Raw genomic sequence first — 144,179 nt, 5'->3', positions numbered from 1 at the left:
TTGCTTTGGAAATTTAAGATAAGGTAGCAGTTGTCACGCTCTATGCTTGCCCTGAAAAATCCCCATAATCCAGGAAGGTGTTGGGAGAAGAAGTGCATTTTAAAAGCTTTACTATTTCAAATCCTTTTAAACAAGCTAACAAGATTACTAATGGGTAAAAAAAAATAATATCACAACTCTGGGTGTGCTGGCCTGGATATGCAGAGGTGGGCTTGCTCTGGAGGCAGAGTTAGATTTCAATATACTTCGTGGCTTGTTGGGAAATGGCAAATCACCTCCTCCCCATTTTCCCTAAAGATGGTTCTTCCACTGGCTACAGGCCTTCTGCTTTGACTTCTAGGATTCTGCGCGATTTGTTTTTTCTTATTGACCATAGCCCTCAGACTGGAACCTACAGAGTATCTAAGATTAATTGGCTTTGGAGGGTCTGAGTTGCCTTGAATCCTGGTTGTTTGGGTAATTCTGTTATAAAAGAAGGGGAAAAAATAGCACCTATGCCCATAGTTATGTCTTGTAATTTTATTACTTGTTGCACCTTTGAGTTTTGATCATGACAGCTAGTCCTTTAATAGTAATAAACAGATCTCAAACAAAGAGCATTAACTCAGAAGTCTAATCCCACTAACGATGCTCACTATCTGTGTGACCTTGGGCAAGTCATTTGACCTTCTTAGGACTCAGTTTCCTTATCTGTAAAATGGAAGGGCTGGACTTGATGGCCTCTGAGCTCCATTCCAGCTCAAGATCTGTGAGCCGGTGACTTTTTCCCTTCGGCTTTCTGTGTTTTGTGTAACTGCTAACACTTGAAGGCAAAGAGATTGCTGAATCAGTAGCAGTTTCATCCTTTTTTCCTTTAAAATTTCATTACCCTGGTTTGGTTCTGAAACTCCTGACTATTTCCAATATATAGTCTCACCGCTGATTTTCAGCTGGGGTATGGGTAGGAGGTTGGGGGAGGGGAGTAGGAAAGAAGATGAAGTCTAATCCATATGATCAGCTTTAAAGCCAAGGACAGTTTGAAATCAAACTGGGAAAAAGGTAAAGGTTCTTAGGTTGTTTCAAAGAATTCAACTGTTATTAATTCTGAAAACTACCTAAATGATTAGAAAGAAAATATTATAGAAGATAGGTCTTTCCACTGGGGGAAAGTGGGAATTCAATTTTGCTTTTTTTTTTTTTTAGCTTATACATAATTGTATAAAAGTAATATGGATTTGAAAACATCATTAACAGTTTCAATAAAATAGCATAATACAAAATAAACCCACAAAATAATTGGCATATGTTTATATGCATGTATATATAATATATGTGTATATATAAGTATGTACATAGATACTATATATATATATATGTATATATATATTGTATGTAAGCTAACATATAGTTGGGGCAGTTATTAGTTGGGCAGCTAGGTGGCACAGTGAAAGAATGTTGGGCCTGAAGTCAGGAGGTTATGAGTTCAAATCTGGCCTCAGACCCTATCTATGTGACCCTGGGCAAGTCACTTAACCCTGTTTGCCTCAATTGCCTTATTTGTAAAGTCAGATGGAGAAGGAAATGGCAAACCATTCCAGTATCTTTGCCAAGACAACCCCAAATGGGTCACAATGAGTCAGACATGACTAAAACAACTGAAACAACCACAAAAGAACCTAACAAAACCTAAGAGGAAGAAATAGGAAGAGAAATCTCTCTTAAATAACAATATACATTAAATATTTGGAATTAATTTACTAACATGTATACATGAGACTTATATATCAACCAGTAATGTGCCAGATACTGTGACACGAAAGATTTGCTGCCTTAAAGAAGCTTATATCCTATTGGGGAAGATGGCATATACCTACACTTGAACCCAGGTCCCCTGACACTAGAACAAGTGTTTTTATATATACATATATATGTACACACATACACACATATATACATAGGTATGGATATGCAAATACAGCTATGAAGCCATTTTTACAGAGAGAATACTTGTCCTAGTGTTGGAAGATCTGGATTCAAATTCTGCCTCTGAGGCTTACTACCTGTATGATTTTGTGCAAATCCCTTGGGCCTTAGTTTCTTTACTTATAAAATAAGTGAGTTGGAATACATTGCTTGTTCATAGCTAGGCCAAACCAATATGGTATAAATGACAACACTACTTAAATTATTTTACAGATTTAGTACTCCACAAATTGAATCACCAAGCAATACAACCCCTTTTGTGTAATGAAAGTTCACAAATGTAAATGAATATAATGAAGGAAAGCAGGAAGGATAGGGGCTTGGTATTACCACATCTCATACTACTGGAAGGCAGTAATTACCAAAACTATTTTGGAACAGGATAAACAAATAGAAAAATGCATCAGTGGACTAGACTAGAAAAGCACGGCAGAAGCAAATGTGAATGGCAGACAATTGTTCAAGAATTTCAATATCACAAATGATTGGGGAAGGTGCTCTGACAAGAACTGTTGGAATAACTAGATAGAAGTTGGATGAAAAATACTTTTGGATCAGCTACTTATGCTGTTTACCACAATAAATTCCAAATGGATAAAGTATCTAAATATAGAAAGTCATACTATTCAAAAAGAGAGAGAGAGAGAGAGAATGGGAAGTCTAAGCTATTTTCCAGTAAGCAAGTACTCGATGGATATGAGCAGTTTTCATGAGAAGAAATACAAGCTATCAACAACCACCTGAAGATGTTCCTAAACACTAAGAATCAGATTAGTACCAATTAAACAATCCTAACATGTCACTCTATATCCATCAGGTTAACAAGATGGGAAAACTCATTGTTAAAAAGACTGTGGAAAGACTGAGAAAATTCTATGCTCGTGGAGCTACGAATTGGTACTACTACTTTGGAAAACAACTTGTGATTACTTAAGAAAAGTTACTAAATTATTCATGCCATTTGGCCCAGAGATTCCATTTTTGGTATTATATGCCAAGGATGTCATAGACAGAAAAGAAAGAGTGATATGTTAAAGAAATGTTTTAAGTAACATTATTTATGTTAAAACAGAAACCAAGTATGTGCTAAACTACCGGGAAGTGGTGAACAAATTGTGATCTATGAATGTCATGGCTATTACAGTGCTGTAAAGAATGATGGATGTGAAAAAGTCATAGAAGCATGGGAAGACATTTATGAAGCAATGCATAGGGAAGAAAGCCCAGCCAAAATGAACTACTTATGACAATATAAGTAAAAACAACTTTGAGGCAGATGGGGCAGCCCACAGCTGAAGTCTCTGCTGTTCAGGTGGCTGAGAATGGTAGATCACTTAAATTCGAGAGTTCTGAGATGCAGTAGGACTAAAACTGTTTGGGTGCCATAAGTCTGGTACCAATATGGTGAGCTCCTAGGAGCAGAGGACCACCAGGTTGCCTAAGGAGGAGATAACCTTCCCAGGTCAGAAAAACAGAGCAGATTAAAGCTTTGGTGAGGATCAGTAACAGGATTGTTCTAAGAATAGCCTCTACACTTCCAGCCTAGGCAAGATAGGGAGACCTAGTCTCAAAAAAAGAAAAATAACTAAAATTAACATTTAGGGACAACAAAACACTGATGAGTTGCGACAATCTATTTTATTTCTATACCATTAAAGTTAAAGGGAGCAACACTCCATTCTGTAATCAATTGAGAAATTTTTTTTGTGGAATATACATTATTAGTGGGCTTGACTTGGGGGGTCATAGGATCAAAATCTAGATGTGGAAGGAATCTGAGAGGATATTTAGTTCATCCCCCTCATATTAAAGATGAGGAAACTGAAGTCCAGACAAGAAAAGTGATTTGCCAAAGATTACTCAGGTACATTGTAATAAATGTCAAGTATGTATTGGCAAGTGTCTGCTGTGTCAAAACAAAACTATGAATAAAATATAAATATAAGATGTCTCTAAAAGTCTTAGTTCAGTTTTAAGCTATTAAAGCTCTCATAGCTTTAATATTAAAATTAAATATAAAAATAAATAATTTAAACTTTAATAGCTTAAAATTGCACTAAGATTTTTTTGGGATACGCTGTATACATATGCCAGCTTTTTTGAGAAACTATACTTATTTGAATCTTTATCTAAAATATTTTTGGAATTCCTCTTTCAGAATTACCTTCAAAACCAATTTCAGAACTACATGAGAATGTCAGTCTGATTGCTTTATTGTCTTACTTTGGACATCTGCATCTCTAGGCAATAGTATTTAACATTTGTCTCCCTTTAATCATTTAAAAATTAAATGCAGTCTAACATAGATGAACTCTATCATAATTTTTAATTCTGAAAAATGTATTTCACAGCTTTCCCCAAAGTACCAATTGTTCTAATACTAATTAACCTGATAGATTAAACTTGGTATCCATACTCTCTGGTAGAGAGACCTATCAATGACAGGCCAGAATACTCATTTAAATTGTTCTTGCAATCAAAAGGGACAATTGCAAAGATGAAAGTGACCTTCAATCCCAACCGTCTTGGGAAGACACAGGATGCGGTGGTCTAACTTGTAAGGAGGAAGAAATTCTATTACTTGGGAGGAAGAAATATCTGAGGTTTCTCTCTTTTTTATGTTAGTAAGAATTAGTAAGTGATATTTAGACATGAAAGGCATGGTATAGTAGAATATTGAACTTGGGGTCAGGGAGATGTAGGTTCAAATCTTTCCTCTGACACTAGCTATGTGGTCATGGGTAAGTCATTTAACCCTCTCTGAGCCTCAGGCAACTAAAACATATGTTTATATGTGTGGATACTTGCTTTGTTGAGTTAGGCACATGATCACTCATATTTTTTGAGTCCAAATCAATAAGATGCACGTGGGCAGGGCTATAAATAAGAGGAATGAGAGGTCATTTACATGGTATGAATTGAGGGGCACCAGCCAGGGCCCTTGCCCCAAAGTATTTCTGTCATCCATACCAGTGCTTGAAACTATTACTATTAGCAATCCATTCCTTTGTATCCTTAAAGCTTTCCAGGCTTCAAGAGTCTTTCTAAATTAGGATGTGGAGAAAGGCATTCATGATCCTTAGCTGAGTGCCAGCAAGAGTGAAACATGGAATAGGTCCTTGGGCCAAGTGAGGCAAGGGTATCTGGAAGGAGAGATGGGAAAGTACCAAAGACAAACTTCGCCTTCATCATAGTATTCTAGTACAACACTGACTTCTCATGATAATATCTTCTATAGCATAAAATCCTATATGCGATAAATGATTGAATAATCATTTATCTACTTTGTACATCTACTTTGCAACTTGATCTGGAATTTTATTATTGGGATTTTCAGAAGGATTTTATTTTAGTACTTTTATCTATAACCCAGTTCCTTAGCATGGACCCCAAGAATGCAACATAGATTAAGGTTCCAGTGCATGATGGAATAAAGCCCCAATTATTAATGGGAAAACAATGACCACTTGAGGGATATTGTTTTTACTTTAAAGGATATTCTACCTTGGGTTCCTCTTAATGGGAAGAAGAACATAGGCCATGACTCTTGTATCTAATACAGTGCTAATGGCAGAGACTCTTCAATAATTCAGACTAATGGGTCTGTCTGAATTACGTTAAGCATGGCCCCTGCAATCTTAGTCACAGTCAGTCTGTCCACTGGCATCTATCAAGTGTCAACTATGTGCAGGAGATACAAAGGCAAAAATATTCACAGTATTCATTTGCTGATCAAATCTTTTCTTTGTAACTTCTATTTATTTATATCCTCTTTCTGATTCCTAAATGTTGGTGTGCCTTAAGGGTTTGTTGGTGTTTTTTTCTTCCCTTTATTCCCTCCCTAAGTGATTTTATCTACTCCCAAGGCTTCAACTACTACCTTTCACAGATGACTCTCAAATCCCTATCTCTAATCTTTATATGTGCTCTAGTTCCAGACATATCTTCGTCTGGTTCTATAACACTTAGTCTAGATGTCCTACCACTCTCTTAAATTCAACATCAATCAAACAACATTTATTAAGCACTGACTGTGTGCCAGACACATGTTGATAATCAAGTTTGCTGTCTCTCCCCCTAAGCCTACTTTTCTTTTTGACTTCATGCATCACTTACCCAGTCTCTTGTGTTCATAACTTTGGGATTCTCTTTGACACTTTCTCATCCCTCATTTATAGCCAACCAATTATCAAATTCTGTTGATTTACACTTCTGTAACATCTCTCACACGTAAGGAATTTCCTCCCTGGGAATTCTCTGCACCAGAGGTGTTAAACACTGCAACACTCACGTTAAACATAAACACTCACATTATACCACCTTAAAATAGCATTTAACAAAATCCAAAAAAATACAATAGAATACAATGTTAATAATAATAATGATTATATGTTATATAAAATATAATTATATACAATTAATAATAATAATAATAGTTTTCTAGGTCAACATACAGCCTGTAAGAATTCTTATGTAAGGGATACTGTCTGGACCCACATCTGTCCCCTCTTCTCTCTCTATTTCCGTTACCTATTCACTTGGACAATTTCTCCTAGCAGGTCTTCCCCCCTCCATCTATTCCCCACTTGAATCAGTCCTTCATAATGTTTCCAGAAGGATTTAAGTTTTTTTTTCTGTTTGCACAATAGATCTGATCACATCATATTCACCTGCTCAGGAAGTGGCTTTCTCTTGCTTGCCCAGTAAAAGTCAAACCATTTTGCTTGCTTTTCAATGCTTTTCATAATCTAGTTACAATTTACCTTTTCAACTTTGTTTCTTATTACTAACAACCAAGCACTCTACGCTTTAACAAAAGTGATCTTTATGTTCCAAGAATGCACTAGGTATCTTCTCACTTCTGTGCTTTTTCCTCATGCTTTTTCCTTTGGCACTATGTATTTGTGTGCCTTTGTTCCTTAGCCCCTACTAAATTGTAAACTCCTTCAGGTCAGGTACTATGTCTTATGTAACTTTGCATCTCCCTCAGTGCCTCCACTAACTTTGTTTCCATTCTCTTTCAAACCCTCTGCAAAATGGATTTTGACTTCACCAAACTCAACTGAAACTGTTCTTCCTAAAAGTCATCAAATCTACTGTCTTCTCAGTCCTTATCCTTCTTGATCTCCCTTTCTGCCGTATTGGAACCTTTTGACTACCCCTTTCTTGCAATGGATAGAGTGCTGTACTTGGAGTCAAGATGATTTGAGTTCATATTCTGTCTTAGACACCTTAATTATGTGACTGTAGGCAAAATGATGTGAATCTCAGTCTCCTCGTCTGGACCCAATGCACTCTACTGTTCCATTCTAGCTCTAAATCTGTGACCTTCTCTGGGTCTTTGTGATATTCGTCAATCATCCGCATCACGTACCCAAAGGCTCTGTCCTGGATGCTTTTTGCTTTTCTCTCTACATTCTCTTACTGGCTGACTTTTCAGCTCCTTTGGGTTCAATCAGCATCTCATTGCCAAGGACTCCCATATCTACTGTATCTATCCAACCATTCTTTCTCTTGAACTCCAGTCACACATTGTAAACTGTATATTAGACATTTTGAATGGACTGTTCAAACTCAACATTTCCAAAATAGAACTCATCATCTTTCTCCTCAAACACACTGCTTTTCCAGACTTTCTGATTACCGTCAAAGGCCCAACAGCCTTCCAGTAACCTTATTTATTTTTTCTGCTCCTCGTTCTCACTCATGCCACGTAGTCAATCAGTCGCCAAGCCTTTCTTTGTCTTTTCTATTTTCACAATATCTTTCACATGTGCCCCCTCCTCCCCACTCACACAGTTTAGGTTCTCATCACCTCTCCCTTGGGCTACAGCAATAGCTTCCAAATTGGTCATCTTCCTGTCTCAAGTCTTATCCTGCTCCAATCTAACCTCCACACAGCTGCCAAAGTGATTTTCCTAAAGCACAAATCTGACTGTCACTTCTGTACTCAATAAACTCCAAAGGCTTCCTATTGTTTCTAGAATCAATATATACTTCTTGGTTTGGCATTTAAAGCTCCCCACAACCTGGCTCCCTCCTACCATTCTGATCTTCCTACATACTACTCCCCTCCATTCACTCGGTGATTCAGCCTTGTTGGCTATCTCACTGACATACATGACTTTGCACCGGCCAGTTCCCCATTCCTAGAATGCACTCTTCCTCCCCACAATCTCTTGGAATGCCTTGTTTTTTCCAAGGCCAAACTCAAGCACCACCTTCTACATCAAGACTTTCTTGGTTCCCCTAGCTGCTATTATATTCTTCTCAAAACAACTTCATATTCATTTTGTATTTATGCTATGTAAGAAGTAGCATGGAGCGGTAGACAGAGAGCTGGCCTTGGGTTCAAGTCTTGCCTCTAACAGGTCCTGGCTGTTTGACCCTATATGGGTCACTTAATTTCTTTCTTTGTGCCTTAGGCGACTAAGACCATAAACAGAAGAGAAGGTGTTAATTTGCATTGGTTGAAGAAGTTTTTTATCTGGGAATTCCTCATTCCAATGGAATCATCCTTTTAGTTTCTATCCTTATTTAATCTGTACTATTTATATATGTATATATTACCTCCCTCCTTAGAATAAAAGCTCCTAGGGTAGAGAATACTTTACTTTTGTCTTGGTATCTCAGTGCTTAGCATGGTACCTACCAGCTCTGTTGTTCAGTTGTTTCAGTTGTGTCTGACTCTTTATGACTCTATCTGGGATTTTCTTGGCAAAGATGCTGGAGTGATTTGCCATTTCCTTCTCCAGCTCATTTTACAGATGAGAAAACTGAGGTAAACACGATTAACTCACTTGCCCAGGGTTACACAGCTGGTAAGTGTCTGAGGGTAGATTTGAACTCTGGTCTTCCTGACACCAGGCCTAGCACTCTATCCACTGTGCCATGTAGCTGCCCACGTATGGAATAGTGTTTAATTAACACTTGTGATTGCTTGTTTGCTGCATTATATTGTATTCATTATCTATCGTGAGGTTAACACTCAGTCAAGGTAAAATATAACTTAATTTCATCTAAGAGAAGCTAATATAGAATCATGTTTAAGCCTACAGTAATTGCTCCCCTTCCACCCTTTATCCCCAGATCCTGGGATTTCCTGACTGTTGCACTTTCTTGCACTAAAATAACAGAAAGCAGCAGTCTACTGGTTCTTTGAAGGTGGGGTTTTGTGCTGACAGCCGTTTCAGCTTTATTCCATTTTCTCCCTTGCTTCAACAAACAATGCTCTTAATTTCTTGAATTCATTTCTATTTCTCCAACAGCAGGATTTTTATGACTTGTTAGAGAACTAAAGGACCATCCTTAAAAAAATCCCAACCCCTGTCTTTTTTTCTCTTTTTCTATTCTGCCTTTGAGTGTGCCCCCACAAAGGGTGAAGTTCTTAGTATGGTGGCAGTTGATTTATTCCTCAGGCCTTAGGTAAAACTGAGGCGATCAAAGTTTGTCTTTATAGTTCTGGCCTCCTGTTCTGTATCCTTTTTTCTCAGAAAGCCTCTGTACCTCTCCACCCTACCCAAGTCAAATCCATTTTCAGATCCTTTACTAATGTGAAAATGACTGATAAAGGGCTTACAGTGTAATTCCTCCCAGAGGAATTTACATTTTAATAGGGATCTAAACTCAAGCTAAAGGGATTAACCTGTAAGGGTAAATTTTAGCCCTGAACCAAGTTGTGTATCATACCTAGCAGGCTACTCCTTATTCTCCAGAACGAGGAGCAGGCAGTAAACCTGGAAACACACAACCCATAGCCTAGCATCTAAGGTCTGAGGCTGGGAGAGCACAGCCCCAGGTCTTTCCCATGAAGTCTTCCTTCTTGGGGGGATGGGACTAACTTCAATATCCTCATCCTCACTAGCCAGCCCAAAGCAAGTAGGAATAGCAGGCAAGAGTGACCTAGGCCCAGGCCTTGCCTGTTGCCCTCTGCCAGCTCCCAAGTCATCTCCTTCCATTCTGAATGGGGAGTTGGACTTGTTCTTGTTCCCTACTGCTACTTCCTGGACCTCTCCCCTCACCCAATATTCCCTTCATTACTAAAATTCTGCTGCTTTGAAGTTCTCTGGATTAAAATTTTCTACCTATTTAAATCAAGGGTGGTAGTGGTGGTAAAACTCTAATTCCCCACCCCAGAGTCGTTCTTCCTTCTTTCTCAAGGACTTCACCATTTGGCTCATTGTCTTTGTGTCCTTTCTAGCTCTTTGAAGGACAAACAACAGTAACAGCTCTTGCCTTTATACCAGGGACTTCATGCTGATGTTTCTTCAAATTGTCTAATCTTCCAGTTCCTCCAACTTCTTAAATCCCATCTCCTGTTTACTACTTTACCATACCTCAAAAACCAGCTGGATCTCTCCATTATCCTTGAGGGCTCTACTTCCTTAATAAAAATGCTGATATTCTCCTCTATGACCATAATTTCCTAACATTCCACCTTTCCTTATGCCTTATGCCTGCCTACAGCGATTCTTTGTCTTCATCTTAACCTGTAATACTTCCAACCTTCTCAGGCCATTACCCCTGATCTGACTTCACTTTCCTCCCTTCAAGGTCTTAGCCCAATTATTAACCAATTCAAATCCACCTTGTCATTAATTCTCAAATCTCTTACCTCCTTTTCCTATATGTTTCTTATTCAGTCCTTTGGCCATATCCCAGTTTTGTATTACTCCTTCGATTAACCTCTTCTGCTCTTAACTATAGCTAGTGACTGTGTTGAGGTTTAGAGGTTTAGGTGTGCTGGGACCTTAAAATCACAACACGCAGGTCCTGTCCGACTGAATTCCATCCAAGCCTTCTTTCAGCCAAAGACAAAGTTTATTAGAACATAGATCAAAGGTGGGTGAGATTTAAAGAATTCATCATATTGGCCAGACTCTTAAGGAATATAACCATTTATATTGCTAATATAAGTCAGCCAGATCTTAAGAATCTGAGCACTTAATGGGGGGCCAGATGGACCTTATATACAGAAAGACTGTGGGAGGGATCTAGGAGTGGCTGGCAGTCTGGGATGACTGGAGGAGGGGTCTAAGGATCCAGATAGGAGTGGCCAGTAAGCTGGAATGACTGTGAGGTAACAGAAAGTCAGGGACTTGGACTGAGGGAGAATGGAGCCTAGATAGGATTAAGGGTGAGAAGTGATGTAGGCCATAGGGAGGTAAAACAACGGAGGGCTAGGCTAGGTTAAGGGTAACAGAGAATCGAGAGATTGGGTGTAGGTGTTAATGAAAGGCCAGTTGATAGGATTATAGCCTCAGGCGAAAGTCCAGGGCTTTTCCCTTTTGGGGTTCAGATCCAAAGACATAGTCTTTTCCTTTTAGGGGTTCAGATTCCATTCCCATCAACTAGAATTAGAGGAAATCTCACAACTATGCTGATGGGGTACATTACAAATTCAGGTTATCCAACCTCAACCAATCCCTCAAAACAATAATGCAATCTCTTTATATTATTTCCTATCTCCATAAAAGCTATTCCAAATCTTTTCTTTTCTTCTAAAGTCTCTCACACATTCCCTTTCCCTGACTCTCTCAGCTGAGGACCCTACTTATTTTGCTGAGAAAATTGAGGTCATTTGCTGTAACTTTCTCTTCTTTTTTCATCATCTATATTCTCCTTCACATCTCTCTTTCCACTTTCCACAATCTGATGAAGTGGTGGCCCTTCTCCTCGCTAAGACCAACCCATCAATATGTACTTTTGATACTATTCTCTCCAGTATACTCCAGCAGATTGCATCTGCAATTATCCCTTCTCTTAATCTTCAACTCTTCCCAATCTGACTTCTTTCCTACTGCCTTCAGATATGTCCAAGTCTCTCCCATTCTTAAAAGAACCTTCGCTAGAACCTATGAACCCTTCAAACTAGCATTCTATTATCTCCTTTTATCTTCTTTCTCAGCCAAACTCTTAGAAAAAGCTATTTACACTTGTTGCCTCCAATTTATCTCCTGTCATTCACTCCTCCAACCTTTTGCAGTTTGGTTTCTTTTTGGAGAGCAATCTGGAATTATGCCCAAAGAGTCATTAAACTGCCTACACCCTTTGACCTAGCAATACCACTACTAGGTCTATTTCCAAAGATGATTAGAGAAAAAGGAAAAGAACTCATATGTTTTAAAATGGTTATAGTCACTCTTTTTGTGGTGGCAAAGAACTGGAAATTGTAGGAATGCTTGTCAATTGGGGAATGGCTGAACAAGTTGTGGTATATGATTGTGATGGAATACTACTGTGCTAAAAGAAATGACGAGCTCATTGATTTTAGAAAAAACATAGATAGACTTGCACAAAATAATGAAGAGCAAAATGAGCAGAACCAAGAGAATGTTGTATACAGTAACAACAATATTGTTTTAAAGAATGAGTGACTAAGTCATTTTTACTATTATAAATACCCAAATTAACTACAAAGGATGAAGGAAGACACCATCTGCATCGAGAGAAAGAATTGATAAATAGAAGAACGTATAGAATGATTTTACATATTTTTACATATATAATATACATATTTGTGTTTAATGGAGCCATCTGTAGGGTGGGGGAGAGGAAAGAAAAAAAAGGAAGAAAAAGAAATTTACAGGTTATCTGTTATATTTTTAAAAAGAATAGCAAGTTGTAATTATTGATTTGCAGTTTCATGTGCAATCATCTTTCTAACAAAATCTGTTATGGAAATACTTGTTTGATTTTATAAATTAAAAATAAAACAAATAAAATTTTTAAAAATCTGGTTTCTGACCTCATCAATCAACAGAAACTACTCTCTCCAAAGTAATGATTTAATAGTCCAAGGGAGATTTTTTTTTCTTAGCCCTTAATACTTCTTGATCTCTCTTGACCAGTATATTTGATACTGTTGATCACCCTTTCTTCATGACACTCTTTCATGAATCTTCTCCCATCTCTCTGATCTTGATGGTTTGCTGGCTCGTTATTTATATTAAGCCCCTTAATTGTGGGTATTCACCAAAGCTCTCTCCTGGGCCCTCTTCCCTTCTTTCTCAAATTCTCTCTTGGTGATCTCATCACTTTTCACGGTCTTAAGTGTGATCTTTACACAGATGATTTTGAGGTCTATGTACCCAGTCCTAGTTTCTCTCCTGAATTATATTCCCCTATCACCAACAGACTGGTTGTCCTACAGACATCTCAAGCTCAACACATCTGAAACAGAATTCACTGTCATCCTCTCTTCTAAACTTTCCTTTTCTGTTAAGGGTGCTACCACTTTTCATTTTCCCCAGGCTCATAATCTTGGTGTTATTTTCAACTCCTTACACTCCCTAACATCACATATCTAATCAAATTTTGCCATTTCTATCTTCATGACATCTCTTACATTTGACCTCTTCTCTCTACTCCTAAAATTATCATCTAGATCAGTTATTCATTACTTATTGCTTGTATTCTGGCCTCTCTGCTCCTCACACATGGCACTCCAACTCCAATTGGCCTGCCTTTGCATTATGTGTCCTCCATGCCTGGAACACACTCCCTCCTTAACTGTTTCACAGAATCCATCTCTTCTTTCAAGATGCGGTTCAAGTATCACTTACTGCATGAAGTCTTTCCTGAACTCCCCAAATGCTAATGTCTTTCCTCTTAAAATATCTTGTATTTAACTCCTTTTTATTTATTCTCTTCATATTATTTTTAAAATACTTACAGATATACATGTTATCTTCCTAAATCGAGAGGAGAGATTGTATCATTTTTTTTTTTGTATTTGTATTCCCAGTGTCCAGCGTGGTGCCTGGCACAGAGTTGGGGCAAGGAATCAAAATCTCCCTTGCAGAAGGGTAGTCAGAGAAGATTCTAGAAATATCTCTTCAAGCCTCCCTGTGAGCCACATCTAGACAGATCCATGTAGACACATATAATTTAAATGGGCAACAAAACCTAGGTATGGACAACGACACACACATTGTTTCCCCTATGAGAAAATAAACTCTGTAAGGAAAGGGATTATCTTAAAAAAATCTTCGAATCCTAGTCAAGGCTGTGCTGATGCCAGCTCATACTAGCTCAAGAGCCAGTCATTAAAATTTCAGTGTACACTTCAGAAATCTGCAAATGCTACAAATTTGGCCTTGGTTTATTCTTTCATTGATTGTCTAGACCTGAGAAAGTAATGGAGAACATCTTAATAGTGCTTATTAAACTTAAAAGTGTGTTGCATGTACATGGTTTTTCAGAGAGCTGACTGTAAAACATTTACCTTCATACTTTTGTCCTTCACTCTTAGCACAATCTTTAGAACAGAGTATGCAGTTAATAAATGCTTGTTGATTGAATAGTAGTGAATCTCTCCAAATTTGTCTCTATTACTTCTCTCTCTCTTTTTGGCTAGGCAATTGTGGTTAAGTGACTTACCTAGGGTCACATAGCTAGTGTCAAGTGCCTGAGGCTGGATTTGAACTCAGGTCCTCTTAACTTCAAGGCTGGAGCTCTATCCACTGTACCACCTAGCTGCCCCCCCCATCACTTCTTATGCAGTTTATTGCTGGACCTGCACTTAAAGCTTTTCCAGGTTAGTAGGACTAATCATATTCTACTCATATAGCTTTAGAGAACCCAGAATTACCTCCATTCCATGATGCAGCATCAGATTAAGATTTTAGTATGGGAGCAATACTTAACTGATAACACTCATATGGCTAGCAAAGCATTATCCTCATAACAGACCAATGAAGTAGCTAGTACAATTATTATTATCCCTATTTTACAGTTCAGGAAACTAAGATTCAGAGTGTTTACATGTTCATAACTGCACAGCTAGTAAGAAGTCCAGTCAGAACTTGAATGTTCTTTCTGGCACACCATTCTGCCTTCTAGGAAAGCATATTTTTCCTTTGTGTTCAGGGGGCTGTGTGAGTCTCTGGCTACACCCATGGTGGAGAATTCCATCTGTCTTGGTTTACTGGCAAAAACTTTCCTGCTGGAGGAAAGTCTGTACAGAAGAAAGAAGAGTGGTATAAAATGTTGGTAATGCATTCCAGGTGCTCACTCTACCACCCGCTTACCTTTGCCTCAGAAACACGGAGCCAGGCCTGAATCACATCTTGGCTTTTTCCTTTTCAGATTGATCAGTTTCAGTGACCTGCGCTACTAGAACAACAAGATGTGGGGAATTAGTACATGACCGAGACTAGATATATTGCTACCATATTCTAATAAGTAAAAGGAAGATTGATTCAATGATAATGGATGTCAAAAACAATTGGCAAATAATGATAGCACCGATAAAGATAAAAATCGTGTGACATAGCTGGGCCCTGGGTTCCTTTCTAGGCCATCAGGCCCTGGTAATTTGTACTGTCTTAATCTCTACCCCTTTATCCTGCTCTCCTCTTTTTTTCCTCCCACCCCCTACAAACTCTAAGAGCATCATGTAAGATGGGTTGGAGTGAAGCAGGGAGGCCAATTAGGAGGCTGTTGCAATAATCTAGGTGAGTTGTGATCACAGATCTTTTAAAGTATCAAAGTAAGTTATTAGAGTTGGAGGAATCTGAGAGATCCTCTAGTCTAATCTGCTTCTATTACAGAAAACAAAAATCTAGAGTTTAAGTCACATGGTCAAACAAATCTCACCTCTGATATCTACTGACATTTTTGTGATCATAGCCAAATCACTTTGTCTCTATGTGCCTCAGGCAAATCTCTTGGATTTATCTATGTAGTCATAAGTGGACTGCTGTCTGGATGGTAGTGGAGCTCTGCTATTAGTTAAGAAAGTTCTATACCAAGAGTTTCTTATGCTGGCGGAGTCACACATCCGTCTCTTGTTTCTATATCTTAAAAGCAAGAGGCAGTATGGAGGAGTCGATTGATTGCTGAAGGTGGTCCCAGGGTGACCTGGGTTCAAAAGTTGCTTATGACCATGGTCAAGTCACTTAACTTCTGACATTCAGGAAGCTCTCTATAATTTATCTACTAAGTTATAGAATTGAGATCAGTGATGTGGATTGGTAGTGGAAGTTTTTCTAAACCTACAGACCTATATTAAAAGCACCACACTTTGTATTCTCAATACAAATTCCTCTGGGGTATGAGGATGGGAGGAAACCTCAAACATATGTACTTAACTCTTTGAGAATTTGTGTACTCAGATCTCTACCAATACTCTTTGGAGGATGGCTGGAGAGTCAGTGGGATTTTAAGATGGCAGGGATATATGAGTAGCCGACATACATTTTGACTCATTCTACAACGCAGTGATTCTCAAAGAATGGAATAGATGCGTCCCTGTTTTTATAGAACTTACCCTGCAAACACACGAGTCTCCCGTGTTGTTGCCAACTTAAACATTCACAGCACTAGGATTCCTCATGGCAAAGAAAACTACTGTGTCAAGGACAAAAGAGTTTGAGAATCATTGTTATAGCAGTCCCACTCTACAGAAATCAGCAGTGCAAGTAAAGGAAAGAGAATCTCCCAAACCTTTTGTCTGTCAAAACTTACAGGAATCACAAGAGGCTACCCTAATTTCTCATTCTGTTTTGAATATTTGCTTTTTTCTAGGCAGATTTACTTTTGCCCCAGATTCTTTGTTTTAAGGAGCCCAGTAGGTGGCAGAGCCCAGTGAAAGGGGAGACGGTGGAGGAGTAGGTAGATTATAGATCCAGAATTGGAAGGATCCTTATAAGTTATCTAAACTAACTCCCTCCCTTGGCAGATCAGGAAACTGAGATACAGAGAGGTTAAGTAATTTGCCCAAGCTTGAGTGGGGAGTATGTTGAGGAACCAAGATTCAAAACCCAGCTCCTCCGTTTCCACATCAGATCCCAGGGTGTGCTTCAATGGTGATTTGACATATTTTGCTTCTCAATGGATCAGTTAAGAGGGAAAACAGCTCCTGTCTCTCCTAGTCTCCACCCCATTCTACCCAGCAAGAGTGACATTTCTCCAACATTATTCCCCAGAAGCCTGGGTTTGTCTGATGCATTGCAAGGGGCTCCTTGGTGAAAAGAGTTATGATAGAGGATGGGTACACATAGCAATGGGCAGCTAGGTGGTGCAGCAGATAGAGTGCCAGGCTTGGAGCCAGGAGGGCTCATCTTCATGAGTTAAAATCTGGCATCAGACACTTACTAATTGTGTGACACTGGGCAAGTCACCTAACCCTGTTTTCCTCAGTTTCTTCATCTGTAAAATGAGTTGGAGAAGGAAATGGAAAATCACTCCAATATCTTTGCCAAAGAAAACCCCAAATGGGGTCACGAAGAGTTGGATACAACTGAAAAATGACTGAACAGCACTAAAACCACACAGCAATCCTGACTCTTTTGTTCTCTGTGTCTGACATCATAGGGTGTGCTGTCTATTGATGAAGCAAGTCACTGGAGATTGGTCAAGATCAATCATTTGACTAGGAACTTGTTTTCTTTCTAGGTTAGAATCATCTTTGAAGGATAGACTACATGATAAGTTGATTGTTGGTCTGTCTTGGCATTACACAAATGAATAATAAGCCTATTTATATTCTTAGTTTCCTTAGTTGTTGCTAGTACTTTTAGAACAATGTCCATTATAGATAATTGGGAGAAATTGGGAAAATTATAGAGACAAGAAAATGATAAATGACCAGTTTGAATACCAAACCCAAATACAGAAAAAAATGCAGAGCTGTTCATAGCTAGTTATAGTCTGAGTTTACGATAGTAATCCTGATGTGCAACATTTGTTACATTGCCAATATTTTAAAGAATGGTTTCAAGAATCTGAGAAATTTCGAAGGTATTTAGCAACAAGTACAGCCCCTTGGTCATGGTTGGTAGAAATGGAATTGAATTGTGAGAAAACACTACAAATTTAAAACCAAAATCCTTTGAAAAATAATTTTCAAAGGAAAAATGTGAGTTGAAGGAATTTTCCCAAATGCCAGCTCATGTAAGTTAAGGAAAAAATGGAAATTATTCTGAAGCATCTTGGAAGATGGTGCTGTCACAACCGATATTGATTGTTCCTAGGTCTGTGACTGGTGATAGGGTGGAAGACAATGTCAGGGCTTTGCTCCTTTGGTTGAATTGAGGGGATGTTAACCCGGGCTTTCTCAGTGCCTCCCTCAGCCATGCCTCCCTACCCCAGCTCTACTTTGGGCTTGCGCTAGACAGGGTTTGTTAGCTTGCTTCAGGTGCAAAAAGTCCTCCTTACACTCCTGATTTTTCACAATTATATAATGCTTTTTGACAGCAAGCAATCACACCCTTACACCCTTATTTATAGTATTGTTACATGTGGAATATATTTAGTCTAAAGATATGAGATTTTTTAAACAGCTTTTTGTTATTTGGTGCTATTGTCATAGATTTTTAAAGTTTTACATCAAAGATTCCCTGGAACTGTTTTTTTAAAGTGAAGAGCTCTCTCATTATAAGAAATTGGGGAACCAATGAATTAGAAATTTCTTTGGGTCAGAAAGTCTGTTTATCAAAAGTCAAATGTGCCTTGAAAGATTAAGATAATTGATTTATACCTCATACCCTTCCTCTTAACCTTTGATCCAGTGACACTGGCCTCCTGGCTGTTCCATGAACAAGACACTCCATCTCTTGACTCCAAGCATGTTCTTTGGCTGTTCACCATGCCAGGAATGCTCTCCCTCCTAATCTCTACCTACTGGTTTCCCTGGCTTCCTTTAAATCCCAACTAAAACTCCATTTTCTGTAGGAAGCCTTTCTCAACCCCTCTTATAGTACCTTCCCTCCATTAATTATTCCTTTTTTTTTTTAAAGGCAATTGTGGTTAAGTGACTTGCCCAGGGTCACACAGCTAGTAAGTGTCAAGTGTTTGGTCTGAGGTTGAATTTGAACTCAGGTCCTCCTGACTTCAGGGCCAGTGCTCTATCCACTGTGCCACCTAGCTGTTCCTATTATTTCCTATTTATGCTAAACATAGCTTGCATGCACATATTTGCTTTTCTTTCCATCAGATTATGAGCTCTTTGAAGGCAGGGACTGTCTTTTGCCTTCTGTTGTATTCCTAGCACTTATTACAGTACCTGGAACATAGTAGGCACTTAATAAATGCTTATTGACTGACTGACACTTTAGTATGAATTATTTTAATCAGCATCTAGCAGATCTGAATTTAGGTAGAGGAAGCTCTGATTTGGGTAGGAGGAAGAAAGGGCAAGTTTGGATTGGAAGCAGGTCATTGGGTGGGCAGGATATTTTTGGGCAGTCAGAGGGTAAAATAAAACTCAGAGACCACTGAGTTCTTGCATTGTAGGGGTAGGAAAGCATTCAGAAAAGAAGATGGGAAGGGCCAAAGACCCTCTCTGTTTTCCTTGCAATTTTCCCTTAAATTCTAGTGATAACAGAACTACAAATTGGTGGTTTGCATCTAAGGCTACCTTTGGCATACTTTTATGGGTCACCTGAGCTGATACCATCTCTTACAATTCCTGAGCTGATATCATCTCTTTTCATTTGCATACGGCATTAACATATAGAGAGGGCGCTGACATAGAGAGTGTGCTCAGAGAGGTGCCAGGATGGTGGAATGAGGTGAACATATCACATGGACTAAGTGAGACAAAGTGACTGTCTTTAAATAAGTGTGCCGTTGTATTCTTATTTCATGTTGTTTAATTGGATAGAGCTAAGATCAAGAGTGCACATCACAGGGGACAAGTTCAGGTCCAATAAAAGTGAGAACTTTTGAAGAATTAGAGCCACCTAACAATTGGACTAGGTAGTCTTGCCATTCAGTGATTTCCCTCCCTTCACCTTCCTACCTCCATCATTTGAAGTGTTCAAACCAGGACTAGATGCCCATCTTTCTGGTATGATGTAGAAAGGATACCTGAAGGGATTGGTTTGGAATGTATCACTTTTTGGATAGCTGAGGGGGCAAGGAGGAAGCAAGTCCAGGGCTTTCAACCTGAATGTATGGGATGATACTATTGCCATTCTCTTGGATGAGGTTTTCTTAAGGTGGCTCATCTACTGACCACTGTTAACATTGTCTTGTGGGCTCTATTGTCTTCCAGGTCTCACGTCCTCTGACATGTTTAATGGGCACCACTCAGAAATCAGAATAAAACATCTGTAATTGTAATATAATCCAATAGGAAATGTCATTCAATTTTCAACAATTCAATTCACACACATTTTGGGAACAGCCTTCTTGTGTAAAATGAGGTACACTTGTACTGTCTCTTTGCTTAGGTTACAAGCATTTATAAAATGATTGTCAGATCTGCTGTGGTATTGTAACCAAGTGACTCATCCCTGTCTCCTCAATAAGGATTGTGGCCCCCCCTCTTTCTAGGACATGGTGTTCACAGTAACAAATCAACACGGGGCCCTGGCAACATCCCATTAGCCTGCCCTGTTCCCTGTGCCTCCTGTTCCTAGGGAGCCCTTTTTGGTAGTTTTCAAATATTAGCTCCTCTGGGCCTTGTTAAAATACTTCATCAATGCCCATCGTTCTCTGCAGGGGTGACCTTTAACTCATCTTTGCTGTCACTACCTGACTTGGATAACCTCCAAAGAAAGGTTGCTATGGCGATCCTGTATTCTAGGCAACCAAATCTGGCTTCTGTATCTTATTAAATGTTCCCTAAAAAGGAAATAACACTGTAGGTTGGGAGCCATGGGTCATCCACATGTAGCAATTTGAGTCTGTATTTTTCCCCTTCCTCTAACACCCCTTTCTCTTTCTTGAGCTCTAGAGCTCCTCCTCTTCCCTTCCTCCAATCTCAGCTGCCAAGGTAAATGCATAAACTTCAAGGGAGATGGGGATGGGGGTGGGCAGAAATAAGCCAAAATGTCAATCTGCCTTTTAAGAGACATTTTTACAGCTCAAATGTAAGCTACGCTGGCGAATGTCACAAGCAGATACGTAATGAGAATTTGCTGGAAGCCTTAATTGGATAGGTAGTCAATGGATTATTTACTTATTTTTATTATGGGCTGCCTTTTGCTTTTTGTGTTTGTTGTTGTTTTTCCTGGGAATTGTATTTTTTTAATATCGATTTTCATTAAATCTGATGAAATCATCTTCTTTTAATCTAGAAGCTAAGGTGAATCTCACTCTTCAGGGGCTGCAGGAATGTACAGTTACTGATGGCGATTTTCAAGAGGATATTTTGTATTCACCTAGTGGTGAGAGAAAGGGAGGGGGCAGAGAGGGAGAAAGCATCTCATGGCACAGTGTCTGTGGAAGAATGGAGCAGGGTTTCAAAGTTTTAGCAACAGCCACTTTGGCAAAGGATGTTTAGAGATCACGAAAGATAAAGATACCTTCTTAGAAATAGCAGGGTAGGATTGTTACAATCACCGGAACAGATAGGCCATGTCTGCCCCTAAGACACACAAACTGTGATCTCTCTGTTAGAATAGACATCTGAGCTCCCAGAATCCAAGCTGAGGTTCGACGCTGTTATCAAAGGGTACAAAATAAGCAGAGTAACAGGAACCCTTGGGAAGCCACCTGGAGAACAGCTTCAGAATATGGAATGGTAAAAGGATATGTTTGGGAACTTCTGTCTGAGGGACTCTCTGATGGCACAGAGTAAGGGTCATAACCTGGAGGCAGGGAGCTGCATGTGGCTTTTAAAATACACAACAGTGACTCTTTTGGACAAAATAAATGAATGAGTCTTGTGTGTTGCCTTTTGAAACAATACTCCAATTTAACTTGGTCGGTGGATCAATTTCAGTAAGTCCATGAGCCTAAATGGGAAAAATTTATTTCCCCCCCCACTTAATAGTATTTTATTTTTTTCCTAATTACATGTAAAGATAATTTTCAACATTTACTTTTATAAGATTTTGAGTTCCATTTTTTTTTCTCCCTCCCTCCCCTCTTCCCTCTTCAAGACAGAATGCAGTCTGATATAGGCTATGCATGTACAATCATATTAAACATATTTCCATATTAGTCGTGTTGTGAAAGAAGAATGAGAACAAAAGTGAAAAAGTAAGAGAAAGAAAAAAGAAGAGAAAATAGTATGCTTCAATCTGCATTCAGACTCCATAGTTCTTTCTCTGGATGTGGATAGCGTTTTACATCATGGGTCTTTTGGAATTGTCTTAGATCCTTGTATTGCTGAGAAGACCTAAGTCTATCAAAGCTGGTCATCATAGAATGTTGCTATTACTGTGTACAACATTCTCCTGGTTCTGCTCATTTCATTTAAGTCTTTCCAGGTGTTTCTGAAATCCACCTGCTCATCATTTCTTATGGAACAATAAATAGTATTCCATTACATTGAATGGGAAAATATTATGATTATTTTCACTGATCTTTGGTTTTGTTTGTAGTCTAATTTTTTTATTTTATACATTTCAAAGAAATCCATGACACAAAAAAGATTAAGGACTCCTGCCTTATAGGCACCCATGGTGAACTAGACATCAAGTCAAACAGAGGTTAAACCTAGAGTTCTGTATCTGGAGTCCCAGAATGGGGATTCAAAACTCGGCTCTGAGACTGCCTATCTATGAGTCCTTGGGTAAATCATCTCTCTGGGCTCGTTTCCTTATCTGTGTATAGTGCCCCCTCTGGGTCCACTTGTACCATTCATAGTCACAATCCAGATTTGGGTCCACCTCCTGAGTCTTCCCCTCAGGGTTCTGAGGGTAACCCCCAGAGGCTGAGTTTCTAGTACTGTTAAGTTACGATTCTCCACTGGCATGTTTCCAGTGAAGACTCCAATTAACTTTTGGAAGGGGATTCACTAAGGTGGTATAGTACAGACAGTTGGTACAAAATACCTTCCTCAAGATTAGTGGAACACTCTCTCACAAGTGCACACAGAGTTATGGGGGAATTGGGTTCTAATTATAGAGAACACATGTCCAAAGAGTAAATTCACAACTCCTCGTTACTGGAACTTTTTACTTTGTCTGTAGCTAATATTCTTCTCTGGTGCAAGGGGTCACTCCTTGAAGTTGCTTCCTCTCTTGGGTTACTATCTTTCTATATCTGATTGTCCATAGATTTTCCAAAGTGTGTCCCTTTTTGCTCTCTTTTAGACAGGTTGTCTACTATTGGTCCAATCATTGTCTTTAATAGCATTGTTAGGGTGGGAGTGGGTGGGTAAGAGAGAAGTGTTATACAGTTACCTCTTCCATGTGTAGAATAAGGGGCATGATGCCCCCTCGATCTAGAAAATCCATGTAAAATTTTTTGGCCTGCCCTTCGTACCAAAGAAGAAGCCTGAATTTTTTCTTTTCTTTCATGGAGTGTTTACAGTATTAAAAAAAAAGTTGACATCATAAACACTATATATATATATTTTATGCATTTCTGAGTTTTTAAACTTTTTCTGTGTCATCTTCGGCTTCTGCAAAAATCGCTCAAAATTCCCATTTAATTTCTTATGAGGACCCTGAGATATATCTATTGAAACTGTGATGGGGAAAGTCACATGTGGAAGGAATAACTATATTCCCTCTGAGCATACTTCCTCTCCGCCCCACCCTTCTTGCTATTCTTTAGTACAGACACAGGGACAAGCCTCCCACTTGAAAGCCAGCTGTTGAACTGAACCAGTGAATAAACTTCCTCACTATTCAAAGCTTCCGGAACATGTCAGCTTATTTGTTTAGCCAATCAAGATCTTCCTTTTTGACCCCATTGAAGAAGTCCACATGTCGTGGTGTAAATAATCTTGCTTATGTGCCACCATTGATTTGATTGAAAGTTAGGGGGTGGATGAGGGTCCTTCCATCTGAAGCTCCATCATCCTATAATTCTCAGTAGTTCATGGTCCTATGAAGTTATCTGTCTACACTCATATGTTAGTGAGTGGAAGAGCCAGGATTCACACTCAGGATTTCTAACAACAAGCTCAGGTTTCTTTTGATGACGCCTAATAAATACTTGTTCTCCTTCCCTTTCCCCCTCCCCCCCTTTCTGTGAGGTTAGCTCGAAGTTGTCTGTTCATATATGTGATTGAAGTAGGATCAACCTTAAGCATAGCAGAGGCCACTTATGTAATGTCGTTTGAGGGGTACCAGGGAATAAAGTCTCTATTTGAAATACTTCCTGTCCTAATGCCTGAAATTCTCCCATTAGAGAGGTTAGCTCCTTTGTATTTTGAAGGTTTTCCTGCCTTCAAAAGTCCCATGTTAAATTATAGTTGCTCCTAGCAGTGGTAGCACCTGAGATGGATGAGAGAAAAATAGGATAGAGGCATCCAATCCTAGAGGCATGTGTCCATCTGTGTCCTCTTGATTCTTTGTAATCCCTCCACTTTATATACATGTATAGTTATATACGCATGCTCAAACACCTGTTTTTAGTAGTAATGCGTTCATTCAATAGTCATTTAGTTTATTGTGTAAAGAGGACTGTTCTTGGTGAGATACAATGATTCCATCCTTATTCCATTCATATCTGGGTGTGATTTGAGCTGTTTTGTAGAGATGTTTGATGCCAATACTTCACATATGTTAAAAGCTGTGATCTTTGTGCCTTGAGCTACCCAAACCCAAAGTTAATTGTGATACACTTCAGATGCTGAGTGTTTAAATGTAGGAGAAAAACATATAGATCTCTACAAGTTTTTCTCAGGGAAGAAAGGCTAGAAAATCTCTAAATATTCATTTCCTTTTCCTTTTTGTTTACAAAAGGACAATGAATCATTAACATTCTGTTTTATTTTCTTTTTATTACATTTCTAATCACAATTTTGAGAGGCCCAGGATACACAAAACAGGCAAGTGCAGCTACTTCTCTGACCTCCTTATACGCAAATCATAAAAACTGGCCCACATGTGCAGGCCGTGACAATGGAAAGGCTATAGAGGAACAAAAATGTTTGAATAAATCCCTTTTCTTGGAAGCCATTCAGAGCTGAGCTCCCTGGAACTACACTTTATGTGTTCATCTAAGATGATAATAGTTCATTTAATGCATGCAATTATGAAAACGACTTTTGCTAAAAATAAGCCACATGGCTTTTTACAACAATACTGCTTCTTAGCAAGAAGCCCTCATTTTCTGCCTAGCCAGTTTTGTCCAGTGCTTCATTCATGCCAGGAGTCTTACCGGGTTCAAACGTGACTAATTGTACCATAAAGGAAATGCTGAAAGAGGTCTAAGGCTCTAGGTACATTGGGAATCAAACTCTATGTATTTGAAGGTTTACAGTAAATGATGGAGGGGGTTGCTAGTCTTTGTGTCTAGTTATCTAAGCTATACATGAAGGTACTGAAATTGGAGTGGAGAGGAAGTGTGGAATAATGACAAGAGGGCAGACAGAGAGAGAGAGTAACAAATTCACAGAGAAAGAACACACAGACACAGAAACACACATAGAGACAGAGATAGAGAGTGAGAGAGACAGAGGGGCAGAGACAGAGAGAGACACAGAGAACAGTTTTATATTGGGATTCTTTTTATGTTTGTGTAATTGTAAATACAATTGGGCAGGTAGGTGGTGCAGTGAGAGCGCTAGGCCTTGAGTCAGGAAGACTTATCTTCCTGAGTTTAAATCTGACTTCACTCACTAGCTGTGTGACCCTGGACAAGCGACTTAATTTTGTTTGCCTCAGTTTTCTCATCTGTAAAGTGAGCTGGAGAAGGAAATGGCAAACCACTCCAATATCTTTGCCAAGAAAACCCCAAATGGGGTCATGAACAGTTGGACATGACTGAAGTGGCTGAACAAGAAGTTGTAAGCACAGAAATGTAAAGTCCTGTGCTTAGGTTTTGTATGAAAACAGCATGGAAGAGGGATACTATGAATAAGTGCAATAATTAACCATCTTATCAGTATAGAATGGAATAGACAGCAGTTCATCTGAAAAATCTGAAGATTTTAGTAGACTGCTAATTAAATATGAATCAATATCATGACATGGCAACCAAAAGCGTTGATGGGACTTGCCCGTAATGATAGTCCTACTGTACTCTGCCTAGGTCAGGCTCTATCGAGAACAATGTGTTCAGTTCTAGGTACCACATTTAGGAATGGCCTTGAAAAACTGGAGTATGTCTAAAAGAGGGAAGATAGGAGGATGATATAGAAATGGGAGGCCAAACCCTATGATAATCCATTGAAAGAACTGGGGGTATTGAACCAGAAGAAGAGAAGAGTTGCTGGTAATGCAAAGGAGGGAACATGATCTTCATCTCTAAATATTTGAAAAGTTGTCACATGGAAGAGGAATTAGGCATGGTCCTCTTTGTACTGAGGGTTAGATAGAACAAAGGGGAGAAAGTTGCAGAGCCAGAGTTCGATTCAATGTAACGAAAAACTTCCCAATAATGAGAGATGTCCAGAAACAAGATGGTTTTTCTTAAGATGTTGTTAGTTCTTCCCTGGAGGTCTTCAAGCATAGGCTAGATAACCAATTGTTGGAGATATTTGAGTGAGAATTCCTATTCAGGTATGAGTTGGACTACATAATCACTGAGATCTCTTCTAACTCAGAGTGTCTGTGATGCTGTGATAGTCCTAAGGATGGACAAAATGTTATTAACTGACCTAGAAAGTAGTAGGAGCTGAGCTAAGCGGTATTATAGTTGTAAACAATTTCCTTTTGGGTTTGGGGAGAACATGGGCTTTGTGCGGCCCTTCTATTTGTCTTTGTTATAGAAGCAGGGTTTAATCATTCAGAGTTGCCTGGTTGCCTCTCCTTGTGTTTAGGAATAGGTCAGCTGTTTCCTGTTGCACTCAGTCTAGGCATAGGTGCAGCCCACTAGCTAAAGTAGGTGGTCCTAGAGGATGTTCTCTTGGGATTTTATGCCAGAATCTTGGGTAACATTTATGTCTGTCTTTCCTTACCAGGCCTGCTGAGTCAGGGAGGTTTTTAAGGACATTTTATTGAACTCTTATTCCCTGTTTAAACTTGAGGAGTAGTGATTGGTCTTGTCTAATGGGATGCTGAGGGCCTCTTGAAATTTGGTTTCAGATGGAGTGTAAATGGTTCATTATTGAAACTGAAGGGCTTAGTGTATTTCCTGGGGAATAATAGCACAAAATAATTTGACAAAGAGTGGCCTGAATGGGGGGAACCCCCCCACAAAGAATGTATTATTCATTCAAGGAGACTGTTGAACACACAGCCCAAACACTCCCATAGCTAATTCATTATTGTACATCAAGCAGACATCTTTAAAATTAAACTGGATACAAATGAGTGTTGTTTTGTGCCATTAATTTCAATGGTTTTACACAATATTTGAATCATTGGCTTTCTTTTCTGTTTGGATGCTGACCAAATCTGGCTGAATTGACTTACGTTAAAAACCATCCATGAGGCCCAGCCAGCCCCATCTTGCAGATGGAACTCCATATGCTTTGGCTCAGCACCCATATGGAACAGTAATATGCAATCCAGGAATAGAATGTGCTATTCCTTTGCTTTCCCGGTCACCTCTAACTCCAAAGATTTACTCAGCATGAGCAGAGTTAAGTGAGCTCATCTGGAAAACACAGCAAGATGCTGAAGTCTAAAAGTCCTAACATATGATTTCTGTTTTCTCTGGTTCTTTTTTCACTTGTGTCCCAAAATATAATTGTTCCAAAAATGTCTGGAGTTCAGGGCATCCACATTGTTGTGCTTGGAAGGTTTCCATTTTTATTTTATTTTGGGGTGTGTGTGGGGGTTCTTTATTAGATCTTTCAGGTCAATAACATGATGTCTAGTTTTTTACTAGGGCCAGAGAGTCTCAAGGAAAAAACAATGAATTGATTGGTTCCGGTCAGTTCTTTTAGGAAATAAGGTAATCAGCCTTATTGATTGAGCTCATTTTGATGTTCCTTTGGAGGACCTCAGGACAAGAATAACTAGGTACACTGTAGCTCAGAAAAGAACCAAATTGGTAGACTTATATGAAAAAAAAAGTAGCTCCAGTTTCTTCCAACCACCCTTTGCCTAATCTTATTAAGGGTGAACAACTGGTTCAAATTGGTTCATTTATGTGAATGAAAATGAATATAACATTTTCAGGGCTTGGAAGAATAGAGGAGAAAGTATGTCTCTACTTGAAGTTTCAGCCAAAATCCTACCTTCTGCATGATGCTTTTTCCAGTCATGTCTTCCCTCTGTGATTATCTCTTATTTATCCAGTATTTGTCCTGTTTGTACATTGGTTTTTTTAGGTTGTCTCCCTCATTAGACTCTGAATTCCTTGTGGGAATGGACTGTTTTTGCCTTTCTCTATAAGCCCAATGCTTAATACAGTGCCTGGCACATAATAAATGCTTAATAAATGTTTGTTGACTTGGTTCTTGGGAGAGATATGAAATGTCCATATAGATATATGAAAGCAACCACAGGCAGTCTTCCCTTCATCATCCTAGTGCCTGGCCCCATCATCCTTGTACCTCAATCATAGTGGCTACTTAATAAATGCTCACTGAATTGATTGAATTAATCAGCATGTAGAACAGCTCTCAATGACCCCAAGGAGGTTACAGGAGGCTCAGTAGCTTCTAAATTGGCTGAAGAAGTTTGCTTCTACTTCCAAATCATTCTTTAAGTAGAACTGTAGCACCAAGGCTGTGTATTGGCTCATTGCTCTGGAGGTCTAGTCATTGGGGCAATATAGCCAGAGAAAATGGTTGATAGAAAATGATGGTTGATAGAAAAAGCTTTTTTTCCCCTTTCCATTTAACAAATTAAACAAATACATAATCCATTAGGATACACAATCCATTTTTCTGAAATTCAGGTTCAGAAGGAATAATGTATAAACAGAGGAAGAGGGCAGAAAACATTTCTCATCTTTTATTTGTAAGTTGTGCCCTGCCCTCAAGAAGTGGGGGAAAAGAATTTTTTTTTTATGCTATAAACAGATCTGAAACTTTCTGAACTTACATAGATCACCAACCAAGAATCCTAATACTATAATCCCACACGTGGGGTAAACTATTGAGTACAAGAAGTCCCCAATTTACCAATTGGATCTGTGCCAAAAGTGTGTTTTTAAGTAAAGTTTTTGGAACTTAAAACACATTTCCCATAGAGACAGTGTTATAAATAGTGGTTAGGGTCTTAGAATAGACCACAAAAGCCTATTTGAATTGGGCAATAGTAGTACTATATAACCTAAAAGCCTCTTAGGACATTGTTTCTATGGAAAAATATGTTCCAGATCACAGTTTGTAACTCAGAATGCTGAGAAGCCATGCCCTCCCCGTTGCAGCAAGATGGGGCACCTTTTTGTATCTTAAACAACAGGTAGAAGGAGCAAATGTTCTTTAACTTGGTGGTGAGAAGGCAGTGTCAGAAAGGAGTCCCCTCCCAAGGTAATCACTTGTTCAGTACGTAAGGGATGTTTACTTACCAAGCATGCACATACCAAGGAGGTCATCGCAAGTGATGAGAATGTGCTTTATTCTAAGAACCTTTGTGTGGTTGAAAATTGCTGAAGGTGGAAAGGCAGTTTTCTGTTCCCCACTTCAGATGAAAAAATTCACTGACATATTGTGCTAGCAAGGTCTAAAGTCTGTCTATCTTTAGTTCCCATTCAAGAAAATTAGTCCTTAAAGTAAATAAGAAGTATGATTTTAGGTTTTGCAGTTGTTTTTTTTGAGGTATCCTGATTTTATAGAGGCAGTATGGCCTATAGAGTTCCAGGTGAGGAGCTATGGAGATCTATGTTCAAATCCTCCCTCTGATACTTGTGTGTGAGACCCTGGACAATTTACTTAAACTTCAGATGCCTCAGGAAACTCTCTAGGATTTCAGTTTAGTCATAGACAGGTTCTGATCCTCTGCAGGGAGCCCTCTATGCTAACAAAATTATAAGCCAGTTGATTTCTTTAGTAAGAGCTTGGAGAAAACCTATTTTTGAATCCTCCATAGGTAGACCTCAAAAGGTTCAATTTTTAGAAATAAGTCATCCTTCAGCTATTTCTCCTAGAAGATTATTAGGAGGGGAAGGAAGGGAGATCATAAGGGTAGGCTGTAGGGATTGGGGTCCAGAGTCTGCTAAGGTATCTCTCCTACCACTCTCTGCACTCTCCAACCCATCTCTTTCTGTAGAAATTACTTCCTATGGCTCTGTAGAGGCTTTGTATTGACTTATATGTGTAAGGTGGCACACATGGTAAGGTCAACCCTTTGAGGGAAGGGGCTGTCTTTGTTTTGTTTTATCTTTGTATTCTCAGTGCCTAGCACAATGCCTGGCCTATAGTAAGGGCTTAATAATTACATATTTATTATATTGAATTGAATTGCATGTAGAGGTTGCTGCTAGAATTGGGCCTATTTTATCCCTGGTAGAAATAAGTTATTTTCTTATTGTCTGATAAATATCTCTAAATAGAGGACAAATACAATTTGGTTTGGACAAAGGCTAGGACTCCAAACTCTGGCGTTTCTTTTTCCTTAGGACGTAACTAATAAGAATGCATTTTGTATTTACTGCGGGCAAAGCACTACATTAGATTCCATGGGGAGAAGGGGATACAAAAGAAGACATCTTCCAACCCACCCTGGGGAATTAGACTTTTCTGGATGAAGCCCCAGTGGCAGCTGCTCAGTCTCACTAATTAGGGTTTGTAGGGCCATAAACTAGAATCATAGCACTGGAAATGATCTCTAGAAGTCATTTAGTCCAGCCTTCTTCCTCTGGCATATACAGAAGGATAATTACTAGATTGATTCTATCCTATGAGATAGTATTTCCTAGGGAATCTCACAAATTTCAAAGGGAATGGATATCACAGTTAATCCAAATACATCTTCTCAGCTGGAAAGAACAGTGCCACTAGGTCCCAGGGAACATTTTTGCCTTGTATCTCAAGACTGGCTCCATTTTAAACATTTTTTTGTGTGTGATTTTAGTTTCACTTTTATATAGTTGTCTAGGCTTCTGGGCCTGATGGGTATGGAAGACATTATAAAGTATGGGTAGAATGGCCCCATTTCTGTTCTTTCTTACTTTAGGTGGTTTTGATTCTAGCCCTCCATGTTTATAGATTGGGTGTTTAAAGCCTATTCCCTTTTCAAAGGTGAATAACTTGGAGTGAAGCTGTGATATTTTGCAACTGGCCGCCCCAGGAGAATTCCTTTAGAGCTTTCAAAATGTTATTATTCTTTCTTAAAACTGAGTCTCCCTATCTCATCCATTTTATAAACTCAGTAGTCATACTATTGATTGGTGCAGAAACTTTGACCTGCTCCACTTCTGACCAGATTCACTTTTCCCTACCTTCAGTAGCCTGGTAACATCTTCCTTTCTCGCAAGGGTTCACTTAATGTGATCACAGACTTAATGTGGACCTTATCAGCTTTACCCCTACTATAGCTCAGAACTGTCAAGCTCAGTGGTGTTTGCCACTATCTTAGAGAATGTCCAGTTCAGAGTCCAAATGGGAGATGGTGTGGTCCTTCAAATACTCTTATTTGATTCACTAGCCTTAGGCTCCCAGTAGCAGGGATTTTAGGGGATGGCCATCATGTCCTGCTTTCAATGACCATTATAGGACCATTATGGGAAACTACAAACTTTACTTTTCACACCAAAAAGATCATTTACTTACAGTCTGGAATAAATTCAAAGTCCTATTGATTAGCATAATTTTATGGGGAACAGTTTTTTCTTCTTCTTCCTTTTTTTTTAAAAAACAACCCTGTCACTACCTTTCCCAGTATCAGAGGTAGTAAAACAATTTCTAGCTTTACCCTGGAGACTAGGAAAAATAATTTTGAGGAAGGACTTTCTATAGTGCCCTGTAAAACTTACATCATTACCTAAAGGTTTGTCTCAAAAAAATGGAATGGTGGCTTTCTCTCTCTCGGTTGGTGGAGTGCCTGTTAGCGCAGGCTGCGGTGTAAAGATGGCTAAGTCTAACAACCATACCACCCATAACCAATCACGAAAATGGCACAGAAACGGCATCAAGAAACCTAGGTCACAGAGATACGAGTCTCTGAAAGGGGTTGACCCCAAGTTTCTGAGAAACATGCGCTTTGCCAAGAAACACAACAAGAAGGGGCTGAAGAAGATGCAGGCCAACAACGCAAAAGCCATCAAAGCACGAGCAGAGGCCATCAAGGCCCTGAGCACCAAGGCCTCCAAGGCCAAGCTCCTCAGGCCCAAGATCCCCAAGGCCAGTGCCCAGTGTGCTGGACATAAGATGGCCACCAAGCATCCAGGTCCTAGAGTGGGCATCAAACGGCCAGGCCCCAGGATCACAAAGCCTGACTCTAAGGTTGCCAGAACCACTGACCCCAAGACTGCCAAGGCTGCCAAGCCTACTGACCCCAACGCTGCCAAGTCTGCCACCAAGGTTAGTAAGTCTGATCCCAAGGCAGCCAAGTCTGATCCCAAGGTCACAAAGCCCAGTGATTCCAAGGCTGCTAAGCCTGGTGAATCCAAACCCAAAGATGCTGGGGCTAAAGCTGCTAGTCCCAAGCCTTCAAAATAGATGCTTCAGGACAGAAGGACTTGTTTAAACCCTATACTACCATTTTTTCCCAGTCAGGGTATGATTATTCTATTCACTATTTTGTACAAATAAGGAAAATGGTGAGTCTAAAAAAAAATGGAATGGTGAAAAACTACTGATAACCTGCCTGTAGTTATTGCTACAGGATCTTCTGGAATGGCATATAGAAATGAGAATGAATTGACTCCTCTTCACTCATGGTATAGGAATCATTTGGGTGTTGATCTTTTACCCTGAACATGACAATAACCATCTGAAGGTGAGCAAGGACATGAAAGATGTCTGTCTATCATTGATGAGGGTCAGGCATATTGGGAGTTTTCGAAGCTAATAGAGAACATATATTGTCAGTTTCAGGACATTGTCGTGAAGGAATGTCATTGGGCAAATGATGAATCTTCAAGGTTTCTCCCAAAGGAGTGGCCCATTAATTAGGAGTCCCTTGGCTTTAGAGAAATTTGTAATTGTCATTGCCCTAGACATCTGTGAGTTGGAGTAAAGTGTTAGTTTTGAATAGGCTAGGAATGAGGCAAAAAACATAGAAATAAAATGTCCAGAAAGGATAAAATGCCTTCTATCTTAAGAGGGAGCAACAAAAATTCAAGAGACAAAGCTATTGGGATTGAAGTCCATTGGAACAAAAGTGGTATTTACTTCAAGGACCATTTTATTTGAAAAAGTGTAGAACAAGTATGAAGACTGAAAAAACCAAATTCAAATTGGGTAGTGGGAGTTCAGGAGAAAGAGAAGATGTAGATTGTTGAATCTACCTAGGAGATGACAATTATAAAGGGTTAATTTTTCCCAGATTGGACAAGAGAAAGAAAAGAGTGAGATTGTGAGTTCCCCGAGGGCAGAGACTGTTTTTTGCTTCCTTTTGTATCCTCAGTACTTAGTATGGTGTTTGGCACTTAGAAGGTGTTTAATAACTGTTTATTATTGATTAAAATAGAGGAGGATCTACCTAATGGAGACAGAACAGCTGCTCAAGGTGGGTCAAACAAGCAGGCTTTTTCAGATGAAATTCTAGAATGCTTTTTTACAGAGAAGCAATTGACTGAAAGGGGAAGAGAATTCAAGACCTGCTGTGCATCTCTGTTCAATATTTTATAAACAACATTTGATTCGGTAGAGCAAAATTTTACCTTGTAGGATCTCCTCTAAGATGGTGAATCCATGTATGTTGAAATAATGTACATTGCCTTGACAGATGTAACAATGGAAAAACTTCGTGCAAAGACTCTATTATTATCAAATAAAGCTTACAACAAGGAGACCAATACTCATCAAAGGTGTATGCCACCATCTTGGGGAATGTGCTGTTTACAATCTAAATGGTCCTTCAGATGCTTTTATTTGCATATGACATGAGGTGATTTCAGCAGATCCTGGAATATTAGAGGACATCTTAAATGTGATCCATAATCACTTTAAAGAATTTGTGCTATGTGACTGGCCCATCTCCTTTACCAGTAGTCTTTCTGATGATTTCCTTGAACTGCTTTACCTACATAATTATTTGTTGGCAATATGCTACGTAGCAAGATCAAGGGATAACTGATGGATAGACCTAATTCTCCATTGATAGCCATACAATATAAGAGGTATAGCCAAAATCTCCAAGTTTGTTGAAGGGGTCCTAGCGGAGGATTTAAAGGAGAACATGAACAAGAGTTGCATAGGATGAGGAGTTGTTGCTGTTTGTCCTTCATTCTCGAAGAGGTCCATGAAGTCAGGAGGGTGATGCCATGACTTGCAAGTGAATTGGATTTAAGTGAGGGAGGGCTGTGCAAAGTCACCAGCCTCACTTTCTCCTCTGGTGCCATCCGGGCCCAGTGGCAAGATATAGATCAACAGGACCAGAGATAGTCCTGGATGCAGTAGGAGACCTTGGCCTTTTTAAGCTAAGGTCTTTCCCAAGTCTCAGTTCCACTGAGGCAACACCCATTCAGTGATTAAAGCTAGGTAAGAAATAAGGCAAAGAATGGCCTTTTACTCAGTCAAAAAAACCATAGCCATCTGGAAGGGGAAGACCCTCAGGGTTTCTGGCCAAAACAGAAACAGTTGCTATTCACTCTGAGCCACCAGGGATAAAACAATGGGGGTGGGGGGCTTGGACCCGGACCTATTGTTAGCCAATTAACAAGAGCCAGAGTGATTTGGGTTTAAGGCACCATCCTTAAGAAGGAAATCCAGCAGGTAAACCCCAAGATATCTTTTGAGGTTTCAGCCATCAAAATTTATATTTCTTTGGGCAGAGAACCCCTAGGTGCTATATATATGTCCACATAGGCTATATATATATATATACATGTATATGTAAAATAGCCTATGTGAACAGAGGAAGGAAGAGAGGAAAGGAAGAAGGTAGGAAAGGAGCTGCGTTGCCCAACTGGAACTGGCCAGTTGGGTCCTCAGTGGGGCAGCTCATATTACTCACAGGTTGTTGTTTGTCCTTCTTTCTCGAACAGGACCACGACATCAGGAAGGTGATGCCGTGACTTTCAAATGAATTGGATTGAAGTGAGAGAGAGAAGATGTGCATGGCTTGTGACAGAATACTTTTTTTTTAAAGTGACTTGCCCAGGGTCACACAGCTAGTAAGTGTCTAAGGTCACATTTGAACTCAGGTCCTTTGACTCCAGGGCTGGTGCTGTATCCACTGTGTGCCACCTAGCTGCCCCCTAGAATACTCTTTTTATTGAAATCACAGGTACAATGAAGTATCAATGTTTAACAAGAGGGTGAATGAGGATGCATATAGGCAGTTTCAGAACTGCCACTGAGCAGTCTGTCATCATCTTGGGTTCAATATTTCTCCAACAAACTGTACTTTAACCCTAATTTTTCCTTTTTTGGAGGCTTATGTCTCTATATAGGAAAGGAGAGATATTTGTCAGAGAACTCGAGCCAGATAACAGAAGTTTATTTTGTGTTTCTGATTCTTTTAGAAGGACGTGGTTCAATGAACACAATGGCAAAGTCCAATTGGAAAGGATTAGAGTGAGGGAGCTGAGAGCTCCATGTTGTTAGATAATGGGAAACTGGTATAATGTAGAGTAATGAGTGTCTTTTCTCCAAGTAGTTTCAAACCTCTTTCAAACATTACTCACTCTATTGAACTTAGCAACTCTGCTGAAATATGAAAGTGGGTATAAAATATTCCTATTTTTTTCAGATGAAGAAACTGAGGCTGCAGGAAATCTCACTGTATGTGAGCTCAACTTGGTTATAGTTCCAATAATTCAGAATCTACTAGTGCTTCCTATTTGTCAATCAGAGCAACAAAGTTTCAGAAAAACCAGAAAACAGCCCAGTGGTCCAAACAGAACTTTATAGGAAATAACAATAGTCAAAAAAGGGACAAATAGGAAAAATGAGCAAAACATAGGACAAATTATTCAAAGAATTCTAAGCCTGGGAGGGACCCAAATCAGTCACTTGATTCCTCCCCTTGACTATTCACCAAGAGCAGCAATACATGTTTACAGTTTATCACCATATGAATAAGTTAGCCAAAGCTATCATGAGTCTTGTCTTCTCCAGTCTAAACATCTCTAATTCCTTCAGTTATTGCTCAGATGTCATGTATTCAAGGCTCTTTACCATCTTGGTTGCCCTCCTCTGAACACTCCCCAGCTCACCCACAAGGGTCCTGAACCCCAGGAGTGAGTTTCCTTACCACCACTCTTATTATTCACAATGAATATTTAATTGCCTTTTTTTTAAACTCTTCTGCTCTCTTTTCTCACCACTGGAGTTTCCCTGCTCTATGTTCACCTAGTCACTCCGTCATCTTGGTTTCATGAAGAGTAGGCACTGCTTCAGAGGGTAACTGTACTTTTTCCCAGGTGTCTGTGAGGCTACCAGAAGCTTTAGCACCATTTCATAAGTTATGGAGGAAGAAGCACTGGTCTGCCTCCCCTGGAAACTCTGCCTTGTGACAGCATCATAGGGGCAGTTAGGTGGCGCAGTGGATAGAGCACCGGCCCTGAAGTCAGGGGTACCTGAGTTCAAAACCGGCCTCAGATCAAACATTTGACACTTACTAGCTGTGTGACCCTGGGCAAGTCACTTAACCCCAATTGCCTAAAAAGAAAAAGAAAAGAAAAATAAAGCATCATAGAAATTTCCCCAACTTATATTATGAAGGCTGTTCAATCCTAGTCCCATGCAAAAAGTTGCTATCCTAATATCCAGAATATGGTGTAGCTGCTGACACAGAATCACCAGGTTCTATCTCCCAAGGTCATGATGGTTGTGGCTTTTCTTGTTCCAGTTGCCACTAGTGAAAAATACTGCCTACTTAAGACCATCCTACTAATGGTATATAATACCTGGTAGGTGGATTGGGTGGGTGGTGGTTGCTTAGTGCTAGGGTAAGAAAAGTCAAATCCAAAGAGTTCTCTCTTCTCTAGGCTTACTACTCCCGTGTGTGCCATGGCCTCATATGATATGCTGATGAAAGTTTTCCCCCTACTGGTCATCTGTCCTGCTCTTACTGTTCTCCCTCTCCTCCCTGGACTTTTGTTATTTTTTGTCCAACTTCCAAGACATAGGCTAACTTAGTTTACCTAACACTAGTATGTTGATTCCCTTTATTGGAGGATCTGGTAACATAGAGGAAAAGCATAGTAGGAAATAGTTTCCTAGACTATGCTATAGGCAAAGTGGTTCCAGGGAGTTGTTATCTTCTACACTTCAATAAGTCATTTAAAAAATGTTAATGACCCTGCCCTCAGACAGGGGTTACTAATGCTTTATAGTAGAGCTTACTTTCTGAGCAGATTCTTTTCTTCTCACAATAGGGGCCATAGACCTCCCCCCTCACCCTTTTTTTTTTTTGGTATAACAGACTACTTTCCACTATTTCATGTAGCTTACCTTGCTGTCAAATAACGATAATCATTATGATAATACCTCATGTAATGTTTCTATGTAGACTTCCAGGATTTGGAGGTGTTTTTTCCCCTCTCATTTCCCAAGGCAAGGAAACATGACATGGTTTGGGACCAAAAAGAAAGCACATTAAAAGGAACCATTATCCTCCTCAGCCCCCCATGGAGCAGCAGCATGGCCAGGTGGAGAAATCCTGTTACCTCCCTCCTCTCTGCATGTTATCTTTCTTTTTCTGGGGATCTCCTTTTAATCCTGTCTCTGTCCCGAAGTGTGCACTATTCCTTGCCTTAGAGATAAAAAAGAAATCCAAACCACAAAATTCTATGAAGATCCCCTCCACCTCCCACAGGTAGTTCCAGATTCACTTTTGGATAGCATTATTTCTGTATTTTTTAGAGTACTTTTACATCAATTTTATTTTATAAATCCTTCCGATAACCCAATGAAGTAGGCATGGTGTCATTAGCCCCCTTCTATAGATGAGAAAACAAGCACAAAGTGGACCAGTGGTTTGTTAGAGACACACTCCTACCTAGGTCAAAAATAATAGATTTTAAAGCTGGAAAGGGTCTCAGTGCTCATTTAGAAACCAGGTAGGTATTCCATTCCCAGTCTAGTATTCTTTCTCTAAAAATTACACAGTGCCTCTTTTCTTGTAGCAATCAAAGGACTAATCCCAGAGTTGTTATCAGAATAGCTTAGTTTCTCACCAGTCATCCTGCCACTTCCATTGCAATACGAAAAAAAATAGTCTTGGGTTTTCTCAAGCCATTTTCTTAAGCACAATAACTTGAGAAAATTGTCTAGTTGTTGCATCCTCTGTAACATCCAGCTTCCCTTTAATATCATCATCTTGAATGATCTACTCTTCTGTACAAATGATTCTATCCAACAACCTCAACTTTTGTATCTCCTTTTAGAGCAAAAGTTCATGATTCCACCCAAGTTAAAAGGTGGGACTTCAGAGCTCTTCCAAAGGTAAATTTAACTTACCCCATCAGCAAGATACAGTAAATCTTCCATATAGTTCACTTAATGTTGCCTATGTTTAGTATCTGCTGACATCTCTTTAATATTTGGAAATGGCGTGGAGACATTCCATTTTTCTAAAACAAGATTTGGGGCTGGATAATGAACTGGATCTAAACCTGAGGAAAAGGTAATGGACAGAAATTTGGGAACTTGCACCGTCTTTATAGTGACACCAAGCTTGTTTCCCAATTTGATATCAATATTTTTCTGATGATTGTGACTGCAAGGTGCGGAATGCCATAGTCTTTAGGGAATTAAGGTGGTAAGTCCTCCAAAGGGAAATAGAGAGGCTTAGATCAACAAGTCAATGCATGACAGAAGGGAAAAGGATGTCAGCAGAGAGATATATGTTTGGAAAAGGAGACAGTCCAGTCATTACCAAGTACAAGAGACAAACAATGGACATCTCATGTGGTCTGCTGCTATACTATCCCTAGGAGGCAGCTGGTGGCACAGTGGATAGATGACTGGGCCTAGAGTCAGGAAGACCTGAGTTCAAATCCAGCCTCAGATACTTCTTAGCTGTGTGACCCTGGGCAAGTCACTTAACATATCTGCCTCAGTTTTCTCAACCTTAATATGGAGATAATATTACCTATTTCACAGGGTTATTGTGAGGATCAAATGACATAGTATTTGTAAAGCACTTAGCACAGTACCTGATAGTCAGTACTTAATAAATGCTTATTCTCCTTCCCTTCCTCCACCCCTCTCTCTGGTCCATGTAATGTCAAGAAGTGGATAACCTGTAGAGGATTTGTAGGAGAACATGATCGAGAGTTGTACAGAACAAGAAGGTGTAGATGGGGAAAAATCTGCACCCCTGGAAGGAGCACCCAAATTGATAAGATCACAGATCTATTGAAATATTGAAGAAATGGCTACTCACAACTTTTGCTGAGCCTCCCCCAATATGACTTTGCTAGAAAATATAAACAAGTGGTAGATGAAGAAAGATCAAGAAGGACCCCCATTTTTGTCACCTTGGTAATTTGGAGGATTGCCCACTGATAAAGGGTGAAGATTAGTTTGAGTGTGTGGTTATTTAGCTTAATGTATTATTAGTTAGATAGTGTGGTTTGGACTCTGAAATTTCAAAGTAGTATACTTTGAAATCATTTGGTCAAATCAGACCTAACCATTGTGGCTGCCACTGATCAAAATTCAGTTTCTACTCACATAAAATCCAAGGAAACTGAAAAATGGTCTTAGTTTAGTTCTTATGGACATTCTCTCTTCTTTGGCAGCTGGCTCAATCACCAAAATGGAATGCATTTCTTTTTACCTTTGTTTTGTGATTTGTAGGGGGTCCAAAGATGGGGGGATCCAAAGGTGGGGGCTCCAAAGGTGGAACGGGCTAGAGAGACTGACCTCAACCTAAGCATTTCACAGTAGTTAATCTAGGTCAGGACTCTGGCAGGAAGTGGCATCCCAGAATCATAGGATCTCTTGAGAGATGGCAAGATGCTGACTACTCCTGCCTGGGCTTCCTCTGCTCTCTCTGAATAGAAAGAGCAGTGAAGACAGAAGGTGAGATGCTGAGGCTAGAACTGGAGGTTGGATTTGGGATGGGATAAAATGAAGCACAGGAGCAGCTTGGGTAGGCTGCTGTTGCTGGTGTCATTGGGGATGCTATTAAGGATGCTCATATAGCAACATACACGTCTGGATTCCCATCTGATCAACATCAATATACTTTTCAGTATCATTCATTTTGGAAGAAGAGCCTTAATTAGGCATGAAGAGATTTCTCAAACAGCAGCCTCCTGGAGCAGGTTGGTCTCTGTACCATCTGGCCTGGTGGTTTCTTATCCCGATTGGAAAATCAGCAGAGAAGATTTATTAAGAACTGTAGCTCCAACAACCCCTGCCTGGTAAAATGCAAACAGCTTTCGTCTCCACCAAACCAACAGGAGATTTCACTTACGCAGACAAGCATACGTCTCTAGGTTCATGGTAACATATACTCTTCCATGAGCATATTCTCTCTCTCTCATTATACAGATGGATGGAGAGTTCTTTACACTCACGTTCTTTGAATATGACAAGGGTGCTACTGAATCACTGCCAATAAAGCATATGCTTGAAATAAATTTTTTATGGTATTAGGAATATTTTGTATTGATTAGTCTCTATATTGTAGTGGAAAGAGGGCAGGAGTAGGAGTCAGAAGACCTTAACTTCTAGGCCCAACTCCTCCATGTGCTTGCTGGGTAACTTTGGACAAATCATTCTGAGCTTAGATTTCTTCATCTCTAAAACAGGTGGACTAATCCTGGCCTTCCAGGATTGTTGTGAAGATCAAATAAAATTGAGCTAGAATCATGGAGTCACAGAATTTTAGAATTGGAGGGAAGCTTAGTGACAATCTATAGATGAATGTGCTATATTAATGAATTATAAAGTGCTAAGAAAATGTGATGACCATTACTATTTCTTACCCTCACTGGATGAGTCCCCTGTCACCAACATGCCTGCAATATAGTTGGCCAAGGTAAGTCTATGGAGGCAACATAATGTAGTAGTAGAAAGAATACTGGGTTTGGAGTCAGAAGACCTGAATGCTAGCCCTTGGGTCTGACACTTACATTAATGGTGTGACCTTGGGCAAAGTGACCTATCTGAATCTCCAATTCCTCATCTATCTTAAAAGGATGGTAAAAATGGTTCACATTTGTATAGTGATTCACAGGTTACAAATATTTTCCTTAAAAAATTCCCATAAGATAGGGCTTGAAAGTGTGATCCCCATTTCACAAATAAGGAAACTGAGGCTCAGAGAGGTTGTCACTTAACAAAGGCCACAGACAGGGCTAGGAATCAAAGATCTTCAGTGCTCACATGATTTACCTATCTCACAGGGTTCTTGTAAGAAACAGATGAGATTATGGGGTAAAGTGCTTTGTGATTGTAAAGTGCTATAAAAATGTGAGCTATTGTTATTGTTACACTCCCACCCCAACCTCCCCCACACCATATACCAAAGCTAACGTGTCCATACAGGGATAGAAGCCATGACCCCAGGCTTCATTAGTATTATGATCTAATCAAATAAGTCAATTAGGTAAGAACTTATTGTCTGCTTCTGTTAAGTCTTGGTGGTCAGATGGAAAAGGACAGGAAGAAACAGCCAATGGAGTCATTGCTGCTGCACAAAGCATTTTGCCAATACTAGAATCAACAAAATTGATCTTATATTTCTAACTCTTTTCAAGAAATAGATGAAGGCAGGTTTTTAATCACTTACTACTTCTCTAAAAGTACAGTTCACCAAAGCAGACCCTCAGGAAGAAGCTGATCTAACTGTTCTTTGCCATCGGGATGAAAAGCAAAAATCAGAGGTTCAAGTTATTTCTGCATACAACTACCACTAATGTCAGTTTAATGAGCCTAAACTATTATAGGCCAGAAACAAAAGTCAGTAAACAATGCGGACTTCTTTAAGAATTCTCTCCATTAGGAATAGTATCTTCTGGCTAGAACATAAGGCTGGAATTCAGGGCTCCTAGGTCCTTCTCCTGACTTTGCTGCTGACTTGCTTTGTTAGTTTTGGGGTTAACCACCAGAGTCCTTTGTGTTTGAGTTAATCCAACTAGAATATGCTGGCAATGTCACTTACCTGCTCCCTCTTGGGCTCTGTGAGCCTTGAAAATGAAATGTTCCTAAAACCCTTTGAGATCTTCAAGATGAAAGGCTCTAGAGAAGTGTAAAATATGATGGCAATTACTTCTGCTTCCTCTAAGGAATCTTAAAATTTTCATTTCATGATGAAAACTAAAAATCTAAAATCTAGAACAATACTACAAAGAACAAAACAATTTATAGTAGCAATCACTGCCTTATCCTGGGGAGTATTTTGTCCTGGGTTAATGGCTTAGGGGCAACCTTCTGTAGCTTCCAGCTACTATTCAACCAACCATTAATCTGGAGCAAATGTCTTGTCCTGAATTGCTATTTATTAATTGTGTCTAATCTCATATGTTTAGAAGCAGATCTTGATTTCTTTTCTCAACTCCCTTCAAGAAATGGTTTTTCACTTAACTTCAAAATATGTCTTAAAACATGATTATTAATCAGAAAGGTAATACAGCAATCAAATCAAGACAGCCCATGCCCCATACACAGTATCCATCTCTAACCATGACCCAGGATTCCAACTCTTAAGTGACTGGTTCTCAGCCCATGTTTCCCCAGGATGCTATGCCCAGTGGTTTGCATCCTATAGTTGGCTTTACAAAAAGGAAAGATTATACAAACCTTAGTAGGAACAAGTCAAATTTCACAAAATCCCGAAATAATTGCATCACTTGTGGGGGGCGGGAGGAGAGAAGGGAGGATTTAAACCTCTCCTTGCAGAGTCAGAAAGCTAAATGAGAGAGCCAAGCTACACCACCTGACAATCAGGACAAGAAACTGACAAGAAAGTGACGTTGAAACTGAGCAGTCTGGTTGCTTTGACCACACAGAGTGAGATGCAGAACACAAACGGTGTTGGTGCTGAGAAATGAAACTGGATGTCTAAAATTCTTTCAGGTTTCACACTCTGGGGCTTTGTGCGCAGTGAGGGAAGGCAATCTTATATATTTTACCATGATGACATTTATCTTCGCAGTGCCCTTTCAAGCCTTGGCTTTGGATTTCATTGCTGTGGTAGCTTTCAGTCCAATCCCTGACCTTATATTTTAACAGGAAGGAAGGTGAGTTAACCCTTGGGAAAGAGACTTAAAAGGTGACTTTGATTGGTATGAGGTCAGATTATAATATCCCTTCTCTTACCCTCAATACCACCTTTAGGTCTGTGATTCCTTCTCTTCCTCCACTTCTCCTAAACCCCAGGGCTTCTCTCTCTTTGCCACTCCAAAGTACATTTAGAAAAGGCTAAGCATTGTTTGACACTCTTCTGTCTTTGCCCCAAGTGTGGCTCTGAACACCTCAGATGGGTTTTTTTTTTTTGTATACAAGAATTGATCTGATTTGAATGATCAGAGTACTTTCAGGGTCATCTTTTTTTTCTCTGCTTCAGCCAGCAGTGGTATTCAGGCTGGCATCATGATTTTGTAAGCTAGAAAGCCAAAGTCCATCGCTGGTTGTTTTATGAACTGAAACAGTGTCCCATCTGGAACACAGTGATGGGACATGAGCTTGTCTCCTAGACAATTCACCTAGAGTGAATAAACCAAGGCCATCCACTAACATGCCCCAACCTGTGCTTCTCGGTTTCTTGCTCCACTTTTCTGTTGAGCCCCCATCCCTTCCCCCTTTTTCTTGAACAGTATCATTCTTAACACTAAAAACCCAGTTGCCAACCTCTAGGTTCTGGGTCACCCAGAATCCACTTTTCTCAGAGACACAGAGCAGCTGAAAACAAATTAGCCTTAGCATTCATCCATCAGTCCCCAGAATCCTTCAACCCAGGAGACTATGACATATCCAGTGCTGGAATAGATTTCCTTTTGAGTCCAATCCTCTCACTCCCAAAGATGGTGTCTCCAAATCGGGTAAGTCCTCAGCACCTTCTTCCTGTAACTTGTCTGCCATACTCTGGATGAACACCACATAGTTATAATACTCAGGTCAATATATATATGCAGGTATATATATTCTTGTCACTGTTTTACACTTTAACAAAGAAAACCACTAGCCTCTGCTCGTCCTATTGTTTTTGCCTCCCGACCCCCATCTGCCCGTGGTGTAGCCTGCAGGAAACGTGAGCCACGGAATCTTCTTTGGCCACCATTTTACGTGGCTCCATCACACTCACCAACGGTCAGTTTCAAAGCCCCCTGTTGGTGCAAGGTCTTTAGGGCTTTAAACTCCAAGGGCATGGTATGGGGGCTGGCCTGGGATGTATAGCCATATTTAAGGCTGTCATAATAGTGATACTTGACAGGGTTCTGATTCTGATCTCGTGGAAAGGGCCAAAAGCCATAGAGGTAGATGGTGTTGCAAAAGCGTGTGGCCAGAGTATACATCAGCAGTCCTGTGGTGGGTCTTTTGATGTGTACTTTGTTTGTCAGCCAGTACCTGAAAAAAAGAGTAAAAAAAAAAAGCCCACAAGTTTCATAACTCACTCTTTCCTGAGAAAAAGCGCTTTGTCACGCCCTAGAACTGGGAGTATGCTGGATCTAACTCACACAGTTAAATTGTTGATGTAAGCATGTGTACCTTGGAAATTGGCAACTCAGGGCTTGGTTTATTGTTTTGTTGATGGTCTAGACTTAAGAAAGTGATGGAAAAAATATTAATAATGCAGATTAAACTTAAAAGTATGTTGTAAGTACACCCCACATCCCACCCCAAGAGCTGGTTGTTAAACGTTTATAAGCATACCTCTGCCAAGGACCCTCTGACCCACCAATCCCAGTTTAGAAACAAAGTGAAAACATCATCAGTCGTGGAATTATCTCTTCTAGCTCCATATGATTATTTCCTGCTCTTCAATGATTAGGAAAATTCAATGTTAAGAGCTGGAAGGAATCTCAGAGATCATTTAATCCAAGTCTCTCATTTTATAGCTGAGGAAAATGAGGCCCAATGGCTTGATTTCTGTTGGGATTTATTTGCTTTAGGCAAGCTTCTGATTGTCTTTATTTTTCTGTCAAAGGACCCAAGTTTAATCCTAACTGCTGTTCATTCCTTGGGTGATCTTGGACAAATCATTCACCTTTTGGGGCCTTGGTTTACCACTGTGTAAAATGGAGGGTTTAGACTTGATGGTTTTTAATGTCTCTTCTAGTTCATGAATCTATAGTCTGGCTGACAGGGCTCCTGGATTTTATTTCAGGTATTCCCACAGTGGAGGTGGGGAAGGATGGAGGAACAGAGTAAGATACATGTTCTAGGGGGTAGCCAGCATTCTGGGTCAGAGATGGCCTACAAGGGACAACTGTCCCTAACGCTAGGTGTCTTCTGGTGATCTTTGACTTTTTCATTGCTCCCAACTGTGAAATGGAGATTGGTGATGCTTAAAAAGGTCAGAAGCAGGATTTGAACACAGGTCCTCTGACTCCAGAGTCAGTATTCTTTCCAGTGTACAGTTTTTATCCTGATTCTGTCCCCACCTGGGTTCATATCCCACCTGTGACACTTAATAGCTCTATGACATTGGACAGGTCACTTCATTTCTCTGGGCCTCAGTTTCCTTATCTATAAAACGAGGTTTGACTACATGGCATCTGAGGTCCCTTCCAGCTTGAGATCTATCTGTGAGTCTACTAAGTAGTTGGGTGACCTTGAGCATGTGACTTAAACATCTCTGGGCCTCAGTTTCCTCATTTGTAACATGATGGGGTTAGCTAGCTGATCTCCAAGGCCCCTTATAGCTATGATCATCCATGAGGTATTTTCTGCTTCTCTAGAGATAAAGCTTTGTAAATACAGAATGTTATGAGTGCAGTTCTTTGAGCCATCATCATTCTTTTTCCTGTCTTTATAACTCATAACGACAAGTTCCCTATGTCTTTATTGGCCAGCTGTACTTAACTCTTCAAACAGGATTTGAAGCATTCCATTCTTTGAATGCCCCCTTCCCCTCTCTGCTTCTCAGGATCGGCTCCTCCAAAGATCAGTATTTGGACATCGTGCTGTATTCCACAAAACCTTTCCTTATTTCCTCAGTTATTAGTGTCTTCTCCCAAATATTACTTTGTTTGAATTTTATATTTATTTGTTTTCACCCAGTAGAATAGAAACTCCTTGAGGACAGAGATTTATGATTTTGTCTTTGTATTCTTGGTGTTAATACAGTGCTTGGCACTTAATAAATCATTAATCTTAAAAAACGAATAATACTCATCAACAAGTTAACAATGAATAATGGTTTTTTTTTTTTGGCTAGGCAATGGGGTTAAGTGACTTGCCCAGGGTCACACAGCTAGTAAGTGTTATGTGTCTGAGACTGGATTTGAACTCAGGTCCTCCTGAATCCAGGGCCGGTACTCTATCCACTGAGCCACCTAGCTGCCCCTAACAATGAATAATCTTAACAAATCATTTCTGAGTGAATGAATCTAAGAATTACTCCCTTACATACAGTTGATTGAATGGTGTAGGGAAGAAATGCGTTATACTGTGAGTTTTGTCTAAAGATACTTTCTGTGGGATCCCTACCTCACTTCTTTCCATTTGCCACTTTAAGAAAACCGAAACAACTCTCACCATAAAAAATAAAACTAAATAGTACAGTGGAAAGAGCACTGGCTTTAGAATGAGAGAATCTGAATTCAAATTCTGACTAGTACCTAAATGGATTTGGGCAAATAATTAGCCATCTCTGGGCCTCAGTTTCCTCATCAGTAAAATGAGGGGATTTTTCTCTGGGGTTCCTTCTAGATCTTCAATCCTATGACTAATACTCTACATTTGATGTAACACCAATGAGGTGACCTGTCTTTAAAAAAAAAGAGTAAAGAATTAATGCATTCCACAAACAAAACTATAGATATTGCCATATGGTAAACATGAACTGTTGAAAATCACCTTGGGGTCCTCTTGAGCACTGTTGTATTCTGGTCAGTTGAAATACAAGGCTTTTAAAAGTCCTGCTTGGGATTTTATCAGCTACTTATTTCCCCAATTAAGTAATTAGATGGAGAGAACCAGTGGCAGAAGTAATTGTTACAACAGTAAGCTAAAAAGTATGTGTTTATGATGCTGTCATTTTTGAGAAAGGAATGAAGCTTCCCAGAAGAGAGCTGTGTGTGTACTCAGAAGTTTGCTTGTATGTACGTGTCTAGGGTAAAAAGGGAACTTCCCTGCTTCCTGCATTTCCTGGTACTATGGCCCATTCTGCAGAGGGCATCCTCTGTTAGGATGAGTGCTGGCCTAAGAGGAAAAGCTCTGGGGAGCGGGGATACTCCTTGTTTCCCAGCTGCTATCTCAGCCAGCAGATGGAATTTCCCATTGAGGGCCCAGCTGTGATTTGGCTTGGATTACCCTGGCTCAGCCTGTATTTCCCAGATTGTCACTGAGAGCTGGTTTCTCCATCAGCTGCTGTGGTCGCTTATTCACTTCAGAGGTCCCCACCCACTGAAGGCTGGTGGAGCTATAGTTAGAAAAAGTGGCAGAAAAAGAACCGGGGATCAAGTAACCATATAAGCAAATCTGGCTGTTTTATTGATTTACTTTCCTGAGAAGAGAAAAAAAGCAGCACGGTGGAGTAGAAAGAACACTGGAATCAGGAGCCCTGCATTAGAATTCTGTCTCAGGATACCCATTGGCAACGTGCTCACAAATAAGTCTATCATTTCTCCCTAATGCAAGAATGATGATCCCTAATTTAGGCACATAAGGCCAGTTTTGTACAAACGCTGAGATCCTGGGAATCTGTTGCTTCTCCATTGCTTAGGAGGGAAAACTTAGGCAGAATCACCTGTTTCAGTGGCAATCTGGGACAAGACTCTCTTGTTTTCTAGGCACTAATTTAGCAAAAATAAAAATATTTGACATTAATGATCTGGGAATTTCCAGATAACTGTTTCCCTATTAGATTTTAAGCTCATTGAGGGCAGGGATAGTATTGTTGTTCATTTTTGTATTTCCATTGTCTAAGTTAGTGACTTTCACACAAATGCTTATTATTAAATTGAATTGAACTAGGATCACAGAATCATAGATATACACATAGAAGGGATCTTAGAAGTCATCTAGTTTGGGGCAGCTAGATGGCACAGTAGGTAGGGCAACAGCCCTGGAGTCAGAAGGACATGAGTTCAAATTCAGCCTTATACTTATTAGCTGTGTGGTCCTGGTCAAGTCACTTAGCTCCAGCTGTTTAAAAAAAAGTCATCTAGTTTAGCCATTTTATTTTAAAGATGAAGTAGGCCCAGAGAGGTTGTGACTTATCCAAGGTCACACAGGTAGTGAGCTGCAGAGCTGGGATGTAAACCTAACTACTCTTTCTATCACCCCTACTACATCTATATTTTTACATGAATGTCAGATAATTGCCTCACTCCTCTACTTATCTTTGTACGAGTAGACAGAATCTAAACGTCCTCACCCGATGATTTCCTTGAACCACCCCAATGTTTCTTTTGCTGATCTTTCTGGCCACATACATTTAGCAATTTCCTTACCTCTTTATGATCTGGCCTTACTTTTACTGTTGTTGTTCAGTATTGTCTGACTTTTCATGACCCCTTTTGGAGTCTTCTTGGCAGAGATACTGGAGTGATTTGCCATTTCTTTCTCCAGCTCATTTTAGAGACGAGGAAATTGTGGCAAATAGGGTTAAGTGACTTGCCCAGGGTCATACAGGTAGGAAGTATCTGAGACCAGATTTGAATTAAGGAAGATAGGTCTTCTTGACTCCGAGCCAGACACTTTACATACTGATTCACCTACCTGCCCCACTTGTTTATACTATCAATTGATTAATAGGCTTAGTCTATGCCTAACCCACTCTGCTTGAATGGGGGCATCTCATTTAAGTCCCAAGTACCACAAAGCACTGCTTATTAAGGCAACCAATAGGAGTAGGCTGAAGTAGGAGCTAGCAATAATACTTCTCTCCTACTTGTAGTGAGAAGGACATTGGGTTTTTAGACTCGGAGGATCTGGGTTCAGATCCAGACTACGTTAATTGCTATTGTATGACTTCAGGAAAGTCACTTCCTTTCTTTGGCGTTCAGTTGCTTTATCTTTCAAATGAGGGTGTTGGATAGATGATTTCACAAGTGGTTACCTAGCCTCAGCTGTGAGGAGACCTCTACAGGAGGAGATCTCACTATATCACGTGGCTATTAGGAAGTTTTTCCTTACTTGGAGCCTACATTTTTCATCTTTTACCCACTGCTGCAGACAGAAATAAGTGTAATCCCTCTTCCATGCAGCCCTTTAAAACATGAAAACAGCTATCATCCACTGTACGGCTCCCTTCCTCCCCCACTCCTCAATCCCAGTCTTCTCATTATCCCTGAGTCAACCCTCTTATTTTATAGGTTAGTAAAGGAAGACCCAGATAGGTAAGATAATGTTTTCAAGTCCACAGAGGTAGTCACTAATAAAGTTGGGATGGAAACCTAGGTCTTCTAACTCTGAATCTCCTGTTTGTTTTGATTACACCATGCTTCCTAGGTCTTCTAACTCTGAATCTCCTGTTTGTTTTGATTACACCATGCTTTTTTTTTTTTTTTGCTTTGGCTCTTGACTCAGATCCTGTCTCTATCCTTGGCTCCTCATGTCACTTTGCTGCCTTCTTGTTACTTTGCATGATCCCACCTTTCCCGCCTAACACCCTTTGGGCTATGTTTGACTGACCCACCCTTGTGGCAGCAACCCTGGTCCTGGACCCTCACTCTGATACCACAGTGAGCCCTCCAGAAGGCTACAAGCTACTCCTTGTCACTAACCCTGATATGGCTTGACAGTAACAAAATGAATAAAACATGCATCTCTAAGGAAGAACCCTCTTATCTCCTAGTTTCACTGTACAGGTAAACAAGGACTGCTGAGTGATGCCAACAGGAACAAGGGGGCACCACATCTGGGCAGTTTGTAATAAAAGCCAACCGGGTTAAAAAGGAACAAATCACTCTCTATCCTACCCCTTCTTCCCATCCTTTCTTTTCTCATCTTTTTGGTTGCTCTGGCCAATTTAGATCATGTCTGTGTGGTCAACATGCATACTGTTCCTTTCCTTAGGATAACAGCTGGGATTTGAAACAAAAACCAATTAATTTTTCTTCCTCAAATGAGGCTAGCTGGGTACATCCTGGATGCTGGGTTGATGATGCACCTTTAATATTCCAGGCCCAAGATTTTAATTAGAAGGCAAGGTAATCTCCAAGAAGGCAGTAACTATTTTTCAAATTGGCTGCACCAATCGCAATAACTATTAAGGTAGATGTTTCTGAAACATAGGTAGCAATAAGTGAAAAGAGCAGAATTTGTTTCTGTAATGTGCATCCTTCCTTCTCTTTAGGAGTCCCAAGTTCCTTTCCCTGCATGCTGAGGCTATGTTACTCCACAGTCTAAATAAGTGACAAAAAGAACTTCAGAGATTAGAATGTAAGTCCGTGGAAGGCAGGGCCTGTCTTTGCTTAGCACAGTGACTAGCACACAGTAAGTGTTCAATAAATGCTTGTCAATTGTTATATTTTTATAGCACATCTCTCCAGAATGCTCACAACGTGACGTGGTTATATGGAGTATATCTTAGAGTCACTTCAACCCCCAGGGAGAAGCTTTTCTATTTTTATATTGCTCAACTGGGCCAAATGACATATTAAGTCTTGCTTGCTGATGTCAGTCACAAGAAAAGTTGGGAAAAGAATTCCCAGATTCCAATTATCGATGTTCTACCCATCATCCCATGTTGCTTTTCAGCTGATTGGCTGGCGTTTGAGATTCTCCAGCCAACCAGAGAATAGACCAGCTGTAATGAATAGGGCTTGCCTTGGCATAGGTACAAAATCCAAAGTGGCCCTGGGAAACCTCTTGATCGATTAATACTCTTTCTTTGGAAGCTCTGGTATCATGGATATTTCCTAGGATGAAGTGAGTCACCCTTGCAGTCTGGCTACAGAATCAGATGGCTTTGGTTTGGGAAGGATGGCATGATTCCATGCCTACAAGTGGGGTCCATAGCTTGTTAAACAATGGAGTACTCAAGGCTGGGAGGGAAGGCCAGCTGGCTCATTAGTTGGGAAGTGTCAGAAGCCTAAACTCATTCCTGGGGTTTTCCAGTCTGAATGGACAGGTTAACAGGGCACCAGCTAGTAAGCTGCCAAAATAAAATATTTGTAGAATAGGATATTTGTATAAATCAGCTGAGGGAGCTCCTGATGCTTGTGTTTATTAGGAAGGATATTGTTCTCCTTAAGGTATCACCCTGAAAACAGGGAGTGGCATAGTTTTTACCCAAATGGCCTGTAGGTGGAGGGGGAGGGTGTTTGAGGGGAGATTGTGGATTATCAGAATTAACTTGCATTCTAGAATTAAATTTATACCACTAGCTGGTTGTTCTTTAAAACTCTGCATGAGGGTCCAGGTGTTATATTACAGGGTTTATATTTGTTAGAGAGGTAGAAAAAAAAGCCTACTGACCTCATTTAATACTCCTTATTGGGAGTAATTATTCATTTATTTATTCATTCATTTATTCATTCATTCATTCATTCAACTTTAGGCACTGAGTCATAAACTGAGGCTGCTTCCTGGTTCAGCATCACTTCAGAAGAGGTAATTATAAAACAGGTGGGTGCTGCTGTGGATATTGGCATCTTTCCTTCCTTTCTCCATAGGTCCCAGTCCCTCGCTTAGTATCAGGTGGATGCTTTTGTGACCTGCCTAAGCTCTGGTTCCCTCTCAGGATCTGGCTGTATCTGAGTGAAAACACAACCAGAAATCTATCGCTTCTGGGGCACAGAGCCAAGTCTTCCTGTGGTGGCACATAGCAGAAACAAACAAAAGTGATTCTCTGGGCAGTGATAGAAGTTTAAATTCCAGAACTGTCAAGGAACATTGACAAAGGGCTTTCTCTAAAGCTCAGTTCCTAAAAACAGTTTCACTAACACTCTGGTGGACTCTTGCCTGTTTCAAGAGTCTATGAATAATAACAACTCACATTTCTAGGGCACCTTATGGTTTATAAAGAAGTTTTTCTCAAACTCTGTGTGGTAGGTGGTATAAGTAATATTATCTCAATTTTACAGATAAGGAAACTGAGGCTCAGAGAAGTTCATTTGCCTCTATTTACATGATACCTTTTGGTCAGTAAGGATCAAAGCTGGGGCTCAAACTTTTGACTTCACATTCACTGCTTTTACCAGGATGCCATGGAAGAAAGAAACCCTACAGCTTTTCCATAAGTAGGGCTCACTCTCTACTAAGAAAGTGAAAGCCTGGACCATTTGTAAGCCTGGGGTTCTAAACTATAACAAGTAAAGTGTTTTGCAAACTTTAGAGTGCTATATTGGGATCACATCTTTTTTTTTCTTCCATTATTGACTGAGAAAAGCCCTGAACCTCTGGCAATTTGATGTACTGGAAAGAAGGAAGAGAAGGGAATAAGCATTTATTAAGCATCTACTATGTAGGTGCCAGGCACTGTGCTAAATGCTTTGCAAATATTTCATTTAAAGCAGCTACATAGTGCAGCGATGGGCCTGGCGTTAGAAAGACTTATCTTCCTGAGTTCAAATCCAATCTCACTCACTTACTAGCAGGGTATCCCTAGGCAAGTCACTTCATTCTGCTTGCCTCAGTTTCTTCTTCTGTAAAATGAATTGGAGAAGAAAGTGTGAAATCACTCCAGTATGTTTGCCAAGAAAATCTCAAAAGGGATCATAGACAGAACTGAAAATGACTGAATAGCAAATGTGCCAGGCACTGTGATAAGTGCTTTACAAATATTATCTAATTAAAGAGCACTACTTTTAGAGTCAGGGGCCCTGGCTTGGAATCTTGACAATGCCAAAATACTAGCAGTGTTTTCTTGGGCAAGTTACTTAAAATCTCTGAGATTCAGTTTCCTCATTGCAAAATGGAGTTCGTAGTAACTTGACCATCTACTTCATAGGATTCTTATGAGAGAAGTACTTCATGAACATTCCAGTTCATTATATCAATCAATCAACAATCATGTTAAGGACCCACAACCTGGAGGCATTGTGTTAGGCGCAGGAGACAGAAGTAAAAAAAAATGAAACAGTCCCTGACTTCAGTGGCTGTTATTAAAGGCAACCAGGTGGTGCAGTTAAAGCACAGGAAAACCAGAGTTCAAATCTGGCCGCAGGTACTAGCTCTGTGACCCTGAGCAAATCTTCATCTTCATCTGTAAAATAGGGATAATAGTAATAATACCTACCTTACAGGGTTGTTGAGGGAATTAAATAAGCAATAAGGACTACACAAATACCAGTGATTATTATGATTATTGTTATTAGCCTGGGACTTTGAGTTCCTGTACAAAAATTCTAGACTTCCACGAACCTTCTTCAGCCTACTCAGACAGATATGCTATAGAAAAGTGGGATTTTAAAGGGCTCTAGAGATCGTCTAGTTCAGCTGCCAGGCTTTCTTTTTGAATCATCCTTCAGTTTGCAAGAGGTGGTAAAAGAAGTGATTTTTTTTTAAACATAGGATCATATATTTTTCTTTCTAGTCAAGTCTCCTCATTTTTTTTAAGGCCTGAAGTGATTTGCCCCAGTTAGTCAGTGGCAGAGCTGCATTGTTAACCCAGGTCCTCTGATTCAAATGCCAGGGAGCTTTTCACTACCCCTGCCCTCAGGGAGCTAACATTTGGCTGACGGAGCATATAGGGTACTTGCAAACATGTATATTTTCAAAGGCACTTCCTAAAAGAGTTTAAAGGGCAGTAAAAAGAGGCAAACAGCTATGGCACTATAAGAAAACCTCCTTTCATATTCCTTACTAGAGAGTTCACAGGATAATGGTTAGAAAACACTGTGGGGGGGCAGGGCAGGAGAAGTAAGAAGGTTGGGGGTCCCTGCAATGTGAAGAGTTTTCAAGAATAAACTCAGATTACCAACCAAACCAGTCGGAAAAATAAGAAACAAGCCAGTTGGATTCCCCATAATGAGAGTAAATGCCGTCACAAAATTTGATGTGTTTCTATTAATTTGAAGGCAACGTGGAATTTTGGTGATAATGTAACAGAATATTTAAATCAGAGTTGGGACCTAAATTTCACCTATCTCCTCCCACTCCTTTTCCCCTTTCCCCTCCTCCACCCCACCAGTCACAAACCAGTTTATCAAAGGAACAGAAAGTTTAGAGCAGGTCTATACTAGAGCTATCATTTACTTTTGCGCTCCTGAAGTTCCAAGTTTGATAAAATTGATTTTGGAGCCAAGGAATGATATGTTAGCAATGTCATTCAATATCAGATTGCAAAACTATATTTCAACAAGAAAATTTATGCTATTAGTTAATTTTACCTGGATTAACTCCTGTAAATATTCTTGTCTAGATTTGGAGGAGGCACATATGTATATATGAAACAGAATTGACTAAGTTGTCACCAAATTGTTGAAAGAGGGTTAAGTGAATTTTGTGAATTGCTGGCCACAATCTTAACAGCTGCTTTCCTTCACTTGAAGGATACCCAGGTATTACAAACATGCCTGTACCTTTTCAGTGTGGTATAGTGGAGAAACTACTAAATTACAAGCTAGGAGGTAAGGGTTTACCAGTGAAACCCTGGGCAAGTCACTCAACCTTTGTGAGCTCCAGTGAGCCCAGCTATAAAAAAGAAGTCAGAATAGTTCATCTCTAAGGTTCTCTGAATTATTGCTATGGTGAGTCAATATTGGGCTGTATTTATCTAATTTAGCTGAAGACTATTGTCAGTACTGGGTTGTAAGTCTTCTAGATTGGGACAGTGTCCACCCTTATTGTTATCTTCTCCATAGAATCCAATCTGGGGCTTCTTGGGCAGTTGTAAAACATAATTTGAAATTCATAAGGAACAAGAAAATATTCGTTCTTCAAGGAAACTGGCTCCAGGAACATCTCAAGGAGGGAAGTAAGCACCATAACTATGTCTCATTCTGTTAAAAAACATTTTAACAGTTACTGGACTCCCTGTAGAGAAACTATGATGCACAGTTAGGTCCTAGAGATGCTCAGACTAGAGCAAATCAGTTGGATTCCAGATCTAACATTTCCCTAAGAGTCTCTATACAAGTTTCCCTACACAGTTCTCTGATTTTGAGAGATAGCACTAGGATAAGAAGTCAAGTAGCTAGTTAAAAGATATAGAAATACCTTGAAGAGTAGGCACCACCAGCCTGATCTGTGATCTCTCTCTTTTTCTTTCTTTTTTTGAAGGGAGTACCTTGACTTTAGCAGGAGCTCATGGACCTGGCTGCTGGCCAGTTGGTTTCTGCACCAGGCTGATAAGCCACAGGGACTCATTGGGAACACCTTTTCTCAAATACTTTATTTAGTATCTCTTCTGCCCTGGCTGTGGATGTCTGTACAAAGGGGGTAGGGTCTTAAAGAAATCAGAGAGGCATCCAGGAGCCATTAACTAGGCATCAATTTACACCAGTTCTCTCACTCTAGTGGGTTTGGAAGCAAGAGAACTGGAGGGGCTGAATAGGTCAGTGTGTAGCTTTTCTGGCTAAGGGGGCTATTCTCTCTGTGGGTTACAACTTCTTCATTGCCATAATTGAATTAGATCTGTTCGGTACCAGCTGCTGACTCTCCTGTTTCCCACTTCTCACTGCCATAGTCAATTACCTCTGTGACTCATTTGTGGAACTCTTCCCCCTTCCTGTTTCTCACCTCACTTGCCAAAAGCCTGGCCTTCTGCATTCTAACACTCGGCAGGGAGGGCAAGTCAGCTGCTCTCCCAGGTCACCTAAGTCCACATGGAGGAAGCCAGCCCAATCTGCCTGGCAGCTCCCTGGCCTCTGCCATGGGTAGGCCTTAGCTCCTGCCAGCTCCTTGTTTGGGGATTCACGTATGAGGCTGTCAGTTCAGGCTCTTTCTTCAAACTCTCAATCCTCCTTTTAAGTTACTACTTGACTGATCAGCTTAGAAGACTGGAGCAGGCATGATGACAGAATGACATGTATCAATGTGATTCTCTGAACATAAAGATGGGAGCCTAGCTATCACTCTTGGAAGCCACACAAATGTCTGTCAAGAGATCAGATGTCACCAAGAGAAACACAAGGCTAATCAATTGACAAGCATTTGTTGAATACTTTTGCCCATCAGAATGCTCTTCTGTCTTTGAGACAACTGCAACTCCTTCTGACTGGCCTCATCTTCCTTTGCTGTAGGCTCCTAGCTTATGATATGGATAGCTCTCATCCAAAGAAAGGCCATTATCTCTGGCACTTTACCACATCCCCACGGTGCCTGTCTGCTTTCAAAATATAAATGATGATGATGAACTTCTCAACCATAGGGTCCCGGAATGTCAGAGCTGGAAGACACCATCATGGCCACAAGAGCCAACGTCTACCTGAACCAGAATCCCTTCTGTAATGGACCTGACATGTGACTAGCTTTTGCTCGAAGACTTTTAAGGAGGGGGAACCTATTCCCTTTTGAGAAGGTAGGCTGTTCTGCTTTGGGAAAGCTTTGATTGCTAAGAATTTTCCCCCCTCTTTTACAAATCTAAATCTGCTCTTTGCAGCTCCTACCCACTGTTACTAGTTCTGCTCTGTGGGGCCAAGTAGAACATGCTCAATTCATTTTCCATATGGTAGTCCTTCAAATATTTGAATACAGATACCATATCTTCCATAACTCTTCTTTTATCCAGTTGAAACATCCTGAATTTCTTCAACTAATCCTTACTAATTGAAGTCAAGGCCTTTGACCATTCTGGTTACTTTGAGCTGGGGTACTCTCCAGCTTCTGAATATCTTTCCTAGTCTATGGCATCCAGAAATAAACATGTGACTCCAGGTGTGGTCTAAGCAGGACAGCATACAGTGGAATGATCTCCTTCCTACCGTTGAAAGTATGTGCTTTCCTGCTTCCACAATACTGATTTATGCTGACCTTGCAGTTCACTAAAACCCTTAGTTTTTTTTCCCCCCAGCTGAATTGCTGCCTATCTATGATTCCACAATTTTGTACATGGGAAATTGGGTTTTTGAGCCCCAGTGTATGAAGGGGTTATGAGTGAATTCTGTCCATCTCTACAGATATGGTATAGAATCATGCCATTCGCTGATATTCTGCTGTTGCCCCATTATACCCATCCACAAATCTTATGGCTCAACTAAGCGAAAAACTATGTTCACTAGTTAGGCCCCAGAATTCCTTCTCCTCTCTTTGTTCAAAGCTGGAACCTATTTTCTCCCAAGTGGAATGTAAGCTCCCTGAGAGAAAGGATTGTTTTGTTACTGTCTCTGTATTCCCAGCACCTAGCACAATGCCTAGCATATAGGAGGTACTTAATAAATGATTGCATTTCATTGTATGTAGCCTGATACGGCTAGGTTCTCAATCAGTTCACCCTTCTGGGAATTTCTAGCATAGAAAGATGCCAAAATCTCAGGATTAGCAGCCTATTTGTTTAAAGGGCTTAGTACAGGAGCTTAGAGCAATTTTGACAGATGAAAGTAAGTCAATTACAGCTAGAAATAACTCTGCCTTCCCATGGCCCTTTGCTCCCTGCCTGGTTCCCTTTCAAGAGTGTTTTTCCTCTATACCTGCAGGCTACTCTTCTTTCTCACTAATCCTTTCTGACCCATAACAAGACATTTAAGTTAAGTTGCCTCCCAGGGGGAAGGATTATTATAAAATATATGAAGCTTAAGAACCATCTTTTTGGTTCGGCCTTACCAAACTAACTGTTCTGTCCCTGATAGCAGCACAATGAGGGATTTGAGAGAGGGCATTGTTGTCCTCTTTGATATTAACATCAAATATTTAGAGATGTACCTCAGACTTCCTTAGTTACTCTTAATAACTTATTAGATATCTGTCGTGATTGAAACCTTTCTTGAATTTATTTACTTATCATACACAGAAAAGCAATGGGATGAAGTGGACAGAATACCGGACTTGAAATCAGGAAGACCTGGGTGAGAATTCTGCCTCAGATATTTACTAGCTGTTTGACCCTGGCTAAGTCAGTTAACCTTGTTCAGCCTCTGTTTCCTTACCCATAAAATGGGGAGGAAATGATAGCTTCTACCTCACGGATTATTGTGAGGAGCAAGTGAAATACTTTATGTAATTCCCTTTTCGGATCTTAAAGTATTACATAAATGTGAGCCACTGTCATTATTTCTTGCTGGATGGATGCTAGAAGTTCACTATCTCCTGCAATGAAGTGTGCTGTTTGTGGGCCTGGGACATGGGTGATATTCTATAACTCACCATCATGAGAAAACTGAAGGAATCTGAGAGTTTCCCTTTGATTAAGTATATAAATTCCTTCTCATTTGAGACCCAAATGAAGGGCTTTATAATACTTTTAGGCAACCATGGGGGCCACAATGGACTACCTGGTCTTTCTTTCTAGGCCTCCTAGGGTTCTCGACATCCCATTTGTCACAAAGGGCAACAGGGCCCAGGAACTGAGCATGTGCTGTGAAGTTGGGGAATGTGGAATATTCACTATTTAATTCTGGGTCTCTCCATCGAGACTGCCCTAGATGGCGTGATATGCCAGTGTAAGTGCCAGCCTGATGGATGCCATAATACGTTAAAGGGTAGAGATAATCAGCAGACTGTGATGTGAATGCTGTGTGAATGTCAACTTATTTGGCTAGGGCTGGTGCAAAACTAACAGACGGTGGCGATTTATCATCACCGCTGACTCAGGATGGATGAGGGTCAGGGGAGCACTACAGAGCTTCTGGTTACCCCCTACATCCTTTTCTCAATTCACCGAGACGCTCACTTTCCCAGGAAGAGAGACAGCCCCCAAAAGGAAATATCATCACTAATGACTTAATCTAATGGTAATTAAAGAATTTCCCACCCCTCTCTTCAGAGATGACGCCTTGTGGGCAAGAAGACCCAGTCTGATGATGAGTAGCCTAACTTGCAAGAGACTCCACATGGTGATAAAAAGGCCATATGCCCAGCCTACATCTTTGTCAACTACACCATCTCCTAGCCTCAGGGAGAGGCACTCTTACCCTCGGACAGCATGTAGCAGGCGCAGAGAAGGGTAGGCTGTGCGCACATTGACATGGTGCTTCAGGATGAGCGCATTCACCCACTCTACCCTCTCCTTGCCACCCTTGGCCATGAAAGCTGGAATCCACAGGATGCTGCCATTGAGGCTGTGCAGGCGCTGAAGAAGTTTTTCCCTCCAGGTCTCATTGACTAAGTCCTCGAAGGCCCTCTGGATGACAGAGGGGTTCATGGTTACCAGGTCTGTCTTGACCCCCACATCCTGGGCATATTCCTGGACAGGTGCCAGGTTGCACCTGAAAGAAGAAAAATGATCATAACACCTTCTGGAAAGTAGTAGGAACTCTATAATTTTCTCCTTTCTTCCTCCCTACTTACTTTAGTGCCTGTTACATAGCAAACACTCAATAATTGCTTTTTCCTTTATTTATTCATTCATTCTCTCTATTCAACAGTCATCCATTCAACATTTGTCTGTCTGTCTATCTATTCATTCATTCTATTCAACAGTCATCCATTCAACATTTGTCTGTCTGTCTATCTATCTATCTATCTATCTATCTATCTATCTATCTATCTATCTATCTATCTATCTATCTACCTACCTATCTATCTGGCAATTGGGGTTAAGTGACTTGCCCAGGGTCACACAGCTGGTAAGTGTCAAGTGTTTGGTCTGAGGTCAGATTTGAACTCAGGTGCTCCTGACTTCAGGGCCAGTGCTCTATCCACTGTGCCACCTAGCTGCCCCCTCAACAACATTTATTAAGTGCCTACTATGTGTATGGTACTAGGTGCAAGGATATTTGTGAAGATAAATGAGGTCCCTGACCTCAAGCTTTCACTCTAGAGAAAGATGATAGGTGCATAGATAAATGTACAAACTAGAATACAAGAGCACAAGAGGAGTATACAGCACTATGAGAATATAGGAGGAAGAAATCATTTCCAGCACCAATCAAATGATACTTCTATCCCATTCTCACAATTTAATTAAAAAACTACTTACCAAGGGCTTTCTCTGTGCCAGACTAGCACCCTATTCAGTGGCAGTGAGGTTAGTATTTGAAAGAGGTTTCACCACAGTACAGGTCAACTTTCTAGGGTTGCCCACCCCAGGCTCTAGCCCGGGAAGTACCCTATAGGGATATCCACCAATCTGTTGTAGTATAGGTTTGTGCCTAGCTATTCACATTTATTCCTCTCCCTCATTTCCCCCCTTTTAGCCAGGTTCTCTAAATCAGGAAAGGGTTATTATTCAACAAGTATCTGATTACTGGGTAGCCACAGCTGAGGGGTATTATTTGCCATTCTCAATTGGCATTAGGGCTTTATAGTTGTCAATGGAAAAGCTCTTCTGTAAAAAGAAAACTTTTAGGGAAATCAGAATATGTGATTAGAGATCTGAAAAGCTATTTTTTTAAAAGGAAAAAAATTAGGAAAAATCCATTTCTGTGGTCTTTCTCCTCCCTCACTTCTCTTATCCCCCTCCCCCCAAATGACTAACATAATTGAAGGGCAATTAGAAAACAATTTGTTGCTGTGCTCTCTTTCTTAGGATATCTCTTAGATAATAGGGACTAAAAGCAATCAGTCAATTAAGTGCTTATATGTCAGGCACTGTGTGGAGTGCTGGAGATAGAAAGAAAGGTGAAGACATGTTCCCTGCCCTTAAGGAGCTACTATTCTAATGAAGGAAGTGACATACAAACAACTATGTACAAATAAGATATACACAGGGAAAATTGGAGGTAATCTCAGAGGGAAGGAATCAACAGTCGGAGAAACCATGAAGGACCTCCTGCAGAAGGTAGGATTTAAAGTGGGAAGCCAGGGAAATGAGGAGGCAGAGCAGAGGAGGGAGAGCATTCCAGGCCTGGGAGACAGCTAATGAAAAAGCAGGAATCTAGACATGGAGGTCTTGTAAAAAGAACAGCAAGGAGGCCAGCATTGCTGGGTCATAGAGTATGAGGAAAGAAGTAAAGTAAAAGGAATGGAAAGGCATGGAGAGACAAGGTTGTGAAGGGCTTTTAAAGTCAAACTCATCAGATATTCTAAAGTGTCTCATTCCATAACACCGAGAGTTCTTGTCAGATCTAAGAGGAGCTCTCAGTGTCATTAGTTTAGTGCATGTGTAAGATGTATTGGGCTTCCAAGTGCCTCCTGTGAGCTCTTAAGCCTGGGGCTGATCCTAGGACCCCTAAATCTTCCCTAAGAGTATAAGTGCACTTTAGGGACATGTTCTAGGGCCCTAATCCAGTGTAAACTTTCTCATTGTCCATTGTGACTAGATTTCAGGTCTATTTTGGGGTGCTGATGATGAGGGGTGTCCTACACTTGACAGACTCTGAGGACAATCCAATTTATCAAAAACTTTAATCCCTTGGTGGGTTGGGGAGAGAAAAAAGGGTACATTTGATCTAGGCTTTTTCCTCATCAATATCAAGCTAGGTCTCCCATGAGGATTCCTGATGTTCATAGGAATACAAGAAGGATCCATAATTTTGCTTGGGGAACTTCTTTCACCAGTGCAGATCCCTAACCTTAGTTAGTAGATAGGGAGCTCTAGGGAGTTGCTGAACAGAATCTGAGGTTAAGTTAGCCGCCCAGAATCACATAGTTATTAAAATGTCAGAGGCAAGATTTGAATCCATGTCTTTCTGACATTTGAGTCACTATGCCAGCCTGTTTCCTGGGAGAAATGCCCCCTCCCCTCCTTTTTTTAACTTGGCCCTTGGCCTTCCTTATTTGTTGGAAATGAAGCTGTCTAGGATCTTCATGAAAAGAACATACATGTTCTTGAGTGTGTGCGTGTGTGTATATAACCAAGACATACACATATGGAAAGGAGCAGAGAGAAGAAGGGTGTTGAGATAACTAGGAGTGTATTTGTATGTGTTAGGAATAAGCTTGTAGGGTGTGAGTCTTTAGAACTTTTATTGCATTTTCCAATGAAAGGAATGGACCTGTCCATTTTGATCCATTCTTGACTCATTGTTGACCTTTTGGGGAAATAATCCTTTGGCATGAATTTTTGTAAGGTAGACTTTTGTGGGAGGAGACATTCTGTATTGGCTTTAAAAGGAAAGTCTTTATTGCAAACAACCTTTTTTCTTTACTTATTGCCTTTTCCTTTTTTGTAAGAAATAAGAGTGCATCAGAACCAATAGAAGACATGGGCTCTGAAGGAGGAGATCTTTTCAGCTTAGAAACTGCAAATGGAAATTACCCCAGTGGAAGTTGTATGTGCCCTTCTCCATGTGGCCTGAGGGGGCAGCCCCTGAACCCTTGCCTCTTGGATACAAGTGGAGAGGATAACACTGGCAACGTTGAATTCTTAGGCAGCTCAATCCCCAAAACCAGCCTCCTAACAAAAGAAGGGGTGGGAGTCCCTGGGAAGTAAGCATATGGCTACCCCCTGGAAGATGGAAGATCAGCAAGGGACCAAAGCCATGACATAGATGAAGACCTTTGAAAAAACACTTGAATTTTGTCCTTTGCTAATACTGTGAGTTATTCAGACAGTGTAGGTGCAATGGGAATTGGATTAACTGTTGTAGCACCCTCAAGTTCATTTCTTTCTGGGGCAATCTAAGCCCCCAGGATAGTACCATAAGGCTGGATTCCTGTATAGGCCCCTGGGATGAAGAGGGATTCACCAGAATGTTGGGGGAATTGTTTCCCCAGGAACCCCAAGTTCATTTCCCTCCTGAGGAGAAGCTAAACCACAGGGTGGTGCTATGAGTCTGAAAAATTGAGAAGCCCTGGGGAATGGTTTGACTCACTGTAGAGAAAAGATGATTGTATTGATTTTTCAAATGGGCTACTGTGGGTCTTTTATGTGTTTCTTGCATTTTCTATTATGTGGAATAAAGTCTGTCCTGTACTCGATATATGCATTGTTACCTTGAGTGCTTGTATGGGAGTTGTGGGAACTTTCTGGTGGAACCCTAGCAATGAGTTATGTTTGAAGAATTTCTCATATTAAACTCTGGGTGGGGTTATGTGAGCAAAAGAGTGTTTATTTTGAGTCTGTCTCTAAGAATGAAACTAGTCCATTTAAGTCAAAAGCCTGGGGGTGGGGAAGGGGTGGCTAGATCACAGCTTACATAAGCATTCGTAAACCCTAGGTTGGATTTGCCTCTGGTGAGGGGGAATTTGCCCAGTGGGTCCTTTATATTGGCAAGAAGAGAGTAGTTCTATAGTAATTACGTGTATGTGTATCTGCATTGAAACTTTGATTTCTGATAATTCAGAAATTGTATCTCTAGAAAGTTTAATGCTTATCACTGTTCCAAAAAGAATTATAATTAGAAAGGGTACAAACCATGAATGTGAAAACATTGTCATTCTTTGTTATTCAGAATGATGAAAGGATAGCCACTTCCCCCCATGGAATGAGAGGGATTTTTTGGGGGTCTCATTTCATACTTTGGCTACAGTAATATCATTCCCTCACTCATCACATCCAAGGTGAGAAGCAGATAAGATAACTAGCTTCGAGATTTGTGTTTTCAGCTCTGGTCTCTCTCCTGAGGTTCAGACTTGTATTATCAACTGTCTTCAGGACATTTCTCCCTAGCTATCCCTCTGGAATGTCCAGCTTGACCTGGAGCAAAAGAAATTTATTCATTTCCTGTTAAATCTGCTCGTCTTTCAAATTTTACACTTTTTGTCAGTGGTGCTACCACTTACCCAGACTCACATTCAAAATCCTGGTGTTAGATTCAATTCTCCTCTTTTTTTCACTTCTCATATCCAGTTACCAAATTTTGTTGATTTTTGTTGTCAAAATGTCTCTCATCTTCCTCCTCTTCTCAATTTCCATTGCCATTTCCTAATCTAGTCTCTCAAGCCTCTTACTGGCTCTTCTCACTTATACTCTTCCCCTCCAATCTTTCCTTCACATGCTCACTTTGCTTAATCACACATTTAACCATGTTACTTCTTTGCTCAAAACTCTTCAATACTCCCTACTGCTTACCAAGTAAAGCTCAAACTCTTCTGGCTGGCATTCAAGGCCTTCCACTTCCTCCCATTCCAGCCTGTTCTTACATTGCTACCCTCTGCCATTCAGCAGAAAACCATCTTCAACTTCTTGCTGTTCCCCGTGTATATTATGTGCTTTCCTGCCTCTGTCCCTTTGGTTTTACTTTTACTCATAACTTGGGATACCATCAACACACACTCCTACCCCCTGCCTATTCCATTTATAGGTTTATAGGATCATAGCTTTAGAGCTGAAAGGGATTTTAGCAGTCATCTAGTCCACCCTCACTGCCCTCCTCAATTTTATAGATGAAGAAATTGAGAGCCAGAAGGTTTAAATAACTTGGCCAAGGTCACACAAATATAGTGGCAAAGCCTAGGTTGGAATTCAGATCTAGCACTTTCTCATCTAAACCATATGGCCTAATTTAACGGAATCCAATTCAACAGATATTTTATTAAGTGCCTACTGAGCTAGGGATTGGGTGGCATACAAAGCTTAGATGAAAAATAATAATAATAACAACAATAATAGCTAGTATTTATACAGGGCTTTAGGGCTTACAAAATATTTTATAAATATTTCATTTGAGATAAATTAAAAAAATATATACCTGCCCTCCCTGGGGCTTATAGTCCACCATAGAACTGGAAGTAAATGGAAATACATACATACATACATACACACATGCATACACATACATGATAATACCCTGCAAATGGGAGGTAACCTCAGAAAGAAGGCACTAATAATGATGATGTAATAGCTAACATTTTCATAGGACCTACTTATGTGCCAGGCACCGTGCTAAATGCTTTCTAATTATTATCTCAATTTTTTGGATCTCTCTTATGCCAATGACTGCTCTTGTACTCTGTTGATTTGTACATGTCATATCCCCCTTACTGGGGAAGCTAGGTGGTGCGGTGTATAGAGTTCAGGCCTGGAGTAAGGAAGACTGGAGCTCAAATTTGGCCTTAGATACTTATTAGCTGTGTGACCCTGGGGAAGTTACTTAACCCTTTTTGCCTGAGTTTTCATATCTATAAAAATGAACTGGAGAAGGAAATGGCAAATCACTTCAGCATCTTTGCCAAGAAAACCTCAAATGGGGTCACGAAGAGTAAGACATGAGTGAAGATGGCTAAACAACAAATATCCTCCTACTAGTTTGGTAAGCTCCATTAGGGTAGGGACCTTATTTTATTTCACCTAGCTAGTAACTATTATACTCCTATACAGTAAGTATTTAATAATTGTTTGTTGAATTGAATTCAATTGAGCCGAAGGAGGAAAAGGAGTGTAGACATCAATTTATATGGGGTTTGTGCTTTGAGCTTGCTTGGAGCCACTGGCCTTCTCAAACCTCCAAGCGTTTTATTTTTAGGCTCAGTCAAATATATCTGATTAAGGAATCACCTCTTACATATAGCATCTGATGTTAGCCCCTGGCCTCTCTTTACTGTGACTACCACGATCTTTCTCTCAGAAGAATAGGTGTTTCTCTGAACTGAAAACTTGGGGAACTGTGTGGGTTTTTTTTTGAAGGAAATATGTCCATATTCCCAACACCCAAAGGGCATGCTTTAGAGTCTGGAGATGCTCCTGTTCTCCAGAACTGCAGAAGGAGAGTAGCTCCACTGATAGCAGAAGGCTTCATTCACATGGAGTTGCCATAGGGTCAGATAGTGGAGGCATTATGGTCTAGTAGAAAGAGAACTGGGATAGGAAAACTGTGTTCCAGGCCCACTTCTGCAGCTAACTAGTTGAGTGATATTATGCAAGTCAGTCAACCTCCTTGGGTCTCAGGTTCTTAACAGTAAAACAAGGGGGTTGAACTAGATGCTACCCAAGATCTCTTCCAGCTAAATTATATGATCCTATGAACATAGATTGGGAACCCAACAAGATCAACCTGTTGAACATGGGTGTCATACGTATGCCAAGGAGGTCAATGATGGAAAGGTCCCACATATACCTAAATAATTATAGTCTCACTTTCTGCACTGGTAGTAATCTGGAAACAGAGGCCTTTCACATCAATTGGGGAAGGCAGAATAAAATATAGCGTAATGTACAGAATTAGAATTGCATCAAAAGGAATGACAAATTTGAGGAACTAAGAGAAATATGGGAAGACTTATGTGAACTGATGCACAATGAAACAATCAGAACCAGAAGATAAGTTATGACTATACTAATAATAATGAAGACAAAACCAAAAGATAACAGAACATGGTTCAAATGCAACGATCCATTTTGGTCCTGGAGACTGAAATTAGAATAAACTCACTTTCAGTAGAAAGGCAGTGAATCAGGGGTGTCAAATGTTATATATCTATCCATCAGCTGCTTTATCAATAGGTTTGTTTCCTTTTTAAAAAAATTATAAGGGTAGAAAATATGGGGGACATTTCTAGGAAATGAAATTGGTATAAAAATAAAAATGCATTAATAAAATATTTTTAAAAAGAATATTCAACACTCAAAGAACACTCAAATCTGGAGACGACTTCTGAATGAATGAGATGAAACTACACTATGATTTCACTGATATAGGAGATTCTCTCTGCTAATGCAAGTTAGCACATATTTTGCAATTTAGAGCAAACTTAGAGTCCTAGAGAGTTGCTGTGATGGGATGCCAAGCACAGTGCTTGGCACATAGAAGAACATACTTAATAAATGATTATTGATTGAAGATAATATGGGCACGGGGTTAAGGGAAGGCCAACAAGAACTAGTTGAGAACAATATTGATACCTAGCACAGTATTTTGCCCATAGTATATACTTAATAAATAGCAAATAGGGAGAAAATCAGCCACTTGTGGGCTCCTATGTGGTGGTCTCATTCTTGCCATAGTGGACCAAAGAGTTCAAAGGCGAACTTTTATTTCTGACAAATCTCTGCTCCAAGTAAGTACCCTTCAGTGGTATTGGAATTAGGATGGATCAGAATAGTCCGATAGGAAGAGCAAGGGTCTAACAGAAAATTCCTCTGACTGTGTGACTCTAGCCAAACTATTTCATACTTCTGAACCTCAGTTTCCTCATCTGTAAAATGGGGATACAGGTACCCTCTTTACAATCTCAAAGAGTTGTTGGGAGGAAATTGCTTTGTAAATGGTGAGTTGCTAAGTAAACAAGAGCTGCTATTATGATCATGGATTTGTGCTTCTCTATAAGTGTGGGATTTTGATTATTAAGCGCCTCCAGTCAGGTGGCAAAGGAGTGAGGGGAATGAAGCAACGCAAAATGACCGACCTCACCCTGCTGGTTGGGAGATCGGTTCAGCCTTTTTTAATCCAAGGGCAGAAGTCATACGGTTGTCATCCTTGGTTTTCACCTGTGTCTCTTACAATGGCTGGGATGTCTCCATAATAGACTTGCAGATCTTTGAGCACACACATAAATCAGCCCTGGATACACACAAATCCATGGGCACCTGCTAGGCATGGACTTTAAAGATAAAAGATTGGCTTTCTCTTTGAGCAGTACACTGGTATCTGGACTCCTTTCCTGTCTAAGTACCTACACACATATACCCCCACACCCACACACCTACCCACCCGCACACCTCTCATACACATACAGACCTCTCATACACACACACCCACCTCTCTTACACATACATACACCCCCCACACCTCTCATACACATAGACATATACATACACACATACACACACACACCCCTCACACACACATACACACCTTTCATATACACACACACACACACACATATAAACACACAAACACCCCCCTCTTATACACACACATTATTCCCTAAGAACATATTTGTATTGTAGTGTGTTTAGACACTATCTCTTATACCCTCTAATCCCCCTGTCATAGTCTCTCCTATATATCCTCATTGCATGAACACCATACAATATTAATAAGCAACATATATTAAGAAGAAATTACATTTGAATGTGTGAAGTAGAAATATAGAATGTACTGCAGTCTCTATGTATCAAAGTTAGTGATAGCTTTCCATTAGACTTTAGGTTTCCTGACTTTCCAGGGTTCTTATCACTAGACCACACTGCCTTTCATATACGTGCATGTGGATAGAGAATGGTGAGACCATGGGTGACCTGGAAAGTCTTGACCAGGGTTTGCAATTTGGGTGCAAGCCTTATTGAGCATCACACATGTTAATACTTATGAAATATTAAAATGACATTATGTGTGTGTGTGAAGTGGAACTGTGGTATCTATACATGTACCACAGTCTCTGTGTTCCATGGGAACTACTGCCAGACAGTTCTTTGTCACATCTGACTATACCGGGTGAGGCAAGGAACACTAGATGACTATTCAAAGACATGGGTTTGAGTCCTGCCAATTACTAGCAAGTCATTTCTCCTTTCACAGCCTCAGTTTCCTCGGCTGAAAAACAAAGATTATAATACCTGCACTTTGTAAATCTAAATGTGCCACACCAAAATAATAACTATTATTTTTGACAGCATCGTAGTTCTAGAACTAGAAGGGACCTTAAAAGCCATCTAGTCCCCTTATTTTACACTGAGAAAAATGAGGTCTCGAGAGGTCTAGCGACTTGTCCAATATCACATGACTAGTAGTAAATGGTGGATCGAGGATTCAGACTAGGGTAACTGACTCTCAAACCAGCATTCTTCCTATTACATCATCCTTGGCTTATCTGCTATTTCAATGCTAATTCCTATTTCCAGCTATTTCCCTCCATTTTAATTTAGCTAAATCAATTAATTAATGAGCATTTTTCAAGTGCCTACTCTGTGCCTTCACTATGCCAGGCACTGGAGATACAATGCTGAAAATGAAATAGCCCCTCTTCTCTACTGGGGGAGATGTATGTACAAACAAACATGTAAAAATCTATGCAAAATAAATTCAGATACTTTTGGGAGGGAGGAATCCAAGGGTTGGGGGGGGATCAGGAAAGGTGTTGGGTAGAAGGTGATGCTTTGAGCTGAGTTTTAAAGAGAACAAGGGATTCTAAGAAGTGGGGGTGGGATGGTGAGAAGGGTGTGAATTCCAAGAGTGAAGGACAGCCAGTGCAGGTGTGGAGATGGAGATATGAGGAGCAGCAAGAAGGTCAGTCTGGCTGGACTGAGAAGGGCATATTATAAAGGAAGTCTAGAAAGGTAGGATGGTATCAGGTCATTTTGAAAGGCTTTAAATGGCAAGCAGAGGAGTTTATATTTGCTCCTAGAGTCAAAAGGGGATCCAGAGGAATTTATAGAGCAGGGGATTGACATAAATTTTAGGAAAATCACTATGGCAGCTATGTGGAATTGACATAACTTGATTTATTAGAAATCTTAAATCCCCCCTTTTATTCTCCTAGCTTTCTGCCATTTTCTGCTGGGCACTCTGCAAGATATATCAAATTGTGATCAAGAGAACATTGATTTTAATCGCCATAAAATGCAAGCTCTTAGAGTTCAGTGACTTTGTTTTGAGTTTTGTTTATACCTCTCTGGTACCTGGCACAGGCTCTTAATAAATGCTTGTAAGCAGCCAGGTGACTTAGATAGAACATTGGATCTGGAGCCAGAAGACTTGAGTTCAAATCTAATCTCACACTAGTTGTGTGACTCTGGGAAAGATCCTGTCTCTTTCAGTTCTCCCATCTGTAAAAATGGGGATGATAATAGCACTTACCTCCCAGGGTTATTGTGAGGATTAAATGAGATAATATTTATAAAATGCTTAGCACAGTGCTGGCACATAATGGGAACTTAATAAATGCTTTTTAAAAAATTCATTGGAAATTATATCGGCTATCCTATGATTCAGACTCGATATTTCCCCAAACTCATCCAAACCCTTGAAAGACAATTTCTTTTCTTTCCATATCCCAAAATTGAAATCTCAATATGGCAGTATTGAGACAGGAATGGAGGCTCTCTAGGCCCAGGAAATCTGAGATGGCCCCATGGAAATTTTCCATGGGTGGTGACTTGTGTGGAATGAAACATCCAGGATTTCCATGACCTTGCTCCACCTGGGGAATAACATAGACGCCTGTCCCCATAATGTCTCTAAGGCACCAGGATGGATGTTCTGTTTTGAGTGAGATGACTATTTTCAAAGGCCCATGCTGGTGAAATATGGGAACAATGGTGGAGGGGAAAGGATGTTGGATCTCTGCCTATTGCCTTCCCCGGCTTCCTTTAAGTCTCAACTAAAATCCCATCTTCTACAGGAAGCTTTTCCCAACCTCTCTTAATTTTGGTGCCTAGAATTCTGGACAGCAAGTGGCATAGTGGATAGAGTACTGGGCCTGGAGTCAAATTTGACCTCAGACAGTTACTAGCTGTGTGACCCTAAGAAAGTCACTTTACCTCTCTTTGCCTCAGTTTTCTCAACTGTAAGAGTGAATAATAATAATAACACCTTCCTTGAAGGACTGCTGTGAGGATCAAATGAGGCAATATTTGTAATGCTTAGCAAAGTGCCTGGCACACAGGAAGTGCTATATGGATGCTTATTCCTTCCTTTTCCCCAGTGTCTTGTCTCTCTTAATTATTTCTTATTTATCCTGAGTATAGTTTGTCTGCACGTATTTGTTTGCTCATTGTCTCCACCATTAGATTGTGAGCTCCTTGAGGGTAAGAACTGTCTTTTGCCTCTTTTTGTATCTTCAGAGCATTGTACAGTGCCTGGCACATAGAAGGTACTTAGTAAATATTTATTGACTGGCTGCAGAGTCAAAATCCTTATATTTGATTTTGCCCAAATGGGTAAACTGAGAGGTATCATATTACATGGAAAAAACTCTAAGACTTGGAGCTACAGAATGTGGGTTTGAATCCTAGCTCTACCACTTAATGTGTGACCTTAGCTAAGTCACTTAGATTCACTGTGCCTTGATTTCTTCATCTGTAAAATGAAGGGGTTGAATCAGTTGACTGCAAGTGTCATTCTAGTTCTAAATCTACAGTGCTATGATCTTAGGCAGAAGAGAAAGGGCCAGCCTAAAAATCAAGAGGAACTGGGTTCAAGACCTGTCTTTGAATGGACCCCAGGCTGTGTGACCACGGATAAGTTATTTAACATCTCAGTTCTCTAGGTAACTCTCTAAGACTATTAGTTAGACCTAAATTGTCACTAGCAGAGGGATTTTCACGCCATGAACTCTTTACACCTAAGAAATCACAGATTCTCGCACAAATGTAACTGCTGCAAATAATATAGAGTCCACTGCATTTTACATCATTCCAATGCTTTGAAATCCTTATGTACATTATTCCCCAGAAGGACAGCCTCAGTTTTCTCATCTGTAAAATGAGGAGGTTATGTTTGCTGGTTTCTACATTTCCTTTGAACCCTAACTCTATGAGCCCATGATCTATTCTCTCTTTTGTCTTGTATGTTCATAGATGTTGGCTCCCCTATTAGAATGGGACTTCCCCGAGGGCAGGGACATCACAATTTAGCCTGCCTTCATATCCCTAGTGCTCAGTACAGTGCCTGGCACATAAAAAGTGCTTAATAAATATTTGTTGACAGACAGACAGATGGACTGATTAAACCAAAAGGCATCAGTTCTACTTCTACTCTACTCATCTGACAGCTCTCGGTGTATCTGCCCAGCCAGCTTCAAGCATGAGTTACCCCTTGGGGAATTACCTTATAACAAAGCTGTGAGTGTCTATCTCCCGCCCACAGCCACTGTTCAGCAGAATCCCGGAGTTGCCCACGATGGCACAGGTCCTGAAGTGTTTGTTCTTCAGGGGAGAAGTTCTGGGCAGGAGTTCATACAGGTTCTGTGACACATTCATGGTGCTAGCTCGGTCAAAGATATAGTGGATGATGTCTCCAGGCTTCAGGGTCCCCTTGAGCACTGATATGTCTTTTTCGGCATCTAGGAACTTCAAGATTTGCTTCCTGGAAAAACAAAGCCACATATGTAAGTGACAGAAAAGGTTCTCCTTCTTTTATCCCATCTCCCTAAGGTAGCCCTCTCTTGCCGACTATTGCCTCAGTGCTGCATTTTCTCTTCCTTCCCACCCTCTCCCATTATGTACCTTCCCCTTCTTTGTCTGATAACTAGCCACTCTTCAGCAAACAAGGTAGACAGCTGCATGCCAACCCCTTGGAGGTAATCTTGGCTAATGGGTTTGGGGCAGAGGTTGGCTACTATGGCAGGTGTGCTAAAGATGACCCAAGGACCAATTTTCTTTGGCAGGTGGGCTGTCTGCCACAGCTGGGCCCTTACTCTGACACCTATGGCAGATGTGACAGCTGCCACCTGCCGTGATAGTTGGTGACTCACATTTTCTTCTCCAATCTGAAGAGGAAGCTGCCAAGTCAGTGTGCCCCTCTAGCATACTAGAATTGATTAGGGTGGAACCTTGGCACACCACTCTTCAGAAAAGATGGCAGATCCTTGAGTTATCCTAGGCTCAGGCATCTTTGACAAGGAGTGACACTGGGTAGGGTCCTGATTATAGGACTAGGAAGTCAGAGTTCAATTCTTCTTTTCCTTTTAATTAGTGTGTATCTTTTATTTTATCCCATTTGCTTCTGTGGTAAATTGGAGGGGAACATGGACTGGATAGCTTCGTCTTCAAGTTGAAGAGGAAAAAGTGTGTTGCCAACTCTTGTATCTACCTCAGATGGCAACTGGTCAACTTGCTCAATGGCCTGTGGAGGCACCTTGTACTTTTTGAAAATTTCAAGGACTTGCCATCGAAAGAAACTGCACAGTCAACTTTCAGAGGGTGCTGAATGCTCCTTTCTATTCTACAATATTTCAGCGGTCATGGTCAAGAAGGCCTAGGCATTGTTTTTATTGTTTGGAGCAATTCTGCTTTTTTTCCTTAGGCCTCTATAAAATGAAGGGGGTTGGATTTCAGGGTTTCTTATACTTTTTCCACTCACGACTTCTTCAACGCTTCTTAAATTGTGGGTGGTAACCCACAGGAGATGACCTCTAGGTCTCTTCCAGATCTGTAGTCCATGATGTTCAACAAATGACTATTAACTAGGTTTGGGGTTGTCTTCAATTCTACTCCATTCAAAAAATTTTTTAGGCACCTACTATGTAGAAGGTAATGTGGTTGGTACTGGGGATAGAAAGACAGAATGAAAAATGGTGGTCGCCCTCAAGATTTTATTTATTAGGGGGATACAACATGTACAAGATGATTTGAGGATGGAGAAAACACTAATAATTAGGAGGATAAGGGAAGGCTTCCTGTAGGAGGTGGCACCCAGGTTGAACCTTGAAGGAAGCTTAGGATTCTAAGTATAGGTAAGGAAGGAATGCATTCTAGGCATAGGGGACATGCTATGTAAAAGCTAGGGGTGGGAGGTAGCACGCTGAGCCTGGAAACAGAAAGTTGGCCAGTCTGGCTAGAAAGTAATATGAGCCATAGCTTTTGGGAAAAGATAGAACCTTCAACCTGATTGGTTTCTCTTAGAATCGTGAGATCATATTTTTAAGACTTCACCTTGAAGGATCCAGCAAAGACACCAGCAGAGAGTAATTGTTCGTATTAGAGATGGCTACATGAAATGGCCTAAGTTCATATAGGAGCAGCTAGGTGGCACAGCCTGAAGTCAGGAAGACCTGAGTTTAAATCCTGCCTCAGACACTTCCTAGCTGTGTGCAAATCATTTTTGCCTCAGTTTTCTCATATGTAAAATGGGAATAATAGTAGCACCTATTTCCCAGGGTTGTTGTGAGGATCAAATGAAATAATGTTTTTAAAGCGCTTAGCAAAGTGCCTGGAACACAGTACGTTGGACATAAATATTAACTGTTGTTAATGCAGGAGAAGCCAAATACCTTCAAAACAAATGAAATTAGCCAAAAGAGAGAGACAGAGGGAGGGAGGGAAGGAGAGGAAAAGAGAGAGAGAGAGAGAGAGAGAGAGAGAGAGAGAGAGAGAGAGAGAGAGAGAGAGAGAGAGAGAGAGAGATTTCACTGTTATAGAGCTAATTTTGTTATAAGATCTCTAAGAACCTTGTGGATATGAACAACTAATCAATGTCATCAGCCAGATTTTTTTTACCTTATTTTTTTAAAAAATGTTTACTTTGATTTTTCAAGAATCAATGAATTTATTTGGGGCAATTCTTCCTCTACTAATGAAGGCTGTAATCCCTTAGTAGAAGAGTTCATGAATTACTATGGTTGAGAAAATTTATCACCTGGTGACCAACCTTATGGTGATGAGCCTTTCCAAGCCTAGATAGCCTGACCCTTAGATGACAGATGTACATGCTATCACTGGACCCAAGCTTGATGCCTTGCCAGCTGGTAGGATCTGCCAGAATTCATGTGCTGATGCCACTGTCCTTGAGAAACCAGGGTCACCTCCGTGCCCCAAGGATGCATCAGAGTCAGGACTGCAGAAAGAAGACAACAACAGCACTTGGCCAGGAGACAGAGGACCTGGGTTGTAATCTTGCCTCTGTAACTTATCAGTTTTGTGACTTTGGGCAAGTCACTTAACCTCTATTTGACTCAGTTTTCTCATCTGTAAAATTAGGGACTTAGGCTAAATGGCCTATGAGTCCCTTCCAGTTCTAAATCTGTGATCCTATGATCTCTGTTGTGCAGATAGGAAAAATGATGCCCGAAAGGCATAAAGCTTTTAGTTGACCTTGGATTTTTGCGGGCCAGGCCAATGGGAGCCCTGATATTTAGTAGGGCAGGGGAAGCCTGGAAGGGATACTACCCCCTCTCCTCTTCCATTGATTCTATTTCTTAATTAAGGAAGGAGAGCTTTCTCTAACACACAGAGAAATCTTGCACTTAATAATTTGTACTACATGGAAAATGGAAGCATTGTTGTTATTTACTGGTGCTTACCAAGGATTATGTAACTCAACTAACTCATTAATTTGTTTGTGAAATGGCTAAGAACCTTTCAATTACCAACCCCAAAGTATTTAAAAGCAGAGAGAACCCCCAGAAAGCCCACAAATAAAGACTTTCTTGAGTGAATTAATTTCTAATTAATCACCAGAAATTACTATCAATTATTAAACATTATTTCAAATGACTTGAAGAATCTTTTCTTATGAATAATTTCAATGACTAATTGCCCAGATTTGAAAGGATTTGTCCCTCCCCTTGGGTGAAGGCAAATTGTTCATACTGAGGGATCCTCTGGGCTCACAGTCAAGAGCCCTGAGATGGGAAGGGCCAAGCTCCTTGACAACTAATTCATCACGGTTCCCTAGGGTATGACTCCCTTCTCAGGCTCACATACCCCAATCTCAGGCCCATAAGCTGCAGTACCTTCTCTGCTTTGTGCCTTCAGTGAAGTGATCAGATTTTTTTTTTTGGCAGTTGATAAAGGGGAATAAAAGGAGGAAACCCAGATGAGGCTGAGCTGGCAAGAGGAGGTACAATTTCACTCACAGTTGGTCTTAATGACAACACAGTGCCTCTTATTAAAGGGATTAGTAATATGGGCTTGCAGCTGTCAGGAAGCCATAGCTGGGGAGTGCAGAACCAGGGACCTTGCAGGAAGAATTGTTGAAAGGGAAGGTAGGTGGTAGAGAGTGAAATCTACTTCTTCAGATGATTTTTTTGGCTGCTCATTTCTGCTTCTGCTCCCGTTCTACATATCCTGTATTTCTAGAATTTTCTCTTCTCTTTCTATCCAAGATCTCTTTGTCTTGGAAACCTGAAATCCAAGGTCTGGATGGCAGGACTGCTACTTTTCCCTTGTACCTTCCTATAATCACATTTTCTGTTTCAATTCTGGTTCAATGGCCATACCCCAGGTCCCTTGCTAGACAAATTTGTGACCTAGGTAAAGTTTTTTATAGGGTCCCCAGATTCCATGTTTGCTGCTCTCTTCTACTTTCCACAGCACCAATTCAATTAACTAAATTATTAAGAATCTATTACATGCAAGGTGCCATACTAGGTATTGGGAATATGAAGGTAGATACTACACTGACCCAGCTCTCAAAGGGCTTACAGTTGAATAATACTAGGCTTGATCTCTTGTCCACATACCCTTCTTTCTCCTGAAAACCTGTGATTAGATTCCTTATTCTTATGAACAAGTAAATGACTGCTAAAGACATAAAGCCCCTCTCTAAGGGAAATCTGTATCATAAAGTCTTAAAGGATAATAATAATAATAGCTAACATTTATATAACACTTTACTTTTTTTATAGCTCATTTTGTGCTTTCAACAACCCTCAAAGTTAGGTGCTATTATTATCCCCATTTTACATATGAGGAAATTGTTAAATGACTTACCCAGGGTCACACAGACAGCATCTTGAGATCGGATTTGAACTCTAGTCCTCCTGACTCCAAGGCCAGCATTCTGTCTGCTGCACTACCTACTTACCTCCAGAATTAAAGAGTAGAATTTCAGGCAACAGCCAGTAGGAGAGGGAGGATTTGGGGAGGGCCTGTGATTCTCATTGAGAACTCAGAGGCAGGTACAAGGCTTGTCCAGTGATCCTGTATACATGCCACAGAGGCAATGCCTACTTCATTTATGGGTAAGGATGGATAGATCCAGAGTAATCCAATGATGGGCTAGGATGAGTTTAAGATGGGGAATTTGCCTTTATAAAGACATTTATGTTTAAACCAATAGCAGATTTTCTATAGCTGTGATTCACACCTCAGCCCCAAATTTGGTGAATCTTCTTGATTTCTTAAAAACTATGAAAACATTATACACCAGAAATTGAGCATGATGGCAATATGGATATATTGGAGAAGGTAGCAGGCTGGCCAAATGGACCTGTGTGATCAGAGTGGCAGCAGCCCCTTGATTGACCTAACTTGGGGGTCACTCCTGCCTAGTGTTCCCAACCAGAGGGCAACATCCCAAGCTAAGTGGACACGCTTTCTCCTTCCCCCTCCCATGTTGCCCCCCGTGACTCACTTCTGTGGAACCCTGAACCTCTCTCACAGCCCATTTGCCTCTTTTGCCTCCTGGCTCTCCTACGATACCATACACCTGCTGGGCTGCTAGGCTATAGAGATTTATATTTCTGCCTGATCACTTACAGATGAAGCCTGCCTCAGCAGGAGGTAAACATTCTATTTCTATCTTGACTTCTTTCGATGATAAAGAGAGGCAATTTGCCAGCTTGTGCTGAAGAGGGCCAAATCTGTCTCTTATCCTATAGGTAATTACCAATACCTGATCTTCAAAGACAGGGTCTGGTTGTGTCTCCACGTGGTTGGGGCTGGCTTAATGTTGTGCTTTGCACTTTCATTACTTCTGTCAACAACAGCTGGAGATGAAGAGCCATTTATTACAACTTCGACTCTGGGGAGGAAAAAAAACCCAACAGACCACAAACCAGAAAAAGAGAGACAGGATTTGTTAGCATGCTGATGACATCTCTAATAGTTTTGTTTTTGCTCTGGCATGAATGTAAACTTCAGAAAGGCAAAATTGCTTTGATTAGCTAGAAGTATAGAAGCCTATGGGTCTTTTATGACATACACATTATCTCTTCCCTGCCCCCACTCCCTTTGCTTTCCCTCAGGTACAGACCAAGCACATTCCTTGCCGGTAAAGCTGCCCTGTCTAGTGGTGGGCAATGAGGTGGTCACAGAGAGGTCCCTTTTACCCCCTATTTCCTTATCCTCAGTGAAATTTAGCAGTCATGGGTGGAGCTGGGTACCTCTGTGGTTCAAAATACATACGCCAGATACTTTAATCTTAATGAAACACAGTGCCATATATTTAGAGCTGGAAGAGACCTTAGAGGTCCAACCCTTTCATTTTACAGAGCAAAAATTTGAGGAACAGAGGTGACATGATTTATCCAAGGTCTTACAGACAATAAGGGGCAGATTCTCATGTTCACACCCAATTCTTCTCACCCCAAATCTAACACTCTTTCCACCATATGATTCTGATTCGCCTTGATAGGATGGTTTAAAAACAACAAAAACAACACAACAACAAAACCAAACGACAATACAAAAATGTACACCAATGATTCTATTGCTTTGGAATTATAGCCAAAGGCAATAGATTTCAGACCTTGGGGCAACAGTGGGTCAATTGTTTCCACGGGGTGATATACGGTTATATGTACATTAAATGCTTCTTTTTTCCTCCTTCTTCCTCAAACACCAGGTATTACTGCACTCTCTTAACTTCATAGGCTTGTGATCTGTGCCAGTGGGTTTCTGAGAAACTAGGTTAGAGTTATATTTATATAAAGGATATTCAACCTAGATCCTGCAGGATGCACATAGAAAGCATCTGGGTCACGGGAGAGAACTGTTCCTTTGTCTGGGGTGAGGATACATAGAATTTTAAGCAGATTTGAGGAGCCAGATTCTTTCAAGAGTCCAAATCAAAGAACTCTTTACTCTGAGGCTTCAAGCCAAGTTCAAAAATGTGAAATTCTTTTTTCCCCCATAAGGTTTAAGCCCTGTTCTTTTCCTTGGCTTTCTGCAGATGGGCTGAGTAGAAATTCACTTTTGTGTTTTTACTTCTTCCCTCGATGGACTTGGCTCTTTTCTTGACTTCACAGTAGTTCTTCCAAAGGTGATTGTGGAGATTGGTGACTAAAATTTGGGCCTCTCCTTTTGGAACCTTCCTGGGAGGGCTGTGGAAGGGCTATGTACTCTATTGACAGGAACACCTATGAAAATTGGGCAGGACCCCATTTATTGGCAGTAGGCCCAGGGCATCAGCAATATTATGAGACCACAAGTCTAATGCCCATGTTTTACTGCAGCTTACATCAAGTGGCATAAAAGATGGCAGCATTCCAATATTTTATCATGACAAGTCTGCAGTCCACAGAGAATGGCCGACGTTATCATCAGGTTATCAGAATCCATGTGAATAGCCCTAATGCCTTTATGCCTTAGAAAATGCTTGACACATACACAGAGGATTTTTTGGGTTGCCTCACCAGGAAGCATGCCTACACCCCACTCCATACAAGGCACAACAGGAATGGTTGTTTTTTGCTACTGTTTGATTAGATGGGTGGATAAATTTGGGTGGTGCTGTGACATGTAAGAGGTCTTAAGGCAACGGTTCTTAATTAACCTAGGGTACCTAGAACCCCACCTCCTCCAAAGGGTCTATAGATAGGTTTTAGGAAGCTATATCTTTATTTCAATATAATTGTATTTCCTTGTAATACTATGTATTTTACTTTGTATATTAAAAAATATCATTCTAAGAATGGGTCTGTTGACTTCACTAGACTGCCAAAGAGGTCCATGGTAGAAAAAAAGTTAAGAACCCTGATGAAGGGATCTTCTTTAGAATGGAGGTGTGTCTGGGACAGTTTCCTTGCATAAGGACACATATTAGAACCCAAGTCTGTAGCTCTGAATTTGGTTGCTATGCTACCATGGCGCAATGACCTTGCTATAAGAGAGGAGTAATAAGAATCTTTAAAAAGCCAGCCCCAACTCCTTAAATACTCCAGGCTTAGAAGCCTGCTTTGTTAGAATCCTGAGGAAAGAACTATGAGGGGCCATTTGTGATGGCTACTTGGATGATCTCAGTTCTATGAACCAGACTTTCCAGATTTCTGAGCCGGCGCAATGACTTCAGATACAAGCGTTTCAGAGGGCTGTTTTTCTTTCTGTATCTTCTTCGGTCAAGGTCATTGTAATAAAACAAATGACCTTGGAATTGCCACATGACCAAAACAAGTCAGAAACAATGGCATCTTTGCAGTTTGTAAAAGGAGGATGTTTTTAAAGGAAATATTAGTTAATCTTGGGTGGATCTAAGAGATTCTCCAAGAGAAATTACCTTGTCAGAAATCTCCCACATTTCTCAGGATTAGCCCACATGCAGCTCTTAATATGGTCAAATATTCCACTATGGCCAAGTGAGGAAAAGCCCTATTGGAATATTGAATACATATTAAACAATCAATGTTCCTTCAGACTAATTGCTTTCTGTATACCCAAATGTTTTAAGTAGTTTCAGCTAACATCTTGAACTCTTTGTTTGAACTCCTTACCAGAGAGTGATTGTGTTTTTTCTCCAATAAATTGTCAATATTGCTGAAGAGTTTATATGTGACCTGTACTGGAATTTTGTGGGATTCAAGTTTCATAGTAAACATGCAAATTCAAGTTTTGATCCGTGATATCCAAAGCTGTCTAATATGATTCTGATTTTTATCTCCTCCACATAACTGCTGCCTTCCCATATTTCCCATCTTTGGAATATGCAGACCATGGGTCATTTGTAAGTGATCTTACATTGACGGTTCTCCCCACCCCCACTCCCCAAAAAAGTGATTAGGGAAATGGAAAGCAGAAATGAAACAAAACAGATCTGTTCACTAAGTAAGAAGGGCACCAGCCAGCAAAGAAGAGAAGCAGATTAATAGCTGCCTTACAGCAAAAACAAATGAACACAAAATCTAATTTACAAACCTATTAGATTTGCTATGTAAGCTGTTCACAGCTGATCTGATTGTACCTCTGCCTCCAGAATTCCTGCAAGACAAAGGAAATGCATTATTTATAAACCCAGTTCCTCTTTGCAAAGCTTTGTTCAATAGTCAAGAGGTCCCCCAGTCTGGAGAGCTGTTCACGGAGGAAGCAACTCTCATTCTTTCCACTTGCCAAAAGGGTCCATCTTTGGGAGTCATTTTTCATGATGGTAAGTCAGAATGAGTTAAGAGTAAGATGTATCCTTTTCATTCCTTCTGAAGAGTCCCATTTTCAGGAAGCTTCACTTAGCCTTAGCCTTAAGGTGAGGCGTAAGCACACCTGTGATTAGCCATACCTCATTAACACCACCTGACGGCTCTGTTACTGTGTGCCCTCTCTGCACTTTGTACTTAATTTTCTTCTACATTAATTTAGACTTGTTTATATGTTGTTCCATTACTGTCCTTAAGCCAACTTTAAGTGTGTATCTGCTCTCTCTACAAATTTCAGACCACACATCTTCCTTTTCTTTTGTACCTGATATCAAGGGAGATAATGGATCTGAAAACACCTTAAAAAGCATGAAATATGAAACATAAGATCTTATTGTTACTTGTGGAAGCAGTAATATTCATGAGTTGTAATGGTAAAACAATTCATTACTTAGTGACCCGACTTCTCTTGATGAACTATTCCATACTTAGCTTGGGTGGTCCTCTGACAACTGGTATAGTCTACAACCACTACCAGACTTCTGTGAAGATTTTCCAACTTGGTAGAACCTTGTGCTCCAATGGCAGAGCCTTGGAGTATCTACCATACCACTGTGAGGCAGGAGAGCAGGACTTTTGAGGAGGTAAGAGTAAAGCAATGGTGTTGGGGTCAGGGGTGGGTTGCTTATTTTTGGTCGACTTATGATTTCATCAATGTGGGGAACTCTCACTGGATACAGACTGGCATCCCACAATTTATAATCTTAGAAGTTGCTTGGTGCACAGTTAGGTTAAATGACTTACCCTTGGTCATGGTACTAGTATGTGTCAGAGACAGACAGGACTTGAACCCAGGTCTTCCTGGTTTCAACACCAGGTCTCTACCATGATGCCTCTTGGCCTTAACTTAGTTGTCAACAAATAAAAATTGATTGACTATTAAAAACCAAAATTACCATCTCCCCTGTATGCTAAGTCTGTAAGAGAATGACCACAAAAAAGAGCAATCAGGTTGTAGCTGATATGTTAGATACTTTGAGAGGCTCCATCAGTGCCATGGAAAAAAGAGCTGATTTTGGAGTCAGAGGATTTGGGTTCAAATATTAGTTCCATTGCTTATTAACTGTGTGATCCTGGGCAATTTGCTTAACGTATTTAGGCCTCAGTTTCCTCATTTAAAAAATGGGGGCTTTGGACTGGATAAGTCCCTTTTACGGTCTCTTCTTGCTCTTAATTTATGATTACCTCACTCATGCCTCCAACTGTTTCTCTAGATTTCTCTTTGTCAGCTGCCTTGACACTCTGAAGAAACCTCTTTCTAGATGTGTTCCTCCCAGGGACCACCATTTTAGGTAGGACCTTAGCCATATTTCACATAACTTACGCCTAGAACCTCTCCCTGTATTCATTCTTCTCCTCACTTGCCGTCCTGCCCATTGTGTTGTCTTCCTCCATTGGAATGTTAAGCTTCTTGAGGGTAGGAAGTGTTTGCTTATGTTATTAAGCACTTAACTACTGTGCTAGTACCACTGTGCTAGGTGCTGGGGATACAATATCTAGCCATCTCTCCCCCCCCCCAATTTCAATATTATTTATTTATTTTGTTTTAATTTCTTTTATTCAGAACTTTGGAAACACCAAATAAAATGAGCATATTCATAGTCACAGTAGAAGAGGAAACAAGGTTTTAATATGAAACTTCAGCTCTCTAAACAGTTCATTTTTCTTTGTACAAACATGTACATACAGCATGTAATTTTCAAAGTTGTCCTGTTTATCTGGCCCTCTGGCCTTTTTCTGTGCATTAAAAAATTGCTTCCATGACCCTTTTTTCTTCCTTTCTTGTTTCTTTCTTTTATAGATTTGTTCTTGAAAAGTTGGGCATAAATCAGATTTTGCAAATGAAATGATTTTTTTTCATTGATACTTCAATATCTCTGTGACATTACTGATCATAGGATTGTAGGTTTAAGGCCAAATGACTCCTTAGAGTTCCCCTAGTCAAATCTCCTCATTTTATGGATGAGGAAACTGAGGTTCAGAAATTTTAAGTGATTTGCCCAAGGTCACTAAGCTAGAAGGTGTTGGTGTCAGGATCAGAATCCAGGTCCTCCTGCCTCAAAGTCCAGCACACTATGCCACACTGCTTCTCTGATGTAAGTATTCCTTCCAGTGATATAGGTTGCAACTCATCTATGGCTACATGTCCCGAGTGGCTCTTCTCCATACTTTTCCATAAATACTCTACTAGGTTTCCATCCAAATTTGGGTCAGATTTTCCCAATGACTTACATAATTTCAGAAATGTTTTAGATTCCTATCTAGTTGATCATTAGTTGGCAATAATACCTAACACAGAGAACGAAAAATGAATTCACTTCAAGGGTGAATCCCTTTGATGACAATCTAACAAATGGCTGTTCAGCTTCTACTTGAAATCCTCCAGTGTTAGGGAATTTACTAGGGAAATTACTATTTATGAAACAATCTAATTCTCTTTAGGTCATTTTTATAGTTATAGTTTCCCCTTTCATTTAACAAGAATCTGCCTCCCTTTTATCAATTGGTGCTCTTTGGATCCAAGAAAAATAAGAATCATTCTTCATTCATGTAACTATCCTTCAAATATTGGATAACTACCATATTTTCCCTGTTCTCCTCTTCCCTAGGTTAAACATTCCCATTTCTTTCAACTAATCTTCCTATTGACATGTGCTGTTATCCAAAAAAAACCCCTCTCTTTTTTCAGGTCTTCCCTTTCTTGGTATAGGCTGTCACTTTCATAGCTACCTATATCTTTTCTTATTTAGCACCCCTTGTTTGCAATCTGTCAGGAATCTCCCATACTAAAAATTTGAATTTGTCATGCGATGTGGCTCATTAGCACTGTGACATCAAAGTCTGGAGATCAATCAGACACATCTGAGCAAGGCCCTTTTCCTCTCTCTAAAATATCTGCACCCTCTTCCAATGAATTGAGCTTCCTGTTGCCTGGGACCACCTAGGTTCATCAAGCTGGGAAGACTGACAAGGATCTGGCATAACCTGGGTGCTAGGTGTGGAGTGCTCCTTTTGTATGATTATCCATTCCCTTCCTTTTCTTGCTATTACCTCCTCTCACCTAAGAACCAGATGCCTACACTGAGTAAGTCAGAGATGGAGCCTGCTCCTCTCGAGATCCAGTTGTATGCCTAAATCTCAGGTAATTACAACTCTGAGGGATCTTTTCCAACACCCCACAAACCTCATTCCTCCAGATGTGTCGATAGAGAAGAGCCTTCCCTAGTGCCACTTAAAAAATGTCCATAACAAAGGCCTCTCCTACTTTTAGATGGATCTCTGTGGTGAGCTTTGGAGAGGACATGGGCAAGAAATACTCTGGATGGGTAGGCAGTGATGGATTGTGATCTGCATGGCTGGAGAGAACTCCCAAATTAATGAGATCACAAATCCATTCACTAACATGAATATTTAAAGAAATGAAAAGCTCGTAAAATTCAAACACAATTTCAAAATCCAAAATACACTTTATTTTAGTGAGGGCTATAATAAATAGAAGTCCTTTTAAAACAAATAGTCTTGGCAGCAGAGGACTAAACAGAAATGCAGTCAATTAATTTGCTAACTATTCTTTTACTCTCCTCCTTCCCTTGCCATCTTTGAACATAAGTAACTAGCAGTCTTTAATCATAGTTAACTGTGAACTGGAAATTTTCATCAACTGCATCACGTTTTATTTATAAATAACCACTTACAGTGTATCTTAGGATAGTTTTTAGCGCTCACTACACTTGTGATAAAATATTTCTCTTGAAAATATTCTGTAATTCTCTCTTTTCACTTTCAACCTTGATTTCTCTACTTTCTGGATTAGTCACAACTAATTTTTCATCCTAGGTCAGTTTCTGCCTACTATTCAGTCAGTGTATGCTCAGGCACTCTAAACTTATTTTAATAATGTTTTAAGTAAAGTGTAAATGAGAGAGTAAATCTTCTGCAAAATCATTTTATGATTATGGAGTATATTCTGTGTAATCGAAAGCCAAGCATAAAAGACTTGAGAGTTATTTGATGTTTAAGGTTCTCTGCACCACTGTCTGCTTCATTAAGGTGGATAATCAAGAGCTGAGTGTGTATTTTTCAGAGTGTAAGCCCATATAGATGAATCCAGGGGGCTAGTCTCTACGGAGTTTTTTTTATTAGCGAAGTCCCAGTTGAACAATGTAACTGGCTTGGTTACTACAGTTTCTCAAATTTAAGGAAAAAAAAAACCCCAGAGATTTCAGTTTTCTCATCTAAAGAGATTGGATTGGACTTTGAAGATCCTTTGTAACTTTCATGCTCTCATATCATACACAGTGATATTCACAAAATATAAGGATGGTATAAACTCTGTAGTATATATGACAGGCACAAAACAAAGTATCCTGAAATACAAATGTAAAAAAACATTCATTATTGACTGCAGGGGTGGGGAACCTGTGGCCTCCAGGCCGCATGTGGCCCTTTGACTGAATCCTTTAATAAAAGGATTTGTTCTGTGAAGTTTAGATTCAGTCTAAGGGCTGCACTGCAGCCTTGAGGCTGCAGGTTCCCCATTCCTGGACTAGAATCAAGGTGACCTTTGAGAAGGCAGCTTGTGAAGAAGGCATAGGAGTTCAACAGTAGGGGGTGGAGTAGAGGAGAGAGTACATTCCAGGCATAGAAACCCAAGCGAGGGAAGAGGCAAAGATAGCCAAGTGTGGGATTGGGTGCAAGGGACGGCAAATAATCCAGTTTGGTGGGAGCACAGAGTATATGAAGGGAAGTGGTATCAGTACTTTCTTAGTAATTAATATCCCTATTCTTCATTTCTTTTCCTTTCTAATGTTGACCCTATCATTAGCCAACTCAGTTCTACACTATCCTTTGTTCTTGAATCTTTTGCCCTCTTGTTCCACTGATGGTCATCTCTTGCCAAAACTTGGGCTGAGTAGTTGTGGTTCAGGTGTGAGTTTATAATGATTATTAAATGTCAGATTGAAAGAGACTAGAAATTGCTGAGTGGGCAAAAGGAACCCACTGAAGAGTACTGAGCCTCAGATCCAGAGAAAGAGAAGTCTGGTAGTAGCAGCAGGTGAGAATTGGAGAAGGAAGAAAGTGAAAGCAGGAAGGCCTGGTAGGAGGCTAGTGCAATGTCCTAGGCACAATGGAAGGGGCCTATCCTAGGGCTACAGCAGATGGATTCCAGTGCTATTTTGTAGGTAGAGTTGACAAAATTTAGAATCGATTGGATTTGAGAGATCAAGAAGAAGAAACAGTCAAAGATAATACCTAGGTTTCAAGTACTGGAGACTAGTTAAACAGGAGTGTTACTAACTAAAATAGTGAAATTAAAACAAGGAACAGGTTCTTTTTCCCTATTAAACATATTTTCACATTAGTGATATTGTAAGGAAGAATTAGAACCAATAGGAAGAACCACCAGAAAGAGGAAACAAAATAGAAGAAAAAAAAAAGCAAATAGGATGCTTCAATCTGCATTCAAACTCCATAATTCTTTTTTTGGATGTGGATAGCATTTTCCATCATGAGGCCTTTGGAGATGTCTTAGATCCTTGTATTGCTGAGAAGGGTTAAGTCCATCAATGTTAGTCATCGCACAATGTGGCTGTTATTGTGTGCAATGTTCTCCGGGTTCTGCTCACTTTGCTCAGCATCAGACCATACAAATCTTTCCAGGTTTTTCTGAAGTCAGCCTGCTCATCATTTCTTCTAGCACAATAGTATTCCATTACATTCAGATACCACAACTTGTTCAACCATTCCCTAATTGATGGGCATCCTCTCAATTTCCAATTCTTTGCCACCACAAAAAGAGCTGCTATAAATATTTTTGTACATGTGGGTCCTTTTCCCATTTGTATGATCTCTTTGGGACACAGCCCTAGAAGAGTTATTGCTGGGTCAAAGGGTATGCACATTTTTTTATAGCCCTTTGGTCATAGAGGAACAGGTTTTGAAGGAATCCTCCAGTTTTTAAATGGTTCCTTGTGGCCAAGTGAAAACGAAGTTCACACTCTATAGCCTGGCTAGGAGACACAATCTAGATTCACCCTACCTTTCCAGCCTGAATACTACTGCTCCCTCTTTCTGCCATGATCCAATGAACCTGAATCACTTGCCCAAAAGGTGTCTCATACTTTCCCTTCCTCTGTACCTTCCTTTGTGTTCTCTATGCCAGGAAGGGCCTGCCCTCTACACCTGTTCATTTCAGTTCAGTTTAGTTCAATTCAACAAACCTTTATTAAGTACTTACTGTTTGCAGAACACAAAGCTAGGCATTGAAGGAGGTTCAAAGTCCTTGCCCTCAAGGAGCTTATAGTATAGCAGACTTTCTTAAAGTCTCCACTAAATGCCATTCCCTCCAGGAAGCCTTTGCTAATGTCCCCCAGTCTATCAAGATCCTTCTCTTTTCAATTTTCATGAAGCACTCTGTGCCACTCTTACACACTCATCTTGTACTATTTTTATTGTCCCTCTACGTGACTGCAAGTTTCATGAGGGTAGGAACTGTGTATTATTTAATCTGTGTTTCTGCCTCCAGTCCCAAGCCACTAAATCTCTCCCTTTTAAAATAAAGTTAACAAACTGCATGTAAGCAGCTACACAATTCCTGGAAATTTTTCTGTAATTCACATTCCAATCATTTCTGAACCTTTACCCTTTTTACCCTGGTGACTTCTGGTCAGGAGACAAAAATCAATAAGTGAAAAAGTTATTTTCTACCTTTCAAAGGCACTGTTGCAAGTAAAGCTGCTCCATTTCAATAAAGTCCCCATCCCAGACATTGGAAAAAAAGTCAAAATTCGTAGTTGGTGTCTAAAAAATAAGCATATTTGGGTGATTAGATCTAAGATGTTTGGGAATTGAACTCCTTTCTAGTGATTTTAGAAATGAAGGGTGACTCCTCCTCCTTACAAGGTTAATTCCTCTATTTGTGCCCTTCATTCCATCCTTGACTATACACTCCAGGACTTTGTTCTATTGATCATTCTCTTTCTCTCATAAAACCGGCATAGGTCAGCCCAGTGCTTAAATACACCTTCATTCTATCTTGCCATCCCCTCAAGTTATCATTCTGCACCTCTCCTCCCCATCTATTCCCAAACTTTTAGAGTTACTTATATTCACTGGTCACACAGCTTGCCTGTAAAACTGCTCCATTTTTTATCAGCCATATAGGAGAAATCAGTCCTAATCCCAGCTTCCTTTTCTCCCATCCCTGTTCTCTTTAACTCTATTCTCCCCACCCTTCCCATCTACCCAATATCCCACTACAACCATGCCCACCCCTTCCATTGTGCCCTAAGGAATTCTTATTCCATAGTAAGCAAATTTCCTTTCATCCTGGGCCTCCTTCCCTCACATTCCTATCTATTATTCTTCACTGAGACACTCCACCCCTCCTCCCCCCAGTGATACATACTGGCTGTATGACCTTAGACAAATCACTTAACCTTTCACTACCCTAGGCAAACCATTAAGACCATAAGTTGTCAAAAGGGTGCTGACCAGCATTGGTAGAGGGAATTTCCTTTCCCAAATTTTCACTTTACCCATGAAATCATAAGTTGAGTTCCTATTTCTGTGCAAAAGTCTGCCAATGACAATGCCTGGCTAAAAACAAAAACAAAACCAAACAAACAAACAAAAAAAAACCTTTCACTGGCTACCTATTGCTCCCTTTAAAAATTCTAACTCTGGTATTCAAGACTCTCTTCAGTCTAGCTCCAACCCACATTTCCTGTCTTGTTGTATGCTATTATTCCCCTTCATGTACTCTATATGTCAAAGGAACTATCCCCACTGGCCATTCCCCAATCTTACCTTGTCCTCTCCTGCTTCCCTGAATTTGCTCAGGCTACTCCTTATAACTAGCGCACATTTTCTCTTCATCTCTATGTGGTGTAATTTTCTTACTTAAATATCCTGGTCATTTGCCACCTCCTAAAAGAAACCTTCACTGATCTTCCCAGCTTAATGTTCTCCCTTTCTTTTTCTCTTAATATATTTCCAGGAAATTTTGATTTCCCAATTGTTCTTGTCACATTGTACCTCATATCATATATATATATATATATATATATATATATATATATATATATTTTGCTTACGTATTTGTTATATCTGCCTGTTAGACTATAAAATCCCTGAGGGCTGGAACTGAGTCTTTTTCTCTATGTGTCTCTAACATCTAGGATAGTGCCTTACCCTTTATAGGTAATTAATAAGGTTTTTTTTTTTGGTTGTATTGAATTGAACTGTTGGAAGACTGATGTCAGAAAAGGCCCAGTTTTGGAGGCCACTCTCATGCTTATGAGAAGCGAATTCAACCTCTCAAGAAGGTGAAGAATCCCTTTCCTGTTCTGCATATGCGTATCCATCTGACAGTAGTAGAACCTGAGATTGAGGAGGAAATTCACAGATTAATTTAATGACAAAGGGGAAGCAACTTCTGAGACACTCTGGCATCAACTAGAGTAAACTAACCAAAACAGACCCCATTATTTTGGATTAGACTCAGTCATTCTTTTCTCATTGTCAAATCCAAAAGACTTGTTGACGTGATGTGAGCTTTAGGAGGTAGTTTTTACAGCCTGATGCTGAACACAGCATTTCTGAACCAAATTTGCTGAACAGGCCTGTGTGCTCTGGGGATCACCCTGAGTTATAGCAAGTCCTGGAAGAATGCCATTAAAAGCTAACTTGGCTGATCTGATCTCTAGGGAGAGATAGCCTGGAGACTGAACATCTGAATGGGTGTTCCTTACTTCCCTGAGTGAGCCTGTCAAGGGACTGTCTAACTTTGGCTCTCAGTTACCAAATCACTCTTGCTCTCTGCAGAGCTCTAATTAGGAATTCTTGAGCTTGGGGCAAATTCACTTGAGCAGGTTAGGTTGGAGTGAGATAAAGTGTTTTAACATCAGTGGTTCAGAGGACACTGACCCCAGGTATAGTCAGGTAAGAAGTGAGCAATGCCCTAGAAAAGTCCCAACTGCATCTTTTGAGAATGTGGAGAGCGGTGTGCTAAGATGATGGGACCCTGATATGGATGGGCAAGGGGATGATTGCATTGTGGTCCTGTGGGGGACCATAAGGTGAGTTGTAGAGGGAAATGATTTCTTTCCCATCTTTGTCAATATCTCCCCCTTCCTCCCCCAACCCAGTTCCCTTTTTCAGTGCTCTGAGGAAAAACCATGGTTCCCTTAAGCTAGTTATGCCTCTGGCCCTTGGGAAATTTTTCTTCATCTCTAGGGAAATCAATATCAATTTCTACATTCTACATTCTTTGACATCTTTGGGGCTTCAAGGTAGCCTTTCCATGGAAAGCATCATCACTTTTAGAAAAGGTACAAATAATTATCTTTTCTGATGTCTACACCTTCTAGCACCTTCTGCCCAAAATTATCTTGTATTTGTTTTGAGTATATATTCTATATAAACTTATTTATGTACACATTGTCTCCACCCTCACAATGTAAACTTTTTGGGAGCAGGCATTGTTTTGATTTTGCCTTTTTATTTCCCAGTGCTTGCCAAGAAGTAGGTATTTAATAAATGTTCATTAATTGATTGGTTATCTCTAGATCAAGGGGGTAGACAGATGTTGGAGATAAGGAACCTTCATCTTCTTGTATCACAAAAGTTCATCTTGAACAGATATGCCTTCTAAAGACTTCAATAGGCAATGTATGCCAACTCCACCAAATGTACATGTACAAGGCTAATGTATTTTTTTCATTAACTTTCATATACAGGATTTGAAAGGTTTCTGTATTAAATTTGACTTTTTATGTTTCATTCATTTCTTAATAGGATTCAATACAGAAGCAGTGACCTCTTATAGAGGGGTGGGAGGAGCCTGAACGCTGTTAGGTCTATAGCTGCTGCTCTAATGGGCCCTATCAGAGCCACAAGAGAAGAAAAGGGAAAGGCTGCATAACCTATTAAAATCTGTTGCATTCTTTTTATTATAAAATTCCTGGAGGGCATCAGAGTTGGGGAAGACTTTGAAGTAACTTTGCTTCCAAATTCTTGATGTCTTCCCCTTCTAAGCCTAGGCTGATCCTAAAAAAAAAAAAAAGCAGTGACCTCCCTTCCACATGAATAGTTCCTTCATGGCTATTAAAACCATTGATCAAAAAGCATTTGTCTGTAAAGTTAAGTCACAGGATGGTACTGATATATCTATATCTATTTATCTGTATATATATGTATATATATATGTGTGTATATATATACACACACATATGTATGTTTACATATGTACACACACACAGACACACACACATATATATATATGTATATATATACAAATATATCTGGAGCCACGCAACTAGAAGCCTAGGTTCTATCTTCTGTTCCATCTTTGGCTGAATAACTTAGGACACAACCTTTACAATCTTCTCTTTATTTTCCTAACCTCTTATTTATTTTTTGATGGCTAAAGCTTCTAGCTGGAAGATTTATTTATTTTTCATTTCATTTCATTTTTTGTTATATTTTAAGTTCTGATCTGTCTCACTCTTTCCCTCCCCATCCTGCACTAGAGAAGGCCACTCTTTTATACACACTCACTCACACAATCTCACACACACACACACACACACAATCATACTATGAATACTTCTATTTATCAGTTCTTTCTCTGGAGATGAATAACATTTTCCTTCACAGGTCCTTTGTAGTTGATTTGAATATTTACTACACAGATTAGCTTAGTCATTCATTTTTCAACCAATATTGCTATTGTTGTATACAACATTCTTTTGGTTCTGCTTATTTCATCCTTTATTATTTTATGCAAGTCTTCTCGTGTTTTTTTTTCTAAAATCAACCTGCTCATAATTTCTTATAGCATAGTAGTATTCCACCTTTCCCCACATTTAAGAGAGATTTGTTCTGAGGATTAAATGAGGTGAAAGTGTTTTGAAAAGGAGGATGCACTATTCAAATGTGCCAACAGGAATAATATAATTTAGGGCAATCTGACCCTTGGGAATAGAAGGAAAGCTGCAACTTGGGGGACACTGAACTTTCTCTGGGAATATCTCTACTCCTCAGAGAAGCTGATTATCAACATTGTGGTCTCTTCAGAGAACAGTTGGAGGAGAGGCATTGGATTCTATAAGTCAACCAATCTTAGAAGTTTAGAGCTGATAAAGACATTAGAGATCACCTAGTCCAGTGGTGTCACACTCAAATAGAAACCCTGCTGACTTCACATTGACTTAGAAAACCACAAATTAACATTACCTATGTCATATTTTATTCTTATTTATTTTGTTAAATATTTCTCAATCAGATTTTTAATCTGGTTTAGGCTATACTCAAGAGGTTTGCTTGATATCTCTGATCTTGTCCAAAGTCCTCAGTTTACAGGTAAGGAAACTGAGGCCCAGAGAGGAAAGTGACTTACCCAAGATAATGGCTAAAAAAATGGTCTATTAGATTTTACCAGCCATTATGTCAAAAGGTTTTTTTGTGTCGAACAGATAGATCTGAGGTATTCTGTCAACCATGCAGTGACACTGGGCCACCCTTTTTTCCAGTAGTCTCCAAATTTCATTTTGGAAATATTTCTTTAATGGAGGAAATAATTAAATTCAGCAAACATATATTGAGACAGCTAGGATGCATAATGAATAAGAGCACTGGACTTGGAGTATGGAAGACCTCATACTCTTAGCTATGTAATCCTGGGCAAATCACTTAACCTGTTCTACCTTTTCAAAGGGAAATACCAAATTCCTATTTGATAAAATAGGGATAATAATAGCACCTATGTCTCAGAGTTATTGTGATGATCAAATGAGATAACACATACAAATATAATATAAAAAGCACTAGATAAATGTTAGCTATTATAATTAGGACTATATTTCATTACATTATTTTAGTCTACAGGGATATGAAAGAGAAAAAAGTAAAATAGTCAGTACCCTTACTTACATCCTGTTGGAAAGGATTCCACAACTGGGGAGATCAGACAAGGCCTTGTATAGGAGGTATCACCTGTGCTGTGCTCAGAGAGAAGCTAGGGACTCGGTGAGGAAGAGATGAGAATTCTACACATGATCCAGGCTTGGGACCATCTGTGCAAAGGCATGGAGAAGTAGCTACATTGTGGAGGCTGGAGGATAGGCAGGAATGTGCTGGAGTTAGTAGATACCAGCTCCCAAGAACTAATTGTTAAATTTTCAGTGTGGGTACCTACTCTTTAGAAATTGGTAAACATTACAAATCAGGGCTTGGTTCATTGTTTTGTTGATTGTCTAGACTTAAAGAAAGTGATGGAGAAAATGTTAATAATGCACATTAAACTTAAAAGTATGTTGAAGAGACTTTTTTTGAGAGCTGATTGTTAAACATTTACTAGCGCACCCCAGAGAACAGACCAGTTTGACTGAATTGGAGGTTGTGTAAAAGGGAGTAATATGAAATAAGACTGGAAAGATAGTTGGGAGGTATATTATGGAGGGTTTTAAAGCCATATTAAGAATTTTTTTTTTATTTTAGAGGAAATGGGAAAATTCTGAAGTTTTTTTTAGTAGGGTAATGACATGGTCAGATCTCGGTCTTAGAAATGTCAACTTGGCAGCTCTACAGAGAATGGATTAGAGAAGGAACAGACTGGAAAGAGGGAGATTAACTAGGTGACTATTGCTACAATTGGTAAACAACAGTTCTCTCACGTTTGGGTTCCTTGCTATCAGAAGTAGCAAGAGTAGGTTCCTTTTTGGTCTTGGGTTTGGAGAGATATTGCCTTCTCAACCTGATAAGATATTTCTGGGAATTTTTTTTTGGCAGTGGGACTGTTTATTTTTTTTTAAAGAGGTGATTAGAATGATGCAATCAATATAATGTCATCTGCATTGATGGACCTCACCATTTATAGAGAATCCCTTTTCCATTTGGACTCAGTACTGAACATTTTCTATGACAGTAGCAAATATCTTTATCAATATTGCATCTTCCTGCTTTATGTCTTGGTTCATATGGATAATCAGAGTCACTGAAAGAATTATCTCTGTTGTTACATCTTTCGAGGAAGGAAGCAAACAAGCATTTATTAAGTGCCCACTGTGCTAAACATTTTATAAATATCCTCTCATTTGATTCTCACCACAACCCTGGTGTGGATGAGTGGGAGATACTTTATTGGAGGAGGGCATTTAAAGCATTATTTTTCTGTATTGAATCATATGTTTGTTTATAGTCAATAAGCACTAAGTATAGTGGGATGTTATATATTCTATACATCTTACAGTCAACTATATGATGATAAAGGTCTGGTCTATTGTAGAATTTCACTTGTGAATGCTTGCCTCTTTCCTTCTAATATCTTTATCAAAGATGCTGATGATATGTATGGGGAGTATTAAAAAAATTTTTTTTATAGATTGGAAAGTAGGCATATGAGTCAGTAATAATTGATTTTTCAGTTGTCCTATTTGAGTCAGGTTGGAGATTTTTTCCCACATTTTTATTATTTTCCCCTCCTTCCTTGAGAACTATTCCTCCAACACCTTCAAAAGTATGTCACCATCAGCACAGATTTCTTCCATGTAAACTTGGTCAATTCCAACTTCTTTTTGTGTCCTTTTTAAGTGTCATTTCTACTTCCTCTGTGAGCATATCCAGGACTATGATACTAGATTCCAATTGTGGTGGCTTCACTATCACTGATGGAGAAAAAAGTTTATTATAGAAATATTGACAGATCTTTCCCATTTCTTGTCTGTTTGTTGTGCTTCTTTCAGTTTCATGATTGAATGATCTCAGGATAATCTGCCTTAATTGGATGCATTACCAAGGTGGTAAAATTGTTTTTCCTACCCTTGCTTCTTATTGTTTTATGAAGCCACGCTGCTCATAATGTTTCACCATCCTCCTCCATGTGATTTAGCAAATAAGCTTTTATTCTAAACTTTTATTGCCTTAGGCTGTAATATCTTTCTTCTCAGAAAGATGATCAACTGTTTTCTAGCAAAGGTAATTTCCAGGCTCTTTTGTTCTCTTTGCAGCAACTGACTTAAATCAGTTAAACTTACTTAGGAAAGTGTGATAGTCTAATAGCCCGTGTCTATGTTTGTTCTTGCATCTCTTTCCCGTTTTCAGTATCACTAAGTTGTTTAAAGACTCCTATTGCCACAATTGAACAACATAATTTCTCATTTTTATTTACTTCTTCTGATGTTATTGATAGTGATAATTAATGAGCGAGCAGTCTGACTCATATACAGTCTTCTGATTCAGAAATGGCTCCTATCAATATCTTGTGATGTCTTATTGTTTAAGATATAGCCAATTTAATTTTTTGTGATGCTATTCCGTGCTAATTATATCTAGCACATGCTGACTCTCTTGAAGACCTTATTGGTATACTATAAGTATGAGCCTTTTGTGTATTCTGCAGGCCTTTTAATTTTTTTGTTTTTTAATCATAGGTTATATTTTCCAGTATATATTTCACTGTCCTCCACTGTGGATTGCCTTTGTATTGAAGTTATTTATCTCTGTCTTTATCTATCTATCTATCTATCTATCTATCTATCTATCTATCTATCTATGAAGAAGTAACAATAGCAATAATAGCATTTGTATGGGGCTCAAATATTCACAAAAACACCTTATAAACATCTCATTTTATCATCACGTGTTTTATATATATGTATATCTATATATGGAGAAAGAGAGAGAGAATGAATTAATTAATTAATTTCAAGGGAATCATCAAGGTATTTGTACAATTTAATCCTCTGAAATAAGCTTTTTTTAAAAAAATGCAATATAAGGTGACCAAGTGTTCCATGAAGTGATTTTTTTTTTTATTATCTTTGGGCACACGATAAAATCAACTGCAATTACTTCTTACTTCTCCAGGAAGACCCAGTAAGCCATCCTTCCACTGAACTGTAAAAACAACCCTCCTATTAAACCGGCATTAGAAATCTGTGTTAAAGATTCAATTTTTTAAATGCCATGTTCTATAAGAACAAAATCAGAAAACCTTGGGAAGTGTTCTCTCTTTTAGTTGGATATAACAGAATAATGAATCCACAAGAGAATGCTGTTGAGAAATTGAATGTAAGCTCCTTGTGGGCAGAGGCTATTTCTTATTTGTCTTAGAACCTCCAATGACTGGCCCAGCACCTTGCACAGTGTTTACTGAGTGTTTGCTGAATTGAATCAAAATAAATAAATCTGGTAATTTCAACTAGTTTTATCTGTAAGTGAGCTCTGGCCATGTTAGTCATATCAAATGAGATAATATTTGTGAAGCGCTTAGCACAGTGCCTGGCACATAGCAGTCGTTATGTAAATACTTGCTCCCTTCCCTTCCCCAGTGTCTTCCTCTCTAACTATTTTCTATTTATCCTGTAACTTCCTCATTGAGAGGAACAATGATGGGGCATAATAGACCAGAAAGCATACAATGTATTGGAAAAAGCAATGGGATTTGGTGTTAAGGGAACCTAGGTTCAAATCCCACCTCTTCTTCTTCCTTTTTTTTTTTTTTAGGTAGTTGGGGTTAAGTGACTTGCCCAGGGTCACACAGCTAGTAAGTGACAAGTGTTTGGTCTGAGGCTGGATTTGAACTCAGGTCCTCCTGACTGCAGGGCCAATGCTCTATCCACTGTGCCACCTAGCTGCCCCATGTTCTTCTTACTTTTGTATTACTTTGAGCAAAACTTCCCCTCACTGGGCCTCTGATAGGGTTAAACTAGATGACTCCTAAGTTCCCTTCTAGTTCTAAATTTACATGATTGACTGATTTATTGAACCAAGTACCCTAGACTCATAGCTGTAACTTTAAATCCAGAATCTATTCAAGGAGATATATTTTAGCATAAGCAGCTTCTGGGAGGGACTGGAAACGGAACTGCTCTAATCTGCCTTTGACTAGAAGCTTTGTTTAAACACTCAAGTCAGATGGGAGTGACATCCTAGGATCAGGCAAGGAAAAGGAAACAGGGATTGGAGTGCCATATTAGACTATGCCAGCCAATCTAATCTGAAGCATGAATTTTACTTAAGGTTAGAATAGAAACCTTCAACCTCCTGTGTTTATATATGGTTTACATGCATGCTTAAAGTTTTTTTATTTTTTTTTAGTTGCCTAGTAAAAGTTCTTTTGAAAAATGCTGACTTCCAATTGAACAGAGAGGGAAAATTTTGGGGTTTTTTTCACACTTTGGTCAAGACTGAGATGGGAGCAGGGATAGGATATGCACCTACATCACAGGGCTAGTACAGATAAAATGTGACAATAAAATGAGATATTTAGAAGGTACTTTCCAAACATTTAAGCTCTATACAAATGCTGTTGTTATTGTTACTACTACTTCTTTTTCTTCTTGTACTACTACTTCTACTTCTACTGCTACTGCTGCTGCTGCTGCTGCTACTGCTGCTGCTGCTGCTACTACTACGACTACTGCTACTACTACTACTGCTGCTACTACTACTACTACTACTACTACTACTACTACTACTACTACTACTACTACTACTACTACTACTACTACTACTACTTCTGGATCATCTTCAGAGCCTGGGAAGATAAGGTGAGTTGAGCCTAACAGTGACTGAGAACCCAAGAATGCTGCTAAAAGTAGGGTAGCAAGTTGTCTGTCCCAAGAGGTGTTTAAGAAGTGAAGGATTGGACACTTTCTGGGATATTATATACAGGGTTTGTAATTTGGGTAATAGTAATAGTTCACATGCATATAATACTATAAGAATTACAAAACACTTTCCTCACAACCACCCTGTGGGGTAGATAGTGTAGGTATTTTTAACCCCCATTTTACTGATTAGGAAACTGAGGCTAAGAAAGACAAAATGGTCACAAAGCTAGTAAGTGTTGAAGCCAGTATTTGAACCCTGGGATCACACTTTTACTACACACTGCCTTTGTCTTTTCAGGATTGGGTTGGATGACCTTTGTGTTCCCTTCTAATTTTGAGACTCTATGATGTGATGAGAGTTGAGGCAGGCAGTGGATGGAGGAGTTCCTACTTGCTGCCACTTTATTTAGTACATGACCCATGCTATCCTGTCCGATTGTCCTGGAGAGGCACTCTAGATGTGACCTTGACAAAGCAGAGTACTGAGGGGGAGAGGGGTCAAAAGCATCATTAAGGTTGGCTTTGCTGCAGACTACACATTTCTGGTGTCAATATGAACAACATTTTGATCCATCAAAGAGACTTAAAGGAACAAAAGGCAAAAGCCTAATACTACTAGAGACTGTTTTCTAATCTAATATCCCTCATGATTTGGAAATGTTCCCTGAAAATTCATTTAAACTTTTCCTTGTTTCATTGCAGCTCCTTATTCTTATTTAAAAAATATTCTCATACCCTAAGCCTCCACCTCCTGGGACTGACATAACCCCTCTATCACTCAGGATCTAGTGAAATTAGAATTGGTGTTGGGGTTAATTGTGCCGGGAAGCCCAAACTGTCCAGGGGTCTGCCAAGAGCACTGAGATAATGGGTATCTGTGATTCTCTGGATTCCTGCCAGATGGGACCTTGTGCTCTGTCTGTCTGCAGGGCAGCCCAGGCTCTTCTCATGCTTGAGGGAGAACAAGGTCAGACTGAATGAAAGTCTGGGAGGAATGACCAATGGATCATGAGCCCAAAGACTGGTTTGGCATCGTATTTAGGTCTTCACTTCCTAAGCAGAAGCAGCAGACATGAAACAGCCAAAGGTTTCTGGAAGTGCTCTGAGATACACATGGGGTTTTTATTTCCTTGGTGCTTCTCAGTGACAGCAGCATCAACTTGACAAGACGCTTATTTGATGAAACCATGAAGCCAGGGTCAGAGGATGAGCACAGCTACCTAAGGACATGCTTTTTCATACCGGATTGGGAAAACGACTAGCATCAGAAAATGAAACCTGGGCATACATACCCAGAGACATTTGTGAGGGGCTGTTTCTAGGATCTGTTGACTAAGCAGCTGATAGAAAAGTAACCACAAGGGAAAGCTAACCTGCTTTTCTGACTGGGAATCATAACGAGCACATTTTCCTCTTCACCAGCCATCCTTCTCACAGGGTTTTAGCCTCCAGTCCTTCCCATCTGAGGACATATGGTTCCAATAAATGCTGTAGGCATTAAGTCCATCCGGAAGGAATTGGAATAATCTTCTATCTCTTAGGTTTTCCAGCTGGGACCATCTGACATGCTAACTTTGGTGACAGCCTCGGGTAGAGAGTCACTTTATTTTTTTTGGTGCAGATTTGTGACTTCATCAGTATAGAAGGGGGATCTCCCTACCTTGATACAGACTGGCAACTCTTTCATAACTTACTACCTTGAAGGGTTTGCCTGGGATCACTGAGAGATTAAATGACTTACTCATGGTCATACAGTCAAAAGCAGGACTTGCATCCAGGTTTTCCTGACTGCAAGGCTGGCCTTCCATCTACTGTCTCCCACCTCTTCTCCAAGTCACATAGATGGTAAATGTCTCAGGGCTCCTGTTCTAGGGCATAGGAAATACAGGTGTATGAAATTCAGGGTTTAGGCTTTGTTTTACACTATTAAGGGGCAAAGTGATTGACCTAAATGACCATTATATCCACATTTCCATTGTTTAGAGATAGATATAAAAGGGTATGGCTTATCCAGCTCCTTTGCTTTCCTTCTATTCCTTTCTGCCCTTTGGTTATAAGCACTGATGTGGACACCAAAGACAGTCAGTGGCACAGAAAAGAAAGACTCAAATCAGTAAGCTTTGCATGTGTTAATGTTTTTGTTTTTGTTTTTTGCTTTTTGCTAAGCAGTTTGGGGTAAATGACTTGCCCAGGGTCACATAGCTAGTAGGTGTTGTGTGTCTGAGATCAGACCTGAACTCAAGTCCTCCTGACTCCAGGTCCAGTGCTCTATCCACTGCACCACCTAGCTGTCCCCTGTGTTAACATTTCTGATAAAAGAATTGTAGAGAAGGCGGTGGAAACTAATGGCTAAGGCTTTTGGTTTACCAGAGAAATTGTCTATGATACTACCATGAAGATGAAATTATACAAAGAAAAATTCGGAAAAAGGGAAGAAGAGACATTTAATTACTGGGCCTAGACCACTAGAACAAAGGGAGAGCACCCTTTTCTAGCTGTTTCAATGAAAAAATGTCTAATATTTTTACTCTTTTACCTTAATTATTTTAATAATTGAGCCTTGGTGGCCAACATGGACAATAGATTAATTAATCCTAGACTTTTCCAGACAACACACATTCTCAGGAAATATTTAATGTGAACCAAATCCCTTCCTTGATGTCAGAATTGGGCAACTACTTCTGGAAGGTGTCAGTAGAAGAAAGGAATAAATTCCTCTTTAACTGTCACAGTAGATCTAGTATCTTTGTTTGCACTTCAGTAAATGATTAATTTATCCAATGTTCTCATGAGAATGAGATATTTCCTAAGCTGCTGCTTAATGAAAAGATCAAGGTCATCCAGGTCTGAGTGTTTTGTTTTCCTTACCCTGATCTCATAATACCTTTGTATCTGTACTCTTAACTCTGACTTGGGCTGTATTTAATCCCGGGTCTGCCAATTCATGGGGTGACTGGGATTGGGTCATGGCATCTCTGAATTTTAGTTTTGTATTAAGATTTAAACCTGAAAGGGAACTTAGAGGTCATTTAGTTCAATTCTTTCATTTTACAGATAAAGAAACTGAGACTGAGAGAGTTTAAATGACTTGTCCAAGGTCATACAGGAAGTAAATAACAGATCTATGACTTAAACCCAAAGCCTTCTATTATAAATCCAGCTTTGGTAAATGAAACCAGAAGGGGCCATTCGCTATGATACCCCTGGGATAATATAATTTCTAAAATGTCTTTCAAGTTTAGCATCTTATGATTTTCTGATTCTATATTCTATCTTCTTCTCTACTGTAATAGAAAAGGTATGTCCTCCCCTTCCCCCTGCATTTCCTCCTGGTTTATTGTGTGTTTTCTCTTGAATCATTGGTCTTCCCCTATCTGCTGGTTAATCAGCCAACAAATCATTTATTAAGTGTCTACTAGGTACTGCTAAATGCCAGGAATGCAAAGAAAGGGAAAACCAGTTCCTGATCTTATAGGACTCACATTCTAATAGGGGAGTTGTTGTTCAGTCTTTTCAGGTATATCTGACTCTTTGTGACCCAATTTGGGGATTTTTTTGGGAAAGATACTGGAGTAGTTTGCCATTTCCTTCTCTAGCCCCATTTTACAGATGAGGAACTGAGGCCAACAGGATTAATTAAGTGACTTACCCAGGGATACACAACTAGTAAGTATCTGAGACTAGATTTGAACTCACAAAGATAGGTCTGACTGCAGGCCCTGTATTCTATCTACTTTGCCACCTACCTGCCTCTAACAGCAGAGACAACATGTAAATAATTGGGTAGATATAAGATATATACAGAAACAATGGAAAGTAGTTTAGAGGGGAAAGACACCAACAACTAGGGGGATTGGGAAAGGCTTCTTATAGCTCTCCTCTATATTTAAAAAATAAAATGAGCAAAAGCTGTAAACCTCCTCTTGACTTGAACGACTATTTGATGGATATGTTTTAGGGAAACTTTCTTTTTGTATGGGTTGGAATAGGTGACTGCTGAATCCCCCCACCCAACTCACAAGTTCTGTGATTCACTGAGTCATTGATAAAATAATAATGATAATGATAATGATAAGCAGCATAAGGCCAAGCACAGAACCCTGCAGCATTCCACTGGGGACCTCCTTCCAAGTTGATATTGACCCCTAAATGACTATTTTTGGTTCTGATCAGTCAATGAGTTTCATCTATTGTTCTATAATGTAGACCCCATTTCTCCATCTCCATATCTTTAATATAAAGGTAGCATGAGAGACTTCATCAAAGGCTTTGCTCAAAACTAGGAAAACAGTATCTACAGCAATCCTCTGATTTATCAGTTTAGTAATCTTGTCAAAAAAACAAAATAAGGTTAGTCAGGCCAAATTTGTTCTTAATGAAGCTGTGTTGGCTCTTTGTGACTGATGCTTCTTTTTCAGGGAGTTTACTAACTAAATTCTGACCAGAATCAAAAGCTTGTTCATAAAGATAAATTCTTTCAGGTAAATGAAGTTTATTCTTTAAATGTCAAAGTTTTATTTTTGCTTTAATTATTTGACAGATTTCCCCCTCCACCCTCCAGATACTGCTTAAAAGTGAGAATAACAGAATTTGTGTTTCCTCTGATGACATGAGGTCATCATTACAAACATTAATTAAGGTGCTCTAATACAATGAACAGTTTCCTTCATAGATATGGTACATGGTAAATAGGAGGGCTATTTACTCCTTCACAAAATGGCCTCAGACTGTTGTTATAAAGAATTGAAATGCAGACAGAATTAATAGGTTTTTTTGTGTAGTTCTTTTGTCACCTTCCTTTGTTGTTATAAGTCATTCTCATTACTGTCAATGTGTCCTGCTGCTGTAATCTGCTGCTGTAATTTTACACATAATTAATTGACTGGGTAAAAGCCTGAAGGGGGTTCTACCACTCCTGTGGAGTAAAGTACATGGACTTTGTGGCAGCTCTTTGCTGCTGGGAGAACTTTTTGTTTATTTTAAGATCTTTGTGTCCTATAGGATTGAAGCCATCAGAAGTCTGAAGTGAAATGAGTGTGTAAGACTTGGAAGGAATTGAGATAAGGCAGGACTTTATTCTTACGGGTACCACAAGCTCCTGTCTTGCATTTGAGGCTAAGGACAGAATAGAGGCATTCTATTTTCTCTTACTTGTTCCTCTTTTCCCTTCTAAGAGTCCATGTATAGAATCACAGAATTTGGGTACAGGAAGGAATCTCCAAAGGGCCATCTGATCCATCTTATTGCCTCTGGATAGCTCTGCATTCAGATTGCTCCAGGTTACCATTGTCTTTTGGTGGCAATGGGTAGGTAGGCTATGAACCAGGATGTGTTTGCCAATTATTTTGTATATCCTCCTCTTTTAGTGCTCTCCAACTTGTTTTGCCTACAGTACAGATATTTTCCAAGTTTATTTCACTTGTTTTTCTTAATTCTATCTTCTTGTCTTTCTGCTTTCTTTCATGGTGCATTGGAACTGTGCTGTCATAGTCGAAATGTGGTCATTTCATTCTTATTGATGATAAAAGTATATTCCTCTAAAAACAATGGCAGGCCTGTTCTCTTTCCTCATTTGTTTGTTATCTTCATTTAATCTACACGTGTTCTTAGGCAGCTACGTGGTACTGCGGATAGAGTGGTACTGCGGATAGAGTGGTACTGCGGATAGAGTGTTGGACCTGGTGTCAACAAAACTTTGATTAAAGTCTGGCCTCAGACACTTATCAGCTATGTGACCCTGGGCAAGTCACAGCCTCAGTTTTCTCATCTGTAAAATGGGGATAATAATAGCATCTATCTCCCAGGGTTGTTGTGAGGAAAAAAATGAGATATTTGTAAAGTACTTTGCAAGCTGTAGAGTACTGTGTAAATGCTATCATCATCATCATTAATTGTTATTAGTTGGGACCCAAATCAAATCTTCCTCCCTCCACTCAAGCTTCCTTTGCAATGATTTACAAGTGAGTTTATATTCTAAACTGTACAGATATTTCTCTACTTTGCAAGTAAATGACTTGTTTGCTGGCTGTTTGGGTCATGTCATCATGGCACTTGGGTTATATCTGTTGAATTTCTATAGGAAATAATGATAAGGACAGTCACTGGTTTTTGTTTTATACATTTCACTTTTGGGGTGGAGGATGTCTGTAGCTTGTTTGAATGACTCAATAGGCAATCATTACTTATGGACCCCTCAGTTCATAGATAATGGTTATTCTCTCTCTTAATGAGGTTAGTGCTAGTGGATAGAGCACTGGACCTGGAGTCAGGAAGACATGCATTCAAATCTGACCTCAGAAACTTGCTTACTATATGGCCCTAGGAAAAGTCACTTAACCTGTCTGCCTCAGTTTCCCTATCTGTGAATGTGGAATAATAATAACACCAACCTCCCAGGGTTGTTGCAAGGATAAAATGAAATAATAGTTACAAAGCACTTTGCAAATATTAAAGCATTACATCAAAGCTAGCTATTATTTTCCTCTATCCCAACCCTTTCCCTCATATTATAAGACTTCAACATACATACTAATGCTTCTTCAAATATTCTGATTCCCTAGTTCTTTATGTCCCTTGACCTCCACTCTGTCTCAACTACACACAGAGATAGTCGTACCTCTAATTTTGCTATCATAGATGTTTACTTCCATGTTCATGAATTCTCACATTCCTTTACCTTACCAGTATCTTTTATCATTGCTCACCCTGTACTTCTTTTTCACCTGGCCATTCAATCCATTTACCACTCAATACTTTCTCAGACCAAGACTCTTGCACTGATACATTCTCCTTACTTCCCAATCTTGAACTCTTAGTGAACAGGTTCAAACTCTATACTATGGTCTATTCTTGAATTTCTTGTCTCCTTGTCCTGATCATAATCATACCTTGCCAAACACCAAACCAGGATCACTGCACCTCCTTCGCTCTTACTCATGTGCTGCTTAATGGAGCTGGTAGAAGTCACAAAATCATGCTAATTTGGGTTTACCCCAAACTTATATTATCAAATCTCAACTGGAACCTTATAGAAGCAAGGCAATGCTTCTACTCTTCCCTAATTGATTTTCCATCCTCTTCACTGCCAAAGAGGCTTTTCCAAATCTTGTCTTTCTCAAACATCTTCAGCTGCCCTCCCCCAGCTGTCTCATCTGAGGACCTCAATATGTATTTCTTTATTTTCTTTTTAGGCAATTGGGGTTAAGGGACTTGCCCAGGGTCACACAGCTAGTAAGTGTCAAGTGTTTGGTCTGAGGCCAGATTTGAACTCAGGTCCTCCTGACTTCAGGTCCGGTGCTGTATCCATTGCTCTGCCTAGCTGACCCTGTGGATACATATTTCACCAAAATATTGAGCCCATCTTCCAAGAGCTCTCTCTTCTTCCCTTCTCTTCTCTTACATCCCTCTAATACCATCCCTCTCTATCTTCTCCTTCACTGCAATATCTGATGACAAGGTGGTCCTCTTCCCCAAGGGCAACTTCTTTACCTCTGCTCTGGAGTTTATCCTCTCCTGTCTTCTCCAGTAGATTGTCCTCATTGTCACCCCTGCTTTCCCTCTACTATTCAGTTTCTCCTTATCTGCTAGGTCCTTTTCTGCTGCTTACAAATGTGTCTGTCACCCATTTCCTCAAAATCCTTCACTTGATCCTACCATGCCCCCTGGCTATCACCCTATATCTCTTCTGTGCTAAACTCCTTGAAAAAAATTACATAGACCACTTATTCCACTGCTTCTTTTCTCTCTTCTAAACCTATTACAATCCGGCTTCTGACCTCATAATTCAATGGAAACTGCCCTCTCTAAAGTCACCAATGATCTTCAATCACCTAAATTAATGCCTTTTCTCAGCCCTAATTATTCTTGATATTTCTGCAGTATTTGATACTGTTGATCACTTTCCCCTACTGGATACTCCCTCCTCTGGGTATTCATGGCACTGCCCCTTCTTAGTTCTTCTCCTACTTGACTGACCACTTTTTTTTCAGTCTCCTTTTGCTGGATATTCATCCTTGTCAGCCCCCCTGTGGATGTCCCCCAACTTTCTCTTCTGGGCACTCTTCTCTTTGCTCTAGAAATACAATCTCCCTTGGTGATTTAACAGTCATGAATTTAATTATCATATACCCAGATCTACCCAGTCCTACTCTGTCTTTTGAACTCATATCCTGCATCTTCAAGTACCTACTGGATATTTTGAACTGGATTTTTCATGGGTATCTCAAAACCCAATATTTTTTTTCATTTTTTAAAAACCCAATATTTTTAAAAACAAAACTTCTCTCTCCAACTCTCCCCACTGCTTAACTTCCCTATTAGTGTAGAAGGTATCACCACCCTCCACATCTTACAAGTTCAAAACCTTAGTATCCTCTTTAAGCTCCTCACTCTGACTCACCCCATACCCATTAAGTTGCCAAATCTTGTCATTTTTATCTTCACAACTTCTCATAGTATATTCACACTTCTCATTCTCATTCCTTGACAAAAGAACCTCAGAGCTACCTTTACTCAAGGATCCTGTGATTGTGAATTTCAAATGAGATATAAAACAATGAGACCTGGATTTTCCAAGGGTGCTTGTCTAGGTACAATGGCAAAGATCATGAAATCAAAGTAACTTGTTCTGTCCTAAATCAAGGGTTCTTAACCTGTTTTTGTGTCATGGACTCCTTGGACAGTCTTGTGAAGTCTGTGGACACATTCTCAGAATGATGCATAAAATAAAATAAATAAAATACACAGGAAACCAATTACATTGAAATAAAATGATCAAAATAAAAAAAAAAACCCAAAACCCCAACCCTCCAAGGTTAAGGACCCCAGGTTAAAAACCCCCAGGAAATGGAAGAATGATTCCCTACAGATAGTGAGGTCCTTCAGATGTTTCTTTTTTCATGAATAATATAGTGATGATAGAATCAAGACCAATAGGGCCTCTTTTATAAGGTCCATGACTCCTCTAAAGGGATTGGCCTAACAAACCGCACAGGAAAAAAGGGGTTTAATAATGCTTCTTTTCTAGACAATGATGTGTAATTGGATGGGGACCCATTTAGTTTATTAGTATATACATTCTTGACAGACACGACAGATGTCCATAACTGAACAAGAGAGAGTACAGGCTGGATTGTATTGAAGTAATTATGTAGCACTTTCAACTATCCCAGGCTCCTCAAAGACATAGAAATCCATCTAATACTCTTTGGATGATGCTATATGGCTGTGAATCACAGAATACCACAATCTCCAAAGAATCAAAATTGCAGATGACTCAGAGGGCAATGGAGAGATGCACAGTGGATATATAAATAGGCGACAGCATATTACCACTGATGACATGCATATAGTAAATGGTGTAAAAGGTATCATTACATAACTGGAAAAGAAGGTGGACTTGTCATGTAGTAAGAGTGAGGGATGAGAGAATGATGGCTGAGACACTGCCTTGGCATGTAATGATAATGACCCAGAGGAAGGCTTCCAATGCAATTCATAGATCCTTTATGGAGGACATAGTCCTGTAAGAATCACTCCAGATGAGAAGGCATTGATGGGTTTTAATCCATTCCATTGGAGTGAATAGCTACATTGATGAAAGCATGCCCCCACTGACGTATTGAAATAAGCATTTTCGTTATCAGCACTCAAATCAATAGAGTGTTTTGAGGTTTCCAAAAGGCTTTCTTTAGAACAACTACAGGTGGTTGCTAATGCAAGTGATATTACCCCCATTTTAAAGAGGAGAACACTGAGGCCCAGAGAAGTTAAGTAACTTTCCTGGACATACATAGCTAGTAAATGAGGGAGCAGAAACTCTAAGACTCTTTCCATTGTGCCACACTGCTTCTAGAGACATCTGTATGCCCTTTTATTCAAAATTTTCAGAGAAGGAAGGAAATGAACATTTATTAAGCACCTACTATATGCTAGGCACTGTGCTAAATAATTTACAAATATTATTTTATTTGATCCTCACAATAACCATAGGAGGTAGGTGCTATTACTATCCTCGTTTTACAGTTGAAGAAAGTGAGGCAAGAAACAGGGTTAAGTGACTTTCCCAGGATCATATAGTTAATAAATGTCAGTGGTTAGATTTGAACTCAGATCTTTATGATTCTAGACCCAGCATTCTATCCAGTATACCACCTAAAAGGAGACTTTCTTTTAGCATATTCTGCTGTCCCATAAATTTCACAATCAAAAGCTTACTTTTATCTAACCTTTGTTCACTCATTTATAGTTATAACTTCTTAGTCTTACCTTAATCTAAATATTATCCTTTTTTTTTTTTAACATATTCTGTTCAATCTCTCCATTCTAGTCTCTCCAGGAAAACAAAATAAGCACCAGACAATCTTCTGAAGTATCTTGCTTGCATCTCTCTTTCTATTCATGCACCAGTTCTTTTGACCCTGAAAATGGAAGCCATTCGAGACAGAGTGAATGTATTTTGTGTACGATGTACAGCTGTCTAGAAGGGTCAGAATAAAAATCATCATCACATAACCCAGGAATCATTAGTTTCTCTTTCTCCAAAACTGAGAATCCTCAGGAGACCAGCCATCGTACTAAGTGATGGGGGTACAAAGAAAGGCAAAAAAAAAAAGTCCCTATCAAGGACTCTCAAGGAATTCATGGTTTAACAACTATGTTCAAACAAGATACAGGCAGAATCAATTGCAGATGATCTCAGAAGGAGGACACTTAGTTTAAGGAGGACAGGGAAAGGCTTCTTGGAGAAGATAGGACTTTAACTAGGCAACCATGAAAGCTAGGAGGAAGAGATGAGGAGAAACAATATTCCAAGCATGATCCGGAGATAGAGTGTCATGTGCAAGGAACAGGCAGGAGGCCAGTGTTACTGTATCACAGAGTACCTGGAGGGAAGAAAAGCATAAGAAGACTGGAAATGTAGGAAGGAGCCACTTATAAAGGGCTTGGGAAGCAGAACAGAGGATTTTGTATTTTACTGTGGAAGTGGTAGGGAGCTACTGAACAGAGTGGGGTTGATATGGTCAGACTTGCATTGATTGCTTAAGTGATTAGGGGACTGGCCTTTAAGTCAGGGAGACCTGGGTTCAAATCCTCCCCTTAACACATACTAATTATGTGACCATGTGAGAGGGAGGAATTAGTGAGACCTGAGAATGATTTCCAGCCTGGAAATTAGAGAAATTGAGTTATCATAGAATTTTAGAGCTAGAGAGAATCTTAGAAGTTATTTAATCTGAACCCCTACCTGATGCATGAATCCAATCGTCCTCATGGTCTACTGGAGACCTCCAGTAAGGGGAACTTATTACCTCATGGCAAACTGGAGTGCCCAGCCCATTTTCAGATAATTCTGTTAGTAAGTTCTTTCATATATGTGTTAAAATGACATATGCCTCCCAGTCAATTCCATTCAATGGCCCTAATTCTGCCTTCTGGAACGACATAGAAGTCTCCTGCTATTTCTAAGTGACAGCCCTCCAAATACCATACACAGCTATCACACCCCATCTAAGATTTTTCTTATCCAGACTAACTATCCTGTTCCTTCAACTAATCCATATGTGATTGCACATTGATGCCTCCTTCCCCCCATCCTGGTTACCTTCCTATGAATATACTCCAGCCTGTTAACATTCCATCCAAAATGTGACTCCCAGAACTAAACAGGATTCTCCAGGTGTTACGTGAGTTTTGATAAAAGCAGTATGACAATTACTTCTCTTTATCTTGACACTTTGCTGGGATTAATGCAGTCCAAGATCATGTCATTCTTATGAACACTACTGTCTCACTATTGTTGAGCTTTCAATCGACTAAAACCTTATCTTTTTTTTTTTCTCAAATGATCCCTTCCAGGGGTGTACTGGTAAATGTTTAACAACTGGCACTTCGAAAATGCAGGATGCACTTTTTTAGTTTAATCTGCATTATTTAAATTTTCTCCATCCCTTTCTTAAGTCTAGACAGTCAACAAGACAATAAATCAAGCCCTGAATTGTAGCGTTTGCTGATTTCTAAGGTGTAAATGCTCTTACTGAAAATTTAACTAGAGAGTTAGCATGAGTAGGCTCTAGCACACCCCTGCCCCAACCCCTGTAGCTGTACCTTCAATATTTTAACCTAGAAAACAATAATAATAGCTTCCATGCATGTTACACTTTAAGGCTTGCTTGTGAAGTGCTTTACATATGATTTCCCACTAGTATTGAAATATAGGAGTCAATCTAGGGCTGTGTCCCAAAGAGATCATGCAAATGGGAAAAAGACCCACCTGTCCAAAAATATTTATAGCAGCTCTTTTTGTGGTGGCAAAGAATTGGAAATTGAGGGGATGCTCATCAACTGGGGAATGGCTGAACAAGTTGTAGTATACGAATGTAATGGTATACTATTGTGCTATTAGAAATGACAAGCAGGTGGACTTTAGAAAAACCTGGAAAGACTTGTATGGACTGATGCTGAGTGAAGTGAACAGAACCAGGAGAACATTGCACATAGTAACAGCCACATTGTGCTATGACTAACATTGACAGACTTAGCGCTTCTCAGCAATGCAAGGATCTAAGACATCTCCAAAAGTCTCATGATGGAAAATGCTATCCGTATCCAGAGAAAGAACTATGGAGTTTGAATGCAGATCGAAGCATACTATTTGCTCTTTTCTTTCCTTCTCTTTTGTTTCCTCTTTCTTATGGTTCCTCCTATTGGCTCTAATTCTTCCTTACAACATGACTAATGTGAAAATATGTTTAATAGGAGAGCCCATATCAGATTGCACACTGTCTTAGGGATGGAGGGGGAGAAAAATTTAAAACTCAGAAGCGTATGGAAGTGATTATTTAAAACTAAAAATAAATTAAGAAAAAAATAAGAAAAAAGAAATGAGTCAAAGGTGAACTCCACCAAAATCAATCTTAGGTTCTAGCCTTGTATCCATTGCTCCAGACTGTTGACATTTTTTAAGATCAAAATTCTACCCCCTCCCAATATAATAGCTATCTCTCTCAGCTTTCTGTCATCCACAATTTGATAGATGTATATCATTCAACTACTTATAAAAATGTTGAGTAGAGCAGGTCTGAGCACAGAGCCCTATGGCTCAGCACAAGAGACTTTTTAGGCTCATATAGTTTTATTTATCTATATTTGGAAATAAAACTTTACAAATTCATTGTGACCAAGATATATTAGGAAATCAGCTGAAATAGATTTATTAATCAGTATTCTTTAGGTTTATTAATTAGTGCTCTTTAGCTCCTTAAATAGTAAGAATACTATCATAAGCATACAGACTGTCAAATGCCTTGATAGAATCTAGCTGCCATCTATCTTCAGTAAACCCCTGATCTACCAACATAATAATTATGCCAATGAAGGAAATGAAGTTAGTCTCACATGACTGGTCCTTACCAAACCCATGCTTATCCCTAGTGATCACTGCTTTTCATTTCCAATTCTTCATAAGCCATCACTTTAATAATAGGTTGTAGAATTCTGATGGGGAAATCACACTAGATCAAGGCCACTTATCTATAGTTTCAGGGCATTAAAAATCAGCATAGCATCATTGTCTTTCAATACCTCTTCTGTTCTTCACAATTCCTCAAAAATTATTTACATTGCCTGCCTTCAATTCAGAAGGTAGAGGAGGTGAGTGAAAGGTGTTCATAGTTGTGGTTCATCTGAAAAAAATGGGAGAGGCTAGTCTCATATACTATGAAATAAAGTTACAGGTACAACCTGTTCACTGAACAAAACAAATTGTGAAAACTCTGCACTCAGATCCTTTTCCTGAATGGATGGCCATTTTGGCCTTGGGCTAATGATTTTCCCTGCTCTCTCAGATCCCCTTGAATCTTGGTCGCTAGGTGCTTTTTTCATGCTATTTAGGCACATCTCTTCATTGCTTACTCTTCCCAGATTTCCCAGATTCTTTTTGATCATCTGGTCTTCTTTGAGGAATTCTGATTGTCTTTCTTGTTTCACACTTTTTCCTACTCTAACCCCCATAGCAGTGTGCCCCTAAGATGTCAGATAGAAAGACTGCTGGTAGTCCCACATCTCTGGATCTGCCTCCATTGCTGCAACCTGGCCAGAAGCGGAAGGAAGAGTGCCAGCCATCAGCAATTCAGAGATCAATCACATTTACAACTTTGGTTCTACACCCCATGTGCAAATTTTGACCTGGCCAGGAGACCTGAACTCATTTGAGGCTCTTAAGTTTTCTCTTACCATCTCCTCATCTATCTTGGACTTAAAATCTCTTTAAACCATTTTTCCCTCATAGGAATCACTGGTTCATAGACATAGAGTTGGAAGGAGGAAAGGAGGGAGAGGGAAGGGAATAAGTATTATTCCTTTAGGGACCTAAAGAAGTTATTGAGTCCAATCTCTCATTTTAGAGAATTCTTGGGAAGTTAAGTGATTTGCCAAAGGTCACCTAGTTAACAGGTGTTTGAGGCAGGATTTGATCTCTCTAAACCAAAAGTGTCAAACAAAATGTAATTAGGAAATATTTTTTAAAATAAAAAAATGTAATAGAACAGAGATAATGCTAATATGTGGTTTTCTAAGTCAATTTGTGTCCAGCAAGGAGTCTTATGTAAGCCACCATTTCTCTGGGAGTTTGACACCATTGCTCTCTATCGCACTGCCTCTCTCTTCCAATGAGAATTTATTCTTCAAAACCACAATGCTAAAGAGTCACATTCACATAGCGCTTTAAGTGGTTTCCTCACAAAAACCCTTGAAGGTAAGTGCAAGTGTTATTGAGAAGATGAAGGCAAAATAGTTTAGTTCTGCTTTCTCTTGATCTGTTTATATAATTCTACTTGGCCAAAACATGGAGCTGATTTCTTTGTTCTTTCCCTTCCCCAGACAAAGCTTTAAAAAATTCCCTTTTCTTGTCTTTAGCAAATTTATTTATTTATTGCTTTACTTTTTTTTTTTACAGGACCTAGCTCATTCTGGACTTCAGACTTCTGACACTATTCTTATCGGTCTGTGCCATTCTTTAGGATTCTTCTTTGGTGGTATGCCATCTTTTATATGCACCTTGCATAGTTAGCTCACAGAGAGCTCCTTGTAAAGGTATATGCTCTCTAAATGCATGTAAGGAGGTGGGGCAAAGTCCCTCTCAGACTTTGAGCACCCAGATTTGCAGGATAGAAGGAGCATGAGACAGTGCACATGAAAGGTCAGGAAAGTTGAGGATTGCTGGAGAAAATGGGTAGTCAGGTAGCACAGTGGGCAGAGTAGTAGGACTGGAGTCAAGAATCCTGAGTCCAAATACAGCTTCAGATGCTTGCTAGCTGTGTGACCCTGGGCAAGTCACTTAACCCTGTTTGCCTCAGTTTCCTCATCTGTAAAAATAAGCTAGAAAAGGAAATGACAAACCACTCCAGGATCTTTGCCAAGAAAATGCCAAATGGGGCCACAAAGAGTTGGACAAGACTGAATAACAATGACAACAACAATAACAAAGGGAGATGACCTTGTCCTTGGGTGGGTATAGTCATGAAGTGACCTTCGACAGTGCTCTACAGTAGGGAGATCACAGCAGAGGGGAACAGGTGTGGTTGGGCAATCCACACCTTCTGGGCCTCAGGACCTTTGAGCAAGACGCTTTGGTTGGTCTTCTCAGGCCGCCAGGGTTGTTCTCTTTTAGGCATATTAATCTGAAGGTTGCGAGCAGGCTCAGCTGCTTCTAGCTTCCAATCAGACTGAATTCTTTGCCAAGGGCACCACTAGGTTCTTTCAGAAAGACCCACAGCTCTTATCCCAGCGGCAGTAGGAAGCCTCCCCACATCTGCTCACTTGCAGTTGCAGCTGTGAGGTCTGCCATCTCTGGAGGAGATGAATGCCTGCTTCTGGCAACAAGCACCCTCTCTTGAATCTTCTATAAGAGACTTGAATTCAGGAAGCAACGCCCTTGAATTCCTCCTCAGGTTGCTGTATGTTTCCATTGCCAGTGGGAAAGGTGGAAGAGAAGAGAAATCTGTTTCCCTTACCCTACCTATTGCACTCTGCTAAATCAAGTAAGGCTAGCTTGCTTTTTATTTAGACCTCAACAGGTGTGGCTGACCCTCTTAGCCAATTGTTAGTATTTCCCTGTGCCCCATCAGTTGCTTTCATCCAATGATCAACCTCTTACAATCCTATCACCTTCAATCTGATTACCAACTACCTCAGTCTATACTTTATTAGGATAGCTATTTGTTTAGAAAATTTCTTGGGGCAGTTGGGTGGCGCAGTGGATACAGCTCTGGCCTCAGAGTCAGGAGGACCTGAGTTCAACTCCCGTCTCAGACCAGACACTTGACACTTATTGTGTGACCCTGGGCAAGTCACTTAACCCCAATTGCCTCACCAAAATACACACACACACACACACACACACACACACACACACACATATTCATTCTTATTAGGTTGTTTAGGAAAGCTACCCAATTTACTCAGGGGCTTTTCCTGATCTATATTTATCCTCTACCATTCTTTTCTCTTATTCCCCTCTCTCACATAGTTAAATACTTTCTGTCCTCAGCAGATAAGATGGGGTACTCCTGGAACATTTGTGTGTATCACTTATTCTGGATTGGTTTCGGTGACTTGGGGAAGCTCATGCCTTACCCTTTTGTGTGCCTTGTTGGTTCTTTGTACAGAAGAGTCTTAGCAATTCTGTCTAGCACAGTTGTTAGAAAATCTGCAAATTATTAGTTTTTTGAAAAGTCTAGACCTATTATAGCTGTTGGGCCTGGATATTATACTCACTTCCAATTCATGGTCATTCAGATTCCAAAACAATGTTTTGCAAAATTCTCATAGGCTATTTTTGTATTGAAATTAGGGAAAAAACCAAAAAATTAAAACAGCAGAAACAAAAAGAGAGGAAAAAAAAGAATAAAATAGGTTCTCCTTTCAAAAGAAAAAAAAATCTGATTTCTGTATGAGCTTTACAATATATGAGGCACTCCCAAAAAGGATGGGGAAACTAGAGTTACTAGAAGTTACTCTGTCACCTTCAGGTTAGAAAACAAACTGTCCTGGGTGAAAATTTTCCTAATTTGTCTCTTCAACCCATAGACAACTCATAAATCTCTCCAACAGATCCTTACAAAACTCCTGGGCACTCTAAACAGAAGTCCAGACAAAAATTTCTCCAATGGGTCTCGGTAGCAATAAGAAACCTGAAATTTCTCCAAGTGAATCCCTGCAACACATAAAACATTCCAAATTGATGCCTGAACTCACTATACATTAGGACAAGTAGGTTAGCTTAAAGAGAATTCAAACAAAGTCAGAAAACCCCCAAGATTCACAAATATCTCCAAAAAGCACATTTTGAAGCAGACAAACATCATCTTATGGACCTATATATTTTGCTTCTGCACCACTTTTTGTTATCTGTACCAATAAGTCTTCATTCATTTCCTCTACTTGATGGGGTGGTCTGTGATACACTCTTATAATCACTGCTGTTCACTCTTTAGCCATATACAAATATTATGTACCCTTTCCTCCTCTCTTGGGTTCTTGGATTTCTACACAGATATCTAGCTTTTTGAGCTACAGTGCTAATTCATTTCCTCTTCTATCAGATTGGTTTCTTTTGAACCAAATATTATATTCCTTTGCCATATCTGAATCATGAGTCTATCATGAAGCTTGGTAGTATCTGTGAGTCTGTGTTTATTTTTATTAAAATCCCAAATTCCCTTTGTTTCTGGTCTTTCCATAGATATCTGAGACTATTAAGTATCGTTGCCAACTCTCTTAGTTATTGTTCTATGAATTACTGGGGATCACTTTGACTGTTAACCTTCTTTCTAATCTGATGCTCTTCATGTTATTTGGATTTATAGTTTAACTTAGGCATCTTTATCCTATCTCCATTTTCACCTTTAAATGCTCTCAGGCAGGTTAAAAACAGTCTTTGGCCAAACATATTCTTCCTAGTCGTTGGAAGATGCATTTCAACCTTAGCCACCACACGAACATCATTTCACCACTACTCATTGTTTCATTCTGAAATTTAAGGACAAGACATTTAAGAAATTAAAATGGCCAGCTATTTTCCAACAGAATTGACTCTGTTTACCTGGAGAGCTCCTTGAAGGTGGGAATCATTTATGGGAGCTTGTGAAATAAAAGGTTTATAAAGAGGATCTAAAGGTCTACTTTCATCATTCTCTGCTTAGAGAGTAGAGCTCATGCTTTATGCTTAGTGTCCCCCACAACACCACAATGTATCATAACGTGTATTAGAAAGCATAATGTAAGAGAGCTGGATTTGGAATCAGAAGATATGAATTTAAATTCCTCTGCCACTCTTTGACCTCAACCAAGTGACTTCATCTCTCTAGCTCTCAGTTTCCTCATCTGCAAAATCAGGGTGTTAGACTTCTGAGAATCCTTTCCAACTCTAACCCTCTGAGCCAATGAACTGGAGAACTCCCTATATGAATGAAATTTCACATCTGGACAAAAAAAGGAACTTAGATTCATGATTCTTCCCTTCACTGGATTTCCCCTTCTGCATTCTTTTCATCTGCAGGGTAGAGTGCTACACAACCTGAATGCCACATTGACAACTGTTTTCTTTCCAAGGACAGATGAGTTGACATTTTTTTTTTTAATGGACAAAGTCCCTGTGAATCTGCTACTTCTCATGCACTAAAGCTGTCTGATTTTTGCAGCTGAGTGACAGTAACAACAAACCATATAAGCAGGCCTATATGGTCTCTTGGGCTGCTTCTCTTCCCAAATTATCAAGGAGATATATCGTTATTAATTAAGAATAAAAATAAAAAAAGTCAACATATTTTTACTTTATTTCAATTGATTGATTGAGACCACCAAATCTTGAAGCTTCAAAAGGCAAGATTAGGTACTATTAAGCCAGTCAGACAAGCATCGATTTAAAAACCCTTCTTAAGGCTTCATGACTGGTTAGGTTGTAGACCCTTATTAATCTTGTTTTTATCAGTTTGATCTCAGGAAACTCACCTGCTTTCCAATTTCATCCACACCATTTTATTCCACTAACTATTGTTTAAGTGTTTTTCTATTGGTCAAGCAGTCAGTATGACTCTTGACTTTAGATATTTGTTGTTGTTCAGTTGTTTCAGTCATGTCTGACTGTGACCCTGGGCAAGTCACTTAACCCCGATTGCCTCACCAATTTGTGATTTTCTTGGCAAAGATATTGGAGAGGTTCACCATTTCTTTCTCCAGATCATTTTATAGATGAGGAAACTGAGACAAACAAGATTAAGTGACTTGCCCAGGGTCTCAAGTTAGTAAATGTCTGATGCCAAATTTAAACTCAATTCTTCCTGACTCCAGGCCTGGCACTGTAACCACTGTGCCATCTAGCTGCCCTTTAGACATTCAGCAACACTCATAAGTTGGTGTGCTTCCCTTTTCCCTCCATCCCTTTCTCCTCTTCCTTCCTTCTTCCCTCCTCCACTTTCCTCTTTTCTGGAATTGGGTAAATGGAAAGAGGGCATCATCTATGAAACAGGCATCTTAACTTCATAGTATTTTAGCTCTAATAATTATTTGGAGAAAATCCACTTGTAGTGGTATGTGAAATGGTTCCAATTTGCATGGGTGTGCATCTAATTCTTGACCATAAAATGCTAGATATGGGAATATTCTTTATGGTAATATAGTCCATTCCCTTGCCTACTAGCAGGACTGTTCTTTCTCAGATGGATGTCATGTCAGATCATTTTAAGTCTTTCATAAGAGCCTCAAAAGAATATTCTAAATTAGACAAGCTGTTCGTTAGCAACAACTGGACTCATTTTCTCTAATCATGAGAGAATTTACTGTACAAAAGAAAAAAAATGCTTCTGGGATCAGGTTTACTTCATGAAGATTAACTCAGGATGTGTGATAAGGGTAACCAGATGATATGATTTTGCAGAGATAATCCTGCTTTCTGACAATCAATACTTGATGTGTAGGAATCTTAGGGTATAATGATGAAAAACAGCCACTGCCCTCAATAAATTCATGTTTTAGTAATTGTGTGTGTTTGTGTACATGTGTGCGCACATGTGCACATACAACTTGGTGTATACCAATATGCTTGGACCCTATGGTTGATCAAGTTAAGGAAATATTATCAACTGCCCTTAAACTCTTTGTCCCCTTATCTTACAATCAGTCATGCCTTGAAAAACCTAAAACCTGGATTACCCCTACCAGCCACCTCTCACATGCTACTGGGTTTACTACAACTAATCTCAACCAGGCTTTTACTGCTGCATGGTAATACTCTTATTCTTTACTGATGGACCTTCTATCATACTTGCCTTACCAGCTATTTAGAACCTTCTATTCCCCTCAGATCTCCTTCACCACCTCCCCTGGCGCTCTCAGTAAAGGACATCACCTTCTATTTCCCTGAGAAAATAGAGGCCTCTGTGCTGAGTTCCATCTTCTTCCACATTCCACTTCTCAAAAGCTCTCTTCACCACCCTTCATTTTTACTTCTTTTCTCCAGTGTCTAACAAAACAGTGAGCTTTCTTCTTGCCAAGGCTAATCTTTTCACTTGTGGTTTTTGTCAGCCAATTAACACTTTTTTTTTTTATGTGAGGCAATTGGGGTTAAGTGACTTGCCCAGAGTCACACAGCTAGTGAGTATCAAGTGTTTGGTCTGAGACCACATTTGAACTTAGGTCCTCTTGACTCCAGGGCTGGTGCTCTATCACTGCACCACCTAGCTGCCCTAATTAAATGCCTAATATGTATGAGGCTTCTATGCACTAGGCTAAGCACTGGGGATACAGAAAAAAGCAAAAGACAGTCTCTGTTCTCAAGGAGCTCACAGTCTAATTCAAATAAATGTTTAACCAAGATATACAGGATGTGTGTGTGTGTGTGTGTGTGTGTGTGTGTGTGTGTGTGCGCGGCGCGCGCGCGCGCATGCACGTGTGAATCCATCTCCTCCTGTCTTCTCTAGATGTTTGCTCTTTGATCATTCCTCATTATCCTCTCATCTTCAATTCCTTTTTATGTACTGGCTTCTTTTCCACCTCCAAAAGACACCCCAGATCTCCCAGAATTCTGAACAAACCTTTACTTGGCCCTTCCATTTTGTCAAGCTATGGTTCTATATCTCTCCTGTGTTTCACAGCTTAGAGTATGCCAATAGCCTTCTATTTGGTTGTCCCACCTCAGATCTCTCCCCAATCCAATCTATTCCAATCATCTGACAAAGTCAGACAATTGAAGTCAGTAAGTCAGTCAGTTAAATCAAAGACCTACACATTAGCTCTTTGTCATTCCCTGTCCCACTGCTCTCCTGCTTCATGAAATTCCAGTGGCTCCCTATCATGTTTAGGATCTAAACTCTTCTGTTTGGTATTTAAAACTCTTCACAACCTGTCCTTTTTCTATTTTTCTGGTTGTCTTACACACCATTCTCCTTTATTCACTCTCCAATCCAACAATTTTGATCTACTTGACATTTCTTACACTATAGTACATCTCCTGTCTCCATGAGTGGAATGTTCTTTCTCCTCACCTCCACCTCTTGACAGCCTCCACATTAATTTTATTTTGTTGAGAATTTCATTGCACACTCGAAATATCTTAGGATGCTCTAACACCAGAGGATATGGCCAAAGTGCTAAAAACACTAATAAGGGCTTAGCCTTTCTCAGAGAATGGCATTCTGTTAGATAAGGGCTTCCCCCTGAAGGGCTGGAGATAGAGACTTCAGTGAGAAAGCTAGGTGGTGCAGGGAATAGAGCTCTAGCCCTGGAGTCAGGATGACCCAAGTTCCAATTTGTCCTTACATACTTACTAGCTGCATGACCCTTGACAAATCTCTCAACTTCTGCCTCAATTTCAACTCTAAAATGGAGATTATGAGATCAAATGAGGTTTTTGTAAAGTACTTAGCAGAGTGCCTGGGGGTAGATGCTATATAAATACTTATTCCCTTCCTTCCCCTCCCCCTACATATGGATTATTTTCAAAGATGAGTGAGTATTGCTCATCAGAATGAGTTTGCCTACCATAGTGCTGTAGAATTGGAGCCTCAAGATATAGGACTGGAGGTCCCAGGAAGTGGTCATTAGAAACTCTGGTTGGCATCTCTCCAAATTGCCCAGGAAATGACTAAACCAGTTCACTGTTACTGTGTATGGGAAGCTTGACTGGCAGGATCCCACCTGGGAAAGCCGACTGTATGGACAGACACACAATGAGGACTTTGGAACATTTTTCCTTGGTTCACTTCTTTATTTTTTTTTTCCTGGTACTTGGACATATTGCTTAGGAAGCAGGTAATGGATCTAATGAGTTTAATGATACACAGGCACTATCCATGATGTTCACTAGATAATTTCCCACATCTTGGAAGCATCAGAACATTAGAATGTATGCCTGATTGATAAGATGCTTGAAGCTGGAGTATGTAGAACAGAGGTAACTTTGACCAATTTACCTGCACAATTATTTTTTTTCCTCTGAACATCTTACTCTTTCCTAATTATTTAGTCTCACAGTGACATTTACTGGGAAAGAAGGTGTTAATTAATCCTGTATATCATTGCTGCTGAGTGTAGTGGACATTCTGTTTTCTTGAAATTAGAGTTAAGATAACTAAAGAAGTATGCATGTCCTTGACAGATTCCAGCCATGTTTGATTCTTCACCTGGATTTATTTGGAAAATTTTCAAAGGATAGCAACATCTACCATTTTTTCTTGGGAAACTCACCTAAATTAGTATTTTGCATTAGGAAGAAGTAGTGAATCCCTGACATCCTACATTCCTCTATCTCCCGCTTAAATTTATTCCACTTCTACGTAAGCCTCTTTCCTCCCTTGGTGCTTACAGCTTTTCTATATTTTTAGATATTCCTTTCCACTATAGTATCTCTCAGCTCTCCTCTCCCTCACCCCCAACTGACTCCCACCCCTTCTTTAGTCTTTGCTTGGCCAAGCTGTCTATATTCAGTTTGTCTAATCTTTTCTCATAAGAAAATCCCTTCAGGCCTTAATCATTTGTGTTGTGTTTCTCTTCTTCCAGTTATTCTCTGTCTCTATAGTAATGAGGTGCCCAAAACAAATACAGTATTTCAAGGCTATTCGGATGAGAAATGGAAAGGAAGAAAGTTGGGGCTATCCTTTTCTTGATCTGTGACATGATACTTTAGTATTAGCAACTCCAAATTGTACTGACCTTTTTTTGGCTGCTATTTCCCATTACAAACTTGGATCTAATTTGCTGTCCCCTAAGGTCTCTTTTAGTATTACTGTTTTCTAAGTTTCTCCCTTCCACTGACTCTGTTGCAAGTTTTTATTCCTTCAGAGGTATTAGTTTGTATGTTTTTCAAATTGAACCTCATCTTCTCACCTTACTTTTAGGACCCCTTGTATTTTGTTTCCTCTTGGTGACACCCTTGCCATGAAGGAAGCAGTGTGAGGAAAAGAGAAATTTATCAAAATGACCCCTTCAGTCTACCTAGAGTTTATCTCAACCTCAAGATGCTGTGAGGCAGAAGAGGAAGAAACTTTTGGTCTGACAATTGGGAAAAAAAAAAGGACTCATGAATTTTAGGTGGGTGTCATTATATTCTTGGAAGAAAAAAACACTTGAGTACTACTAGACAACACAGAGAGCTTTATTTTAGCTGTGTATTTTTCAGAACTCAAACACAAACCTATATAATAGAGGAAGACTGAATTCTGATCCTTTTCTTAAGAGCACAAGATTAGGCCTTCTGGAAATCTGAGCTACTGAAAATGTATGGAAGTGCTGAAGGAAACAGAGAAACTCACTTGCTTTCATTTCATACACACGAGGGTCACGGAAACTTTATTTCTCCAAGTCTGACCATTTTCCATCATTTTGCACCTAAGCCTGAGACAATTGCAACCTGAGAAAATAGTGAGCCAAAGAATGGATCCTGTCAGGTTACCAATCAACTTCATGGTTAAATGATGAATTGTAGCAGACTGTGGAGGGTTTAAAATCATCTGATCTGCCACCTAGGAAGGAGAGTGGATAGTTGGAAAGCTTAAAGGCAAACTACAAGAACTGTGCTAGAAGAAGGAATCCTTAAACACACTGTCGTCTAGGCATTCCCTATGTGCCAGGTGGGGCAATGAACCTGTCAGGATCTGCCAACAGGAAAAAAACTCCAGCAATTTACTTCACTTGTTGATTTCTGGGTTGATCTCATCCACCAGGTCATTTTTCACTATATCTTTCTCCTTCCTTTGAATTTGCAAGCTCCCTCTTTCTTTGGAATAGCTGTGCCTCTCTTTAATTTATTGATGGAAAGCAGCTGATGGATATAAGGTTTCTGAGTCACTCAGCCAACAGCAGTGTGGACTTTCCATACCCATTATTACCATCTTCATTTTACCAGTATTTTGGAAAAAAAAAAAGAAAGCAATAACACACATGTTTTAAAATTGAATTGACGCATAGACATGCTTGACCTTAAAATGCAACTGGAGTGCACTAGATTCATTGCTTACTTATAAGATTTCCATCAAATGCTCTAAACTAATAACTTCTGGTCTTTATGTTTACTACCTCTTGGAGTAAAACAGCTTGCCGTGAATTCCCCATTTGCTCTTAACACTACAGAGTGTGGAAGCCCTTAACAAGGCTATATTGGAATGATTGCTGGGAAGCTTCCTCTCCAGTCAGGTGGAAGATCCCAGAAAACAGGTACAATAAGAGCACTGACTTTGGTGGAGATAGTCATCCAGTGAATAATCCAGTGGCGCAAGAAATGTGTCCCTTGGTTCTTCTCTGAACTAAGTGGACACAAATAGACCTCAGGTTTCTACTTTTCTTGAAAATGAGGGGAGGGTCTTTGTTTTCCCACTACGTATCACACTGGCATATTGAGAGGATAAATGAGTTGGCCAGATTCTGCCAGTTCATAAGTTAGTGAGCCTCTAGGGATACCCTTTAGTCAATTAGCGTTAAAATAGTTCCCTTGAGACTAGAAAGAATTAATGTTCATCCTTTGCAGTGTCCTAGACCTGAGGTCTATAGGAGCTCCCTGCTTCTGAGAAACATTGATAATATGAAAGTTACAGTATTCCTAAATAATTTTGGCACTTAACAACCCAACCTTGAAAGTGAGAAAGATGTCTCTGAAAGGGTTCCCAAGATGAATATCCACTTACGGCTTAGGTGCAGGGAGCAGCTGATAATAGTTACCGGGGACAAGTGAATTAAATGTGGTTCCTCCTTCCTGCTCGTTTATTCCTCCTCCTTTTCTATCAGATCTATGCCATGGAGGCTTAGCAGCTGAACTAGGGAGAAGCTGATTTTTCCATGCCATCCCAGGATTTGTTGAAGGAACTAAGGACTTAGGAGGGGCGTGATAATTGTTTTCAAGTATTTGAACTGGCTGCCCCTCAAGCCTAAAATGCTCTTCCTTCCTTTATTTCTCAACTCAAGAACCATTTTCTTAATGAAGCCTTATCTTATCCTCCAATTGTTAGTCCCCTAACTACCTTATATTTAACTATTTTGTATATATTATGTTTATACTTATGTTTATGCTGTATGTATTTATGTATGTATGTTATATACGTACTCTCCCCATATATTAGAATGGAAGCTCCTTGAGATTACAGATGATTTCATTCTTTGTGCTTTTATCCCCAATGCTTAATATAGTTCCTGGCACATAAGAGGTGCTTGATAAATGCTTATGGATTGACTGATGAGTGAAAGTGGGATTACACTCAATCTACTTCACCCCAGATTTTATGCCAGTGAGCAGTGGTGGAAGATGGAGGGAGACAAATTTGTGCCCAGTATATGGAAAGACTTCCTGACAACCATACTTGAGCAAAAAATAGAAGGTGGAGGTAGTGGGTTTTCTTAAATTGGAGGTTTGCAAGTGGAAGCTAGATGAACCCACTCATCAAAGACAGCATAAAGAGAATTCTCACAGGAATGGATTGGACCACATTGACCTCTGAGGTCTCTTCCTATTCTGGGATTCCATGATTCTAACACATTTAAAAGGGCATTTTTCACAGACAATTTGAGGCAACTTTGGCAAGCATATACATACATACCTTTGAGTCATTGCCCCAAGTCCTCTCCAGGTGCTTTTTTTCCCTTTTCCTTCCACATAGATGTATCCTTCTAACGGATGTAGTTTCCTAGTATTTAACTGAGCCTGGATCTGATGATAATAGTTGCCCCCTACTTCTAGATCTGCTTAAATATGACGATAATGGTTACTCCCTACTCAGAAATCACATCTCCAGACCCTGAGGTGCCCAATTCAAATCATATTCGGAGGCTTGGGATGCCCAGGAAGCCCACTTAATTTACATTGGTCAATGATTTGCAGTTTCTTCTTTTTTTTCTTCTGGATAAGCAGAAGCCTCAAAATGAGGCCTGTGAGTTACAAGGATGCCACACACCCAGGGATAGTATAAACCAACCCAATAAGAAAGGGTCCTCCAAGGGCCAAAGTCATCTTTCACCTAGACAAAACTCTGCCATTGACCAACAAGGTCAAGAAGATCTAGTCTGCTGAACTGGTAAAGGACAAACTAAAACAATTTCTTCTTTGACCCCTTTTCCTATATCAGCATGGAATAAAGGACTAAAGCCTAAGGCAGCCTTAAATGAGCTGTAGATCAGAGGAGATCTTTGGACTACTCCTTGGAAGACACTTCGGAAACAAAGGAGCAGATACGCACAAAACATTATCTTAATATATAGAATCTTCTCAAGGAGGTTCATCTAATGATCTGAAAGCACTGGATTTGAAGTCAAAGGATCTAGGTGTGAGATCTAGTACTGCCCTTGAGAGTGTCACTTAACTATTTAACTCTTTTTGTCCCTAACTGTAAATGGGGACAATAAGATTGGTAATTTCTTACCTTACATGAAGAATGCATTTTGCAGACTTTAAAGTGTGAATTAGGATTGTGTTTTAGAAAAGCAGTTTTTAATGTGTGATTCATGGACTCTTGAAATGGACACTCAGAGTGACCATTTCAGGGGGTTTCTGAGGCCAAAACTGTTTTAGTAAAATACAAAGATGTAATTTGCCTACTGAAATATTCCAGTAACTACATATCTGAATGAGGTTGGATTTTCCTCCTATACTTCAGCTAAAACACCAAATGAAATTAGAATGAATACAGCAGCAGATATGAAAATCAGGTTGTCTTCTATTGAGTCAGTCATTAAAGAGATTTGCAAAAATATGGAAAAACAATGCCAATCATATATACATATATATGAAAATGTGGCAATTTTCATAAAATGTTATTTATGTTAATATATAATGGATTGTTGTCATTCAGTTATTTAGTCATATCCCACTCTTCATGACCCTATTGGGGTTTCCTTGGCAAAGATACTGGAATAGCTTGCCATTTCCTTCTCCAGATCATTGTATAGACAAGGAACTGAGGCAAACAGGGCTAAGTGACTTGCCCAGGGTCACACAGCTGTTAAGTGTCTGAGGTTGGATTTGAACTCTGGAAGATAATTCTTCCTGACTCCAGGCCTGGCACTCTATCCACTGCCCCACCCAGCTGCACCTTATACTCTCCCTTTCCTATTGTTCCAGAATTGGTAGTAGAAATAAATAAAAATTCTGAGACCAAAGATTCTTTTCCAAACCTCACTTCAAAACTTGTGGGCTACTAGTACTACTATGCAGTTTATACAAAGGGCTTTTATCCATGTTATTTCTTTTGATCTCCAAAACAACCCTGTAAGGGAGAAAAAGTATTATCCCTATTTCACAGAAGAGGAGACTGACTCAGAGTTGGTACAGTGACTTGCTCAAAGGTCACACAGATAATTAGTGCTAGAGAACGGGATCTAAAACCAGGTCTTTTGACACCGAATCTAGTAAGTCCTCCCTACCATGACCTTCGGCTGTTTGGTTTTCTCAGAGACCCAAGACTACATCAAGTTGGAGCTCAGTTTAAATCAAGTGCATAAATCAGTGTCTAAATCAGCAATGATAGAATGGCATGGCAGACAGTAGCACGAGGCCTGGGTTCTAGCCCTGGCTCTGCTACTAACTACTCTATATGACTTTGTATAAGTCTATTCATCTCTCTGGGCCTCAATTTCCTCATCCATAGAATGAAAGGGCTCAACTAGATGACTTTTAAGGTCTCTTCCAGTTCTAAAGCTATTATCCAATGATCTCTAAAGTCCCTTCTGGCTCCTAAATGTTGTGTCTCTTGGTGTTTATTGATTATACACTATGTGACCAGTACTATAAGGCATATTGGATAAAAGGATCTGTCGTTGCACTGATGTGAGAACTCTTTTTGTCAAGCAGAATAGATTTAACCAGTCCACAACTTGTAAGACAAGTCTTAGAGTTGCCAGAGGCTCATAGCCGTGAAATGACTTGCCCAAGATCATAATGGTATGAAGTGTCAGAGGCAGCATTTGAACTCAGGTCTTGCTGACTCCATGTCTTGAACACTACCATGTCACAATACCTCTCTATGAAAGAAGTTATGGTCCTTGTCTTCAAGAAACTTATCATCTAGACACAACTAAAGTACATGAAGCTATTAATGAGCATTTGAGTTTAAAATAATAAAATTTGAGACTATCACCCAGGTGATCATATAAACTATTTTAAATTAAAAAAAAACAAACTTCAAACCTCACTCAACCCTGTATTTTAAGAGTTAATAATTCTATTGTTAACTTTTTTTTTTTGCAATTGGGGTTAAGTGACTTGCCCAGGGTCACACAACTAGTAAGTGTCAAGTGTTTGGTCTGAGGCGGGATTTGACTATTGTTTACTTTTAGAGTTTCATTTTGGTGCTTTTCAGCGAATCCTAGGATAGCATGGCCTCATAGAAGTGTCACAGCATAATGAAAAGAGTTTCAGTCTCATTTCTTTCACTTGACCACTTTCATTATGAACATGGGCAAATGCCTCCATTTCTGACCCTGAAGACTACTTTACTGAGTTGTTGTGATAATGAAATAAGATAATTTATGGGAAGTGCTTTGTAAGCCTTAACATGTTACGTAAATGTCAGTTATTATTTGTCATTTGCTCCTGAAAATAGAACACTTGAAGAAAACAACAGTGTTTTTTAAAGAGCATTAAGCTTGTTTTTATTTCAACTTATACAGAAGGCTAATCCAAGGTTCATTGCCACCTAGTGTAGTCATAATGATTCCAGCTAAACTTGGAAGAAGGTCTCTAGTGGAGTGCCCTAGGTATCTGTCATTGGTCCTGTGCTGTTTAACATTTTTATCAGTGCCTTGGATAATGGCACAGGTGGCATCTTATCAAATTTATAAGTGACATAAATCTGAGAGAGAAGGTAGCTAATATGTTGGATGGTATAGGATCCAAAAATCTTTGTAGGAATCATTATGCTATATTTGAAGTCAGAGGACCTGTGTTTAGATCCCCAGTTCTGCTGTATACCACCTGTGTTACCTTAGGCAAAACATTTTCAGTTCTCTGGACCACAGGTTTCTCATCTGTTAAAAAAGAGGATTGGATTTCTAAGGTTTCTGCCAGCTTTAAATCTATGTTCCTACAATTCTGACAGGAAAGCTCATTGGGGTGAATCTAAAAAGATGAGTGTAACAGGCTAGAAATGATCTTACACTCGAGTTTAAGACATCAACTTTACAAATACAAGGTGAGGGAGGCATACCTAGATAGCAGTTCATCTGGAAAAAAAAAAGATGATCTTGGGGTTTTAGTGGGCCATAAAATTCCTATAAGTCAACACTGTGATATGGCAATTCCAAAACACTGAATGTGATCATGGAATATGAAGCATAATATTCAGCACTAGAGAAGTAATAGACCACATTTGGGGTATCAGATTCAGTTTGGGTCCTACATTTTAGGAAAGACATCAATTAATGGGAGAAAAAACACAGAGTAAACAAAAAATTGTTAGAAGCACATGGAGTCAATATCACATAAGGATTGGTTTAGTCAGTCACCAAGTATTTATTAATTGCTTTCTATGTGCCAGGAAGGCACTGTCCTCAAAAAACCGGTTCCTGCTCTCAAAGAGCCTTAATGTGGTAGATAACATTCAAATAACACCACCCACACAAGATATATTCAGTCTAATCAAATGATAATTGCATGGGGAAGAAATTCGTAGGGAGAAGTGAAGAGGAGCCAGATTCTTTGCAGAGGGTAAGAGCGAGTTGAATCTAAAGGGAGTCAAGGAAGTTAGGAGGTAGAAGTGAGGAAGGAAAGAATCCCAGCCCTGGAGGAGAGCCGTACAAAAACACAAAGTCAGGAGGTGGATCGTCCTGACCATTGTAGCTACATGGTAGAGTATATTGAGGGATGGTAGGCAGGGACCGGGTTGTGAAGGGCTTTAAATATCCAAAAGGATTTTCTATTTGATCATGGGGATAATTGAGAGCCACTGTTGAGCAGGGGATGACTTATATAGTAACACCTGTATCTTCGAAAATCACTTTGGCAGCTTAGACAAGTTGGGGTGGGGAGAAGACTTGAGATATAGAGACCAATTACAAGGTTATTACAATACTCCAGGCAGAGGCGATGAAGGCCTGTACTAGGGTGGTGGGTTGAGAGATAATGGGATGCTTAACCTGGAGTAGACCAAATATCTTCAGGCATTTGAAGGGCTACTGTTGGAGGAAAAACTAGCATCCTTCTGATAGGCCACAGAAGGCAGTAAGGAATAATGGGTTGAAGTTGCAAAGAGGACAAATTTAGAATGGCTCTTGGAGGGGGGGGGAACTTCCTAAAACAAAGAGGCATCCAAAAGTGGAATAGGCTGCTTCAGGATGTATTGGGTTTGCCTTCAGTAGAGGCTGTCAGACAAAGGTTTGATGACCACTTGTTAGTCATGTTGTAGAAAGAAATCTCACTTAGGTTTATGTTGAACTAGATGGCCTCAGAGATCTCTTTCAATTTTGAGCTAAACATTGCCAAGGAGATCGTAACGTGCTTGTGGGCAGGGACTACCTTTGACCTTTCTGCTTTTTTCCTAACTTATTAGTTTGACAGGTATAAAAGCCACTAGACTGGGTTCGAGATCTGCTATATATTAGCTATATGACCTTAGGTCATTTAACTTCTCTGTATGTCAGTTTCCTCCTTTGTAACAAATGCGCTAATGATATCTTCCCTACTTCTTATGCTGGGTGCATAATAGGCATTCAATAAATGCTTACTGACCTGCATGGGGTTATTGTGAGAAGCAAATGACGATGTACATAAAGTGATTTGTAACTTTAAAAGCCGAAATAAATGGAAGTTATTTTTTTATTGTCTACCATGTTGGCCAGTATTGTGGGTAATAATAATAATAAAAAAGAAATAACAACAAATAAATTAGGGCCCTAAACTGCAAAGTTTAACTGCAATTGACGTCTCCACTCTGCCAGAACTTACATAGGTGAAAACCCAATCAGGATCCAAAAGCAAAAGCAGTGTTATATAGTAGAAAAAGCCCTAGGTTTGGTAGGAAGGGATCCAGTTTCAAATCTTCAATCTAGTACTTGCTATCTTGGGCAAATCTCTTTACATCTGGATTTAAGTTTCCTCTTTACTAATGAAAGAATTGTATTAGATAGAGAAACTCTAACTCCTATGACAACAGCTTTTTTTTTTTTTTGGTCACTGGACAGACTAGAACTTTATAAAGAAGTTGTGGCTCCTACCAATGTTTCTGAGCCAAAACGTGTGGGCTCAGAAACTTGGTAGAGGTGTGTAAAGATAGAATACCGTATGTTTTTCCTTTTACAAAGTTTTCTGAGAGGCTTGGAGAAAATGAATATTTACTCCCGAGACAGAGGCAGAAGGTGGAAAGGAAATTTCGAAGGTAAAGAGTATGGAAAGGAGGAAGCCAGAGAAAAGAACAAGAGGAAGAGAGAGGGCAGAAATGATAGTTGGTGAAAAGAAAGAGGAATGGAAAATACTGTTAGAAAGTAAATTATCTGATGACTTGGTTTCTTTAGTTCCTGGTACCTTGACCTGGGAACGAGGACTTGGGTTAGAAATGCTTAAAGCATTGGCCATTGCAGAAACCTGGTTATCAATGTAGTGAGACTAGCAGGTTGAAGTCCTGGGAGGGTGGTACCAGCTGATCCCCCCATGGTTATCTTCTGCCCTGAATCTAGGCACTGGCATTCCATCCTATTTCCTTGTCTCCCCAACTCTGGTCCTTTGACCTCTTCCAGGGTCACCTGACATTCCTTTTTCAATTCCTCTCCTCTCCTCTCTCCCTCCTCTCCTTCACTGTCCCTAATTGCTGGATATTTCCCTTGGGATGCGCTCCCCCGCCCCCATCCAGATCCAATTCAGTCTTCTTCCCCCACAAGCTCCTCTTTGTTGCCTTTCATTTCACCTGGGTGGTCAGGGTTTGGGGCGGGGTGCAAACAGTGAAGATGGAAAGTCACTGCTGGGTTATTGTCCCGGGACCAGACCGATCCTAGGTCGAGCGGGTCCCACGAGTCTCTAGCCCTAGAACCTCCCAGAACCCAGCTCCTGTTTCTCCCACCTCCGCCCCTCAAAGTAAGGGAACCAGAGACACCCAGATTTGAGGCTGGGGGGAGAGACCGCTCGCCGCAGGGCGGGGGCATGTGTAGCCAGACAAATGAACCTGCACACCTCCTAGTAACGAACGCTAAAGCTATTCCTGGAAGCTCAGGAGCGAGGACAGCAGGAATAAAGTATTCCTAGAAATTGACTCATTCCCGCCGTCCCTCTTCTCCCCGCGTCCACCTTCAGCACCCGGAGCAGGAGTAGGGACAAAGGGAGACCGAAGTCTCCCCCAGGTTGACTGGCGGAGGGTGGAGAGGGACGCCCAGTGCCGGAGAGCCCCTCTGGAGAGCCGCTTCTCAGCCCGGAGTAGTGGGTGGGAGGGCGGCGCGGCGCCGGGCGCATGGGGAAGAGCAGGAGCGCAGCTGCCCCTCCCGGGACGGCCCCGCGCCGGGGCCCCTGGTACTCGGCTCGGCCCACCCCTCTCCTCTCAGCCAGGCTGGGCACCAGCCCCGAGGCTGCCCTTCCTCCCCACTGAGATGCAGGCGCGCTGCCTTCCCACTTTGTAAAGGCGAGAAACCCGTGGAGCCCAAGACAAAGAAACTCTCCTGCCTTCCTCTCCAGTACCCCCTCCGCCCCCAGACACTCCCCTCCTCCCGCAGCCCTCCCGTCTGGCCGTCTCGCCCTCCCCGCTCTCTCACCAGCCCCCTTCCTTAGGACCTCGATTGATAAAGCGGTAGGGATGATTGGGAAATCCGTTAAAAAAAAAAACCACTCCCGTGCCTCGATCCCCCCCCACACACACTCCGTCGCCCGCTGGCACACTAGCCAATACCTAGTTAACGACGCCCCAATTCAGTGGCGTCCCCTTACCCTTTCCAACTCTCACTGCCCCCCAAACCGTCCCGATCCTCTTGCCCCGCGACTCATTCCCCTCCAGCCACAACTCCCGGGCCACCCACCTTCTCCTAGCCATAGCCCCGACCTGGTCCCGGCCCCCGCCATCCCGCCCCCCAGTCGCTCTCCCCAGCTTCGGGGAGGAGCAGCCACAGCAAGGGGGAAGGACAAGGCGCATACAAAGCCGGGGGAAGGAGCGAAGGGGGAGTGGAGTGGGAAGCGGGAGCGAGGAGGAGGTTAGAGGGTTGGGGGTCCCGGGAGTGGGGGAAGGGGAGGGCAGGGTTTATTTACCCGATTTCTTCTTCGACCTCCGAAATATCTGCGAAGATGAGAAAGACGACAAGCAGGGTGAGCAGAGCCAACATCCAGCTCTTGAACTGCAGCTGCATGGCTCGGGCGCCTGCCTCCGACCGGGACCGGCCAGCGGGCAACGGAGCCGGCGAGGAGCAGAGCGAGAAAAAGCGCCTCACCCACCTGCCTGCCTCCTCCCAGCCCCGGGGAGCCCCGCTTGGGCACAAGCGGCCGCCGCCGCGGCGGCAGCAGCAGGCGGGGAGTTGCACAGGCTCTGCGATTGTCCCCCTAGTGCAGTCCAGCCCCGCCGTCCCTCCCAGCCGCGGGCTCCTCTCCGCGCTCAGTTTGACAGCTTTGCTCCAGTCGGTGCCCGTTCTCTTCTGTCTCCCCCTCCCCTCTCCCCTCCCCTCCCCTCGGTAGTATCGCCTCTTAGGAATTTGCCAGGCACATCCCTGTCGCTCCTCTCCCGTGGACGTCGCGCTCTTCTCCCGCCCTCCCTGACCCAGACAGGGAGGGAGGCCACGGGCATACCCCGACCCCGAGAAGCGCCGTCGCTTCCACCTCTTTGTCCAGCTCCCTCTCTCTCTCTCTCTCTCTCTCTCTCTCTCTGAAAGTTTTCCTGACACAAAGACCCACACCTGGGGACCGCCGCCAGCCTGGGAGAAGGCGGATCCACGCTGACAAAGGTTCAAGCCTAATTTGCCTAATTTGGTGGGAAGGTGGAAGAGAAAATATTTGCAACTGTCCGCCTGCATCCGAGATACTGACACCTGCCGGTGGGGCAGGTGTCTGTCAGCCGCTTCAAGGATGTAGTAATATTCCAGGAATGTGGGATTTTAGAGTGGGAAGTTCCTTCTTGACTGGTGAGGAAACTGAGGATCTGAGAGGTTCGCCCAAGGTCACAGAACAAGTCATTGGCAGAACTAAGACTGGAACCCACATCTCTCGACTACTTGGCCAATATTCTTTTACTACCATAATTCATTAAAGGGTGTGTGTGTGTGTGTGTGTGTGTGTGTGTGTGTGTGTGTGTGATGTTGAGGACAGAACACTTAATTCTGGTATCACATCCCCACTTATTGCAAAATCAACATCCACCCCTAGTCTCATCTTGATGGAAAGGCATGGTAGAAAACAAGGGTGCCCATAAGGGGTAAATGCCCCCCATGCCGTATATTTTACGCTTCCCCAGTCTTATACAGATTAGCTGAAATTAAATTTTGCACCCACCATTTGCCTAGGGCTGGAAGGGCTCCATTAAGTTTTAGTGGAATTAGAAAATTGCTTAAAAATTTTCTGAGCTAATTGCACAATTCATCAGAACCAGAAAAAGTACCTTTACAGCAATTATAACCCAATTTATGTGAAGATTATTGAAGTTTGATCATGGGGAGAAAGGAACTATATGGATAGTAATTTTAAAATCATAATCTTATTTTGGAAATAGTAACCAGATCTTAGGATCATAGATTTAAAGCTTAATGGGACCTTTGAGGTCAACCAGTCCTGAACAGGAAAATTCAAGGATAGTGGGACTGCTCTGATTTCTGGATTACCTACGTAGTATTCTTGTGATCCATATATTATTGGAACATCTGCTGGAAAGAGGTAAGTTTTTAGGGAGAGTACCTTTAAGTCGTTAGAATAGAGAACACCAGGTACTTTGTTTTCCCACTAAATCATATTACCAAACATTTAAATTTTCTAGATGCTAATCTACCTTATATAATGAAAGAAATAGTTTCCAGGGCTAGTGGAGTAGTTATGAGAAAGGATGTTGGTTAGGTATGGGAGGAAGTTTAGGAAACTCAATTAAGAAGAAACTGCTTTCTTTTGTTATAAGGAATTCTCATAATCATGAGTCCTATCTTGGGGAAACTATGTCAATAATGCTGCATGCGTGGAAGTTAGTGGCTGAGTTAGGGGAGTAGCTGTGTATTACTGTTGAGGGGAATTTTTGAGTGCGGTGGTTTTTTCTTTTCTTTTTCCTTTTTTTTTTTTTAAACAATTTGTTGCCAAGACACTACCATTGAAATCCCATTATAAGGAACTCCAGGAGGAACCCCATATTTTTTGTTACAGTAGAAGTTGCTTATGACAACTCATTGATGAAAATTTATTCCCAGTTTGCTGGAACTAGAAATAAAAGAGAACCTTCCAGTAATGAATTAGCAAGTGAAGAGGTGTTCTGAACTAAATAAGAAAATGAGAGATCAGGCACACTCTCACTGCCACCCCATTTCTCCTTCCTGAAAAATGTTGTTTCTTTTTGTATGTTGAGTACATTTGGATGATTGCTTTGGGAATTCGGGTGTTAGAAGAGAGGTGATCACCTCTTAAAGACTGTTAAAACTCAGCTATCTTTCCTCAACACACTGCTTCTAGCTTCCCTTCCAACGCTTTCTTTATATTCTTCCTCCCAGATTCTGTGTTTCAACCAACCCGTTCCACTAGCTGTTTCAAAATTTGACTTAGTGTCTCTCTCTGTATACAGCTTAGCACAGTGTGTGGCACATAATAAGCCCTTTAGAAATGCTTTATTCAAGTCCCAGTTAAAATTCTACCTTCTGTAGGAAGCCTTTCCCAGTCCCTTTTAATTCTAGATACTTCTTTCCATTGACTATTTCTTATTTATCCTGTATATAGCTTGTTGTTTTTTTCCTTTTTTAAATTAATTTATTTTGAATTATCAACAATCACTTCCATAAGCTTTTGAGTTTTAATTTTTTCTCCCCCTCCCTTCCCACCTCCCTCCCCAAGACAGTGCGCAATCTGATATAGGCTATACATATACATTCCTAGCAAACACATTTTCACATTATATATAGCTTGTTTGTACACAGTTGTTTGCATGTTTTCTCTCTCATTGGATTATGAGCACTTGGAAGGCAGAGACTGTCCTTTGCCTGTCTTTGAATCTCCAGAGCTCAGCACAAGTGCATGGCACGTAGTAGGCACTTAATAAATGTTTATTCCCATCTTTCAGATTTCTTATCTTTCTTGAAGGTATTACCTCCATGGAAATTTCCTCAAATTTCCCTAGAACATTTTCGGCGACCTCTCCTCTGCCCTCATCAAATGAAAATGATGTTTGTAAAAGTGTTTAGCAGAATAAATGCTTCTTCCTTTTCCCTCCCTTCTCCTTCCTTTTCCTCCATCACATCTTGCTCTGCTTGTGTTTATACATGTTGATCACTTCTCCATAGTAGCATGTAATCTCTTTGAGGGCAGGGATTGTCTGTTTCATTTTTGTTCCTATATCTATCTTCTAGTGTGCTATCTCATGCTTAATAAATCCTTGTAGATTGATTATAGAAAATAATTTTTACACGGACACCTACTTGAGAACTTGTTTTGGTGCAGGATTGTTATTTGTAAATATGGTGTGACAGGAATCTTCAAAAACATGCTAGATGTTGTAGGACAGTAGTTTCCTGATGCAGCTCCCCTAACCCTGACTCAGCTTTCTCCCTCCACACAACCCCTACCCACGCAACTTTCTTTAGCCCCAGCTTCCCTGAAGAGCTTGCTGGCCTTATGAAACCTTATTGCCCCCCAATTTTTTGACACAGCTTCCTGGCCTAGGGCCAACAAAAACCCAAGCTCTGTGGGTTCCAGGCCTCTCCAAATTGGCAGGTTCCTGAATCTACTCAAGTCCAAGTTGCTGCAATATCCTGATAACTGGCCAACCAGAAACTACTCTCATAACTGACTGGACAAATCTCTAGATGGAGATGAAGGGGGCTGCTGGATCCTTGTTGCATATCCTTGCTGTGTGGGCAAAGTAAATCTCCTCCTTTGTTAAACTTTCATTGCCTGGCGAGTGCTTTGTTATATCCCAACACTGAACTTGAATGCAGAGACTGGTGGCTCCAGGGCCGTACCTGTAACATTAGGATTGCCTCCTTTCACTTGTGTATTGTAAAGGTGATTGCACAGGGAACAGCTGGCTCTCCACCTCTCCCTCCCATATTTCCTCATGCTGAAAGAAATCCTGGGGTGAGGGTGGGATTTGCACAGTGTTGCATCAACCCCTGAGGCTGAGGATGAGAAATGGAAAATGGGGGCATGAGTTAATGCCTGTCCAAGATCCAAAAAGCCTCAGTGAGGGATATTGGTTCAGTGGGTGATGTGCTACCTGGCTGCAGGGAAAAGGAAGAAATGCGTGGGACCAAATTCTCCCTAACTTGCCTAAAGACCTTTGGTTGAGCAGAGTGAAAGACCAAACATTTTGACTAGCCTCCAGGCATTCTGAGTCTGGATATTCCTCTGAAAGAGCTGGTACCATCTCCTGAGAAAGAGGATCATAGAGTCATAGATTTAAAGATAGAGCCTTTGAAGTTATCCAGTCCAGATTTCTAATTTCACATGTAACTTCAGGGGCATTCCCTCTCACATATTTTCCTTCCCAAAAGGGTACCCCAGGATTCAAGACAATCAAAACTCAAATAGTTCAAGAGGTCTCCTTGGAAGATTTACTCTTTCCAGCTAGCCAGAGGAGATATTAATCCACACAAAAGACATTTAATAAAACAGCATAGCAAATAAAATACCAAGAAAATGTTCTCCACGTTTTCCCACAGTGTGCACTCATATTACTAATAATGAAGGCATACACACACAGATGTATGATAGAGGAACCTGCATAAAATGCACATATATGGTCAGGAAAGATGCATGGCCTCTGAGACAGAATATGTGGCCAGTGATACACATGTAAGGGCTATATACATAAGAGTCATGAATGGACTGGGCAGCTCACACCTCTGACAATTCATGGTTGCTAATATCCATTGGTGATGTTCTCATTTTGATACTGCTCTCAGAAGGGAGCATTGTCTCTGCTGAGGACTGCTCTGCTGGTCTTGTGCTGCTACCCGCTTCTGGGCATCATCTTTTCAAGATAAGAAGGAAGAAAGGAAGCACACAAGCATTTATTAAGCACCTACTATCTGCCAGGCATTGTGGTAAGTGCTTTACAATCATTTGATCATCCCAGCAACCTTGGGAAGTAGGTGTTCTTATTATCCCTATTTTTCACTTGAGGAAACTCAGACAGAGGTTAAGTGACTTGCCCATACAGCTAATAAATGTCTGAAGCTGGATTTGAACTCGAGTTCAAATTTTCAGATATGAGCTGCCCTGTCCACTCATGCCTCCTATAAATATGACCCTTATGTACATATCCTGGCCACATGTATGTTCTGTCCCAGAGATTATACATCTTTCCTGGCCATATACGTGTTTTCTATGCGTGCTCGTTGGTCACTGACTCAAGGCCTAGTGCTCTCTCCATTGACTATGTCACCTAGCTGTAGGGTTACTTGTTAGCCATGTCAACTCCTGTCTGTTAGGATACAGTGACCAACAAGCCTCTCCCTGATAAGGGCAGGTTGATGGTTATAACAAAGGTTATATAGTTATATACTATATAACACCTAAAGGGTAGTTGAAAAAAAGATAGGTGGAATAGCCCCGCACTGAGATGATGTCTTTTAACTGCCTGTATCTTGTGCTGAATTGAAGTCAACTGTGCCAGACAATTGGAGCAAAAATTTGTTGTAACTTCTGCTCAGTTTCTTAAAGGGTTCCTGTGTCCCCAAAATCTATTTTTATGTATTCTGCCAAAGAAAGCCTGTGTGGAGTCTGACTATTAAAGCCCATTTTATTCAAAGATCCTCTGATTTTGTGAGCCAGGAAAAAGGCTAAATGAAGGAGGAAAGGTTATTATCCTCTACCCTTCTAATCCACATTCTTTATATATTATGTGTATTTGTCAACAGCAAAACCAAACCAAACCAAAACACACACACAAAACACCCTCCTGGCTTTTGTGTTCTACTTTGACAAGGTTAAAACTTCTGTGTCTCCCTATATACAGATGAAGAAATTTAGACTCTGAGATGTTTTGATTTCTCCAAAATCACACAATAGCAGCACTGGGATTGGAATGCAGGCCCTTTGACTCCAAATAAAACCTCTCACAGCACAAGGAGGAATTTTTATTGGAGAGGGAATATTATTGGTAACATAGCACTTACTGCACACATTCTACTGTTGTGTTTGTAACATTCAAATATTCAATCTAGCTAATAAACAAATCTTATTGAGGCATTTTTTTCTCCTTGATTGATTGCTTCCCTCCCTTCCCTTCCCCCATCATCTTGAATGGAATCAGAAAGTAAAAGGCCAGGGATTACCAGGTAGAGGGGCCATTGTTTACTACTCTTAGAGGGAACAGAAGCAGTACTATGCCAAGTGGTAAAAACTAAATGCACATAAGTTAACTTGAAAAGAATCCAAGGAGACCTGCCAGAGAGAACTGAGGCAGCAGAAAGACAGCCTTAAAGGGTAGCAACACTGCAAATAAAATTTAACTCATAGCCAAGTCAGATCTCTGTGATCAAAGTACAGGCCCAAATTGGGAAAGATGGGGACCTTGAGATGTGTAATGGGGACATCTAGGAGGATTTTGAGGGACCAGATGAGTCCCCTGTGTCTTTCAACTCACACTCTAATGATCAATTGCTATCGATCACCTGTCTTATCACCCAAGTCCAAACACAGAATACTGGCCAGTGGCTAGCAAGGGCAAAAGTAGGATGGGAGAAATTACATCTGCAATGAGGTGCAAGAACCATCCTAGGATGGGTCACTTAGGTGCTTTACTCTGCACTGGGGCAAATAAAATAATCGATTGGTTAAGGAACTTCTAGAACTTAGGTAGGAAGGGACACTGATTCTGGTTACAAGGGCTCTCTTGTTGTATTGTAAGCCTATAGGCCATAGGTACCTAAGGGAGTAATTATGGGAGGGAAAGGGTCTATTTCACCATAGAGTCAATGGATTCTAAACTGATCTGCTCCTGAATTTATTTAAGAAATAGATATTTTGAATAATTGGCACAACTCCCATATTGGCTCTTAGGCCTTGATTGGCTGGGCAAAGTAGAAGCCAAAAGAGCTTCAATCACTCTCAAAAAATTGTAAGTGAAAAGCAATATCACCTCCCAAAGAAAGTAAAAAACTAAACAAAACAATAACTAAAAACACTACAGTTATTTGGAAATGAGTAGCTGCTGTCTTCTAGCCAATTACCTGTTCAGTGATGTGGGATGAAGGGGAAAGTAGATCATCCCAGTTCTCTGAGCTCAGAGTGGTTTGAACTATGTTAAGACATGAGAAGTTAAGACTAGGAAGTAGTATACATCTGTATGTAGCACATATACTGGTTTAAGAGCTGAAGGCTTATCCAAATGATTTGGGGCATGACAAGCACAAGGTTGGAAGACTGCAATGAGGTATAGGGAGGATTTCATCGAATGGGATTGCTATTTAAGCCCTTATATATCCAATGTATATGTGCACTCAAAATGCTCCACCACTGGAGAAGAACACAATAATAAGGTTGACAGACTCACCCAACCTATAACAAAAGTTAGTATAAGATGCTTCCTGGACTTCATGAACCATGCAAGATGGTCCCCAGAGTAGAATGGATATATAGGAAGGGAAAGAATGTATGCTTTGGCTAGAAATTACGAGATGCTATTAACAAAGTCTGATCTCGACACTGTGGCAGCCAAATGCTTCAGCTGCTGGCAAATATGCCTTGCTTTAAAGTTCAGATGTGGCAGATTTCCTGATGAGAAGAATATACCACATATTATGGTGGCAGGTTTCTTTTGTCATGGAGGGAGGAGAGATTTGTTTTGACTATTGGCACTTAGGATTTGGATTTGCATTCCCAAGATGCTGAATTTAGGCAGAAACGACCACTGGGAGCTAACAGAGTGATTGATATACTGCTCTAGGATTCCATACTTTATGGCTTCCCATCAAGGATTCCAATTTATCACTAACGAAGTCCGAGAGTAGGTACATGGAATAAACTGGACTTTATACATACCATATCACCCTCAAGCAGCTGGCATTATAGAATGCTGGAATGGGCTGTTAAAATCTGAAATAAAATGGTTTTTAGGAGGCCAAGACCTATAAGACTGAGGAAGCATTTTGCAGGTGGTAGTTTATGCCATTAATCAACGGTCATTATGTGACTTAGTTTCTCCTTTCCTTGGGTCACATGGGTCTGAGAATCAAGGTGTGGAGAAGAGAAGGCAAATAACTAGAGCTAACAGAAGCATTAAAGACTGAGGAATTCTTCAGAATTTCTTGATTTCCGTAACTCATGCACTCTGGCATGCCTGGCTAGCCATTCTTGCACAGAAAGGGATTGGAAGCAGACCTTAGAGTTTGGGATACCTAGACTATGCAACAGATTTATGGGATGTTGGTGATGTTGTGTTGTATAAATAATTGTAATGTACTGTGTACACTGTTGTAGAAGAGGTGGTCAAAAGAAGAGGAAGCCCATCCAAGCCTCGCTGCAGACACTTAACATGCCTAAATATACCAGTGGAAAAGAAAAGAGAGGATATGGAGGCTATCTGTGCCCACAATCATTAAGTGCTGTTAGAATGCTAAGTTTATGTTGTGGGTAATATCTAAGATTGATTAGCAGTTCTGCATTTATAATGTAATGTCTGATTATTTTGCTTTATAATGTCCTTGATCACGTATAACATTTGATGTTTATGATAAGTGAGGGGAGGAACGTATTGAGTAGATAAACTTGTTTGTGACATGAAGTGCTTATGAAATATGTTGTATAGTTGCTATGTTTGTAACATATAAATATTCAATTTGGCCAACTGGGGAGTCCCAGCCAGGCATGCCCCCTCTTTGATTGACTCAGCTTAGCGCTGACGTTTACTGATCGGCCAGAATTGCCTCAGTTAAGATCTGCCATGAGCATGACATGCACTGTGTGTCAGGCAATGAGTAAAACTCAATGTTTCAAAGGACAAACTCAATGATGTCAAAGCCACTGGGAAGAACTGAGCTCTAGAATGGCCCAGCAAATGTATTTAACCAGATGTCATCAACCTGTGTGATGTATGGTCATGAGAACCAACCAATTTAAAGCTAATTCTGCCTCACGAGAAGAGAGGCAAACTAGTGAGACAGTGTAGAACACTGGAAAGAGTGCTGGACTTAGCACCATAGGATCGGAGTTCGTACCCCATCTCTGCTGCTTACTCCCCATATGACCTTGGAAAAGTCACTAAACCACTTTGAACTCAAGTTTCCTTTTTAATAAAAAAGAAGAGGTTGGATTAGAGGCCAGGGGTGTCAAATTCAGAGCCCCAAACATGCTTGTCAAAACCCCTGAGTAAGGCCTGAATCAGATTAAAAGCAGTTGGGAAATGTTTAACAAAATAAAGAAAAATATAATTCAACATAGATAAAATTAATTTGTCATTTTCTAAGTCAGAATGCAACTAAAGGGATTCATTTCTATTTGTTTGACACCACTGGACTAGATGACTCCAATTCTTTGAGCCTATAAGTGTAGGGAGGCTGCACAGAAATCTTAGCTGAGCACTGAGCAAGAGACCATTAGCTTAGGTGTAAGAACACTCACCTTGCAAGGCTACATGTTGCACCTCAATAGCTCTTTGAATCTACAAATGCTTTTGGATTTGAAGGCTAATCTAATTATTTTAAATATAAAAAATGTAAATAAGAATGAATAGACCAAGCTTGAAATGGAGCAATAAAACCAAACTGAAGACAACACTGAGAAAGACAATAGCTCCTTTTGGGAATGTATGGTAGAGACAGCAGAGCACCATGGCACTAATGGAGGAGCAAGGCTGATGAGACAAGGATCTGGAACAGGGGAGCAATGGGGCAGCAATTGAAAGAGGGGATAGCCAGTTAGTAATGAGCCATAAATCTTGGTATGAAGGTCGATGTTTAGATCTTGCCCCTACCAGGAGCCCCATCTAGAACAATGCTGTGTCATCAGCTGTATAACTAGGTAGTACAATGATTGAAGTCACTTAATATCTCTGAGCCTCAGTTTCCTCATCTGTAAAATGAGTCTAATAATTGCACCTACCTCATAGGGTCATTGTGAGGATCAAATGACATAAAATATGTGTTGCAAACCTTAAATTAACATATAAATGCTATTGTTATTGTTATTACAGTTTCTGAAGAGAGTTGATTTGCTAGAAAGGTAAAGAGGCTCTTGAACTTTTAGAAAATTCAAGTTCTTCCCAACTGGTGACCTTACCCATTGGGTAGTATTCTAAGTGGAGAGGACTATGTTAATTCTTAGGAGAAAGGTGGAGGCCCATTTATGGAGGAGAAATTGCTCTCTCTCTCTCTCTCTCTCTCTCTCTCTCTCTCTCTCTTTTTCTCTTTCCTCTCTCTCTCCCTCTCTTTCTCCTCTCTCTGTCTCTGTCTCTCTCTTTCTGTCTCTGTCTCTCTCTGTCTCTCCCTCTTCCTCCTCCTCCTCCCTCTCACTAATCACCAATTCTATTGGCCAGATTTCACTGAACAGTTAAAAGGCTCCCTTTGAGACAAGGTACTAAACTTCTCCCTGGCTCCAGAAAGAACTGTGAAAGTGGGTGGAAGTTATGGGGAGTCTGATTCTAGTGCAATCTAAGTAAGAACTTCCCAACAATCAGAGCTTTTCCAGTATGGAATATGGCCTGCCTATGAAGTGGCAAATTTCCTGTTATTTAGGTTCCAGCAGAGATTGAAAGACCACTTGTCAAGGATGTAGAAAATTTGGACTAGATAACATCTGAAGTCCCTTCTCACTGAAACTCTCTGACTCTGAATGTTGATAATCACCCCTTGTATGCTAGAGGTTTTGTCTCGACTCCAATCAAGGTCCATCAGTCTGAACAGCAGGACCTTGTAGTGCTGTTTCTTTGTGTGTACCTTCATGTGGGCTGTGAGTGTAGGCTGCTAGGGGAATGCTATTGCACTTGGTGCAGCGGAATGACCTGACTTTGCTGTGTATTTCCAGGTGACCCTTCATGTCTGCTTTTAGGCCAAAGGTCTCGTCACACTCTGGACACTGGAAGGGCCTCATCCCTGTGTGCAATCTGATGTCCTGAGTGAGATGAAAATGTTTGGTGAAGCCCTTGCCACATTCACTGCAGGAGAATGGCCTTTCCCCGCTGTGCGGGAGCTGATGGACTTCCAAGCTGGCTTTCACTCAGAAGGCCTTGTCACACTCAGGGCACAAGAAGGGCATCTCCCCCATTTGCAGGTTCTGGTGCCTGAACAGTTGGTCATTCTGGCCATAGTTCTCATTGCACTCAGTGCAGAAGAAGGGTTTCTTCTATCTGTGTACCTTGATTTCATTGGCTATTTGAGACTTTGTGGGTGCAGCAATTGTTATACTCACTGCAGCAGAATGGTAAGAGCCAAGGTGAGTTTTAGTTTGGAAATAAATGGTTTTCCTGCTTTCTAGAACCTGAAGATCTGGAATTCCTAGAAAACAGCTGTCCCAGTGGGCTCTTCAAGTCAAGATGTTCATCGGCATTGGAACCAATGGCCAGGTCTGTTATCTCCAAGTGCTCCTGATCTCTGAAAAATGGCTCTTTCCCGTGTTCGATCTGAATACTGAAGTCTGTCTTGGGAATGGCGCAGCCCAGCAAGACCAGTCTTATAATTGGTATTCATTTTATCCTTGTAAAGTTCCTTCTGAGTCCTCCACACTTGCTCCATGAAATACATGATCACATCATCAAATGTCACAGACCCCAGAGCAAGAGCCCCCAGGGCCATGGCTCCTCATAATACATAGAATAAAGCAACCCCATAGATGTGTATATATACAATATAGAAAATATCCAATGTGATTTATTAATAAGTAAACATACATAGAGTAGGAGTTTGTGCTCAAAGTTTTTTTTATTGAGAGTTTTGTGTTAAATAAAGTTTGGCAACTGTTGTATGGGAGGGGAGGGAGAAGGGGCGACCCCTTCCTGTGGCCCGTGGCCCGAGTGCCTCAAATGTAGCCTGAGTCCAGCTCTCGGGGCTTTGAGGATGCACTATCAGGAAAACTGAATCTAGGCAGCACCCAGGAAAGCAGGGAGGCAGGCACCAGCAGAGGGAGCTTTGCATAGTTTGAGTGTTACCCTGTAGTTGATGGTAAGTAACCATTATGGCTGTCTGGCCATTAGTGAAGATTCATGTCATTGCTTCATAGAAACTAAATTGTATTCAGACCAACAAAAACACTGCTACAATGCTCCATCTGGTGTGAAAAAATACAGAAGGTTATAATGTGGTTTTAACTTCTATTTGATGAGAGAGCTTGTGAGAAGCTGCATTTGTCTCATATATTTAAATTTGTGGGTTTTACTCCCCTGTGAGCCAGTTACTGTCACAACAAAGCAACGTGGTGTAGTGCAATGAATGCTGGACTCAGAGTTGGAAGAGTCCTTGGTTTGAATCCTGTCTCTGATTTTTATAAGCTGTGTGACTCTGAATAAGTCACTTAACCACTCTTGAGGTTCAATTTCCAAATCTGTAAAATGGGCATAATAATAATATCCATCTACCTTAGCAGGTTTTTGAGGAGGATGAACGAAGATGATGTATGAAAAGTGCTTTTCATAATAATTGTTATTATTACTACGTCCCACATTCTCAGATTGCACCTCCAATTCATGGGAGAAATGGATCCTTGATTTAGGACTAGAAGATCATCTAGTCCAACCCCTCATTTTACAGACCAGGAAACAGAAACCTAGAGAGGTTAAGTGACTTGCCCAAGGTCACACAAATAATTAGTGGCAGAAGCAAGCTTTGAACCTATATGCTTTCACTCCAAATCTAACACACTTTCCACTGTACCAGAGTGGGAGACTGAGAAGAACAAGTGTAGCAGGATTGGTAAAACCCATTTCCAATAGGTTCAATTCTAGGCATAGTTGTCATCCTGGACAAATACACTTGCACTACCTCAGATTCATAAATGGAATGAGACACACTGAAAGCTTCTTTCTCTCTTACTATCTTCTATCTGGCTGTACCAACTCAAAGGAGTTACTGCTTTGGGTTAAGGTAATGATTATCTTGCTAAAGTTAAACAATGATAACATCAACAAACATCTGAGAGATACAGCACATTAAAATCATTATTATCCATTAGTATGTTAGGTCAAATTATTTTTTAAAAATCAGATTAGCTTTCTATTCATCCTGGCCTAGATGACAGCCTAATAAATAGGACACTGGAAATTTAAGATTTTATATAGAAACAAATGACAAGGTTTTAGAGTTTGGAGGGGTCTTGGCAATTATGTATTCCAAATCTCTTATCTTAAAAATAAGGAAACTAGTCACACAAATGAAATGACTTTTCCAAAGTCACATGGCTGATTAGAGACAGAGCCAGGACTAGAATCTTGTGTGTGTTTTTTTTAAACTTCCTGGTTCTTCATCTGAGGGAGAAAGGAGTGGAAAACTTCTTGTTTTCTAAACTCTTCCATCTTCCTCATAAAAATGTTATTGAA

General features: G+C 40.2%; 2 protein-coding genes across 3 annotated transcripts; one reads left to right on the top strand and one right to left on the bottom strand.

Annotated features, from left to right (window-relative positions):
* The first annotated feature begins 31,688 nt into the window (after positions 1-31,688).
* On the top strand, positions 31,689-32,342 carry LOC110224058 (large ribosomal subunit protein eL29-like). Its single transcript, XM_021009859.2, has one exon. It carries the CDS (start codon positions 31,724-31,726, stop codon positions 32,312-32,314), a length of 591 nt encoding a protein of 196 aa, XP_020865518.1. The 5' UTR covers positions 31,689-31,723; the 3' UTR covers positions 32,315-32,342.
* Positions 32,343-35,652: 3,310 nt separating this feature from the next.
* On the bottom strand, positions 35,653-131,510 carry ST8SIA2 (ST8 alpha-N-acetyl-neuraminide alpha-2,8-sialyltransferase 2). 2 transcript variants are annotated; one of them, XM_020964375.2, is made up of 6 exons: positions 130,790-131,507; positions 80,211-80,273; positions 76,975-77,103; positions 71,467-71,724; positions 58,849-59,142; positions 35,653-44,290 (listed from the first exon to the last, which is right to left on the bottom strand). In XM_020964375.2, exons 1-6 carry the CDS (start codon positions 130,885-130,887, stop codon positions 44,005-44,007), a joined length of 1,128 nt encoding a protein of 375 aa, XP_020820034.1. In that variant the 5' UTR covers positions 130,888-131,507; the 3' UTR covers positions 35,653-44,004. The 2 variants fall into 2 exon arrangements, with proteins under 2 accessions (XP_020820034.1, XP_020820053.1); XM_020964394.2 differs by lacking the exon at positions 35,653-44,290 and adding an exon at positions 50,396-51,591 and having other exon boundaries at positions 130,790-131,510.
* Positions 131,511-144,179: the final 12,669 nt, after the last annotated feature.

This window comes from Phascolarctos cinereus, unplaced genomic scaffold (genome assembly GCF_003287225.1).
Source record: "Phascolarctos cinereus isolate Bilbo 61053 unplaced genomic scaffold, phaCin_HiC Scaffold_3;HRSCAF=262, whole genome shotgun sequence".
Lineage (NCBI taxonomy): Eukaryota > Metazoa > Chordata > Mammalia > Diprotodontia > Phascolarctidae > Phascolarctos > Phascolarctos cinereus.
Note: the sequence above shows the minus strand (reverse complement) of the source record. Positions and strands in the feature narration are given on the sequence as shown.

Excerpts from the sequence above, each read along its gene's own strand:
- LOC110224058 (XM_021009859.2), top strand. The coding sequence starts at position 31,724 with ATGGCTAAGTCTAACAACCATACCACCCATAACCAATCACGAAAATGG.
- ST8SIA2 (XM_020964375.2), bottom strand. The coding sequence starts at position 130,887 with ATGCAGCTGCAGTTCAAGAGCTGGATGTTGGCTCTGCTCACCCTGCTT. Across the intron at positions 80,274-130,789 it reads GAGGTCGAAGAAGAAATCGG|GAATTCTGGAGGCAGAGGTA; the intron begins GTAAATAAACCC and ends TTTGTCTTGCAG. Across the intron at positions 59,143-71,466 it reads ACTCACAGCTTTGTTATAAG|GTGCAACCTGGCACCTGTCC; the intron begins GTAATTCCCCAA and ends TTCTTCTTTCAG.